This window comes from Phyllobates terribilis, unplaced genomic scaffold, assembly GCF_046119375.1.
Source record: "Phyllobates terribilis strain yellow unplaced genomic scaffold, ASM4611937v1 Scaffold_1__5_contigs__length_1240528914, whole genome shotgun sequence".
Taxonomy (NCBI): Eukaryota; Metazoa; Chordata; class Amphibia; order Anura; family Dendrobatidae; genus Phyllobates; species Phyllobates terribilis.
This window is the reverse complement of record NW_027362761.1, coordinates 741309319-741453497: the sequence shown is the minus strand read 5'-3', so window position 1 is coordinate 741453497 and position 144179 is coordinate 741309319.

The following is a 144179-nucleotide window of genomic DNA, read 5'->3' as shown; positions in this document are numbered from 1 at the left end:
CGTCTCCACTCCTCCTTTCCCTAGGCTTCCTCCCTCTCTTCCCTTCACGTTGCACTTAGTCTTTCCCTCACCTTGACAGACAGTGGTAGCAGAACTCTACTTTTCCGACGAAGAATCAGTCTTGTCTGAACCAGCGCCTACAGTGAATGTTGTCATCCATTCAATTTCTTCTATTGTACCCAACATTAAAAAGAAAACAAGGACTCTCATTGCTTCCTTTTTATCAAGGTTCAAGTTGATTCTCAATGGATTTTCACATGTGCCATGGTTGATACAGGAGCAAATGGAAATTTTATGGACATCTCTTTTGCAAAGGAAAATGGGGTAAAAATTCAAATCAGACTTTCATCTATTATCATGGAAACTGTTGACGGATCTCCACTAAATTTGGGACCATTGAATCAAGAGACTAAACCCCTAAAGATTATTATGGAACCTAATCACCATGGGGTCTTATCCTTCTTACTAATCTCATCTCCACATTTTCCAATAATCGTGGGATTGCCATGACTACAGACTCAAAATCCCACAATCAATTGGGAAACCAAAGAAGTGTCTTTTCCATCTACTGTTCATTCCCCGCAGGCTTCATCAAATGAAGAAGTTGTAGAGGATCCTGAACAATCTTCTAAATTACCATCTATATATAAGGAATTTGATGATGTATGTGACAAGAAAAATGCAGACAAACTTCCTCCTCATCGGCCATATAATTGTACAATTCATCTACGCCTGGAGCAGTGATACCCTTTGAAAGCATTTACCCCCTGGCCAAGCAGGAATTAAAAACACTCAAGGAATACATTGATGAAAATTTTGCTAAAGGGTTTATTCATCCATCTTCATCACCAGCAGGTGAACCTATATTTTTGTTAAAAAGAAGGATGGCTCCTTGAGACCCTGCATTGATTACACAGAATTGAAAAAAAAATACTGTAAAGAATTGTTAACCTCTGCCTTTGATCCCTGAATTGCCGGACAGAGTTTGTCATGCAAAGTTATTCACAAAACTGGATCTTCGAGGGGCATACAATTTGGTTTGTGTTAGACCAGGTGATGAATGGAAAACGGCATTCAGATCACGTTATGGACACTATGAGTACTTAGTCATGTAATTTGGACTATGCAATGCTCCTGCAACATTTCAGCATTTTGTTAATGACATTTTCAGAAACTTGCTTGATCAATTTGTAGTCATTTATCTGGATGATATACTAATCTTTTCTAATTCTGCAGAAGTGATTCAGAATCATGTGAAAACTGTGCTAGAGCGTCTAAGAACCCACCATCTTTATGTTAAGCTGGAAAAATGTGAGTTCCATAAAACAGAGATCCAGTTCTTTGGCTATATAATCTCTGTTCAAGAATTGCAAATGGACTCAAGCTATCACTGAGTGGCTAATGCCAAAAAACGTGAAAGAAATCTAACGATTTGTGGGCTTTGACAATTTTTACAGACGTTTCATTAGAATTTTTCAGGTATAATTGCACTAATCACAAAGAAAGGCATATCGTTTCTTTGGTCTCCTCAAGCACAAGATGCTTTTTCCTGCCACAAGACAAAGTTCACCACTAGAGATGAGCGGTGTTCGACTAGAACTGTTCGCCAATCTCAAATTCGAGCTGTTTTGGGCGGTGTTCGAGTTGTTCGACGAACCCGAATGATTTGCAAAAAATTCGGCTGTTCGAGGTTATGTTCGATAACTGTTCGTGCACCAAAAGCGTGTCCTGCATGTCTGGCGCTATTTAGAGCACCAATCATGCAGGGATTGTCTGCCACTCACTGTAATGCCACAGCCATGGTGGTTGTGGCATTACAGTGATTGCCCAAATCGATGGGAACAGTGCCAACAGTGAAACATGAAAAGCCGGCAATTCAGCAGCGGCATACACCTGTACCCGACAATTTAGAACCGAAAGAATAGAGCTTCACACATAGATTAGATAGATATAAACATGTCAGCCACATATATACGAAGTACAGTGAAAGTGCTGCTTACTGTACTTGTCATTTAGCGTAAAGGATTTATCAAAAAAAATAATAGTGTTTTCATGCACCGTCTCTTTAAAAAAGCCGGCCGGCAATTCAGCAGCGGTACCCGACAATTTAGAATAGAAAGAATAGAGAATCACACATAGATTAGATAGATAGAAACATGTCAGTCACATATATATGAAGTACAGTGACAGTGCTGCTTACTGTACTTGTCATTTAGCGTAAAGGATTTATCAAAAAAAATAATAGTGTTTTCATGCACCGTCTCTTTAAAAAAGCCGGCCGGCAATTCAGCAGCGGTACCCGACAATTTATAACAGACAGAATAGAGCTTCACACATAGATTAGATAGATAGAAACATGTCAGTCACATATATATGAAGTACAGTGATAGTGTTGGTTACTGTACTTATCATTTAGTATTAAAATAAAGGATTTATTATTAAAAAAATTGGCGTGGGGTTCCCCTTAATTTTAGGCTCTAGCGGAGGTTAAGCAGACGGCTGGGGCAGATGTTTGAAGCCTGGGAAGGGGGTAATACCCACGGAGCTTCCCAGGCTACTAATATCAGCCCCCAGCTGAATACATAGCCTTTACTAGCTATTAAAATGGGGGACCCCCCAAAAAAAATGACGTGGGGTCCCCCCTAATTTAATAGCTAGCAAAGGCTAGGCAGACAGCTGGGGGCTGATATTAATAGCCCAGGAAGGGAGCCATGAATATTGGCCCCCTCCCAGGCTAGAAACACCAGCCGTCAGCCGCCCCAGAAATGGCGCATTCATAGGATGCGCCAATTCTGGCACTTAGCCTCGCTCTTCCACGCTGCCCTGGTGCGGTGGCAGGGGGTAATAGGGTTGGGGTTGATGTCAGCTTATAATGCCAGCTGACATCAAGCCCAGGTTAGTAATGGAGAGGCGTCTATAAGACACCCCCATTACTAACCCCATAGTCAAAGTTAAAAAAAACACAAACACCCAGAATAAAGTCCTTTAATTGAAATAAAGACACAATCCTTTATTGTTCTAAATTAAACCATACTTACCATCACGCCCATTCCAGCTGAAGCCAACGATCTCCTGCAATAAAAGAAAAATAATAAAGCAACCTCATCCTTACCTTTCCATGGTTCCCACGACAGCTTCAGCTCTGCTACATCGAGATGACAGGCTGGACCGCAGCAGAACGCTGCCATCCAGCCTCTCATCCCGCAGACACTGAGAAGCGCTGAGTGCAGGAGAATTCTCCCACGCTGTCAGTGACGTGCAGGAGGTGAGCTGAGTTCATTGGACATGAGCTCACCTTATGCACGTCACTGACAGCGTGGGAGAATTCTCCTGCACTCACCGCTTCAGCGTGAGAATTTTCCCACGCTGTCAGTGACGTGCATGAGGTGAGCCGAGTTCATTGGACATGAACTCGGCTCATCTGGATGTCGTCACAGAGAGACGCTGAGCAGCGCAAGCAAGCCTGCGCTTCTCAGTGTCTGCGGGATGAGAGGCTGGATGGCAGCGGCAGGTGTTTTCTATGTGTTTCTATGTGTTTTTGTTTGCCTGCCATTGGTTTTAACGGTGTTCGACGGTGTTCTAAGGTGTTCGACGAACAGTTCGACGAACAGTTCCTCGAACATCCCGGTGTTCGACGAACCGAACCGAACCCGAACACTACGGGGGTGGCTCAACACTATTCACCACAGCTGCTATACTGTTTCATCTCAATCCTGAACATGCCTTTATTGTAGAAGTGAATGCATCAGACGGTGTAATAGGGGCCATTCTATGACAAAGAACAGGAACAAAAGATTTGCTACATCCTTGTGCCTATATCTCCACAAGTTTGACCATGTCAGAGAAGAATTGTGATGTGGGGAACAAAGAGCTCTTAGCTATCATTGCTGCTTTCAAGGACTGGAGACATCATATAGAAGGAGCAGTGCACAAATTGTTGTTCTAACTGACCATTGTAACCTTGAATTCATCAGGTCTGCCAAATGTTTGTCCCCCTGCCAAGCTCGATGGGGTCTCTTTCTTAACTGATTCAACTTTGCTATCGCTTACAGACCTGGCTCCCGTAATGGTAAGGCTGATGCTTTATCTAGGATCTTCTCCAAAGATCCTTCTACAGCAGCACCACCAACAACTATTCTGCCTGAGTCCAACTTCCTGGGGGTGATCCATAACAAAGATTTGCTAGAAGATAAAGGGAAAGCATCCGAGACAGACCCAATTCTTCTGCATCCACCAGATGATATATCTCTTACCTTTCAAAATAAAGTATGGACTCATAATCATTGCATCTATGTTCCAGAAACTGTGAGACTTAAAGTATTAAAACTAATCCATGACTCCAAGTTAGTAGGACCCAAAGGAATTAAAAAAACGCAAGAATTTAGGTCTCGTTTCGTTTGGTGGCCCACTTGCCAAAAAGATATTAAACAATATGTATCTTTCTGTAGTACCTGTGCCATATATAAAATTCCCCACACATCACCAATGGGATTATTGCAGCCTCTGAAAATCCCATCTTGTCCTTGGGGCTCTATATCTATGGACTTTATTGTGGAACTACCAGTTTCAAAGGGAAAGAGTTCAATCCTAGTAGTGATGGACCGACTCACCAAAGCAGCACGTTGTCCCCTGCACTGGTTTACCTTCTGCTAAAGAGTCTGCTGATCTTGTAATTTAAAATGTGTTTCATCTTCATGAGGTTCCAGATGAAGTCATCTCTGATTGTGGAACACAATTTGGAGCATCGGCGTCTCTGCCTCCTGCCAGGCAGAGACGCCGTCCCTCTCTCCTCCTCTCTCCCCGCGCTCCCCGCTCTCCTTCTCTTCCTGCTGTCGGCGCGCACAGTCCCCAGGGCACTGTGCTTAGGGCGCGCGCGCTCCCCCCCTCTTAAAGGGGCCGTGCGCGCCGTCCTAAGGAGTCCCCGGCCAATAGCTGAGGGTCCTCCCATATATAGGGCACCTCCTCCAAAATGGAGGTGCCTGAGCAAAGATGTTGCACAGTGTTACTTATCTCTGCTTCAACCCTCAGGTTCCGCAGCTAGCCTGACTCCTCGTCCTGTCTGCCAGCCTGTTATCTGCCCGTTACCTGCCGAGTCTGCCAGCCCGCTCACCTGAAGCGCTCGCCTGTTACCTGCCTGTTACCTGCCGTGTCTGTCAGCCCGCTCACCTAGGAGAGCTCACCTGTTACCTGCCTGTTACCTGCCTTGTCTGTCAGTCCGCTCACCTGGGAGCACCCGCCTGTTACCTGCCGTGTCCGTCAGCCCACTCACCTGGGAGCACCCACCTGTTACCTGCCGTGTCTGTCAGCCTGCTCACCTGGGAGCGCTCACCTGTAACCTTCCTGTTAAGTGCCTTGTCGGTCAGCCCGCTCACCTGGGAGCACCCGCCTGTTACCTGCCGTGTCTGTCAGCCCGCTCACCTGGGAGCACTAGCCTGTTACCTGCCTGTTACCTTCCGTGTCTGTCAGCCCGCTCACCTGGGAGTGCTCGCCTGTTACCAGCCTGTTACCAGACCGTCCATCTAGAGACTTCTGCCTGTCACTTGCCGTGACCACCTGACAGCCTACCCGTCCATCCTCCAGGACCACTCGTCAGCCTGCCTGCTGTGTCATCTGCTATGCAGGTCAGTCCCAGCCATCTGACCCGTGGGAGTCACCTGCTATCTTACAAGGTCGTCCCCAGAGCAGCACCTGGTCCCTCTGCTCGGTCCCTCCCTGGTCACGGAGTCGTCAGCCGCCATACGACCAGGGTCGGTCCGGGTTGATACTTAGTCACACCCCTCTGGGTCCCTCCTTGCACCACAGCACAGAGGTTCCACCACCCGGACCCGTAACAGTTTTCTCGGGCCATGGAACCCGGTGGCACCCAAGCTCCCTCGCTCTCTGACCTATTCCAGGAGGTTTCCCGTCAGAGATCCCAACAGGAAACCATCCTAAACTACCTGCGGAGTGTCAACTCCTGCCTGGACACACTGAATGTTCCACCTACGTCTGCCGCGACTCGTATGACTCCTGCTCCAGCAGCGCCGCTGCCCACCAGTGCCAATGCATCCAGCCCCGGCCCCCGGCTTTCTGCACCTCCTCGTTTCGGAGGCGACCCCGCGCTAGCTCGGGGTTTCATAAATCAGTGCACCTTGCACTTTGAACTTTTGGCACACCAGTTTTCCTCCGATCGTGCCAAGGTGGCCTTCATCATGTCCCACTTCTCTGGAGAAGCCCTGGCATGGCTGAATCCCCTGTGGGAGAGAGGGGATCCCCTGGTGTCCGATCTGCCGTCTTTCCTCATTGCTTTACGGAAAGTCTTCGAAGAACCTGGACGAAAAACCTCTTCAGCCTCCTCTCTGCTTCGTATCCGCCAAGGGAGTCTCACCGTGGGCCAATATGCCATACGGTTCCGTACCCTCGCTTCTGAGCTCGCCTGGGACAACGAGGCCCTGGTGTCCATCTTCTGGGAGGGCCTTTCTGGTCGGATTAAGGACGAGTTAGCTGAACGGGACATTCCTACCACCCTGGATGACCTGGTGTCGCTAGCTACCCGGATTGATATCCGTTTCCTTGAGCATGCTAAAGAGACTACCCGGGAGCGAAGATTTCCTCGTCTGGCTCCTACCTTCCAGAGATCTGTCTCTCAATCAGCCACTTCCCGGGCACGCTCACCCGAACCTATGCAGGTCGACCAGACTAAGATGGTCGAATCTCGCCAAGAGTCTCGCCGTACCGAGGGGAGCTGTTTCTACTGTGGCAGTAAGGAGCACTTCATCCGTTCCTGCCCGGTGAGGCCGGGAAACGCCAATGTCTAGGACCGCTCAGAGAGGTCATCCTAGGCAAAAGTAAATCCTCTCCTTCCCTGACTTTGTCTGTCTCTATCTCCTGGGGAGAGAACCGCTATTTTGAACTTGCACACCTAGATTCCGGAGCTGCTGGGAACCTCATTTCCCAGTCCCTGGTAGAGAGATATCACATCCCCACCAAACCTCTGGCTGAACCATTGGCTGTCGCCGCCGTGGATGGAGGACATCTTCCGGTATCCATCCTGCTCGTCACTGAGCCTATAACCCTGCAGGTGGGAATGCTGCACTCTGAGAAGATCTCCTTCCATGTGCTGTCCGGACTCTCTCACTCCCTATTGCTGGGTCTACCCTGGCTGCAGAGACATGAACCCATGCTGAATTGGCAATCCGGCGAGGTTCTCCGTTGGGGTCAGGAGTGCCATGGGACCTGGTTCCTGTCCGCCCGGTTCGCCCTCCACTCACCCCGGCTAATCTCCCCGGTTTACCGGCACCTTACTGGTCCTATGCAGATGTCTTCGATAAAAAGGAAGCAGAGACACTGCCACCTCATAGGCCATATGATTGCCCGATCGACCTGGTACCCGGAGCCACTCCGCCCCGTGAGCGTATTTACCCGTTGCCATCGGCCGAAACCCGGGCCATGTCGGAGTACATCGAGGAGAATCTGGCTAGGGGATTCATCCGGAAATCTACCTCCCCGGCCGGAGCCGGATTCTTCTTTGGCAAAAAGAAGGATGGCTTGCTACGTCCCTGTATAGACTATAGAGGACTCAATCAGATCACGGTCAAAAATAAATACCCCCTGCCGCTCATCTCCGAGTTGTTTGACCGCCTTAAGGGTGCTAGGATCTTTTCCAAGCTGGATCTATGTGTGGGCGTATAACCTGGTCCGGATCCGTCAAGGAGACGAGTGGAAGACGGCATTCAATACCCCGGGACGGTCACTACGAATACCGTGTGATGCCCTTCGGCCTCTGCAATGCTTCCGCCGTCTTCCAAGAATTGGTCAACGACATCTTCCGTGATCTTCTTTACTCCTGCGTGGTGGTGTACCTGGACAATATCTTGGTCTTCTCTCCGGGTCTTCCCACACACCGGAGGGATGTTCGTCAGGTTCTGCTTAGGCTCAGGCAGAATCACCTCTATGCAAAATACGAGAAGTGCCTCTTCGAGCAGACCTCTCTTCCATTCCTGGGCTATGTTATCTCCCAGACAGGCTTGCGAATGGATCCCGAGAAACTCTCTGCTGTCCTAAAGTGGCCCCGTCCGGAGGGGTTGAAGGCGATTCAGCGATTCCTGGGCTTCGCCAATTACTATCGTCTCTTCATCCCGCACTTCTCTTCCTGGACAGCTCCCATATCTGCGCTCACCCGTAAGGGAGCAAATCACAAGGCATGGTCGCCCGAAGCTGAGGAGGCCTTTCTTTCCTTAAAGCAAGCCTTCTCCTCTGCCCCAGTACTGCACCGTCCGGACTGCAACAGACAATTCTACCTGGAGGTTGATCAGGGGTGGATTAAGAGTAGCAAGGCGCGGGCCCCCCCCTACACCTGATTTATCACGTGACATGTCACATGATCCCCTGTGATAGATCATGTGATAGTTCACGGGAAATTAATTTGGCACAATATTAATTGTGCTGCCCCATCTGAGAGCAGCACAATATAGGGGCAGATACCCTGATTCCAGCGATGTGTCACTTTTTCAGCTGCTTGTTGTCATTTTGAGAAAATCACCGTTTTATCTGCTGCAGATCTAGCAGCTCTCTGAATGCTGCGCTCTGTATAGCCCCGCCCACACCACTGATTGGCAGCTTTCTGCCCATGCTCAGTGTACACAGAAATCTACTGATCAGTGATGGGGGTGGGGTCCTACAGAACTTACTAGTCAATTACCTTCTGACAAATCAATGATTTTATCAAAACAACACTAAGCAGCCCAGTAAGTGACATATTACTGGAATCAGTGCCTCTAACCCTACATTATGCTGCTCTCAGATTAGGTGGTAAAAACCTGATGACAGATTTCCTTTAAAGGAGCTGTAAAGACAAAAAAAGTTTGTATTAAAAAAAATACAAGCCATTTGTGAAATTAACTTTGTTTCATTGTTAATTCACATTAGACTGTATCTTCAACACTTTTGTCAGCAGGTCTTATTACAGACTCTGAATAGGGCAGCTCTCTCCCTCTCCCTCAGCAGAAAGTCACAGCATGGTTAAAAAACGGGATCTTTTATGATTTTTTCATAATAAATAAAAAAGGACATGCAAGTCCTCCAAACTATTTTTCGTTTCTCTATAGGGGAGGTCCTAAATCTTTCTTGTTCTTTAGTTGATCACATGTCAAAAAGGCAAAGCATTTACTATGAACTCGCTTAAAAAATATACACTTGGAGAGTAATATCATCATCTGCATGTAAATATTCCTTGACTCTAAGGGTTCACTCACACTGTCGTATAACACGGCCGATGCTATGTGATGCTTTATCGGATAGGACTCGGCCCTATGTTATACGATGGGACAGTGCAGATCTGCGATTATTGGCATGAGAAAATAATCTCATTTGATATTCGGACCATGAGCACCCATACAAGTCTACGGGTGCACGTAAAACACTGGACTGCACTCGGATGTCATCCAAGTGCAGTCCGATGAACACTCACAGAGACTATGGAGAAGATGGAGGAATTAAGTTCTCCATCTTCTCCATATCTGTGCTGTGAGAGAATCGGATCACACTCAGTTGAAGCTCAGACAGAGTTTGAGCCGAGTGTCATTAGCATAATTGGCCCTATTCTCTTGCATGAGAGAATATATGGCTTAGTGAGTGGACCCTAAAACTGAATAGTAGTGACGGACAGGCACCTCAAAAGCGGGATCCATGTAGCTCTCAGATGTCATGTAGGTAGGGCTTCATTCCATGGGGTAGGGCTTAATTTCAAGGTATATAAAAAAAATGGACTTCAAATAAAAATTAAATGAACACAAAAAGCACTAATTGAATTATCTTTTTCGTATTTATGTTTGCAGCCCCTTTAAAAACCCTTTGAGGACCAAGGCACATATATGTCCCATAGTTTTAAACTGGAAAAAAATTTGATTGAATAAAATTTAAGGTGCTCCAAGGTTTAAGTAGGTCATAAATTCATATGAATACTTGCTCATACAATTGCACATGCCAAAAGATGAAGAAGAACAGAATCAAAAATATGACATTAAGTGGAGCACTTACAGGTATTCAAGGTGAAAGAGACCAGCAAAGGCATCGTCTCGAATGACAGTAAATGAGTTAGAATTCAGCAAGCTGAAAATGAAGACAGCAGGTTAGAAGCGAACCAGACTTTATGGTGCTCAGAATTAGTCAAGCAGAATTTATTGACTGCTGTTGCAAAGCACTGAGACTCCCGCAGTGTATAGATGGCGCCGTGCGGCCTCCCGCTGTGTATAGATGGCGCCGTGCGGCCTCCTGCTGTGTATAGATGGCGCCGTGCGGCCTCCCGCTGTGTATAGATGGCACCGTATAGATGGCTACGTGCGGCCTCCTGCTGAGTATACGTGTATAGATGGCTACGTGCGGCCTCCTTCTGAGTATAGATGCCGCACGGCGCTCCCCCCAGAGACAGCAGGAGGCCGCACAGTGCCATCTATACTCAGCGGGAGACCGCATGTAGCCATCTATACACAGCAGGAGGCCACACGGCGACATCTATACTCAGCGGGGGGCTGCACGTAGCCATCTATACACAGCGGGGGGCGCACGTAGCCATCTATACACAGCGGGGGGCCGCACGGCGCCGTCTATACACAGCGGGGGGCCGCACGTAGCCATCTATACACAGCGGGGGGCCGCACGTAGCCATCTATACACAGCGGGAGGCCGCACGGCGCCCCCCCAGAGACATCAGGAGGCCGCACGGCGCCAACTGTACTCAGCAGGAGGCCGCATGCAGTTATACACACACACAAATATATACAGACACGCATAAACACATTTGAAACACAAAAATACATACAGACAGACATCACACAATGACATCTGCCCACACACACACACACACAAACAGACAGACATCACACACACACACACACCTGCCCACACACACATCTGTGTGTGTGTATGTATAGTGTGTGTGTGTGTGTGTGTATAATGTGTGTGTATGTATAGTGTGTGTGTATGTATAGTGTGTGTGTGTGTATAGTGTGTGTGTATGTACAGTACAGACCAAAAGTTTGGACACACCTTCTCATTTAAAGATTTTTCTGTATTTTCATGACTTTGAAAATTGTACATTCTCACTTAAGGCATCAAAACTATGAATTAACACATGTGGAATTATATACTTAACAAAAAAGTGTGAAACAACTGAAAATATGTCTTATATTCTAGGTTCTTCAAAGTAGCCACCTTTTGCTTTGATGACTGCTTTGCACACTCTTGGCATTCTCTTGATGAGCTTCAAGAGGTAGTCACCGGAAATGGTCTTCCAACAATTTTGAAGGAGTTCCCAGAGATGCTTAGCACTTGTTGACCCTTTTGCCTTCACTCTGCGGTCCAGCTCACCCCAAACCATCTCGATTGGGTTCAGGTCTGGTGACTGTGGAGGCCCGGTCATCTGGCGTAGCACCCCATCACTCTCCCTCTTGGTCAAATAGCCCTTACACAGCCTGGAGGTATGTTTGGAGTCATTGTGCTGTTGAAAAATAAATGATGGTCCAACTAAACGCAAACCGGATGGAATAGCATGCTGCTGCAAGATGCTGTGGTAGCCATGCTGGTTCAGTATGCCTTCAAGTTTGAATAAATCCCCAACAGTGTCACCAGCAAAGCACCCCCACACCATCACACCTCCTCCTCCATGCTTCACGGTGGGAACCAGGCATGTAGAGCCCATCCGTTCACCTTTTCTGCGTCACACAAAGACACGGTGGTTGGAACCAAAGATCTCAAATTTGGACTCATCAGACCAAAGCACAGATTTCCACTGGTCTAATGTCCATTCCTTGTGTTCTTTAGCCCAAACAAGTCTCTTCTGCTTGTTGCCTGTCCTTAGCAGTGGTTTCCTAGCAGCTATTTTACCATGAAGGCCTGCTGCACAAAGTCTCCTCTTAACAGTTGTTGTAGAGATGTGTCTGCTGCTAGAACTCTGTGTGGCATTGACCTGGTCTCTAATCTGAGCTGCTGTTAACCTGCGATTTCTGAGGCTGGTGACTCGGATAAACTTATCCTCTGAAGCAGAGGTGAATCTTGGTCTTCCTTTCCTGGGGCGGTCCTCATGTGAGCCAGTTTCTTTGTAGCGCTTGATGGTTTTTGCAACTGCACTTGGGGACACTTTCAAAGTTTGCCCAATTTTTCGCACTGACTGACCTTCATTTCTTAACCCCTTAAGCCCCGCGGGTGGTTTGCACGTTAATGACCGGGCCAATTTTTACAATTCTGACCACTGTCACTTTATGAGGTAATTACTCTGGAACGCTTCAATGGATCCCCCTGATTCTGAGAACTGTTTTTTCGTGACATATTGTACTTCATGATTGTGGAAAAATTTCTTCGATATCACTTGCGTTTATTTGTGAAAAAAACGGAAATTTGGCGAAAATTTTGAAAATTTTGCAATTTTCAAAATTTGAATTTTTAAGCCCTGAAATCAGAGCGATATGTCACACAAAAGAGTTAATAAATAACATTTCACACATGTCTACTTTACATCAGCACAATTTTGGAACCAAAATTTTTTTTTGTTAGGGAGCTATGAGGGTTAAAAGTTGACCAGCGATTTCTCATTTTTCCAACAAAATTTACAAAACCATTTTTTTAGGGACCACATCACATTTGAAGTCACTTTGAGAGGTCTTTATGACAGAAAATACCCAAAAGTGACACCATTCTAAAAACTGCACCTCTCAAGGTGCTCAAAACCACATTCAAGAACTTTATTAACCCTTCAGGTGCTTCATAGGAATTTTTTGAATGTGGAAGAAAAAAATGAACATTTAACTTTTTTCACAAAAATGTTACTTTAGACCCAATTTTTTTTATTTTCACAGGGGTAACAAGAAAAAATGGGCCACAAAATTTGTTGTGCAATTTCCCCTGGGCACGCAGATACCCAATATTTGGGGAAAAAACACTGTTTGGGCGCACTGTAGGGCTCGGAAGGGAAGGAACGCCATTTGACTTTTTGATTGTAAAATTTGCTTGAATAATTAGCGGACACCATGTTGCGTTTAGAGAGCCCCTGTGTGCCAAAACATTGGAGCTCCCCCACAAGTGACCCCATTTTGGAAACTAGACCCCCCAAGGCACCTATCTAGATGCATAGTGAGCAGTTGCAACCCCCAGGTGCTTCACAAATTGATTCGTAAAAATGAAAAAGTGAAAAAAAAAACACTTTTTCATTGTTACGAATCAATTTGTGAAGCACCTGGGGGTTCCAACTGCTCACTATGCATCTAGATAGGTGCCTTGGGGGGTTTAGTTTCCAAAATGGGGTCACTTGTGGGGGAGCTCCAATGTTTGGGCACACAGGGACTCTCTAAATGCAACATGGTATCCGCTAACAAATTGAATGGAAAATCGGCTCAAATTGTTAGCGGACACCACATTGCGTTTGGAGAGCCCCTCTGTGCCCAAACTTTGGAGCTCCCCCACAAGTGACCCCATTTTGGAAACTAGACCCCCCAAGGCACCTTTCTAGATGCATAGTGAGCACTTGGAACCCCCAGGTGCTTCACAAATTGATTCGTAATAATGAAAAAGTGAAAAAAAAAAACACTTTTTCATTTTTACGAATCAATTTGTGAAGTACCTAGGGGTTCCAAGTGCTCACTATGCATCTAGATAGGTGCCTTGGGGGGTCTAGTTTCCAAAATGTGGTCACTTGTGGGGGAGCTCCAATGTTTGGGCACACAGGGACTCTCTAAATGCAACATGGTATCAGCTAACAAATTGAATGGAAAATCGGCTCAAATTGTTAGCGGACACCACATTGCGTTTGGAGAGCCCCTCTGTGCCCAAACTTTGGAGCTCCCCCACAAGTGACCCCATTTTGGAAACTAGACCCCCCAAGGCACCTTTCTAGATGCATAGTGAGCACTTGGAACCCCCAGGTGCTTCACAAATTGATTCGTAATAATGAAAAAGTGAAAAAAAAAACACTTTTTCATTTTTATGAATCAATTTGTGAAGCACCTGGGGTTCCAAGTGCTCACTATTCATCTAGATAGGTGCCTTGGGGGGTCTAGTTTCCAAAATGGGGTCACTTGTGGGGGAGCTCCAATGTTTGGGCACACAGGGACTCTCCAAATGCAACATGATATCCGCTAACAATTTGAGCCGACAATTTGTTAGCGGATATCATGTTGCATTTGGAGAGTCCCTGTGTGCCCAAACATTGGAGCTTCCCCACAAGTGACCCCATTTTGGAAACTAGACCCCCCAAGGCACCTATCTAGATTCATAGTGAGCACTTGGAACCCCAGGTGCTTCACAAATTGATTCATAAAAATGAAAAAGTGTTTTTTTTTTCACTTTTTCATTATTACGAATCAATTTGTGAAGCACCTGGGGGTTCCACGTGCTCACTATGCATCTAGAAAGGTGCCTTGGGGGGTCTAGTTTCCAAAATGGGGTCACTTGTGGGGGAGCTCCAAAGTTTGGGCACAGAGGGGCTCTCCAAACGCAATGTGGTGTCCGCTAACAATTTGAGCCGATTTTCCATTCAATTTGTTAGCGGATACCATGTTGCATTTAGAGAGTCCCTGCGTGCCCAAACATTGGAGCTCCCCCACAAGTGACCCCATTTTGGAAACTAGACCCCCCAAGGCACCTATCTAGATTCATAGTGAGCACTTGGAACCCCAGGTGCTTCACAAATTGATTCATAAAAATGAAAAAGTGTTTTTTTTTTCACTTTTTAATTTTTACGAATCAATTTGTGAAGCACCTGGGGATTCCAAGTGCTCACTATGCATCTAGATAGGTGCCTTGGGGGGTCTAGTTTCCAAAATGGGGTCACTTGTGGGGGAGCTCCAATGTTTGGGCACACAGGGGCTCTCCAAACGCAACATGGCGTCCGCTAACAATTTGAGCCGATTTTCCATTCAATTTGTTAGCGGACACCATGTCGCGTTTGGAGAGCCCGTGATGTGCCTAAACAGTGGAGCTCCCCCACAAGTGTCCCCATTTTGGAAACTATACCCCTCAAGGATTTTATTAAGGTGTATAGTGAACATTTTGAACCCAGAGGTACGGCACAGAATTTGTTTACATTAGGTCATCATATTGAATAAGTTGTCATTATTCTTGAGCGCAAGTGCTCGCTACTTGAGTTTGCATCGGGTACTCAGGTATGCACCATGTACAGCGTGTGCTCGAGTGACATGCTCGAGTCCCTGCTCCGCATGTTTCACGGTTATTAGACACCCAAAAAAAAACATGCGGGGATCGCTCGTGCATGGCAGGCAATCCCCGTAAAGTTTTTTGGCCGCGAAGCATATGGGGCAGAGACTCGAGCATGTCACTCAAATACCCACGATACTCAATGCATACCAGAGCACCCGATGCAAACTCAAGTAGCGAGCACTTGCTCTCAACACTAGTCGCCATATCGTCATCTTTTTTTCTTACTTTTGAAAAAAATCCCAACCCCAGCCCTAGCCCTAGCACAACCCTAGCCCTAGCACAACCCTAGCCCTAGCACAACCCTAGCCCTAGCACAACCCTAGCCCCAGCACAACCCTAGCCCCAGCACAACCCTAGCCCCAGCACAACCCTAGCCCCAGCACAACCCTAGCCCCAAACCCAGCCCTAACCCTAGCCCAATCCTAACCCAAGAGTTTATTTTTGACGCCGTTCCTTGTGCGGTATAAGTGATTAGACGACTTTATTCTTCGGGTTGGTGTGATTACAGCAATGCCAAAATCATATGGGGTTTTTATGACTGACAGCTGTCACACACTAAAAGACGCATTTTTTGTAAAATCTAGTTTTTGCATCGCCATATTTTGAGAGCTATAATTTTTCCAGATTTTGGCAGACAGTCATGTGACGGCTCGTTTTTTGCGGGATGACTTGACGTTGTTATTGGTGCCATTTTCAGGCACGTGACATTTTTTGATCGCTTTCTATTCCGATTTTTGGGAGGCAGAATAAACAAAAACCAACAATTCAGGAATTGTTTTTTTTTTTTTTTTTTATTCTGTTCCGCGTGTGGTAAAATTGATAAGGCAGCTTTATTCTTCGGGTCAGTATGTTTACAGCGGTACCACATTTGTATCATTTTTCTACGTTTTGGCGCTTATACACAATAAAAGCTATTTTATAGAAAAAAATATTTTTTAGTATCGCTTTATTCTGAGAGCTATAACTTTTTTATTTTTCGGCTGATGGAGCTGTATGGCAGCTTGTTTTTTGTGGGACGAGATGACGTTTTCAGCGGTATCATTTTTATTTATATGCGTCTTTTTGATCGCGTGTTATTCCACTTTTTGTTTGGCGGTATGGTGATAAAGCATTGTTTTTTGCTTCGTTTTTTTTTTTTTTTTTTTTACCGTGTTCACTGAAGGGGTTAACTAGTGGGACAGTTTTATAGGTCAGGTTGTTCCGGACGCGGCGATACCAAATATGTGTACTTTTATTGTTTTTTTTTTTATTTTTTTTTATAATAATATTTATTGATGGGTACATTATATTTTTATTTTTGGTGTTTTATTTTTTTTATTTTTTTATAATATTTTTGCACATTTTTTTTTTTTTTCCACTTTCACACAGTTTATACACTTTATTACTTTGTCCCACTCTGGGACATTCACTTTTTTTTTTCTGATCGCCTGCATGGCACAGGAATGGAGCACCATCCCTATGCCATGAAGGCTGTCAGAAGTGCACAGCGTGAAGATTGCTTGGAGATGCACTGCGCATGTCCAAGCAATCTTCCTGCTCTCTGGTGACCCGGATGTTGTCATGACGACATCGGGTCGTCATGGCAACACCCGGGAAGCCTTTGCAGACTGCGCTGGAAGCCGGAAGAGGAGGTGAGTATCGCCGATCACCTCCCCTTGCCCCCGCAATGCCGCGATCGACTTCGATCGCAGCATCGCGGGGGTTAATGTGCTGGGAGCGGTGCAGGACCGCTCCCTGCACATAGTACCAGGTGTCAGCTGTGACAATCAGCTGACACCCGGCGGCGATCGCGCCCGCACAGCCTGTGTGCGCGCGCGATCGCGATGACGTACTAATACGGGTCTGGCTCTTAAGTCCCAGGGCACAGACGCATATTAGTACGTCAGATGTTATTAAGGGGTTAAAGTAATGATGGCCACTTGTTTTTCTTTACTTAGCTGCTTTTTTCTTGCCATAATACAAATTCTAACAGTCTATTCAGTAGGACTATCAGCTGTGTATCCACCTGACTTCTGCACAACACAACTGATGGTCCCAACCCCATTTATAAGGCAAGAAATCCCACTTATTAAACCTGACAGGGCACACCTGTGAAGTGAAAACCATTTCCGGTGACTACCTTTTGAAGCTCATCAAGAGAATGCCAAGAGTGTGCAAAGCAGTCATCAAAGCAAAAGGTGGCTACTTTGAAGAACCTAGAATATAAGACATATTTTCAGTTGTTTCACACTTTTTTGTTAAGTATATAATTCCACATGTGTTAATTCATAGTTTTGATGCCTTCAGTGTGAATGTACAATTTTCAAAGTCATGAAAATACAGAAAAATCTTTAAATGAGAAGGTGTGTCCAAACTTTTGCTCTATACTGTATATGTATAGTGTGTGTATGTATAGTGTGTATAATGTGTGTGTATGTATAGTGTGTGTGTGTGTGTATAATTTGTGTGTGTGTATTTTTTTTTTTAAGTTAAAAACAAGTAAAATGCATGTGGCATCAATATCAAGACTCCAGATATAAGGGCCTATTCACACTGAATTTTGCAATGCATTCATCTCCTCTTTCCAGGCTTCTATCTAAATCCCTGAAAAATGTCATTCAGATGGGCCTTGACATAGCCATTGATTTGAACAAAGGCAAACCAAGGCTAAAGTCTGAATCTTTAGGCTCCATTTGCTCTGCTTTCAGATGTCTCATTTCAGACAGCACAATCCTGAATTTCAGGGATTCAGTTGTAAGCCTTGTGTAAAGACCTGAATGCAGCGCTGAATGTAGTGTGAATAGGTCCTTACATCCTACACCACCTCAGGGGATTGTTGTTATGGAGTATTGCCCCTGGGTGGCCGCAGTTATGACCACCACCAGGGCTCGCGGTCACCCACCCTAGCTTTGGTATTCTGGGGAGCTGGTATAATGAATATCTGAGAAGAGCTCTAGAGAAGCAAGAACATTGGACAACCAAGAGGTGGTGGCCTCAAGTCAGGTGTAGTGTTCAACAGGGCAAGACTTTCTAACCTGCCCACACACACACGCACACACACACACACACCTGCCCACACACACACGCACACACACCTGCCCACACACACACACACACACATATACACACACACCTGCCCACACACACACACACACCTGCCCACACACACACACACCTGCCTGCCCACACACACACACAAACCTGCCCGCCCACACACCTGCCCACACACACACACACCTGCCCACACACACACCTCCCCACACACATATACACACACACACACACACCTGCCCACACACATATACACACACACACACCTGCCCACACACATATACACACACACACCTGCCCAAAAACACACACACACACCTGCCCACACACATATACACACACACACACCTGCCCACAGACACACACATATACACACACACACACACCTGCCCACACAGACACCTGCCCACAAACACACACACACCTGCCCACACACACACCTGCCCACACACACACACACACACACATACTCACCATCCCCCGGCTCCATTCCTCCTGCCTGCTCTGTCTCTTCTTCGTTGCAGCAGTGCAGGCCGGGGCGCACTGCGTGACGTCACAGCTAGGAGACACAGCCGTGCACAGGGCCGTGACTCCTAGCAGTGACGCGGCCGGGCCAGCACAGGGAAGTTAACTGCTGCAGTGCTGGCCTGGCCGATGAAGAAGTAGCGGCGGCCGCTGCTGGGGGAGCGGTCCGGGCCCCCCCCCTCCCGCCACTTCTACCGCTATGTGCCACGGCGGCCCGCAGATATAATGAGGGCAATCCGGCATTAGACACCCCGCCTGGAGCCGCGGGCCCCCTGCCGGCTCGAGGCCCCGGGCGGTCGCCCGGATTGCCCTCATTATAATCCGCCTATGAGGTTGATGCTTCCTCCTCCGGAGCCGGAGCGGTGCTCACTCAAAAATCTTCATCCGGGAGAATGGCAACCTGCGGTTTCTTCTCCAAACTCTTCTACTCGTCGGAGCGCAACTACTCCATTGGAGATCGAGAACTGTTAGCCGTTAAATTGGCGCTGGAGGAGTGGCGCTATCTGCTTGAAGGGGCTCTATACCCAGTGATCATCTATAAGGATCACAAAAATCTGGCATATCTCCAAAATGCCCAAAGACTCAATCCGCGTCAAGCCGGGTGGTCTTTGTTCTTCGCCCGCTTCGACTTCGTCCTACATTTCCGCCCAGCGGACAAGAATGTCAAAGCCGACGCCTTGTCCCGATCCTTCCTGTCCTCCGATCAAGAGGAGGAGCCTATGCACATCATCGACCCCTCCAAAGTGATGCATGTGGCCCCCTTGGATCTTGCTCGTCTTCCGCCTGGTAAGACGTTTGTAGCAGTACCAGATCGTGAGAAGGTTCTTCACTGGGGTCATTCATCTAAACTAGCCAGCCATGCTGGCCAAAAGAAGACCTTCCTGCTCATTACCCGGCATTACTGGTGGCCTACCCTGCGCAAGGATGTGGTAGACTTCGTCTCGGCCTGTTCATCCTGTGCCTGCAACAAGGTTCCTAGACATCTTCCAGCCGGTCGCCTCCTGCCTCTTCCTGTACCTGCTGCCCTGTGGCAGCACATTGCCTTGGACTTTATTACTGATCTCCCAGCTTCTGCCGGTTGTACAGTCATCTGGGTGGTCGCCGACCGCTTCTCTAAAATGGCCCACTTCATCCCTCTGCCTGGTCTCCCGTCTGCATCTCAGTTGGCCAAGGATTTCTTCCATCATTTCTTCCGTCTCCATGGTCTACCTCTCCACATTGTGTCGGATCGAGGGGTTCAGTTCACGTCACGTTTCTGGAGAGCTACCTGTAAGCTACTGGATGTCACCCTGGATTTCTCCTCCGCCTACCATCCACAGTCCAATGGCCAAGTGGAGCAAATCAACCAAATCCTTACCAGCTACCTCCGGCACTTTTTAACGCTCACCATACCGACTGGGTGGAGCTCCTACCTTGGGCCGAGTTCTCCTACAACAATCATGAGAGCGAATCCACTTCGAAATCCCCGTTCTTCGTGGTCTACGGTCAACTTCCTCGGATTCCGTTTCGCATCTCCACCTCGGTGGACAACCATGCCGCGGAGGCTCTTGTCAGCGAATTCTCCACCATTTGGGAGAATACCAGGTCCGCACTTCTTCAGTCATCCGAGCGGATGAAGAAACATGCTGACAAGAGACGTCTGGAGCCGCCTCAATTCTGCCCGGTAGATAAAGTCTGGCTCTCTTCCAAACATGTCCGACTCAAAATACCCTCCTATAAGTTGGGCCCTCGGTTCATCGGTCCATTCAAAATTCTCAAACAGATCAATGCAGTGGCCTACAAATTAAAACTCCTGGCTACCTTACGGATTCCCAACTCCTTCCATGTATCACTCCTCAAACCAGTTGTGTTTAACTCTTTTTCCCACAATCCAGGTACTGCACAACACAACTGATGGTCCCAACCCCATTTATAAGGCAAGAAATCCCACTTATTAAACCTGACAGGGCACACCTGTGAAGTGAAAACCATTTCCGGTGACTACCTTTTGAAGCTCATCAAGAGAATGCCAAGAGTGTGCAAAGCAGTCATCAAAGCAAAAGGTGGCTACTTTGAAGAACCTAGAATATAAGACATATTTTCAGTTGTTTCACACTTTTTTGTTAAGTATATAATTCCACATGTGTTAATTCATAGTTTTGATGCCTTCAGTGTGAATGTACAATTTTCAAAGTCATGAAAATACAGAAAAATCTTTAAATGAGAAGGTGTGTCCAAACTTTTGCTCTACACTGTATATGTATAGTGTGTGTATGTATAGTGTGTATAATGTGTGTGTATGTATAGTGTGTGTGTGTGTGTATAATTTGTGTGTGTGTATTTTTTTTTTAAGTTAAAAACAAGTAAAATGCATGTGGCATCAATATCAAGACTCCAGATATAAGGGCCTATTCACACTGAATTTTGCAATGCATTCATCTCCTCTTTCCAGGCTTCTATCTAAATCCCTGAAAAATGTCATTCAGATGGGCCTTGACATAGCCATTGATTTGAACAAAGGCAAACCAAGGCTAAAGTCTGAATCTTTAGGCTCCATTTGCTCTGCTTTCAGATGTCTCATTTCAGACAGCACAATCCTGAATTTCAGGGATTCAGTTGTAAGCCTTGTGTAAAGACCTGAATGCAGCGCTGAATGTAGTGTGAATAGGTCCTTACATCCTACACCACCTCAGGGGATTGTTGTTATGGAGTATTGCCCCTGGGTGGCCGCAGTTATGACCACCACCAGGGCTCGCGGTCACCCACCCTAGCTTTGGTATTCTGGGGAGCTGGTATAATGAATATCTGAGAAGAGCTCTAGAGAAGCAAGAACATTGGACAACCAAGAGGTGGTGGCCTCAAGTCAGGTGTAGTGTTCAACAGGGCAAGACTTTCTAACCTGCCCACACACACACGCACACACACACACACACACCTGCCCACTAATGTTGAGCCACCCCCGTAGTGTTTGAGTTCGGTTCGGTTCGTCGAACACCCGTGTGTTCGCCGAACTGTTCGTCGAACTGTTCGTCGAACACCTTCGAACACCGTTAAAACCAATGGCAGGCAAACAAAAACACATAGAAACACATAGAAAACACCTTCAAAGGTGTCCAAAAGCTGACAAACTGCTCAGAAGACACAACTAACACATGGAAAAGTGACAAGTACATATAGTCATGCGAAAAGAAAAGAGGTGGAGGAGTAAAAGGAGGGGGAGACACAGATATAGGCATGTCATGCCCTTCTAAAATCCAAAAAGTGAGAAGCCGAGACGGCCAGTCCGCTCCTGCCCGTGCCACCTCCGTGTCGCCGGGTTTGTGCCAGAGCCGCGGTGAACCCTGACGGCCAGCCCCCCTCTCCCAATACTGGTGCCTGTCCGCTGGTGGGTCGAGAGAGCCCCCCTGTGGTGGAGGCAGCTCTAAGCTTTTTAATTTAAATTGTCCCTCTAATTTGAATGAATACACTTTAAATCCATTTACAAGGATCTATTGGAGGGCAAGTCTCATGCCAGCAGCCGCGTAATTCCAGCTCCAGTAGCGTCCACTAAAGCTGCTGCAGTTAAAAAGCTTTTATAAGGATCGAGCTCGGCTGTCCACCGCAAGGCATCCTAGTGCCAGTCCCAGCCCCTATGCCTTGGGGTGCCTCCTGATGCTCTTCACTAAGTATCCCGTGGTCCCGAAGCATTTCCTTTGAAAAAATTAAGTGTCCAAACTACAGGTGGTGTAGCTTGCTTAACAGCCGGGATAATCCGCTGACTAGCAGACACTGCTACTAGGCACAAAGTATTTCCTGGGCTAGATGCAGTTAAAAATTTGTAAGTAGATACTCTCGTTGGATGCTGAGAAAGCATTCCATAGAGTCTCCTGGCACGCCATATATGATTCTCTTAAAAAGCTTGGGGTAGGGGTCTAGGGGACCCTTTTATAGCCAAAATCACGGCCCTGTATCACAATACGTCACCTAGGCTGAAGATAAATGGAACTGTAGCACCGAGGGCTCGGTTGCTAAAGACGTATTGCACCTCACCCAGAGGTGTGATATCTCACTCTCAGATAAGGATGGAGTGTGGATCAGGACCCGACACCTGCATGCATTACACCACATTGCCGTGGGGCAGGGCGACCAATATGCCCCTGAGATGGGCACGACAGTCCCTGTCCCTGGCTGGAGTGGGGGGAGGGAACACTGAGGAAGGGGAACCCTGCAGTGCAGGAGCAGGGAGGAAGCAGTTCCTGGGTGCATTGAGAAGGGAGTATAAAAGGTGGGCACCATCTTAGTTCAGTGCAGAGAAGTCTGAGCAGAAGTGGCAGGGAGCAGGGGCTCTGCATGAGCTCTGCTCCGGAGGCGGGCCTAGTAACAGAGGCCCAGGCCTGCAAGAGGGAGAAGGAAGGAAGAGGAGCGGAGAAGGCTCCAGGAACGAGGAATGAAGGGATCCAAGGGGTGCGGACGGGCGAGTCGCCACCGCACGCCCGAATCCACCTGCGTGGAGGGGTCAGGCCAAAGGGGGAGACCGGTCCCCGAACTAGTGGAGGCAGGAAACGACCCTCAGCTAGAAACCGGAGGCTCTGACATTTTATGTGGCGCAGCCCCTTGCTCCACCCGCTAGGAAGGCACCACATAGGGTCAGGGAAACTGGCGCCAAGTTTACCAAGAGGAGGCCCGAGGCAGCCGGACAGAAGTGTTGGTAAGAAAGGCCAGACAAAGGACACACAAAGGGGGTCCTGTGAAGCGCTCCAAAGTTATCTGGGAGTTGTCTGAGCCCCTCACCTGGTGAGCACAGTACGACGTGGGCAGCCGTTACCTGCAGACGTGGTCTGGATAATAAGAACTGTGAGTAAAGGCCCTGAACTGCATCACTGACTCCGTGTCGTTACTGCTGCTGCCCTGCACCATCACCCCCATCCTCCGCATACACTGCTCTGAGGCTATACTCCTCCCGTGGGGAGTTATGCTACGCTCTGCTGCACCCACAACACCAGCCTTAGCGGTCTGCCCTGTAGCGGCGGTTCACTCTGACCGCAATCCACGGGTGGCGTAGTCGGACATTTAAACATCAAAACCACATAAATAGTTCCGCCACTGGTTTGACCGCCCTGAGCCACGGAACCGGATCGCCGCCACGAAGACTACAACCACCAGCATCCACCAAAAAGGGTCCGGCTCCGGGTGTCCCAAGGCCCAGGGGGTGCGTCAGAACATTTTCATCACCTTTCACAATCACCAATGGGACAAGGCAGGGATGTCCTCTGTCCCCTCTCTTATACATCCTAGTGACGGAGCACCTGCTCTCATCAATTCGCCATAACCCCAATATTAGGTGGATTGAGGTGGGAGGCACCGAGTACAAGTGCTCTCTATTTGCTGATGATGTCCTAGTATATATCACTCAATCACATATATCCATCCCTGCTGTTATGGCTGAAATAGATCACTTTGTTACATGGTAAAATTTTAAAATCAATGCAGCGAAGTCTGAGGCCCTCGATGTCTCCCTCCCTAAATCCATATAGGATTCCATCCAGTCCAACTTTCCCTTTGCCTGGCCCTCACAGGGTATCAAATACTTAGGAATTCCTATTCATAGAGACCTCTCCCATCTATGTTATCTTAATTTTGGGCCCTTTATTGAACAGTTCCATACAGACCACGGTTGGCAAGTTAGAACTGTAAGATTCACTACGTGAACCACTGGTGTTTTGTGGAAAAGCACATGTACACCGCGTTCCAAATTATTATGCAAAAAGTGTTTAGGAGTGATAAGGGAAGAATTTGTTTGTTTGTCAGTTAAACTCATTGATGGTGATGTGTGTCAGGGCTCTTTATATCACTGTAAGCAATTGCAGACACCTGTGCTAATTAGTTTGGCAGGTGTGTCCAATGAAAGGCAAGACTACTTAAGAAGGCTCTCTCACATTATTAGGCAGCCTACATTTTCTGCCAAAATGGGAAAGAAAAAGGATGTGTCGGCTGCTGAGAAGCAACAAATTGTGGAGTGTTTAGGTCAAGGCATGACTACAATCAACATTGTGCGATGATCAGGATGAAGTGTCTTGGCAATCAAGAAGTATGTAGCTGATTCACAGTACACACGTGTGCGTGCTGATAAGGGCAAATTGAGGACTCTTTCCTACAGGCAATTACGTCAGGTTGAAACAGCAGCGGCAAAAAAGCCTTGTCATAGCAGCAGACAAGTTTTTGAAGCTGCTTGTGCCTCCAACGTCCCCCGAACAACAAGATGCAGGGTCCTTCAGAGGTTTGCAGCTGTGCATACGCCATCCTGTCGACCTCCTCTATCCACTTCACACAAGCAGAAACGGCTCCAGTGGGCCAAACATTACATGAAGACTGATTTCAAAACTGTTTTGTTCACGGATGAGTGCCGTGCAGCGCTCGATGGTCCAGATGAATGGAGTGGAGGATGGCTGGTTGATGGACACCCCACGCAAACACGGCTACAGCGCCAACAAGGAGGAGGTGGAGTAATGTTTTGGGCTGGAATCATGGGGAGAGAGATTGTCGGCCCCTTTAGGATCCCTGAAGGCGCTAAAGATGAACTCCATAATGTATGTGGATTTTCTCAAACAGCACTTCCTGCCATGGTTCAAGAAGAAGAACCGTGTATTTCACAGCAAGATCATTTTTCTGCATGATAATGCACCATCTCATGCTGCACATAAAACATCTGCATCTCTGGCTGATATGGGCATAAAAGGGGACAAACTTATGGTGTGACCCCCATGCTCCCCTGACCTCTACCCCATTCAGAACCTTTGGAGCATCATTAAAAGGAGTGTCTATGATGGCGGGAGGCAGTTCACATCTAAGCAACAGCTCTGGGAGGGTATTCTGTCCTCATGCAAAACAATTGAAGCAGAAACCATCCAAAACCTGACAAATTCAATGGACGAGAGAGTTCAGAAGCTCCTTTCGAACAAGGGGTCCTATGTGAAAATGTAACATCACCTAGAATAAAGTTTTGAGTTGAAAACTGTTTGATTTCAGTTTCTAACAACCTGCTAATGCTTATAATTTCAAAAATGACCATTTTTTTGGTCTTTATTAAAATGAAAAGGTTGATCGAAAAGTTTGGGGGATCTAAGAGTGTGGCAACCCAGTAGTCATGATTACTTCGAATTCTGACAATATGAGGGTCATGCTGCAGGTAGTGCAGCAAGAAGGCACTTATGTGTCTTGCGCATCTCGGAGCCCCAAAATTATTTTCCGGGCTAGATGCAGCTAAAAATTATGTTTAATTTTAAATCTGGTGAAGCTTATTATAGATGGCCTAATAGGATCAGTGCTGCACACTGCTACAAAGCCCAAATTATTTTCCAGTCAAGATACAGATAAACATGATTAGTAATTTGAAAGCTTAAAACGGTTGGTAGGGTGATTTTAACCAATCATCAAGCTTTTACTCTCCCCAGGATGACACAGGGGTAGAAAAGTCGTTTCGGATCCATGATTTGTTCATCTTTATGAACGTGAGTCTGTCTACATTATCAGTGGAGAGCCGCGTGCGCTTATCTGTCAGCACACCACCAGCAGCGCTGAACACACGTTCAGACAGAACGCTGGCTGCGGGGCATGACAAGATCTCCAAGGCGTAAGTGGCTAGCTCCGGCCATTTATCCAGATTGGAAGCCCAAAAAGAGCAAGGGTCCAGTGACACAGTCGTGGCTTCAATGTTTACTTGGAGATACTCCTGTACCATCGTCTCTAGGCGTTGACTATGTGTCAGACTTCTTGTCTCCTGTGGCCTTGCAAAGGATGGGCTAAAAAAGTGGTGAAATGATTCCGCAAAATTGATGTTACCAGCAGATACTGTGGTTCTGTTACGGTTTGAGTGCTGAACACTTGACGGTCCCACGGTTGGCAAGTTGGAACTGTGAGATTCACTACGTGCACCACTGGTATTTTGTGGAAAAGCACATGTAAGATTCTGCAACAGTCTCTGCTGATACTCCTGCATGCGTGCATCCCTTTCTATGGCAGGAATAATTTCTGCAAATTTACTTTTGTACCGGGGATCTAACAGTGTGGCAACCCAGTAGTCAGGATTATTTCTAATTCTCACAATTCGAGGGTCATGTTGCAGGTAGTGCAGCAAGAAGGCACTCATGTGTGTTGCGCATCCAGGAGCACCAAGTCCCTGTTGTGTTGGTGGCGAGGTAGCAATCATGCTTCCTTCCTCTGTCCTCTCCCCCCAACCTCGCACAACAGAAATGTGATCAAGGTCTCCCTCATCTGATGAGTCTTCCATCAGTTCGTCCTCCACTTCTTCCTGGGCTCCTGCACCTTCCTCACTAGTTTGGCTGCTACCATGCGCCCTGGTAAAATCATCTCCCCCACCCTCACATGCCTGCCGCCTTGGTGCTGCCGACCGTCTGGACCTTGCAGATGTTAGCCCTTCCGCATACAACTCCTCCTCCTCTACTTCCTCCACCTCCTCTTGTGCCACCACCTGACTCCGAATTCTGTTTAACATGTGCTCCAGCATGTAAATCACCGGAATAGTCATGCTGATAATGGCATCGTCAGCACTAAACATCTTCGTCGCCATTTCAAAACTGTGCAGAAGGGTGCATAGGTCCCTGATCTGAGACCACTCCTCCAGCGTGATTTACCCCACCTCTGAATCTCGTTGGCCCAGGCTATACGTCAGAACGTATTGCACCAGGGCTTGTCGGTGCTGCCACAGTCGCTGCAACATGTGCAGAGTTGAATTCCACCGGGTAGGCACATCGCATTTTAGCCGGTGAAGTGGCAGGCCCAACGACTTCTGTAGAGATGTAAGTCGCTGAGCTGCGGGATGCGAACGGCGGAAGTGAGCACACAGCGACCGTGCCCTCTGCAGAAGGCCATCTAGTCTGGGATAGTGGGCTAAAAATTGCTGGACAACCAGGTTCAACACGTGAGCCATACAAGGCACGTGTGTGACATTGCCCCGGCGAAGGGCCGCACCCAGGTTTGCAACATTGTCGCACACGGCCTTCCCTGGTTTCAGGTCCAGTGGAGACAACCATTCATGAAATTGGTTCTCCAGAGCTGACCACAACTCCTCAGCTGTGTGACTCACATTTCCCAGACATTTCAATGTAAAAACCGCCTGATGACGTTGAGCCCTACTGCCAGCATAGTAAGGAGGTGTGCAGGATCCCTTCTGCGCAGTTAGAAAGCTTGTGGCATGACCAGACAGCCTTTGGGTGCAGGTGGAAGACCGAGAGGAGGTTGAGGAGGCAGAAGCAGTGGAGGAAAAATGACATAAAGAGGATTGACGCACAACTCGTGGGGACGGCAAGACTTGGACAGCAGCCCCTTGTCCTGCTGTCACCATAGTTACCCAGTGCCCAGTCAGCGACATGTAACGCCCCTGTCCATGCCTACTCGTCCAAGTGTCTGTGGTGAAATGCACCCTGTCACACACAGAGTTTCTCAAAGAAGCGGTGATGTTGTGTGCGACATGCTGGTGGAGCGCAGGCACACCTTTCTTTGAGAAGTAGTGCCGACTGGGCATCTGGTACTGGGGCACTGCGACGGACATAAGGTCTCGAAAATCCTCTGTGTCCACCAGGCGGAAAGGCAGCATTTCTGTAGCCAAGAGCTTGCAGATGGTGAAATTCAACCTCTTAGCTTTCTCATGGCTAGGAGGAAATGGTCTTTTACTTGTCCACATCTGAGGGACCGAGGGCTGGCTATTGTGCTTAGACGGGGTTGATAAGGTTGTCCCCGGCAAACTGCCGGTCTGTGAGGAAGATGCAGGCGGACATGTTAGGTTGCCTTGATCCAAAGGTGGTGCTATCGATGTCGGACAGCGCTCAAGACCAGCTGGTGTTACCACCTCCAAAGAAAATGATGACCTGCCAATCACGCTGGCTGTTGCGGGTAAAGAGGTGGCAGGTCTGCGCCCCAAAACAGGTGTGACTGCTGTCCCCCCAGTCACAGAGGATGAAGAGGCCGCGGATGCACAAGATATGGCAGACGGTGGTTGGCCCGGCCGGCTAGACCGCATTGTAGCACACTGAGCTTCCCACTGCAACTTATGCTTCATGTCCATGTGCCGGTTCATGCATGAAGTACTCAAACTATGTATTTTTTGGCCTCTACTTAGCTTTTGCTGACAAATGTTACAGATAACACGAGTTGGGTCATCTTTATCGATCTGAAAAAATGCCCAGGCTATGCAAGGCTTAGCACCCATGCGACCTGAAGAGCCACCACGACTTGTGGTGAGAGGCAGAGTTGTGTTTGAGGATGCAGTTGTTGACGTGCTTCCAGTACTACGTCTCTGTCCAGGAAGGCGCAACCTGACCTCGTCGTCACTAGCATCTTCCTCCACCTCCTCTGCTGACCTCATCTCTTGGCTGACTGTGGGTTGACAGTAAGTGGGATCTCCGACCTCATCATCATCACCCTGTGCGTTATCACACCCGTCGTCCTCAGAGCCAACCTGTTCCTGCCCTGACAAAAAACTAAAGTTGTCGCTCCAATCAGGTATTTGAGTCTTATCATCGTCTTCCTCATTGTCTCCACCAACAGGAGTTACAGTTTGGGAATGAGGGTCTACATTATGGTCAGAACCTTCTGCGTCTGGTCCTGGATCCGACTCATAAAGATTCTGGGCATCAGTGCAGATCATTTCCTCGTCTGGATTCACAGAAGCGCTGGAGTCGACCTCTGATTCCCAGGCTATAGTATGAGTAAACAGCTCTGCAGACTCAACCATCTGTTCTACCTCATACTCAGACGGGCAGCTGGAGATTTGGGAGCTGTGAGGAAGCAAGTGCGATTTGGGTGACACCTTTGAGGACTGGAGTATTTGTGATGTTGAAGTTGATGTGGAGGAGAGCCCACTTAAAGGAGCACTTGATATCCGTTGAAGCACCTGCTGTTTTTGTGCCTCATCTGGAATTTGTAGCGATTGGCGTGGCCGTAAGAAAGGGATCTTATCACATTGTCCGCTAAAAGAAGTAGACATTTTAGTTTGGCTGGAAGATGGTCTTTCTTCTGCACCTACCCCACGGACACAACCTTTTTTCCCCTTCCCAACACGCCTATTCCCCTTTCCACCAGCAGCAGGCCTTTTTCCACTCATTTTGGTGGTTAACTAATTCACAACTCTGGAGTTGTTTGCACAAAAAAACAATGGATGGTAACCGAGCAGAGCTGAGTGGCCAAACTGTGGTATTAGGCCAAAACTATTGGCTGGGTTAGATGCAGAAAAAAATTATTTTTAATTTGCAACCTGATGGAGGTCAGTATAGATGGACTAATAGACCAAGTCCCACACACCGCTAGAAGCCCAAATATTTTTTCAGAGCTAGATGCAGAAAAAAATTATTTTTAATTTGCAACCTGATGGAGGTCAGTATAGATGGACTAATAGACCAAGTCCCACACACCGCTAGAAGCCCAAATATTTTTTCAGAGCTAGATGCAGAAAAAAATTATATTCAATTTGCAACCTGCTGGAGGTCAGTATAGAAGGACTAATAGAACAAGTCCCACACACTGCTAGAAGCCCAAATATTTTTTCAGAGCTAAATGAAGAAAAAAATTATTTTTAATTTGCAACCTGATGGGGGTCAGTATAGATGGACTAATAGACCAAGTCCCACACACTGCTAGAAGCCCAAATATTTTTTCAGAGCTAGATGCAGAAAAAAATTATTTTTAATTTGCAACCTGATGGAGGTCAGTATAGATGGACTAATAGACCAAGTCCCACACACTGCTAGAAGCCCAAATATTTTTTCAGAGCTAGATGCAGAAAAAAATTATTTTTAATTTGCAACCTGATGGAGGTCAGTATAGATGGACTAATAGACCAAGTCCCACACACCGCTAGAAGCCCAAATATTTTTTCAGAGCTAGATGCAGAAAAAAATTATTTTTAATTTGCAACCTGATGGAGGTCAGTATAGATGGACTAATAGACCAAGTCCCACACACCGCTAGAAGCCCAAATATTTTTTCAGAGCTAGATGCAGAAAAAAATTATATTCAATTTGCAACCTGCTGGAGGTCAGTATAGAAGGACTAATAGAACAAGTCCCACACACTGCTAGAAGCCCAAATATTTTTTCAGAGCTAGATGCAGAAAAAAATTATTTTTAATTTGCAACCTGATGGAGGTCAGTATAGATGGACTAATAGACCAAGTCCCACACACCGCTAGAAGCCCAAATATTTTTTCAGAGCTAGATGCAGAAAAAAATTATTTTTAATTTGCAACCTGATGGAGGTCAGTATAGATGGACTAATAGACCAAGTCCCACACACCGCTAGAAGCCCAAATATTTTTTCAGAGCTAGATGCAGAAAAAAATTATATTCAATTTGCAACCTGCTGGAGGTCAGTATAGAAGGACTAATAGAACAAGTCCCACACACTGCTAGAAGCCCAAATATTTTTTCAGAGCTAAATGAAGAAAAAAATTATTTTTAATTTGCAACCTGATGGGGGTCAGTATAGATGGACTAATAGACCAAGTCCCACACACTGCTAGAAGCCCAAATATTTTTTCAGAGCTAGATGCAGAAAAAAATTATTTTTAATTTGCAACCTGATGGAGGTCAGTATAGATGGACTAATAGACCAAGTCCCACACACTGCTAGAAGCCCAAATATTTTTTCAGAGCTAGATGCAGAAAAAAATTATTTTTAATTTGCAACCTGATGGAGGTCAGTATAGATGGACTAATAGACCAAGTCCCACACACCGCTAGAAGCCCAAATATTTTTTCAGAGCTAGATGCAGAAAAAAATTATATTCAATTTGCAACCTGCTGGACGTCAGTATAGAAGGACTAATAGAACAAGTCCCACACACTGCTAGAAGCCCAAATATTTTTTCAGAGCTAAATGAAGAAAAAAATTATTTTTAATTTGCAACCTGATGGAGGTCAGTATAGATGGACTAATAGACCAAGTCCCACACACTGCTAGAAGCCCAAATATTTTTTCAGAGCTAGATGCAGAAAAAAATTATATTCAGTTTGCAACCTGATGGAGGTCAGTATAGATGGACTAATAGAATGATGCTATGCCCAAAAGATTTTACTTCACTAGGTGCAGTAAAAAAATTGGTATTCTATACACAGGTGGTATATCTTGCAACACAGATAGGCTACTCCACTGACTAACACACTCTGCAATAGGCCAAAAAGGATTAGCTTTGCTAGATTCAGCCAAATGCTGTGAAAAAAACTTGCACAGCACTGGCACAGACCTGCCTGGCAAAAACTGATAGGAACTGATGTAACCTAGTCCTGAAAAGGACTCCAATTACAATTAGTCTTTACTCCCACAATCTATCTATTTAAGAGCACAGACCTGCCTGATAAAAGTCGTAGGAAATGCTGTAACCTAGTCCTTAAAAGGACTGCAATCACAACTATTCCCTACTCCCAAGCTATCTGTATATTTGTGCGAAAATTGGCTTGAAATTAACAAGGTATAGCGCACACAGCAACAGCGGTGCCGTCTAACACGCAGCTGCAGCAGTGAGAAAATGGTGGCGACGGGGAAAATGGCTTGGTCTTATAGGGCAAGGACATGTGACATACACTGCCAATCACACATGCCCTTGCTTGTGTGAAAAAAAGCACTTCGCTCCGTGTGTGCGCTGCTGATAGGCTGACAGATTGCACCTCCCCACTGCAAATGCGGGAAAGAGAAAAAAAAATGGAGATCTTCATTGTTCCTGCAGAGATCCATCCCCTGCCCCTCCCCCCGCCCCGCTGTACACTCAAACTGCGTATTAACATTAATTTTCATCATTACTGAGAAAAAATCCAGTTATGATTTTGGTGCACGAACAGTTATCGAACATAACCTCGAACAGCCGAATTTTTCTCAAATTGTTCGTGTTCGCCGACCGGCTCGAACACCGCCCAAAACAGCTCGAATTTGAGATTGGCGAACAGTTCGAGTAGAACAACGCTCATCTCTACTGCCCACACACACACGCACACACACCTGCCCACACACACACACACACACATATACACACACACCTGCCCACACACACACACACACCTGCCCACACACACACACACCTGCCTGCCCACACACACACACACACCTGCCCACACACACACACACCTGCCCACACACATATACACACACACACCTGCCCACACACATATACACACACACACACACTCCTGTCCACACACATATACACACACACACACCTGCCCACACACATATACACACACACACACACCTGCCCAAAAAAACACACACACACCTGCCCACACACATATACACACACACACACACACACCTGCCCACAGACACACACATATACACACACACACCTGCCCACACAGACACCTGTCCACAAACACACACACACCTGCCCACACACACACCTGCCCACACACACACACACACACACACACTCACCATCCCCCGGCTCCATTCCTCCTGCCTGCTCTGTCTCTTCTTCGTTGCAGCAGTGCAGGCCGGGGCGCACTGCGTGACGTCACAGCTAGGAGACACAGCCGTGCACAGGGCCGTGACTCCTAGCAGTGACGCGGCCAGGCCAGCACAGGGAAGTTAACTGCTGCAGTGCTGGCCTGGCCGATGAAGAAGTAGCGGCGGCCGCTGCTGGGGGAGCGGTCCGGGCCCCCCCCCTCCCGCCACTTCTACCGCTATGTGCCACGGCGGCCCGCAGATATAATGAGGGCAATCCGGCATTAGACACCCCGCCTGGAGCCGCGGGCCCCCTGCCGGCTCGAGGCCCCGGGCGGTCGCCCGGATTGCCCTCATTATAATCCGCCTATGAGGTTGATGCTTCCTCCTCCGGAGCCGGAGCGGTGCTCACTCAAAAGTCTTCATCCGGGAGAATGGCAACCTGCGGTTTCTTCTCCAAACTCTTCTCCTCGTCGGAGCGCAACTACTCCATTGTAGATCGAGAACTGTTAGCCGTTAAATTGGCGCTGGAGGAGTGGCGCTATCTGCTTGAAGGGGCTCTATACCCAGTGATCATCTATACGGATCACAAAAATCTGGCATATCTCCAAAATGCCCAAAGACTCAATCCGCGTCAAGCCGGGTGGTCTTTGTTCTTCGCCCGCTTCGACTTCGTCCTACATTTCCGCCCAGCGGACAAGAATGTCAAAGCCGACACCTTGTCCCGATCCTTCCTGTCCTCCGATCAAGAGGAGGAGCCTATGCACATCATCGACCCCTCCAAAGTGATGCATGTGGCCCCCTTGGATCTTGCTCGTCTTCCGCCTGGTAAGACGTTTGTAGCAGTACCAGATCGTGAGAAGGTTCTTCACTGGGGTCATTCATCTAAACTAGCCAGCCATGCTGGCCAAAAGAAGACCTTCCTGCTCATTACCCGGCATTACTGGTGGCCTACCCTGCGCAAGGATGTGGTAGACTTCGTCTCGGCCTGTTCATCCTGTGCCTGCAACAAGGTTCCTAGACATCTTCCAGCCGGTCGCCTCCTGCCTCTTCCTGTACCTGCTGCCCTGTGGCAGCACATTGCCTTGGACTTTATTACTGATCTCCCAGCTTCTGCCGGTTGTACAGTCATCTGGGTGGTCGCCGACCGCTTCTCTAAAATGGCCCACTTCATCCCTCTGCCTGGTCTCCCGTCTGCATCTCAGTTGGCCAAGGATTTCTTCCATCATATCTTCCGTCTCCATGGTCTACCTCTCCACATTGTGTCGGATCGAGGGGTTCAGTTCACGTCACGTTTCTGGAGAGCTACCTGTAAGCTACTGGATGTCACCCTGGATTTCTCCTCCGCCTACCATCCACAGTCCAATGGCCAAGTGGAGCAAATCAACCAAATCCTTACCAGCTACCTCCGGCACTTTTTAACGCTCACCATACCGACTGGGTGGAGCTCCTACCTTGGGCCGAGTTCTCCTACAACAATCATGAGAGCGAATCCACTTCGAAATCCCCGTTCTTCGTGGTCTACGGTCAACTTCCTCGGATTCCGTTTCGCATCTCCACCTCGGTGGACAACCATGCCGCGGAGGCTCTTGTCAGCGAATTCTCCACCATTTGGGAGAATACCAGGTCCGCACTTCTTCAGTCATCCGAGCGGATGAAGAAACATGCTGACAAGAGACGTCTGGAGCCGCCTCAATTCTGCCCGGTAGATAAAGTCTGGCTCTCTTCCAAACATGTCCGACTCAAAATACCCTCCTATAAGTTGGGCCCTCGGTTCATCGGTCCATTCGAAATTCTCAAACAGATCAATTCAATGGCCTACAAGTTAAAACTCCTGGCTACCTTACGGATTCCCAACTCCTTCCATGTATCACTCCTCAAACCAGTTGTGTTTAACTCTTTTTCCCACAATCCAGGTACTCCTCCTGCTCTGGTTTCCGCTGAGGATATTTTTGAGGTAGAGAACATTCTGGCCACTAAGAGGGTAAGAGGAAAGACTCTTTTTCTTGTGGATTGGAAGGGGTTTGGCCCAGAGGAGAGAACCTGGGAACCAAGGGAGAACATTCATGCCCCGCTTCTCCTTGAAAAATTCCTTTCTGGCCTAAAAGAGAGGGGGCGTAAAGGGGGGGGGTACTGTAGCATCGGCGTCTCTGCCTCCTGCCAGGCAGAGACACCGTCCATCTCACCTCCTCTCTCCCCGCGCTCCCCACTCTCCTTCTCTTCCTGCTGTTGGCGCGCGCAGTCCCCAGGGCACTGTGCTTAGGGCGCGCGCGCTCCCCCCCCTCTTAAAGGGGCCGCGCGCGCCATCCTAAGGAGTCCCCGGCCAATAGCCGAGGGTCCTCCCATATATAGGGCACCTCCTCCAAAATGGAGGTGCCCGAGCAAAGTTGTTGCACAGTGTTACTTATCTCTGCTTCAGTCCTCAGGTTCCGCTGCTAGCCTGACTCCTCGTCCTGTCTGCCAGCCTGTTATCTGTCAGTTACCTGCCGAGTCTGCCAGCCCGCTCACCTGGAGTGCTCGCCTGTTACCTGCCTGTTACCTGCCGTGTCTGTCAGCCCGCTCACCTGGGAGCGCTCACCTGTTACCTGCCTGTTACCTGTCTTGTCTGTCAGTCCGCTCACCTGGGAGCACCTGCCTGTTACCTACCGTGTCTGTCAGCCCGCTCACCTGGGAGCACCCGCCTGTTATCTGCCGTGTCTGTCAGCCTGCTCACCTGGGAGCGCTCACCTGTTACCTGCCTATTACCTGCCTTGTCGGTCAGCCCGCTCACCTGGGAGCACCCGCCTGTTACCTGCCGTGTCTGTCAGCCCGCTCACCTGGGAGCACTCGCCTGTTACCTGCCTGTTACCTTCCATGTCTGTCAGCCCACTCACCTGGGAGCGCTCGCCTGTTACCAGCCTGTTATCAGACCGTCCATCTAGGGACTTCTGCCTGTCACTTGCCGTGACCACCTGACAGCCTACCCGGAGGCTCCCGCCTGTCACCTGCCGTGTCTACCCGTCCATCCTCCAGGACCACTCGTCAGCCTGCCTGCTGTGTCATCTGCTATACCGGTCAGTCCCAGCCATCTGACCCGTGGGAGTCACCTGCTCTCTTACAAGGTCGTCCCCAGAGTACCACCTGGTCCCTCTGCTCGGTCCCTCCCTGGTCACGGAGTCGTTAGCCGCCGTACGACCAGGGTCAGTCCGGGTTGATACTTAGTCACGCCCCTCTGGGTCCCTCCTTGCACCACAGCACAGAGGTTCCACCACCCGGACCCGTAACACAATTTACATCAAGATTCTGGAAGAATTTTTGTGCAGCATTGGACATTGATGTCAGCTTATCTACTTCATTCCTTCGCTAATCTAATGGTCAGACTGAATGCACAAACTAAACCTTACAGCAATATCTCAGATGCTACATTTGTTATCTCCAGGATGACTGGGTTGATTTGCTTCATGTGGCAGAATTTTCATATAACAATTCTCAAAATGCTTCGACCAAACACCATTCTTCGCAGATTGTGGATACCATCGAAGTATCCTTCCTAATGTTCCAAGAGAAACACGTATCCCAGCTGTCACCGACAGAATACAATCCCTGCAACAGAATCTGGAAATACTAAAGTACACTTTAAGAATTGCCCAGGAGAAATATAAGCAACAGAATCTGGAAATACTAAAGTACACTTTAAGAATTGCCCAGGAGAAATATAAGGAAGCAGCAGATAAATCTCACAGACCTTCTCCAAGGTTCCAAGTGGGTGATGAAGTATGGCTTTCCACCAAGAATTTGAAAGTCTATATACCCTCACCAAAACTGAGTAAAAAACGTATTGGTCCTTTTAACATAATTGGACAGTAGCTTTTCATCTTCAACTCCCAAGAACAATGAAAATACATCCAGTGTTCCATGTCTCCTTACTAAACCATTTGTTCCAATTCCTTTTCCAGGGCGTCGTCTACCTCCTCCTTATCCAATTGAAGTGGATGTGCAAGAACATTCCATAGTTGAAAAAGTCCTGAAATCCAGAATATTCAGAAACAAGTTGCAGTACTTAATAAAGTGGCAAGGGTACAGCCCTGAAGATAACTCCTGGGAACCTGTAGAAAATATCAATGCTCCTCAACTGCTTAAAGAGTTTCACCAAAAATACCCACATAAACCAAGCCAAGCATCATCTGGAGGTCGCTGTTGAAAGGGGGAGTGATGTCAGAATTCTTCTTGTCCTTCTAAAGTTTGACCACTATTGGCTGCTATTGTTCACCTTAATAATTGTGCTGCAATTCCACTCCTTACCACTGGAGGCTGATGTTGTGCTCCGCAATTGCTCTTTATTAATATGTCAGATTCTGAACCTGCGGAATTCATCTTGTTTCCTGTTTGGGCCTACTTAAAGCCACATGGATCTCTCACTCATTGCTTGAGTATTGTGTCTAGCTGTTAGCCTAGTTTCAGTCTCCAGCTCCTGAACATTCTTACCCTGACTGTTCTCATTCATCTACGGCTTGTTTCCTGCAACTACTTTGCTTTATCCAAGAACTTCTACTACCGCTTGCTGTTCCTACTTGTGCTCCCTCAGCCACTGGTTTCCAGAAGTACAACACCAGTATCGTAACAATTTGTGGAGTAACGAACACCGCAGTCATAAATTTGACGATGTTGCTAAATTTTAGCGCAGTCTCGTGTTACACCAAAATGTAGCAATTTTTCCAAGCTCGTTGCGCCCAAATTCTGGGGTAAAAGCTTTGATGATTAGGGCCCAAAATGTTTTAAATAATGATTGTATATATTAACCCCTTGACCCCTTAGCCTGTTTTCCTCCTTCCTGACCAAGTCAAATTTTACAATTCTGACCAGTGTCACTTTATGTGGTAATAACTCTGGAACGCTTCAACGTGATTTTGAGACTGTTTTTTTGAGACACATTATACTTCATGTTAAGATAAATTTAAGCTGGTATTTTTTGTGTTTATTTGTGAAAATATCTGAATTTTGGTGAAAAGTTTGGAAATTTCAAACTTTTCATTTTTATGCCCTTAAGATAGTTATATCACACAAAATAGTTAATAAATAACATTTACCATATGTCTACTTCCCATCTACATGTTTGAAACATATTTTTTTTGTTAGGAAGTTAGAAGAGTTCAATGTTTATCAGTAATTTCTAATTTTTCCAACAAAATTTACAAAAACAATTTTTTTAGTGACAATATCCCATTTAAAATGACTCTGAGGGGCCTATGTGACAGAAAGTGCCCAAAATAGACACCATTTTAAAAACTACACCCCTCAAAGTGCTCAAAACCACAGTCAAGAAGATTATTAACCCTTCATGTGCTTCACAGGAATTAAAGCCTGCATATGGCGATATGCCATATGTGGTGGAAGATTACTGTTTGGGGGCACAGCAGGGCTCGGAAGGGAAGGAGCATTTGACTTTTGAAAAAATCGACTGGAATCGATAGCAGATGCCATGTCGCATTTACAGAGCCCTGATGAGCCTAAACAGGGGAACCCCCCCCCCACAAGTGACCCCATTTTGGAAACTACACCCATCAAGGAACTTATCTAGAGGTGTAATGAGCACCTTGAACGCACAGGTACATCACAGAATTTTATAATGTTGAGCTGTGAAAATGAAAAGCATTTTTCCCACAAAATGTTGTTTTTGCCCAAATTTTTCATTTTCACAAGCGTAACATGTGAAAAGGAATCATACAATATGTTGTGCAATTTTTCTTGAGTACACCGATACCCCATATGTGGGTGAAAGTTACTGTTTGAGTGCATGGCAGGGCTCAAAAATGAAGAAGCTCCATTTGAATTTTGTAGTGCAAAATTGGCTTAAATAGATAGTGGACCCTATGTTGCATTTGCAGAGCCCTGATGTTCCTAAACAGTGGAAAGCCCCCAACAAGTGACCCCATTTGGAAACTACACCCATCAAGGAACTTATCTGAAGGTGTGATGAGCACCTTAAACCCACAGATGCTTCACAGAATTTTATAACGTTGAGCTGTGAAAATGAAAAAAAAACATTTCTGCCGCAAAAATGTTTGATTTTGCCTAAATTTTTTTATTTTCACAAAAGTAAGAGGAGTAAGAGGAGAAAATGGACCACACAATTTGTTGTGCAATTACTCCTCAGTACACCGATACCCCATGTGTGGTGGAAAACAACTGTTTGGGCACACGGCAGGGCTCGGAAGGAAAGGAGCACCAACTGAATACTGGAGAGCAATTTTGGCTGGAATTGATTGCTGATGCCATGTCACATTTGAAGAACAGAAACCCCCAGAAGTGACCCAGTTTTGGAAACTACTCCTCTCGAGGAATTCATCTAGGGGTGTAAAGAGCATCTTTAATCTTCAGACAATTCACAGAATTGTATAACATTAGGCTGAGTGAGTGGAAAATGACCATTTCTTTTCCACTAAAATGTTGCTTTGGCCCCAAGTTTTTACTTTCAAAAGGGATAGGAGGAGAAAATAAAAGATACAATTTGTTACACAATTTCTCCTGAGTACGCCAATACCCTATACGTGGTCAAAAACTATTTTTTGAGGCACAGTGCAGAGCTCAGAAGGGAAAGAGTGCCATATTGGAGTTCAGATTTTGCTGGAATGGTTTGATGGTGCCATGTCACATTGGCAGAGCCCCTGAGGTGCCAGAACAGCAGAACACCCCATAAGTGACCCCATTTTACAAACTATTACCCCCAATGCAGTGAGCATGTTGACACCACATGTGCCTCACAGATTTTTACTCCATTGGGCGGTGAAGAAAGAATAATTACATTTTGTTGTTTTAGCTCCAAGTTTTTAATTTTTATAAGGGCTGGTAGGAAAAAATGGACCTCACAGTTTGTTGTCCAATTTCTCCTGAGTGTGCCAATGCCCTTCTTGTAATCGGTAAATACTTTTCAGCCTCAGTGGAAAGCTCAGAATGGAAGGAGCGCTATTGTGAGAGCAAGCTTTATTTAATTATATTGACTCTATTTTGGTTATTCTACATGCTTTTCCTTGCTTTCCAAAATGGAGTCTGTGTATGTTTTGAGATAAGGCGTCTCAGGAATTTGTCTTAGAGATTTAGAGATACCATAGGAAAGTGAAAATAAAGAAGTAGAGCTACACCTAAGACCCTTAAGGCAACTAAGACCCTTAAGGTGGGTATAGACAGGATTACCTTTAGCCAATTAGACGTATATATGCTAACGCCAGCACATATGTAGATGTAAGTTGAGCCAATTATATTGCTACAATGTATGTCCAGTGAAAACCTATATAAACGTTGACCGATGATGTAATAAAGAGAGTTCTGCTCTGATACTAAGACAACTAGGGACAGCTGCAACAAAAGGAAAGAAGCTTTATTCTTACACTACCTGAATTTGTCCCTCTGTCTTGGCCACGGTGTGTTTTGGGTGTGTCGCAGGTCATTCGATCTGTTCATAGTAAGTGCGTCCATTCTTGTTAAACAAAGAATTCTGAGGAGACTTTGTGTACTGTGTTGAATTCTTGCGTTGTATGTTGTGTGGGAAGTGTGGAATTGACATTTTACTGGTCATTTGTACGTGGAGTTGGATTGTAACGATTAGTTGATTGTACCTGATGGAGCCGATGTTGGTGATTGCCGGCAGCAGCCTTTTGTAGTGCTAAGGAAATCCATATGGTTCAGACCCCTCGACGTAGGGGACGATGGTTTTCATCTGATTATATATAAGTCAGGCATAGAGAGACAGAAAAAGTGACCATAGCAGAAGGTAAGAGCCCTTGCTTGTTTACCTCTCTAATTCATTTTTCCAGATGTAAAAGACAGAAGATGGGTAATTTGTCCACTAAGCGACAGACTGAGCAAGGTAGAGCTGCAGTCGAAGTGTTGAAGGAGAAAGAAGGAAAGAAATTTGTGTAGAAAATGCGTAGGTTTTGTTCAACACCTGGTTGTCTACAGGGTGGCAGGTTTAATGAAGATTTCTGGAAAAGTGTATTGAATGTATTGAAAGATAAGAGAGGATGTTTAACCCTCCGTCAGGGGCAATATGTTTCATAACGAGTTTAGGGGCATTGCGCCTGTCAGGCACAGGCTAGAAAATTGGCTATATTTTCCTTTTTTAAAAATTTCAATGCTCTACAAGTGATCAGTTACCTTAATAGGAATGTAATAAATGAGAATACACATAATCAGGTGGAAAAAAAAATGTTTACTAACCAGAAAAGTAATATGTTTCAAAGTGCACACATTTTGCTACTTGCAAAAAAAATCCCGACAGTTTTCTTCAAAAACTATTAGTAAACCTAAAATTCAGATAAGCAAAATAAATTATAAGTTTGCTGAAATAGTACTGTACTCAAAATCAGTCACTATCAGATGTTAGCGGTTCACCTGTAAAAGTACACTTGCAGAGCAATGAGTATGATTTGCGGATCATTTCTGCATGAGACAGGCAAATAGCATTTTTGCAAATTTTACATGCATAATTTGAGAGTCTCCTGAGTCCTGTTTCTACAGTATAGGTGTTGCATCTCTGTCTTTTGGGTGGTGGGGGAGCTGGTGATTCTTCGCGTTCATGTTCTGTGCGAAATTTTCTCAGCCGCATTTGCATGCTAGAGGGTATTCCAATTGTTTTCACACTTCTTCTGCGAAGCTCTACAATGACCAGTTCATGAGCCAATGTTTTTAGATAGTCTTCTACGCTGTGATCCCAGCTGGTTTCCTATGTAAATAACTTGAGAATTTATTCCCGCCACATTTAGCATAGTGAAAAAATTACCATTGGCCAGCGCCAGACATTTCTGCACACGCTGAAAGTAGCACACATCTGATCTGCAGTGTCTACACCACCCTTGGTTTCGTTGTAAAACGTTATCATTTCCGGCTTATTTTGTGCTTCAGACCGAGGATCGATCGCATCATCATCATGAAGCGAGGATACAAGAATAACATTTTTGTTCTTGTGTGGGACATAGGACACTAAAACGTTGCCTTCACTAAATCCAAACATACTGTGGTATTGTTCTCTCCCTTTCACATTGATAAACTGTGGCGGCAATTGTGTTTTATTTTTTCGCACAGTACCCACATATGATACTTTTTTTTATCTCAAAAAATCAATCAAACCCACATCAGTAAACCAGTTATCTGCAGTTATATTTCTCCCCGAACCATACAAAGGCTCAGCCATTCGCTTTACCACCTCACTCTGTGTGTTGCTTACACAATATGGACCTGCTGGCTGTTTCCCCGCATAAACTTCGATATTGTAGGTATAAGTAATCCTGGAGTCAGCAAGGGAAAAAATTTTTAGCCCATATTTGTTTGGTTTAGATGGGATATATTGCCGAAAGCCACATCTACCACGAAATCCCGGGAGCATTTCATCAATAGTGACATTTTGACCTAGACAATAGCTTTTTTGACAGGTTTGCACAAATTTTTCAAATATCTCACGAATCGCAGCAAGCCGGTCATATTTTTTTCGCTCAGTTCTGGTACTTCTGTCGTCAAAACGAAGACACCGCATTTTAATTTTGAATCTCTTTCTATTCATTACCAAGGAAAATTTCTCAATGCCATCCCCTTCTCTACCCCAGAGCTCCTCCAAACTCTGTCGGTTTGCCCTATAGGCGCCTGCAAGATATAGCAAACCAATAAACGCCCTCAGTTCAATTACATCAATAGGGTTGACATCTCGCTTTCTAATGAAACTGTCCCTTATGGTGTCCATGTACTGATTTGTATATGTCACAATTGTGACCAGATTGTCATCAGTGAATAAACAGTTCCAGCATTCCATTTCATTTTTAGCATTCCTTGCAGTTCCTATGACACCAGGAAGGTGGCTCAAAATGTTATGCGAGCGTGTGCGAGAACGTTTAGGGGGTGGCTTTTTTATCCATTTTGTTGTTTTATCTTTGCCCAAATAATATGTTTCTATGTCTTGAGCATCCTCCTCGCTCTCTCCATCTTGATCTGTATCAGACACATCTGGACATTCTTCCACATCATCTTCTGAATCAGTGTCACTTTCTTCCCCTAAATCTTCTAGCTGTAAGGGGTCTGTCTCATCATCATCATCAAGCAGTATATTTTGCACTTGCTCAACATGAAGGGCATTTGACAAGTCAAATATTCTCCTCGCCATTTCAGAAGAAAAGCTGAAGCAAGAGAGAGAATATGTGTTAGGGTGCAATGTGCCTGAGAAGCACACTCTTATTTCTAACAAAACCTTCTATGACAAATCCACAAATTTAGCACTAGCTATTCATAAAACAAGCTAAAAAAACAATTGGGATGAATAAAAACAGCAAATACTAACCGTCAAAGGTGTGACGCATTCAGGGGCAATGAGCCTGAGAAGCCAAAACACTGATATCTGATCTCCTGAAGCTCTGCAGCACAAGAGGCTTCTCAGGCTTCACACAGCCTTTAAAGTTAGGAAGGTACTGGGAGGAGGGTGTTTCCCAGACAAACAGGGCAATAATGGGGGTAGTAGTGGCAACCCGGTCCGTGGCTCAGGGTGGTCAGACCAAACGTTGTGGCAGTCTATTTGTAGGGTTTTAAATGTCCGACTACGCCACCCGTGGATTGCGGTCAGGGTTAACCGCCGCTGCAGTGCAGACCGCTGGGGCAGATGTAGGTGTGCAGCACTAAGTAGTATAACTCCCCACGGGAGGAGTGTGGCCCCAGGGCAGTATATAGATGGATGATGGAGGGGATGATTCCGAACCACAATAGCCAGGAGACGGAGGCCTCTTAAACAGTTCAGGGTATTTATTAGAACAGGTGAGACGAGCCAAAAACAGTCCCGGCTAGGAGGGGGCCTGGATGTCTGAGAAAAAGTGGGAAGCTGGCCCTGGTCGGGGTGAGGGTGAAGGCCTACCGTATTCTCTGCGCTCTTTCTGGCTATCTCCCTCCTGGTGGTGTAACAGCCCACGTTCCTGAGCTCGGCGTGTCTTCTCGCCCGTATGGCTTGCAACTTGGGTTCCTTTCTATTCTTGGCCTGGTGCAGTTTTGCTTGTCCCTTCTGCTGTGGCGGAACCTCCGGGCTTCTTAGGCCAAGGGACATACAATCCCCTGCGGACTGGTTATTTGCTGTAGGACTTGGAACCCTAACAGCCTCGGACACCAAAGTCCGGTAGTTCAGTTTCTCTCTCAGCCAGGACAGGCTCCCCTCGCCTTCCGTCCCTGGCTCGTGGCTCCTCTACTGCCACTCATCCTCCTCAGCCTCAGCTGAACTGGCTCTCCCTTCTCTGGGACACCTCTCACTCCAGAGACAGGTCATCCAGAACTCTCTAACCCTGCCCCCAGTTCCAGCTTTTATAGGGGCAGCCTGCTCCCTCTACTGGCCTGGGACAGGAGGTGCTGCATGCTAATGGTCCCTGACCAGAGAACCTCCCCCTTGCTCTCAGACACAGCTTTATTATACATTTGTGGCATCCAGGCCAGGGTGACACATATGTAGGAATCAGAATCCAGATTTTGTGGAGTTGTGTTGTGTATGTGGTGCCCCTGGTTGGCACATAGAAAATTATAAACCTCCTACTCATAAGACAGGATTGTACCCTATGTTATTGCTCCACAGTCCATTTGCATGCTATAAGCTCCCAGAGCCTGGTCAAGCCAGTATAGTCTCCCTGGCCAGTACCCCAAGTGCCATGCCAAATGCCATGCCCCCACAAGTCTCGGCCATGCCCCCAATGAACATCATGCCTGCACTGGATGGGACCAATGCCCCTTCAGGCCCTGACCTGCCTTCCAGCTCTTCCCCTCACATAACCCAAATTAATGCAGCAGTTATACATCAGTCTTTTGCTGCCTTCCAAGGCTCACTAGGACAATTACTCAGTCAAGGTGGGCAGCTCACCTCAACCCCTGCCGCTCGCCCGCAGCGCTCATCCAGATTGCTATCAACAGACCTCACATGTCAGTCTAGGGGACCCTTTAGTATAGAACCCCAGAAGGGTGTGTGGTGTCTCTGGAATCATAGTAAAATGCTTGCTATGATGAGTAGAATGTCAGACCATGAAATATTTCCCATGCCATTTGTTAGAGAGGTAGAGAAAATTAGAAAGGCCTTCTCCTATTGTTGTCAGGATTTAGAGGACCTGGTGTCATCACTGGCAGGTTATACTTTTTACCCCCCTTGTGGCGGGGCAATCGGGGCCCCACCCGCAGATGATACTTCACTAGATTCAAGGAAGCAGTATGTGAGAAAACTCACCCAGTGGGGGCAGGCCAGGTTAGCCTCCCAGGCAGCCACCCTTCATGATATCCAACAGGATAACTGGCAAATTCGGAGGGCACCACCCAATAAATGGGATCTACATGCAGCATGCCTTAAACAAACTCTGCATACACCAAGGAAAAAAGAAGGTATGCAACTGAGCAGTGATCACCTGAAAAAATAGCTCAAATAGTATATAGAGAAGTACAAAAATACACCAATTTATTTTTATATATATAGACACATATACAAAGTCGTGAACATACCAAAAACATTAAAACACAAGTAAAAAATCTAGTGGAGAGTCCACTGATTATACATCCATCTACTTTAGAAACCTTTCAACATGATCATGAGAATAAAGAAGAATCCAAATCCATATACCCACACAGGCTAATATTACAGAATGTCTTTGGTGCCCAATATTGCACAAAACTAGTGATGAGCGAGCACTAAAATGCTCTGGTACTCGTTGCTCGGATCGAGCAAATTGGAATACTCGGGTGCTCGACCCGAGCAACGAGCCCAATGTAAGTCTATGGGAAACTCGAGCATTTTTCAGGTGGCTCCCCCCGGCGGTCTGCAGAGGTCCTAAAAATTGTCCAAATCGATGGGAACAGTGCTCAAATGACATGGGGACAGCATGGGGAAGACCCCTGGAAGCATTTCTGACTCCCAGGTCACTGCTGTCAACAACGTTGTCAGAGGTATTACGCCACTTTTACGGACTCACAATAAAACATACAAAAAGGAAACCAAAATGGATTTTCCTGGGAAATATGTTAAGGAACATCCTTTACATGACATGTACAATGTACACTACCGTTCAAAAGTTTGGGGTCATTTAGAAACGTTATTATTTTTGAAAGAAAAGCACATTTTTTTAAATGAAGCTAACATTAAATGAATCAGAAATACACTCTATACATTGTTAATGTGGTAAATGACTATTCTAGCTGCAAACGTCTTGTTTTATTGCAATATCTACATAGGTGTATAGAGGCCCATTTCCAACAACCACCACTCCAGTGTTTTAATGGTACATTGTGTTTGCTAACTGTGTAAGAAGGCTAATGGATGTTTAGAAAACCCTAGAAAACCCTTGAACAAGTATGTTAGCACAGCTGAAAACGGTTTGGCTGATTTGAGAAGCTATAAAATTGACCTCCCTTTGAGCTAGTTGAGAATCTGGAGCATTACATTTGTTTATTCTCTGAAACTCTCAAAATGGCCAGAAAAAGAGAACTTTCATGTGATACTCGACAGTCTATTCTTGTTCTTAGAAATGAAGGCTTATTCCACGCGAGAAATTGCCAAGAAACGGAAGATTTCCTACAACAGTGTGTACTACTCCCTTCAGAGGAGAGCACAAACAGGCTTTAATCAGAGTAGAAAGAGAAGTGGTAGGCCCCTCTGCACAACTGTGCAACAAGACAAGTACATTAGAGTCTCTAGTTTGAGAAATCGACGCCACACAGCTCCTCAACTGGCAGCTTCATTAAATAGTACACGCAAAACGCCAGTGTCAATGTCTACAGTGAAGAGGTGACTCCGGGAAGCTGGCCATCAGGGCAAAGTGGCAAAGAAAAAGCCATATCTGAGACTGGCTAATTAAAGGAAAAGATTAATATGGGCAAAAGAACACAGACGAATCAAAGTTTGAGGTATTTGGATCACACAGAAGAACATTTGTGAGATGCAGAACAGCTGAAAAGATGCTGGAAGAGTGCCTGATGCCATCTGTCAAGCATGGTGGAGGTAATGTGATGCTTTGGGGTTACTTTGGTGCTGGTAAAGTGGTAGATTTGTACAAGGTAAACGGGATTTTGAATAAGAAAGGCTATTACTCCATTTTGCAACGCCATGCCATACCCTGCGGACAGCGCTTGATTGGAGCCAATTTCATCCTACAACAGGACAATGTCCCAAAGGACATCTTCATATTATGCATGAACTATTTAGGGAAGAAGCAGGCAGTTGGTATTCTATCTGTATTGGAGTGGCCAGCGCAGTCACCAGATCTCAACCCCATTGAGCTGTTGTGGGAGCATCTTGACCGTATGGTACGCAAAATGTGCCCATCAAGCCAATCAAGCTTGTGGGAGGGGCTTCAGGAAGCATGGGTGAAATTTCTCAAGATTACCTCAGCAAATTAACAGCTAGAATGCCAAAGGTCTGCAATGCTGTAATTGCTGCAAAGGGAGCATTCTTTGACGAAAGCAAAGTTTCTTTCAAATAAAAATCATTATTTCTAACCTTGTTAATGTCTGAACTATATTTTCTATTCATTTTGCAACTCATTTGATCAATAAAAGTATGAGTTTTCATGGAAAACACAAAATTGTCCTGGTGACCCCAAACTTTTGAACGGTAGTGTATATAAAGCAAAATAAATAACCAAAAACAAAAATACTCCTCCACACCTTGGGCTATGTTCACACATAGCGTTTTTGATGCGTCTTTACACTTTTGCATTGCTTTGAACAAAGACAAATGCATTCACTGGGAAATAGAACAATATTGGAATCTGAGAGTCCTCAGTGGTTGATACCTTTTAATGGCTAACTGAAAAGATGGTAAACATAGCAAGCTTTCGAGACAGCACAGGTCTCTTCTTCAGGCTAATAATGACACCAAATCTGAAAACACATACATATATACATAGGCAAAAATAAATAAATAAATAAATAAATCAGTTCTATGTGCTGTTGTAAATACGACAGGTGACGTAAAGCAGAGTCAGGCTAGGGAGGGGGAGAGGAGCTGGGAAAGTGAAAGCAAGATTCTAAGATAGGCGGAACAAATTGTATTATTGGTATATGGTTAGTAACCTGTGGAGATCTGAAAATACTTAAGTGAGTTGTGGAAAGCGATAAATCAAAGCAAGAGAGTTCACATACATGTCAAAAGTTCGTTGTCCTCAAAATGGAGTCTCTTAGAGATGTGATATCACCAGTTGTCCTTTAAATTTATATAAAAACATATGAATATATGATATCCCCAAATGCCCATTTATTTTGTATAAAAGCTCATGAATCCATGTGATACATTTAATCCTGTTTTGAATGTGTCAAAGGTTGTTATCAGTTTGTATTCCCAAATTCTTCTCTCTCTCCGAGATTTGAAGTTGCTTTTTAAGATGAGCAGATTCATATCTGTTAAACTGTGGTCAGGGCTGGAAAAGTGCTTTTCTACAGGTAGGTGCATATGCTTTTCTTTTATTGTGTGGCGATGAGAATTCATTCTTGTTCTGAATTTCTGCCCAGTCTCCCCAATGTACATGCCACCTGTAGGACATCTGGTACATATAATTAAATACACCACATTGCTTGTGATGCAACTGAAGTTACCTGGGATCTTGTAGTCCTGATCTGTCCCAGGAATCTTTATCTTGTCCGTTGTCATTATAGATGGACAGGTTTTGCACCTGTTCTGGTTGCAGGGAAAGGTTCCTGTAACTGCTGGAGAGGACAGGGCGCTTCTGACAATGATGCTTTTTAGATTCGGAGGTTGTCTAAAACACAAAAACCTTCCTATATCTACAGGAGACCGGCACAGCAATGGAAAGCAAAATGGCACCACAATATGCAAATCTTTTCATGGCCAAGCTTGAAGGTGACTTTTTATCCTCTTGTCCTATCAGACCTCAGGCCTACTACCGCTATATTGATGACATTTTAATTATCTGGACGGAGTCTGAGCAGCAGCTGAAGACGTTCCATGAACAATTTAATCAGTTTCATCCCACCATCAACTTAACACTCAACTACTCACGCACTGAAATCAGCTTTCTGGATACCATCATCAAGCTACGGAACAATGACATAGAGACATCTCTGTACCGGAAACCAATTGACCGTCCAACATACCTCCGATGGGAAAGTTTCCATCCAAAGCACATAAAAAACTCTATTGTGTATAGCCAGGCTATCAGACACAATCGGATATGTTCCAACCCTACAGATAGAGACAATCACCTTGAGGACCTCAGAAAGACTTTTTTGAACCAGGGCTACCATCCAAGAGCAATTGAGAACCAGATTACAAGAGCCACCAGAATATCAAGGAATCATCTCCTACTCTACAAAACTAGAGAAGACAACAACCGGGTTCCTCTCGTAGTCACCTACAACCCTAGTCTGGAGGTGCTAAGAGGAGCTGCACGGAAACTGCAATCACTCCTACAAAAAGATGCCCGACTAAAATCAATATTTCCGGATCGCCCACTCTTGTGTTTTAGACAACCTCCGAATCTAAAAAGCATCATTGTCAGAAGCGCCCTGTCCTCTCCAGCAGTTACAGGAACCTTTCCCTGCAACCAGAACAGGTGCAAAACCTGTCCATCTATAATGACAACGGACAAGATAAAGATTCCTGGGACAGATCAGGACTACAAGATCCCAGGTAACTTCAGTTGCATCACAAGCAATGTGGTGTATTTAATTATATGTACCAGATGTCCTACAGGTGGCATGTACATAGGGGAGACTGGGCAGAAATTCAGAACAAGAATGAATTCTCATCGCCACACAATAAAAGAAAAGCATATGCACCTACCTGTAGCAAAGCACTTTTCCAGCCCTGACTACAGTTTAACAGATATAAATCTGCTCATTTTAAAAAGCAACTTCAAATCTCAGAGAGAGAGAGAAGAATTTGGGAATACAAACTGATAACAACCTTTGACACATTCAAAACAGGATTAAATGTATCACATGGATTCATGAGCTTTTATACAAAATAAATGGGCATTTGGGGATATCATATATTCATGTGTTGTTATATAAATTTAAAGGACAACTGGTGATATCACATCTCCAAGAGACTCCATTTTGAGGACAACGAACTTTTGACATGTATGTGAACTCTCTTGCTTTGATTTATCGCTTTCCACAACTCACTTAAGTATTTTCAGATCTCCACAGGTTACTAACCATATACCTATAATACAATTTGTTCTGCCTATCTTAGAATCTTGCTTTCACTTTCCCAGCTCCTCTCCCCCTCCCTAGCCTGACTCTGCTTTACGTCACCTGTCGTATTTACGACAGCACATAGCACTGATTTTTTTTTTTTTTCTTCTTTTTTTGCCTATGTATATATGTATGTGTTTTCAGATTTGGTGTCTTTATCAGCCTGAAGAAGAGACCTGAGCTGTCTCGAAAGCTTGCTATGTTTACCATCTTTTCATTTAGCCATTAAAAGGTATCAACCACTGAGGACTCTCAGATTCCAATATTGTTCTATCTACTGGCTAACACGGTATAAATATTCTTTACCTTTCACTGGGAAATGTCATTTTAACATTTTACAACCTTATCTGGCCATGCGGTGTGTGACACATCATCAGACACATGCATACAGTGCTTAAAAGACATGGGAACAGCATGAGGAAGACCTCTGGAAGCATTTCTGACTCCCAGGTCACTGCCTAAAAGTGTGCCCATCATAAGTGATCCTTGGCGCATGTGAAGATGCCTCCCGCCATGCACCTGTCGTTGCAGACTTGCAACAATCACCGTCCACGTCATTGTCCCAGTGCAGCGTTCAGTTGTCCCTACCCCATTCCTTGGAATGCAAGCGCAAGTATGCAGGCAGCCAGCCACAGGATTCAATACTATACTGCCAAATTTTTGACAGCTGCTTGCACTTGAAATGTGGCCTTTTAGGCTCGTGGAGGTGGAAGCTTTTCATAACCTCATGCCGGCAGTGGCCGGGAGTCCATACTCGGTCCCCAGCCGCCACTGTTTCTCCCGGTGTCGCCTCCACCTTCCACAAGCACAGGTCCCACAACATTACCCGTGCCCTCCTCAGTGCACTTACTGGGAAGGACCGCCTAACCACAAACACGTGGACAGGTGAATGTGGCCAGGGACGGTACGGAGCCAGTCTACAACTTTTTTTGCTGAGAGTTGTATTTAGCTCGGTGAAAGGACTGGCATAGAGGGAAACCGTATGTACCCTGGGTGTCATTTCTCCCAGGAAGTCCTCTAATGCAGCTTGTTGCAGAAGCAATGGCAGCCCATCCAACATCAACTCGCACTTGTCGGTGGTGCTTTGACACACACACATCTTTCGTTGCACATTTAATTTCATGAATACAGAGTTGGACAATGGCCTGATCTGCAATGCGGTTTAAGGAATAACATGCATTAGCATGTCCGATCCACATTAAAAAAAAGCAGCTATAGAGTGTCCGGGAACCTTCCCCCACGCTTTTCTTAGCCAGGGCTGCCTCTCGGCAGGGTTGGACGGGCCCACCAGAGAACCGGAGACGCCTCCGGCGGGCCCTGGCTTCTCCTTCAGGAGAGTTTATAGTGCTGAGGAGAGGCCATGATGATGATAGAGGCCACCATCTGCTTAGTTTTCTGTTACTGGGAATGCAAGTGCAAGTATGCAGCCAGCCACCCACCCACAGGCCCCAACACTAAACTGCCAGATTTCTGGGCAGCTGCTTGCACTTGAAATATGGCCTTTTAAGCTTGTGGAAGCGGAAGCTTTTCACAACCTCATGCCAGCGGCGGCCGGGTGTCCATACTTGGTCCCCAGCCGCCACTATTTCTCCTGGTATCGTCTCCGCCTTCCACAAGCACGGGTCCCACAACATTACCCGTGCCCTCCCCAGTGCACTCACTGGGAAGGACCACTTAGCCACAAACACGTGGACAGGTGAATGTGGCCAGGGACGGTACGGAGCCAGCCACAACTTTTTTTGCTGAGAGTTGTATTTAGCTCGTTGAAAGGACTGGCATAGAGGGAAACCGTATGTACCCTGGGTGTCGTTTCCCCCAGGAAGTCATCTAATACAGCTTGTTGCAGAAGCAATGGCAGCCCGTCCAACATCAACTCGCACTTGTCGGTGGTGCTTTGACGCACACACATCTTTGTTGGACAATGGCTTGATCTGCAATGCGGTTTAATAAATAACATGCATTAGCATGTCCGATCCACATTAAAAAAGCAGCCATAGAGTGTCCGAGAACCTTCCGCCACGCTTCCGACACACAGAGCAGGGCCACAGTAACAAGTACGACATGTTCCCATTAGAAAGGAGAGAGTCTGCTATACAGTTATAGGGCATGCAGTGAGTCCAACGGCTGACCAATTTTAGGAAAAAGCCCCACTAAGAATTTAAAGACACACAGAGCAGGGCCACAGTAACGACAAATTCCCAATAGAAAGGAGAGAGTCTCCCACAGAGTTTGCCTATGCAGTGAATGCAACAGCTGCCAAAAATTTGAAGGCACTTTAATTCCCCTTGGAAGAGACGTGGAGGAGGGCCTCATAAAAAAATGTTCCCATTAGAAAGGAGCGGGCCTCCTATACTTGTAATGCCCATGCACTAAGTGTATGGACTGACAAACATTTATTCCTGGGGGGTATACATGAACATACTGTATAAAAAAAATTTTTTACGGGCATAAACACCCTTTAAAAAAATTATGTGGGTGTTGGATCACGGACCACGGTCACCCTGGTGATATGGTGGTGGAGGATGAGGAGAAGGAGGAGGACAAGAGCAAATAGACAAAATCAGGAAGTGTATCCCCATGTGTGGGTGTGAAAAGGTGCATGGGAATACACCTCCCAAGAAAAGACACTGAATTTGAGTTTATATTACGCTGCTAGTGTGACACCCCAGGGGTCTGGTTGTCACAGTGATAGAGATATTACGTCTGAGAGCAGGTGGGAGGTCCTTTGGTCAGGGATCCTGTGCATGCCACACCTCCTGCCCAGCCTTGGGAGGGGAAGAACTTCCCCTGTATAAACCCGGGGCTGAGGCAGGGTTAGTGAGTCCAGGAAGAGTAGAGACAAGAGCAGCATAGGAAGCAGCAGAGTCACAAGGAGTCAGGGGCTGGCAGCTAAAGAGCTCGCCCTGACTAAGAAGATTCTTTACCGGACCCGGAGTCCGAGGCTGTGGGGACTAACTTCTACCCAGCAGCAGAATCCGTCAGGCAGGGGATTTCAGGTCCCCTGGCCCAGAAGCCCGAAGGCCCGGTCACACGCGTGGGACCAGCACCGCCATCGTGGAGCGGAAGCCATTAGAAGGCCCCGAGTCACCGGCCATACGGGTGAGCACCACACGGTACACTCAGGGACGTGGGCTACTTACATCAGCTTCTAGCAAGGTAGCCAGAAGAGTACAGTCAGCTTGGGAGGCCTACAACTACGCCTGGCCAGGGGAGATCCCATCTGCTCAAGGACTGACCAGGCCCCGTTCGCTAGCAAGTACTCCGGGAGGGTCTATCGTTGTTACCAGTAAAGACCCTGAACGCTACCATACCGTCTCTGAGTGGTTCCTGCTACCCCCATCATCCACGTCGGCTGCCCTGAGGCCATACCCCTCCCGTTGGGGGTTATACTATCACGCTGCACCATCCTTCCACCGGCCTCAGCGGTCTGCCCTGCAGCAGCAGCCCCCTGGCTGCATTCAACGGGTGGCGTAGTCATCAACCATTTTCTACCGCTAACAGACTGCCGTCCAGTTTGACTCCCTGGGCACGGACCGGGTCACCGCCACGAGACTACAACCCTAAACAGATCCGGCTCCGGGTAAGCTCCCGCGTGCGCAACGCAGCGCGACACAGGCCCAGGGGCGCGTCAACTTTGGCGTAGTCGGCAGGATCACGTGCCCGCAACCACCGGGTACTGCGTGCCTGAAAAGCAAAGACTGTTCAAACTTACCAGTGGTGAAGATTCCCGCCATCGGTGAAGATTCCCGCCATCCGGCGCCATCTTCAGCCTTCTTCCCGCCATCGGTGAAGTTTCCCGCCATCCGGCGCCATCTTCAGCCTTCTTCCCGCCATCCGTGGAGTTTTCCCGCCATTGGACGCCATCTTGAGGACGCCGCGCGGGAAGAAGAGGGGCGTGGACTCCGAAAGCGCGCGAGAACTGAAGCCCCGCCTCACGTCCGGACGTTGCGTAAGGTCCTGGAAGGAGCCCAGCAGACGCCGACGTCACAGGAGCGCGACGGAAGGTCCTCAACCCTGACGATCCACTGCGGAGCCGCGGCCTACGGAAGAGGATCATCGCAAGGTAGGCCACGGTCCACTAGGGGGGAGGAAGATGTCGGATACGGAGGAGAGCTTCACTGCCTCAACCCCCGCCAGCGCTACCGCTGCTGCAGTTATGCCCTTCACCATGCCCTATATCCCGGGAGCAGCTTGGCTACCCCAGTACTCAGGGGAGTCACATACCCTGCATGACTTTAGAGAAAAGCTGGATAGCCTCTTCCAGGTGTACCCCCTCACAGAAGAGCAAAAAGTGAGCATCCTGGTGGCCCAACTAACCGGGGCAGCCAAAAGGGAAGTAAAATCCTGGCCACCTGGGAGGAAGACTGTCGCAGGGATACTAACCCGGCTGAAGGACACCTTTGATACCCGCACCTCAGCCGAGATTAAGCTTAGATTCTACGGGTGCAAGCAGCGAGCGCATGAGAGTATAAGGGACTATGCACTAAACCTACAAGAGGCCCTGAGGGCCATAAAGCAGACCGACCCTAATGGAGTGGGAAACGAGGACAGGCTGTTGACCGAACAATTTATAGAGGGTTTATATTGCAATGCCCACCGCACCCAGTTGCGGGCAATGGCCTTACAGGACCCTCATCTAGAATTTGCACAGTTCAAGGACAGAGCCATCCGGGTGCTCCGAGAACCGGCACCAGGTGGCGTTGTGACCCACAGACGCCCCACTACCACTTACTACCAGGAGGCGGCGCCCTTGTCAGCAGGGCCTGTGGGAGCTGATGCGCAGGCTTTGGACAATGACCCGGCTCCAGACCTACACCATCAGGTCCAAGAGCTAGCTAAAAGCGTTGCTGCGCTAACCCGAACTGTGCAGTCTTTACAGGTTTCCACTCCAGGGAAGATCCAGCTGGCATCCGGACCGGAGGACATCCCGTGGCGTCGACCAAGGAGGACCCCACCGGCCAGAGGAAGACCCAGTGACCGATACAGCGAGGACGGACGACCCATCTGCCGCCGCTGCAATCAACCCGGACATATGGAAAGGTACTGTTCTTTAAACGGGCACAACCTGGGGTAGAGGGCCAACCCCCAGGAAAAAGATCACCAGGCCCATCGAACTGGCGCGACAGATATGTGGGAGGACGTCCAGTCTTGCCTGTGGTACTGGATGGCATTCCCATGAGTGCCCTACTGGACACCGGGTCACAGGTCACCACCATCCCGTACGTGCTCTTCAAGCAGTACTGGAATGACTCGGATATTACCCGCTACCCTGACGACGACTTGAGTATCATCGCCAGCAATGGTCAGCCCGTGCCACAGATCGGATTTAAAGAGGTGACCATCAAAATTGGTAGAGTCGAACTGGCCGCACAGGGACTGATCATTGTAGATATTGACAAACATGAGAGTCACCCAAAAATAACTCTAGGAACTAATGTAATTGAAAATTGTCTTGCAGAGGTGATTTTCCTTTTACAGCAGGTTGCCAAGAATGCCAGCTCCGGCGAGCAGCGGGTGCTCCAGAAAGAGATCCGGGCACTGATGCAACGGCAACAAGTGGAACTCTCCGGCGGTGAGATTGGTAGCGTAAGAATGTGTGACCCTTTTCCTATTGCCATGCCCCCAAAAAGTGAAATGATGATTTGGTGCCGGGCAGCTATTGGTCTGAGAGGTAGAGATTACCAGGCAATGGTAGAACCAGTTTACTCAGACAGTAGGCCCACCATTTTGACAGCACGGGGGGTGGTCAATGTATGCCATGGGAGGGTGCCCGTTCGCATAATAAATATCGGGGAGAGGGAAGTGTACCTGCCCCGGTATGCCACGCTAGCCAAATTATATACCACTAATCAAAATTCTATACAATCTGTGGAACCCTTGCCTCCATCTCACCCGGAGGAAGGTAACGGCTCTAAGAAAGACATGGAGGACTGGTGTCAGCAACTACATCTGGGTACTGACTCCACTCCCTCACACCAGAAACAAGGAGTCTATCGGGTGGTTCAAGAGTATGAGAGAGTGTTTAGTAAACACCCGTTAGACTTCGGGCGAGTCAAGGGGGTAGAACACCGCATCCCCACGGGAGATCATCCTCCCATAAAAGAGAGGTATCGACCCGTACCCCCTGCACATTACCAACACGCCAAGGGGATGCTTAGAGACATGAAGGAGGCTGGGGTAATCCGGGATAGCTGTAGCCCCTGGGCAGCCCCACTAGTTTTAGTCAAAAAGAAAGACAACACCATGAGGATGTGTGTAGATTACCGGAAAATCAACCGTATCACACACAAGGATGCGTACCCCTTACCAAGGATAGAGGAGTCATTGGCTGCTTTAAGATCTGCTAACTTCTTCTCTACCTTGGATCTCACTAGCGGGTACTGGCAGGTTCCTGTAGCAGAGGCGGACCGGGAGAAGACCGCATTCACCACCCCGATGGGACTTAGCGAGTTCACCTGCATGCCGTTCGGACTCTGCAACGCCCCAGGAACCTTCCAACGATTAATGGAGTGCTGTCTGGGCCACAGAAACTTCGAGACGGTCCTGTTGTACCTGGACGATGTCATCGTATACTCCAAAACTTATGAGGACCACCTGAAACACCTGGCGGAGGTGTTCGAAGCTCTGGCGAGTTACGGCCTAAAGGTGAAACCCTCCAAGTGTCACCTCCTGAAACCAAAGGTGCAATACCTGGGACACGTGGTGAGCGCTGACGGAGTGGCTCCCGACCCCGATAAGATCACCGCAATTAAGGGATGGCCAAGCCCCTCCAGCGTAAAAGAAGTGCGGCAGTTCCTAGGGTTGGTAGGCTACTACCGAAGGTTTATTCCCGGTTTCACCAAAAAGGCAGCACCTATGCAGGACCTCCTGATAGGCCAGTCCCGGAAGGCCAAGAACCAGAAGCCGCCCTTCAAATGGGAAAAGCTAGAAGAAGAGTCCTTCCGCCAGCTGAAGATGGCCCTCACGGGGGATGAAATCTTGGCGTACCCGGACTATAGCCAGCCCTTCATCCTCTACACCGACGCCAGTAACATCGGGCTAGGAGCCGTACTGTCCCAGATTCAGCAGGGGAGAGAACGAGTAATCTCCTATGCCAGCCGAAAACTGCGACCCACCGAAAGGAACCCCGAAAATTACAGCTCATTTAAGCTAGAGTTCCTGGCCGTGGTATGGGCAGTCACCGAGCGCTTTAGGCATTACCTCGCTTCTTCCCGGTTCACCGTATACACGGATAACAACCCGCTGACACACCTGGACACGGCAAGACTCGGTGCCCTGGAGCAGAGGTGGATGGCCCGTCTGTCCAACTACGAGTTCACAATTAAATACCGGGCAGGGCGCTCCAATACCAACGCGGACGCCCTGTCCAGGATGCCCAACCTGCCGGACGGAGGAGAAGATCCGGAGGGACTGGAAGAAGTTGAACTCCCTGCGTTCCACCGTCATGGGACTATCCAGTATTCCCACCGGGTAAGGAGTAAGCAGGCTGCTACGTTGAACCCCTTACCTCACTACAACTGGGCGGAAACGCAAGACAGCGACCCTGCCGTCCGACTGGTGAAGGAGATGCTGACTCGCCCGGAGGCTAGCCTGGAATCAGACGCTCCAGAGGAAGCCAAACAACTATGGGCAGAGAAGAGTCGACTGTTCCTTTACAAGGGGAAGTTGTGCCGCAGAATGGTTAACTCCAGGACGCATGAACTACTCTGGCAAGTAGTGGTGCCACGAAGAGACGCAGCCATGGTGATGGAGGCATACCACGACGGAGCTGGACACTTCGGGTGGAAAAAGCTGGAGTTCCTGCTGCGCGAGCGGTTCCACTGGGTAGGCATGAGGGGAACCATCGAGAAGTGGTGCAGAGACTGTGGCCCGTGCAATCTGAGAAGGAAGGACCGGGCCAGCCAGAAGACTCCCCTGCAGTCCATCGTCACCCGGCAACCGTTGGAACTGGTAGCCTTGGATCATGTAAAACTGACCCCCAGCAGAAGTGGCTACGTCTACGCGTTAACCATCGTGGATCATTACTCCCGGTTTCTGGTTGTCGTCCCCGTCAAGGACTTAACGGCTCGAACAGCAGCTAGAGCCTTCCAGCAGCACTTTTGCCGTCCACACGGGTACCCGGACCAAGTGCTGACGGACCAGGGACCTGCCTTTGAAGCGGAGGTCTTCCAGGAATTCTGCAATCTGTATGGCTGCCGGAAGATAAGGACGACACCCTACCATCCGCAAACTAATGGACTTTGTGAGAAAATGAACCAGGTGGTAATTGATCTTCTAAAAACGTTGCCCCTGGAAGAACGCAGTCTGTGGCCTGAGAAGTTGCCCGATCTGGTGGACCTATACAACCACATCCCGGTAGGTTCCACCAACTGTACCCCGGCTTACCTAATGAGGGCAAGACCTGGTAAGTTACCTGTTGACCTGGAAATGGGAGTCCTGACGCCCGAGGACACTTCACCAGAAACAGACTGGGACACAGAGAGGCAGCAGCAGTACCGGAAAGTACAGGAGAGCGTGGAGCGAAGTCTCTGTCAGGCTAGGGAAAGACAAGAGAAGACTTACAACCAGTATGCTCCCGCTGTTCCCCTGGTACCCGGAGAGCAGGTCTTGAAGAGGAAGAGACGGCTCCACAAGTTGGACGACCAGTGGGAGAAGGACCCGTACACCGTACTGCCCTCAAGCCACGAGAACCCGAAGGTCTGTACCATCAGTAAAGACGGAGGGGAAACCACAGCCATTGTATCCCGGGACCACCTGAAGAAGTGCCCCGAACAACTGAGGAACCCTGAGGAGGAACAGGAAGACCATCGACCCGTGGAAGAAAGGGAAGATATGGTTAGTACCGTGCTCGGGGACTTCCCTCGGTCTTGGACTCAAGTCAATGGTGCAGTTGTGGTACCCGTACTCACCTTCCTCCAACCATCATCCCAAGAACCTACGGAGCAACGGGTAGAGCTGGAAGAGCAGCCGGTCCAGGAGGCAGAAGACTCCACCCAAGCGGAACAGGAGAATCCACCCTCTGCTTATAGTGAGCCTGCCGTACCCCTAGTGAGACAAAGAGCCGGTAGACAGCTGCCCAGTTTACCCTTGACAGCTCCTACACCCTGTAGTTCAGGGCCAGACAGTCAGCTCCGTAGGTCCACTAGGGCCACTAGAGGCCAGTTACCCGCACGTTGGAGGATCTAAATGTTTAAGTTGTTTTACAATGTTTACCTGTTTATTGTTGCTTGTGTGTAATTTTGTGTTTCTAGTTGTTTTTAGGAGTCTTCGGTGGATTTACCGGGAATCCTTTGTATATAGTTGGAGCGTAACCCAGGATGGACTAGAGACTGTTAAGGACTCGGGGTAGGACAGACCCCTACCTGGTTACGTCTCCCTGTGTTGGTGAAATGGACACCTTTGCTTTTCTTCAAAGACTGCACCCGGTTGCGGACATCCGTGACCATCTTATTGTGTTTCCTTATTGTATTTTATTGTTCTTTGATATACCTTGTTATATTTTTCTAAAAAGTGTTTAGTCCCGGAGTACTAAATTTCACTAGGGGGGAGTGTGACACCCCAGGGGTCTGGTTGTCACAGTGATAGAGATATTACGTCTGAGAGCAGGTGGGAGGTCCTTTGGTCAGGGATCCTGTGCATGCCACACCTCCTGCCCAGCCTTGGGAGGGGAAGAACTTCCCCTGTATAAACCCGGGGCTGAGGCAGGGTTAGTGAGTCCAGGAAGAGTAGAGACAAGAGCAGCATAGGAAGCAGCAGAGTCACAAGGAGTCAGGGGCTGGCAGCTAAAGAGCTCGCCCTGACTAAGAAGATTCTTTACCGGACCCGGAGTCCGAGGCTGTGGGGACTAACTTCTACCCAGCAGCAGAATCCGTCAGGCAGGGGATTTCAGGTCCCCTGGCCCAGAAGCCCGAAGGCCCGGTCACACGCGTGGGACCAGCACCGCCATCGTGGAGCGGAAGCCATTAGAAGGCCCCGAGTCACCGGCCATACGGGTGAGCACCACACGGTACACTCAGGGACGTGGGCTACTTACATCAGCTTCTAGCAAGGTAGCCAGAAGAGTACAGTCAGCTTGGGAGGCCTACAACTACGCCTGGCCAGGGGAGATCCCATCTGCTCAAGGACTGACCAGGCCCCGTTCGCTAGCAAGTACTCCGGGAGGGTCTATCGTTGTTACCAGTAAAGACCCTGAACGCTACCATACCGTCTCTGAGTGGTTCCTGCTACCCCCATCATCCACGTCGGCTGCCCTGAGGCCATACCCCTCCCGTTGGGGGTTATACTATCACGCTGCACCATCCTTCCACCGGCCTCAGCGGTCTGCCCTGCAGCAGCAGCCCCCTGGCTGCATTCAACGGGTGGCGTAGTCATCAACCATTTTCTACCGCTAACAGACTGCCGTCCAGTTTGACTCCCTGGGCACGGACCGGGTCACCGCCACGAGACTACAACCCTAAACAGATCCGGCTCCGGGTAAGCTCCCGCGTGCGCAACGCAGCGCGACACAGGCCCAGGGGCGCGTCACTATCATTCGGTGGTGTTGAGAAGTCTGGCCCAATCCAGGCCTTGTTCATTTTTATAAGAATCAGCCTGTCAGCATTTTCAGTTGACTGGGGGATGCGCTTATCAGTTATAATTCCACCAGCGGCACTAAAAACCTTCTCTGATAAAACGCTGGCGGCAGGGCAGGCCAGGACCTCCAAGGCATAGAGAGCCAGTTCATTCCACATATCTAGCTTGGATAACCAATAATTATAAGGCACAGCGGAATCACGGAGGACGTTGGTACGGTCGGCAAGGTACTTCCTCAACATCTTCCCAAACTTTGCACTCCTTGTGAGAGTACCCCGCGCCTCAAGGCTTGTGCGATTGGAGGGTCTGAGAAAACTCTCCCAGAACTTTGACAGTGTTCCCCTACCTCTGCTGGATTGAAGTTGTGTCTCTCTCGTCTGTACTCCTTGGTTGTCCAACGAAGTGTGCCCTCTGTCGCCAGCGTTTTCAGAAGGGAATTCTTTTAATAGTTCCGCAACAAGGGCCTTGTGGTACAGCCCCATTTTTGTAGACCTGTCTGCCTCAGGAGTAAGAGATATAAAGTTCTCCTTTAGCGTGGATCTAGAAGTGTCACCAACCAGTAATGACACCCAAAATTTTGAGAACGCGAGGGTCATGGGAAAGGCAGCGTAACATAAACTCAGCCATGCGTGCCAAACTACCAACAGGCAAGACTTCCGTGTCCTCACCAAGAGGACTGACCATGCTCTCCTCCTCCTCCTCTCTGTCCTCTGGCCATCCACACTGAACAGACGGTATGACAGCTGTGCAGGTAGTACCGTCTATAGTGCATGAAACTAGCTCCTGTCCTTCCTCCTCCTCCTCCTCTTCCTCATTGTCACCCAATCCACGTGGGGATGAGATGAGGCTTGGATGTGTGTAATCACCCTGTATAGTTCCTTGCTCCATCTCATCGTGCTCCGCCTGCAATGTATCCTCTTTGATTGTGAGCAGAGAGTGTTTCAGAAGTCAGAGAAGCGGGATGGTGACGCTAATTATGGCGACATCGCCGCTCACCATCTTGGTGGAGTCCTCAAAGTTTTGTAGGATGGTACATATGTCTTGTAACATCCCTGGTGGCGTGCTTGCATAGTGCACCACCTCCCACTATGCAAGACCGCAATCTTACCTGTCAGTCCAGCCTGTAAATCTTGCTCCAGTTCATGCTGTGTGCATGCCTCTTGACTGACTGCTTAGGTCGGCGGCCCGGTTACTTCCTGATTCTTATAGCTGCTGTGGGAGCACCCCTAATGCGTCTCCAGCCTATTGCTGTGAGTCACTGAATATTTAAACCCCCTCCACCCAGTAGGAGGTACCTGAGCAACACTAACATTCAGTGTGCTCCTTGACTCTGAAGTTGCCAGGTCCAGTTCTGCTTCTTGTCCGTTTCCGCCATCTCTGGGGGCTGTATACCCAGGCTCGTTCTTGTATCTCTTTGCAGTAGCAGTTCCTGTCTGAACTGTATCCTAGCCTGTTACATGTTTGCCTCTATGTCCGTACCTTCCCTTTTGCTGCAGTGTCTGAACCTGCACCTAACTCCAACTTGTTGTCTCTGTACTTCTGTTTGTGAGTTTTGTGTCCACTCGATACTTCATAGGAAGTACCTTGTGTGTATCTGGTTCTGCTTGTCCCTTTTCCCTTCCTCTGTATCTTCCTGTATTTTCCAGTCTGTTCCATGTGAACAGAGCCCTGTCCTCTCTGCCTTGTCCACCGCACCTGCGGTTTCGCTCCGCTCTGTCTTGCCCACCGCTCCGGCGGTTTCTCTCTGCTCTGACTTGCCCACCGCTCCGGCAGCTTCCCTCTGCTCTGCCTTACCCACCGCTCCGACGGCTTCCCTCTGCTCTGACTTACCCACCGCTCCGGCGGCTTCCCTCTGCTCTGCCTTACCCACCGCTCCGGCGGCTTCTCCCTGCTATGACTTACCCACCGCTCCGGCGGCTTCTCTCTGCTCTGACTTGCCCACCACACCAGCGGTTTCTCTCTGCTCTGACTGACCCACCGCTCTGGCGGCTTCTCTCTGCTCTGCCTTGCCCACCGCTCCGGCGGCTTCTCTCTGCTCTGCCTTGCCCACCGCTCCGGCGGTTCCGCTCTGCTCTGCCTTGTCCACCGCTCCGGCGGTTCTGCTCAGCTCTGCCTTGCCCACTGCACCTGCGGTTTTCGCTCCGCTCTGCTTGCTCACTGCACCAGCAGTTCCTCTATGCTCTGCCTTGTCCTCCGCTCCGGCAGCATCACTTTACTCTGCTTGTCTACCGCATCTGCGGCTCTGTACCTGTCTCCCAGTCTGTACTGGACCCTATCCAGCCTGCGCTCCAACCTGCTAGTACCTCCCGGTCTGCACTCCAGCCGTGGTTGCCAGTATCTCCGTGTCTGCACTCCAGCCGTGCTTGCCAGTGCCCACCTGTCTGCATACCAGCCGTGCTTGCCAGTGCCCACCTGTCTGCATACCAGCCATGCTTGCCAGTGCCCACCTGTCTGCATACCAGCCGTACTTGCCAGTACCCACCTGTCTGCATACCAGCCGTACTTGCCAATACCCACCTGCCTGTATGCCAGTCTAACCTGCCTGTTCCTGCATTCCCCAGTGTGGGTCAACAACTGTGACCGGGGTCTGACCTGGAGTCGCATCTGGTCCCTCTGCTCGGTTCCTCCTTGGTCCACGGAGTCGACTAAGCCGCCGTGCGACCTTGGTCGGATCGGGTTGATACTTAGTTACGCCCCTCCAGGCACTCTTCGGTTCATGGTACAGTGGGATCACTAATCACGCTCACTCCAGTCAGTCCGGGCGTGAGCGTAACATGTCTGACATCCATGTCCACTCCTGAGGTCTTATGTGTGGAGTCTGAACTGAATACCGACGGCCTTGTTGATGCTGGTACTCAACAACTGCCCTCTTCTGCTCACAAATCCTTCCAAACATCTGCAGTGTAGAGTTCCAATGATTGGGGACATCACACACCAGTCTGTGAGCCGAAAGCTGCAAATGCTGCTGAAACAATGCAAGGGCGGGGAAGCTGTAGCTGACTTTCTAAAATGAGCACACATGCGGAGTACTTTAACAATCAGATCCGGCAGCTCTGTGTAGGATTTGAGAAACCACTGAACCACAAGGTTAAGCACATGGGCCAGGCATGGTACGCGTGTGAGCTCGCCTCAGAGCCGCTACCAAATTCCGGCCATTGTCACACACGACCATGCCTGGCTGTAGGCTCAGCGGTGTGAGCCACAGATCTGCCTGCTCTTTCAGAGCTGTCCACAACTCTTCAGCATTGTGCGGTTTTTCACCTAAGCATATTAGCTTCAGCACAACCTGTTGCCGCTTGGCCGAGGCAGTGCTGCAGTGCTTCCAGCTTGTGACTGATGTGGTCATTTTGGAGATGGAGGCTGAAGAGGAGGAGGAGGCTGAGGAGGATGAGGTGCAGGAGCTGTAGACCGTGGGGGCAACCTTGATTGACCTAGGGCCCGCAATCCTTGGGGTCAGGAGGATGTGTTCTGTCCCAAGGTCCGACTGGGTCACGGCTTCCACTATGTTAACCCAGTGTGCCGTCAGCGAGATGTACCGTCCCTGCCCACAAGCACTTGTCCACATGTCCTTGGTTAGGTGGATTTTCCCGGTAACTGCGTTGTTGAGGGCACGGCTAATGTTTTGGGACACGTGTTTGTGTAATGCGGGGACGGCACACCGGGAGAACGGGAGAAATAGTGGCGGCAGGGGACTGAGTACCGAGGGACGGCCGCCGCCATCAGATTTCGGAATGTTTCCGTCTCCATAAACCTGAAAGGCAACATTTCGAGCGCAAGCAGTCGTGAAATATGAGAATTTAGTAGTGTGGCCTATGGGGCGTTGGCTGCATATTTGCGCTTGCGTTCCAAGGACAATTGAATGCTGTGATGGGACAAGGACATGGACGTGCTTCCTGATGCTGCTACCTGAGAGTGTGCAATGACAGGTGCAGGGCAGGAGGCATATTCACATGCACAATGGACAGGGGATTGGCTTGCATGCACAACAGCGGAAGAAGCAATGGTGCCACCCGCAGACACTGTTCCTGGACAAAGTCGGGTGCTTTGCTGCCATGTGCCTGATCATGCTGGTGGTGGTCAGGCTGGTCGTTTTGCCACCCCTGCTTATGCTGGCCTGGCAGGTGGTGCAAATGGCCTTTTTGGGGTTATCGGCAAAGTCTTTTAAAAACAACGAGACTCGGGAAGACCTAACAGTTGTACTGGCAACTTCCTTCGTGTTGGTGTTACGGGGAATAGTTGCCTGCCTTTTGTCTGCGACCACCACACTGCTTCTTCCTGCCTGTTGGGGTGCTCTGCCTCCCTCCCCCTGTGGGCTGCTGTCCTCGCTCTGCATGTCTTCCTGCCAGGTTGGGTCAGTTACTATATCATCCACTTCCGCACCCTGGTCCTCCTCCTGACTTTCTGGCAATTGTGTCTCATCATCGTCCACCTCTTGTGACACTTTCCCACCGTCGCCTTCGTGTGACCGTGGCTGCTCAAATATTTGGGCATCTCCTCTTGCCCCGCTTCAAGTGGACAGGGCGAGAGGCCAGAATCTATAAATGGAAAAGTGAACAGCTCTTCAGAGTGTCCAAGTGTGGGATCAGTTGTCTCTGGGTACTCAGCATGGTGGGAGGAAGGAGGATCAGGGTGAGGAATATACGGTCCTGACTCACGCTACTGAGACTTGACCATTTGGAAGACAGGGTGTTGATGGTGGTGGCTAAGTGACTGGAAGCATTATCCGCTATCCAACCAACAACCTTTTGACACTGCTCTGGGTTCAATAGTGGTGTGCTGCGGTCCCCTAGAAATTGGGACAGGAAGGTCAGGCGAGTAGATGTGGGTGTTTGTTGTGGCACAATTTCAGCTTGCTCACGGCCTTGTACTCGGCATGCACCATTACCATCACGTCCAGTTCCCCGTCCCTTGCCACGTGCCTTGCCCATTTTAAATGGAGGACAGTATCTTCCACGCTCACTACAAATGACTGAGTTTGGAGCGAACTTATATGTGATCCGTGTGATGGAGAAAACAGAGTTTTAAATACCTGGCCTGTAGGTAAGTAGTTTGAACAGAAAACTGCTGTGAATTGCTTCACTGACACACTGAAACAAATTTTTAATGGAGGCCAGAAATGGCAGTATTTTCTGACAACAAGTATGTGATCCGTGTGACGGAGAAAACAGAGTTTTAAATACCTGGCCTGTAGGTAAGTAGTTTGAACAGCAAACTGCTGTGAATTGCTTCACTGACACACTAAAGGAAATTTTTAATGGAGGCCAGAAATGGCAGTATTTCCTGACAATGTATATGTGATCCGTGTGGTGAAGAAAACAGAGTTTTAAATACCTGGCCTGTAGGTAAGTAGTTTGAACAGCAAACTGCTGTGAATTGCTTCACTGATACACTGAAAGAAATTTTTAATGGAGGCCAGAAATGGCAGTATTTTCTGACAACGTATATGTGATCCGTGTGACGGAGAAAACAGAGTTTTAAATACCTGGCCTGTAGGTAAGTAGTTTGAACAGCAAACTGCTGTGAATTGCTTCACTGACACACTAAAGGAAATTTTTAATGGAGGCCAGAAATGGCAGTATTTTCTGACGTATATGGGATCCGTTTGATGGAGAAAACAGAGTTTTAAATACCTGGCCTGTAGGTAAGTAGTTTGAACAACAAACTGCTGTGATTTGCTTCACTGACACATTGAAAGAAATTTTTAATGGAGGCCAGAAATGGCAGTATTTTCTGACAACGTATATGTGATCCGTGTGACAGAGAAAGCAGAGTTTTAAATACCTGGCCTGTAGATAAGTAGTTTGAACAGCAAACTGCTGTGAATTTCTTCACTGACACACTAAAGGAAATTTTTAATGGTGGCCAGAAATGGCAGTATTTTCTGACAACGTATATGTGATCCGTGTGGCAGAGAATACCGAGCTTTAAATACCTGGCCTGTAGGTAAGTAGTTTGAACAGCAAACTGCTGTGAATTTCTTCACTGACACACTAAAGGAAATTTTTAAAGGAGGCCAGAAATGGCAGTATTTTCTGACAACGTATATGTGATCCGTGTGAAAGAGAAAACAGAGTTTTAAATACCTGGCCTGTAGGTAAGTAGTTTGAACAGCAAACTGCTGTGAATTTCTTCACTTACACACTAAAGGAAATTTTTAATGGAGGCCAGAAATGGCAGTATTTTCTGACAACGTATATATGATCCGTTTGACGGAGAAAACACAGTTTTAAATAGCTGGATTTCTAGCGCTGTAATATGGAAAGGATCTGGCTGTATTCTGCAGTGCCAACAAGCAAATGACACAGAAAAACGGTGTTCTCTGGATCGCTTTTTAAGCAAAGAATGAGGATTAAGATCCAAAGAAAAGTATTCCTGAAACCTGGGCCTTTGTTTAGAAATATCTAACAGCAGCTGAAGGCAGAATTGGAATGGAGCCTCTTGTGCTATATGCACTGGAGTCTGCTATATACCCTGCCTGCCTGCCTATATACACTGCCTGCCTGATATCTCTGCAGATGGATTAGTTAGTCCTCAAAAGGACTGTTTGTTAAGATGGACATGTGTAATGTAGAGTTTTTCTCCCTGCACTACCTAATACACAAGCAAATCTCTCCCTGACGCAGCATCACCTCTCCCTACACAAGCAAATGGCGCAGAAAAACGGTGTTCTCTGGATTGCTTTTTAAGCAAATAATGAGGATTAAGATCCAAAGAAAAGTATTCCTGGCCCCTGAGACCTGGGCCTTTGTATACAAATATCTAACAGCAGCAGAAGTCAGAATTGGAATGGAGCCTCTTGTGCTATATGCACTGCAGTCTGCTATATACACTGCCTGCTGTTACGCTCGCGCCCGGACTGACTGGCGTGAGCGTGATTAGTGATCCCACTGTACCATGAACCAAGGAGTGCCTGGAGGGGCGTAACTAAGTATCAACCTGATCCGACCAAGGTCACCCTACGGCTTAGTCGACTCCGTGGACCAAGGAGGAACCGAGCAGAGGAACCAGGTGCGACTCCAGGTCAGACCCCGGTCACAGTTGTTGAACCACACTGGAGAATGCAGGAACAGGCAGGTTAGACTGGCATAAAGGCAGGTGGGTATTGGCAAGTACGACTGGTACGCAGACAGGTGGGTACTGCAAGTATGGCTGGTATGCAGACAGGTGGGCACTGGCAAGCATGGCTGGTATGCAGACAGGGAGATACTGGCAAGCACGGCTGGAGTGCAGACAGGGAGGTACTAGCAGGTTGGAGTGCAGGCTGGATAGGGTCCAGTACAGACTGGGAGACAGGTACAGAGCCGCAGATGTGGTAGACAAGCAGAGTAAAGCGAAACCGCCGGAGCAGAGGACAAAGTAGAGCAGAGAGGAACTGTTGGTGCAGTGAGCAAGCAGAGCGGAGCGAAAACCGCAGGTGCGGTGGGCAAGGCAGAGCAGAGCGGAACCGCTGGAGTGGTGGACAAGGCAGAGCAGAGAGAAACCGCAGGTGCGGTGGACAAGGCACAGCAGAGCGGAACTGCCGGAGCAGTGGGCAAGGCAGAGCAGAGAGAAGCCGCCGGAGCGGTGGGCAAGACAGAGCAGAGAGAAACTGCTGGTGCAGTGAGCAAGGCACAGCAGAGAGAAGCCACCGGAGCGGTGCGCAAGTCAGAGCAGAGGGAAGCCACCGGATCGGTGGGTAAGGCAGAGCAGAGGGAAGCCACCGGAGCAGTGGGCAAGTCAGAGCAGAGAGAAACCACCGGAGCGGTGGGCAAAACAGAGCGGAGCGAAACCACAGGTGCGGTGGACAAGGCAGAGAGTACAGGGCTCTGTTCACATGGAACAGACTGGAAAATACAGGAAGATGGCTAGAACACAGGAGGAAGATACGGATGAAGGGAAAAGGGACAAGCCCAACCAGATACACACAAGGTACTTCCCATGAAGTAGCGAGTGGACACAAAACTCACAAACAGAAGTACAGAGACAATGAGTTGGAATTAGTTGCAGGCTCAGATACTGCAGGAAAAGGGAAGGTATGGACATAGAGACAAACAGGTAACAGGTTAGGATACAGTTCAGACAGGAACTGCTACTGCAATGAGATACAAGAACGAGCCTGGGTATACAGCCCCCAGAGTGGCGGAAACAGACTAGAAGTAACAGGCAACAGGCCTGGGTATACAGCCCCCAGAGTGGCGGAAACAGACTAGAAGTCAGAGATAACAGGTCTGGGTATGCAGCCCCCAGAGTGGCGGAAACATACTAGAAACAGGACAGGACCTGGCAATTCAGTAGCAAAGACTCACTGAGTGAAGGTGTTGCTCAGGCACCTTCTTCTGGGTGGAGGGGGTTTAAATATCCAGTGACTGACAGCAATAGGCTGGAGACGCATTAGGGGTGCCCACAGCAGCTATAAGAATCAGGAAGTAACCAGGCCGCCGCCCTAAGCATTCAGTCAAGAGACATGCACACAGCATGAACTGGAGCAAGGTTTGTAGCCTGGACTGACAGGTAAGATTGCGGTCTTGCATAGTGGGAGGTGGTGCACTATGCAAGCACGCCGCCAGGGATGTTACACCTGCCTATACACCCTGCCTGCCTGATATCTCTGCAGATGGATTAGTCCTCAGAAGGACTGTTTGTTAAGATGGATATGTGTAATATACGTTTTTTATCCCTACACTACCTAATACACAAGCAAATCTCTCCCTGACGCAGCAGCACCTCTTCCTACACTGTCTTATTCCGGAGTGACTGTGACGAGCATGGCGGCACCAGGTCTGATATAGACCTGATGACTCTGTGCAGCCAGCCAATCACTGTAATGCCCACAACCAACATGGCTACGGCATTAGAGTGCATGGCAGGTAATCCCTGCATGTTCATTGGCTCTCTAAAGAGCGCCAAACATGCAGGGAGGGGACGCGAGTTCCCGCCCGAGCAACCCGGAAATTCTCGGCGAGCGCCGAGCAGTAGCGAGCATGCTCGCTCATCACTACACAAAACCCAAAATATTTTATAAGGGCAGACATTCTTATTTGGATTCTTATTTATTCTCATGATCATGTTGAAAGGTTTCTAAAGTAGAAGGCAAGATTCAAGAAAGGACCTGGCAACTCACATTTGCATAGAACACACTGTAAGAAAGTGTTGCTCAGGCACCTACCACTGGGTGGAGGTGGTTTAAGTATCCAGTGACTCCCAGCAATAGGCTGGGGACGCATTAGGACTGCACACACTGTAACTTTAAGAATCAGGAAGTTCCAGCGCCGCCGCCCTAAGCCAGCAGACAAGAGACATGCACACAGCAAGTAGAGGAGCATAGTGCGCAGCCTGGACTGGTAAGTAAGTTGGCGGTCTTGCATGGTGGGAGATGGTAAGCCCTGCCAGCACACCGCCAGGGATGTTACACCTATCTAGTGTGAACACTTTCCTAGGCTAAAGCCTGAATTTATGGGTAGGAAGGATCCTGCTGCAATTAAAATAGCCAAAAACTCTGGTTTGCTGGGAACCTATCTAGTAGGTAACCCAGACCATGAGCAATTTGTGAATGGATGGCGGTATGGCGTGAATGGCCGGTTCTAAAATGGATATGCTGTTTCCCTCCATGAAACCATAAAAGCAGAACCGCTGCCCCCATACATATCCTCCCAGAAAGCTAAACTCTGTGCCCTAGAAGAAGCCTGCAGACATGCTAAAGACCAAACTGCCACCATTTATACAGACAGCCACTATGCTTTTGGCATAGTTCACAAGTATGAACCTATATGGAGAGCTCAATCTTAGAGCTCTCCATATAGATCCATCTTATCTCAAGAATTATAAATCTGCCCAACACCTGATGGAGGCCCTACTGTTACCCAAGAAAGTTGCAATATTAAGTCAAAGGTCATGCAAAGGATGACTCAGCTAAACCACAGATAAAGGCCAACACCTGGCCGACCAGGCTGCAAAATCTGCAGCTTACCAAACAAGAGACAACCCTGCCGGGGTGACAGCTGCACAGATGGCCTCTGCCGCCGACCCACCTGTGACCTGCGATCTTCTCCAGAAGCTACAGCAACAGGCTGGTGTTGAATAATTCGCCAGATGGCAAGAGAAGGGAGCTGTGCGGTGACCAGAAGGACTGTGGCACATGGGGGACAAAGTTTGCCTTCCATAGGTTCTGTATCCCATCATGGCTCAAGCCACCCACGGCAATATCCACCAATTGAAGACTATCATTACAGACCTTGGCCACTGCCATAGGTATGCTCCTGGGTTCAGTGTCTCTGCAGTCGAACATGTTCAAACCTGTCTGATCTGTGCGCTCTACAAAGTGGGACGCAGCACCAAGATCCCTATGAGACCCACACCGAGGCCTCTGAACCTGTTCCAGCATCTTCAGATAGACTAAATTCAACTTCCCAAGCTGCAAACATATGAGTGTGGACTTGTGTGGGTTGACCTCTTCTCAGGATGGCCAGAAGCATACTCCGTGTGTAAAGTCACTGCCAAGGCTACAGCGAAGAAACTAATCTCAGAAGTCGTCTGCAGACACGGGTTTCCTGAGACCATAGATAGTAACAGAGGCACCCATTTTACTGGAGAAGTAATGCAGGAAATAATGTCCGCCTTGGGAGTGGAACAGGCCTTTCATACTATTCACAAAGTAGTGGTAGAGTAGAGAGACTGAATCGGACCCTAAAACTGAAAACCAAAAGGTCATGGCTTGCCCCTTGCACTCTTCTCAATCAGGTATATTCCCAACAAACAGACAGGCCTCAGCCCATATGAAGTGTTGTTTTTGTAAGCCCCTAAGCTAGGGTTATTTTTTCCACAGCAGCTCCAGATGCAACATGATAGGCTGTCTCCTTATGTTATTTCACTCACAAAATGCTTGTCTGACATACTCTCGAGTTTACTCTTCTCTGTCAGATCCTAATTCTGTGGAAGGGAGCCACCGACTGCAGCCTGGAGACTGGGTGATGGTCAAAAGACACTTGAGCCCTTGAGCCTCGATTTGATGGGCCCTTCCAAGTTCTCCTGACAACTGAGATGGCCGTAAAGCTCAAGAGAAAACTCAACTGGATCCATGCCTACACTGCAAGAAGGCAACTGAGACCTCACAGCCTAATGCTTTCAAAGATTCATTCGTAATTAGAGATGAGCGGTGTTCGACTCGAACTGTTCGCCAATCTCAAATTCGAGCTGTTTTGGGCGGTGTTCGAGCCGTTCGGCGAACACGAACGATTTGAAAAAAATTCGGCTGTTCAAGGTTATGTTCGATAACTGTTCGTGCACCAAAATCATAACTGGATTTTTTCTCAGTAATGCTGAAAATTAATGTTAATACGCAGTTTGAGTGTACAGCGGGGAGGGGGGAGGGGCAGGGGATGGATCTCTGCAGGAATAGTGAAGATCTCCATTTTTTTTTCTCTTTCACGCATTTACAGTGGGGAGGTGCAGTCTGTCAGCCTATCAGCAGCGCACACACGGAGCGAACTGCTTTTTTTCACACAAGCAAGGGCATGTGTCATTGGCAGTGTATGTCACATGTTCTTGCCCTATAAGACCCAGCCATTTTCCCCGTCGCCACAATTTTCTCACTGCTGCAGCTGCGTGTTAGACGGCACCGCTATTGCTGTGTGCGCTATACTTTGTTCATTTCAAGCCAATTTTCGCACAAATCTACAGATAGCTTGGGAGTAGGGAAGAGTTGTGATTGCAGTCCTTTTAAGGACTAGGTTACATCATTTCCTACGACTTTTATCAGGCAGGTCTGTGCTCTTAAATAGATAGGTTGTGGGAGTAAAGACTAATTGTAATTGCAGTCCTTTTCAGGGCTGGGTTACATCAGTTCCTATCACTTTTATCAGGCAGGTCTGTGCTCTTAAATAGATTGGTTGGGAGTAAAGACTAATTGTAATTGCAGTCCTTTTCAGGGCTAGGTTACATCAGTTCCTATCACTTTTTGCCAGGCAGGTCTGTGCCAGTGCTGTGCAAGTTTTTTTCACAGCATTTGGCTAAATCTAGCAAAGCAAATCCTTTTTGGCCTATTGCAGAGTGTGTTAGTCAGTGGAGTAGCCTATCTGTGTTGCAAGCTACATCACCTGTGTATAGAATACAATTTTTTTACTGCACCTAGTGAAGTAAAACCTTTTGGGCATAGCATCATTCTATTAGTCCATCTATACTAACCTCCACCAGGTTGCAAATTCAATATAATATTTTTCTGCATCTAGCTCTGAAAAAATATTTAGGCTTCTAGCAGTGTGTGGGACTTGTTCTATTAGTCCATCTATACTGACCTCCATCAGGTTGCAAATTCAATATGATTTTTTTCTGCATCTAGCTCTGAAAAAATATTTCAGCTTCTAGCAGTGTGTGGGACTTGTTCTATTAGTCCATCTATACTGACCTCCATCAGATTGCAAATTCAATATAATTTTTTTCTGCATCTAGCTCTGAAAAAATATTTCAGCTTCTAGCAGTGTGTGGGACTTTTTCTATTAGTCCATCTATACTGACCTCCATCAGGTTGAAAATTCAATATAATTTTTATCTGCATCTAGCTCTGAAAAAATATTTCAGCTTGTAGCAGTGTGTGGGACTTGTTCTATTAGTCCATCTATACTGACCTCCATCAGGTTGCAAATTCAATATAATTTTTATCTGCATCTAACCCAGCCAATACTTTTGGCCTAATACCACAGTTTGGCCACTCAGCTCTGCTCGGTTCCCATCCATTGTTTTTTTTGTGCAAACAACTCCAGAGTTGTGAATTAGTTAACCACCAAAATGAGTGGAAAAAGGCCTGCTGCTGGTGGAAAGGGGAATAGGTGTGTTGGGAAGGGGAAAAAAGGTTGTGTCCGTGGGGTAGGTGTTAAAGCAACAGTAACATCTGCAGAAGAAAGACCATCTTCCAGCCAAACTAAAATGTCTACTTCTTTTAGCGGACAATGTGATAAGATCCCTTTCTTACGGCCACGCCAATTGCTACAAATTCCAGATGAGGCACAAAAACAGCAGGTTCTTCAAGGGATATCAAGTGCTCCTTTAAGTGGGCTCTCCTCCACCTCAACTTCAACATCACAAATACTCCAGTCCTCAGAGGTGTCACCCCAATCGCACTTGCTTCCTCACAGCTCCCAAGTCTCCAGCTGCCCGTCTGAGTATGGGGTAGAACAGATGGTTGAGTCTGCAGAGCTGTTTACTCATACTATAGCCTGGGAATTAGAGGTCGGCTCCAGAGATTCTGTGAATCCAGACGAGGAAATGATCTGCACTGATGCCCAGAATCTTTATGAGTCGGATCCAGGACCAGACGCAGAAGGTTCTGACCATAATGTAGACCCTCGTTCCCAACTGTAACTCCTGTTGGTGGAGACAATGAGGAAGACAATGATGAGACTCAAATACCTGATTGGAGCGACAACTTTAGTTTTTTGTCAGGGCAGGAACAGGTTGGCTCTGAGGACGACCGGTGTGATAACACACAGGGTGATGATGATGAGGTTGGAGATCCCACTTACTGTCCACCCATAGTCAGCCAAGAGATGAGGTCAGCAGAGGAGGTGGAGGAGGATGCTAGTGACGACGAGGTCAGGTTGTGCCTTCCTGGACAGAGACGTAGTACTGGAAGCACATCAACAACTGCATCCTCAAACACAACTCTGCCTCTGACCACAAGTCGTGGTGGCTCTTCAGGTCGCATGGGTGCTAAGCCTTGCATAGCCTGGGCATTTTTTCAGATCGATAAAGATGACCCAACTCGTGTTATCTGTAACATTTGTTAGCAAAAGCTAAGTAGAGGCCAAAAAATACATAGTTTGAGTACTTCATGCATGAACCGGCACATGGACATGAAGCATAAGTTGAAGTGGGAAGCTCACTGTGCTACAATGCGGCCTAGCCGGCCGGGCCAACCACCGTCTGCCACATCTTGTGCATGCGCGGCCTCCTCATCCTTGGACGAGCAGGCATGGACAGGGGCGTTACATGTCGCTGACTGGGCACTGGGTAACTATGGTGACAGCAGGACAAGGGGCTGCTGTCCAAGTCTTGCCGTCCCCACGAGTTGTGCGTCAATCCTCTTTATCTCAAAGTTCCTCCACTGCTTCTGCCTCCTCAACCTCCTCTCGGTCCTCCACCTGCACCCAAAGCCTGTCTGGTCATGCCACAAGCTTTCTAACTGCACAGAAGGGATCCTGCACACCTCCTTACTATGCTGGCAGCAGGGCTCAACGTCATCAGGCAGTTTTTACTTTGAAATGCCTGGGAAATGTGAGTCACACAGCTGAGGAGTTGTGGTCAGCTCTGGAGAACCAGTTTTCATGAATGGTTGTCTCCACTGGACCTGAAAACAGGGAAGGCAGTGTGCGACAATGCTGCAAACCTGGGTGCGGCCCTGCGCCGGGGCAATGTCACACACGTGCCTTGTATGGCTCACGTGTTGAACCTGGTTGTTCAGCAATTTTTAGCCCACTATCCCAGACTAGATGGCCTTCTGCAGAGGGCACGGTCGCTGTGTGCTCACTTCCGCCGTTCGCATCCCACAGCTCAGCGACTTACATCTCTACAGAAGTCGTTGGGCCTGCCACTTCACCGGCTAAAATGCGATGTGCCTACCCGGTGGAATTCAACTCTGCACATGTTGCAGCGACTGTGGCAGCACCAACAAGCCCTGGTGCAATACGTTCTGACGTATAGCCTGGGCCAACGAGATCCAGAGGTGGGGCAAATCACGCTGAAGGAGTGGTCTCAGATCAGGGACCTATGCACCCTTCTGCACAGTTTTGAAATGGCGACGAAGATGTTTAGTGCTGACGATGCCATTAACAGCATGACTATTCCGGTGATTTACATGCTGGAGCACATGTTAAACAGAATTCGGAGTCAGGTGGTGGCACAAGAGGAGGTGGAGGAAGTAGAGGAGGAGGAGTTGTATGCAGAAGGGCTAACATCTGCAAGGTCCAGACGGTCGGCAGCACCAAGGCGGCAGGCATGTGAGGGTGGGGGAGATGGTTTTACCAGGGCGCATGGTAGCAGCCAAACTAGTGAGGAAGGTGCAGGAGCCCAGGAAGAAGTGGAGGACGAACTGATGGAAGACTCATCAGATGAGGGAGACCTTGATCACATTTCTGTTGTGCGAACTTGGGGGAAGAGGACAGAGGAAGGAAGCATGATTGTTACCTCGCCACCAACACAACAGGGACTTGGTGCTCCTGGATGCGCAAGACACATGAGTGCCGTCTTGCTGCACTACCTGTAACATGAACCTCGAATTGTGAGAATTAGAAATATTCCTGACTACTGGGTTGCCACACTGTTAGATCCCCGGTGCAAAAGTAAATTTGCAGAAATTTTTCCTGCCATAGAAAGGGATGCACGCATGCAGGAGTATCAGCAGAGACTGTTGCAGAATCTTACATGTGCTTTTCCACAAAACACCTGTGGTGCACGTAGTGAATCTCACAGTTCCAACTTGCCAACCGTGGGACCGTCGAGTGTTCAGCCCTCAAACCGTAACAGAAACACAGTATCTGCTGGTAACATCAATTTTGCGGAATCCTTTAACCACTTTTTTAGCCCATCCTTTGCAAGGCCACAGGAGACAAGAAGTCTGACACATAGTCAACGCATAAAGATGAACAAATCATGGATCTGAAACGACTTTTCTACCCCTGTGTCATCCTGGGGAGAGTAAAAGCTTGGTGATTTGTTAAAATCACCTCACCAACCATTTTAAGCTTTAAAATTACTAATCATGTTTATCTGTATCTTGGCTGGAAAATAATTTGGGCTTTGTAGCAGTGTGCAGTACTGATTTTATTAGGCCATCTTTACTAAACTCCACCAGATTTAAAATTACTAATCATGTTTATCTGTATCTTGGCTGGAAAATAATTTGGGCTTTGTAGCAGTGTACAGTACTGATTCTATTAGGCCATCTATACTAAGCTGTTGTGGGTGCAGCAGAGCGTAGCATAACTCCCCACGGGAGGAGTATAGCCTCAGGGCAGTGTATGCGGAGGATGGGGGTGATGGTGCAGGGCAGCAGCAGTAATGACACGGAGTCAGTGATGCAGTCCAGGGCCTTTACTCACAGTTCTTATTATCCAGACCACTTCTGCAGGTAACGGCTGCCCACGTCGTACTGTGCTCACCAGGTGAGGGGCTCAGACAACTCCCAGATAACTTTGGAGCGCTTCACAGGACCCCCTTTGTGTGTCCTTTGTCTGGCCTTTCTTACCAACGCTTCTGTCCGGCTGCCTCGGGCCTCCTCTTGGTAAACTTGGCGCCAGTTTCCCTGACCCTATGTGGTGCCTTCCTAGCGGGTGTAGCGAGGGGCTGCGCCACATAAAATGTCACAGCCTCCGGTTTCTAGCTGAGGGTCGTTTCTCGCCTCCACTAGTATCGGGGACCGGTCTCCCCCTTTGGCCTGACCCCTCCACGCAGGTGGATTCGGGCGTGCGGTGGCGACTCGCCCGTGCACACCCCTGGGATCCCTTCGTTCCTCGTTCCTGGAGCCTTCTCCGCTCCTCTTCCTTCCTTCTCCCTCTTCCAGGCCTGGGCCTCTGTTACTAGGCCCGCCTCCGGAGCAGAGCTCATGCAGAGCCCCTGCTCCCTGTCACTTCTGCTCAGACTTCTCTGCACTGAACTAAGATGGTGCCCACCTTTTATACTCCCTTCTCAATGCACCCAGGAACTGCGTCCTCCCTGCTCCTGCACTCCAGGGTTCCCCTTCCATGGTGTTCCCTCCCCCCACTCCAGCCAGGGACAGGGACTGTCGTGCCCATCTCAGGGGCATATTGGTCGCCCTGCCCCACGGCAATGTGGTGTAATGCATGCAGGTGTCGGGGTCCTGATCCACACTCCATCCTTACCTGAGAGTGAGATATCACACCTCTGGGTGAGGTGCAATACCTCTGTAGCAACCGAGCCCTCGGGGTGCTACAGTTCCATTTATCTTCAGCCTAGGTGACGTATTGCGATACAGGGCCGTGATTTTGGCTATAAAAGGGTCCCCTAGACCCCTACTTCAAGCTCTTTAAGAGAATAATATATGGCATGCCAGGAGACTCTATGGAATGCTTTCTCAGTATCCAACGAGAGTATCTAATTACAAATTTTTAACTGCATCTAGCCCAGGAAATACTTTGTGCCTAGTAGCAGTGTCTGCTAGTCAGCGGATTATCCCAGCTGTTAAGCAAGCTGCACCACTTGTAGTTTGGACACTTCATTTTTTCAAAGGAAATGCTTCGGGACCCCGGGATACTCAGTGAAGAGCATCAGGAGGCACCCCAAGGCATAGGGGCTGGGACTGGCGGTAGGACGCCTTGCGGTGGACCGCCGAGCTCGATCCTTATAAAAGCTTTTTAACTGCAGCAGCTTTAGTGGACGCTACTGGAGCTGGAATTACGCGGCTGCTGGCATGAGACTTGCCCTCCAATAGATCCTTGTAAAAGGATTTAAAGTGTATTCATTCAAATTAGAGAGACAATTTAAAGTAAAAAGCTTAGAGCTGCCTCCACCACAGGGGGGTTCGCTCGACCCACCAGCGGACAGGCACCAGTATTGGGAGAGGGGGGCTGGCCGTCAGGGTCCACCGCAGCTCTGGCACAAACCCGGCGACACGGAGGTCGCACGGGTAGGAACGGGCTGGCCGTGTCGGCTTCGCACTTTTTCGGTTTTAGAAGGGCATGACATGCCTATATCTGTGTCTCCCCCTCCTTTTACTCCTCCACCTCTTTTCTTTTCTCATGACTATATGTACTTGTCACTTTTCCATGTGTTAGTTGTGTCTTCTGAGCAGTTTGTCAGCTTTTGGACACCTTTGAAGGTGTTTTCTATGTGTTTCTATGTGTTTTTGTTTGCCTGCCATTGGTTTTAACGGTGTTCGAAGGTGTTCCACGAACAGTTCGGCAAACATACGGGTGTTCGACGAACCGAACCGAACTCGAACACTACGGGGGTAGCTCAACACTACTCCTAATGCCCCTAACCTATGAAGATAAAGTATCTGAGGAAACCGGATACTCTGAGACCAATTATTGGTTATAATGGGTAAAATACTCTGCACTCACCATTAACAAGAGTGATTGTTTAGTCTGTGCCCTAGCTAGACCACATGGTGCCCTTCTCTATAAGCAACCAGACAAACCCCAATGCTTTCTCCTGCCTAATTCAGCTATTTTCTGCTACAGAAGGAGAAAATACTTCCGAGTGTAATCTGTTGCGGTAGCTGTGTCCCCCCATAAACCATAAACATGAAAATGCCAATGGAATTAGCCCCTATCCCAGGAATTACATGTGTTTCCAGAATTTAACGGGTACCATTAACCTAAATCATTTTAGGTTCCTCATACTGCAGTCCCACCACCACCACTGACTTGGTTAGAGGCCATGCCCTCCTGAATCAGACAGTAGCTAGGGCTGACTTGTGGTGGATGTGTGGAAATGATGACTTTTATCCAGTACTGCCAGTGGGATGGAAGGGTACATGTTCTATTGTTAAATTCCTGATACCATTCCAGATTGTGACTCCAAATACAGACAAGCTCCATGAATATGCAACGGAAAACCAGAGACACAAGCGTGACACCATAATTTTTAGTTCTTTCAACCCTCACGTGTACATTGACGCTATTGGGTTCCCAAGAGGAGTACTGGACTAATTCAAAGACAGAGATCAAGCAGCAGCAGGATTTGAATCGCTATTCCCCATTGTTACAGCGAATAAACATGTGGACTGGATAAATTATATCTTCTATAATCAACAGAGATTTGTTAATTTTTATTAGGGATGCATTCCGGGGGATAGCTGAACAGTTGGGTGCCACCTCAACCATGATCTTTCAGAATAGACTTGCCCTTGACATGATCCTGTCAGAGAGGGGAGGGGTCTGTAAGATCGTTGGGGTATCGTGCTGTAAGTTTATTCCCAAAAACACTGCTCTGGATGGTAGCATAAGTAAATCCCTGAGAGGAATTGATGCCCTGTCCAACGAATTAGCTGACAACTCAGGTAATGATAACCCCTCAGTAAGTGGTTAGAAAACATGTTTGGTAAATGGGGATCCCTTTTTAGTAACATAACGTGTACTTTGGTGATAGTTCTGGTGGCCATTGCGGTACAGTACTTAGTTGCTGCCACGTACCCTGTGTTCGGGGCATTGTTTCAAAATCTATAGACAAGGCCACAGAGACAAGACCTGTTGATGGACTGCACCCTGTGATAGTGAAGGATGGGGAGTACTATGACCAACTGTTGGATGATAACTATGATCAGCATATAAATGTGGCACCAGTGTGTGTGTGTGTGTCCATCCGATGATGTAACAGGCAGACTGATTCAGAGAATCTGGTGAAGAGGTGTAGGAAGGCTGGTTTCTTCTACTAGGGGAGGAGAATGTATGTGGGGAAGTCTGTAGGTGTGTACTTTGGCTGGAATATCCGCTCACTGCCACAAGAGAAGGGAATTGTGAGAGCAGGAATATATTTATCTATTTTGACTCGATTTTGGTTATTCTACATGCATTTTCTTGCCTTCCAAAATGGAGTTTGTGTATGTATTTTGAGATGAGTCTCAGGAATTTCTTTGTCTTAGAGACTTAGAGATAACATTGGAAAGTGAAAGTAAAGAAGTGGAGCAGTATTAGCAACTATATTGCTACAATGTTTGCCCATTGAAAACCTATATAAACACTGACCGATGATGAAATAAAGAGAGTTCTGTTCTGATACTAAGTGTGTCAGCATGGTTCTCTCTCCTGTACGTATTTGGAACTAACAATTTAATTTGGAACAGGCACAAAGTCTCAGAACGTCCCAAATTATGGGGCAATGACAAACATTATAGTGGAGATTTTGCTGTTATGGTTTGCGGGTGCCATAATCCTTTGGAAGAGGCCAGAACAGCAGAACCCCCCATAAGTGAACCCATTTTACAAACTACACCTCTCAATGAATTTATCTAAAGGGGCATTGATCATATTGACATCACGGGTGTGTCACAGAACTTTATACCATTAGGCAGTGAAGAAAAAATCATTACATTTTTACCACAAAAATGTTGTATTTAGCTCCAAATTTTACATTTTCACACTGGGAAATGGGTAAAAATTGCACCAAAATTTGTGACCTAATTTCTTCTGAATGTGGCAATACCCCATATGTGGCTGTACAGTACTGTTTAGCCACACGGCAAGACTCGGGAGGGAAGGAGAGCTATATGACTCATGGAGAATAAATTATTGTAGAATAGTTTGCGGACTCCATATACAGAGCACCTAAGTGCCAGAAGAGCTAAATCCCCTCTCAAGTGACCCCATTTTGAAAATTACACCCCTCTGGGAATTTATCTACAGGTATAGTTATGAATTTGACTCCATGGGTGTTTTCCAGAAATAAGCACCAGTGGATGTTGCAGAGTAAAAATTTCAAATTTTCCAGTGTAGTGCCCAATGCATTGTAGTGCCCATACATTATGCCCAGCTTGTGCTTCTGGAGACATGTATCTGTAAATTAAGCGGGCTCTCGCTACAGAAATGTCAAACATGTGAACACTAAATGTGGTTTAGGCACACTGTGAGGCTTAGTAAGGAGAGGGGCATTTGAATTTGGGAGCGCAGAAATCGCTGGATTTCTTTTGGGAGATGAGGAGCCACAGTGGTCTTCCAGAGCCTTTGTACTACGAGTAATGTGGAGGACCCCTTTATTTCCATTAACTGATGATGGACCTGAGTGGGGACATGCGTTTTTTGTGGATTGAGTTGAAGCTTTAGTTTGGGAAAATTTTACATAAACATTTTGGATCACATTTATCCTGCGCTGTACGATAAGCACTTAACATCAGGGTTTCCATCTAAATCTCCGAATGACATGGTTCAGATGAAACCCCCAACAGGTCCATTCACTATAATGAGGCAGCAGATTTACTATTGACTTCATCTGGCCTCTGGTCAGCAGTGTCCTTCTTTTCAGAAGTGCAAAAAACTGTGGCCAATCGTGCTTTTATGCATTCTTAAGAAGACGGACACTGCTGGATCATAAACCAGACAGAGTCCACAGTGCCTCCATCTGCCTAATTATAGGGAATGTTCCGTCGGGGGTTTCGTCTGAATCACGTATTTCAGAGATTTACATGGAAACCCCGGTGTAAGTGTTCAGCATAGAGCGCAGGATAAATTTGCGCCGAGCCTTACTGCGATCTTTGAGAGACAGAATGAACAAGTCAATAGCAGGTGAAGAATTGGTTTTATTATTTTTTTACGCCTTTCCTCATGCGGTATGAGTGATTAGACGGCTTTATTCTTCAGGTTGGTGTGATTACAGCGATACCAGATTTATATTGGTTTTTATGTTTGGCTGCTATCACACACTAAAAGACCCTTTTTTTTGCAAAATAAAGTTTTTGTATTGTCACATTTTGAGAGCTACTTTTCTATATTTCTGCCGACAGAGTGATGTGAAGACTTGTATTTTGGTGGACGAGTAGACGTTTTTATTGGGCACATAACATTTTTTGATCACTCTCTATTCCATTCTATTCCAATTTTTAGGAAGCCAAATGAACAAAAACCTGCAATTCAGGAATTGTTTTTTTTTATGCCGTTCGCCATATGGTAAACATGATAAGGCAGTTTTATTCTTCGGGTCAAAACGATTACAGCGATACCACATTTATATAATTTATTTTATCTTTTGCAGCTTTTACACAATAAAAATAATTTTATGCAAAAAAGACTTGTTTTTGCATCAGTATATTCTGAGAGCTATAACACCTTTATTTATCTGCTGATGGAGCTGTATGGTAGCTTGTTTTTCGCTGACCAAGATGACGTTTTCAGCAATACCCTTTTTATTTACATTTGTCTTTTTGATTGTGTTTTATTCCACTTTTTTTGGGCGGTATGATAAAAAAGCAGTTTTGTTCCCACGGTTTTTATTAAATTTTTTACAGAATTCACTGAAGGGGTTAAATAGTGTGACAGTTCTATAGGTTGGGTCGTTCCGGAACGCGGCAATACCACATATATCTTTTTGGTAGGTTTTTTTTAGGTTCAATATATTTTTATTAACATATATAACATTACAATTAATACTACATTTCAACAAAGTCTTAACATGAATATAGGGCTGGGAATGTTCCTGTGCCTGATGCAGATTCAAAATAGTGATAGATTTATACAGTTACATTTTAACTAGTGTTGAGCGAGCACTAAAATGCTCTGGTGCTCGAAGCTCGGGCCGAGCTCGCCGTGATACTCGGGTGCTCGACCCGAGCAATGAGCCCAATGTTAGTCTATGGGAGACCCGAGCATTTTTGCGGCGGCACGCCCGGCAGTCTTTTAAAAGCCTAACAAGTGCCCAAAACGATAGTGACAGTGCTCAAATGACATGGGGACAGCATGGGGATCGCCCCAGGAAGCATTTCTGACCCCCAGGTCACTGCTGTCAACAACGTGGTAAGAGGTATTAAACCACTTTTAAGGGCTCACAATAAAACGTTCAAAATCGAAACTGAAACTGCTTTCCTGTGAAATATGTTAAGGAAGTTCCTTTCCAGGGTAAAGACTTGTGTATAAGGTAAAATAAATAAATCCCCAAAAAAATACTCCTCCACCTTGGGCTATGTTCACAAGCAGCATTTTTTATGTGTTTTGCACTTTTGTATTGCTTTCAACCGTGACAAATGCATTCACCGGGAAATGTCATTTTAACATTTTACAACCTTATCTGGCCATGTACTGTGTGACACATGCATACAGTGCTGAAAAGACATGGGAACAGCATGGGGAAGACCCCTGGAAGCATCTCTGACACCCAGGTCACTGCCTAAAAGTGTGCCCATCAGAAGTCATCCTTGCCGCATCAGAAGATGCAGACTTGCAACTATCCCCGTGCAAGTCCTTGTCCCAGGGCAGTGTTCAATTGTACCTCCCCCATTCCTTGCAATGCAAGTGCAAATATGCAGGAAACCACCCACCCACTCACCCGCAGGCTGCAATACTATACTGCTAGCTTGCACTTGAAATGGGGCCCATAAACGGTCCCCAGCAGCCCCTATTTCTCCTGTCACCTTCCCACACACTTTTGTTAGCCTGGCCTGCTTTAGGGCAGCATTGGACGAGCCCACTAGAGAACTAAACTCCTCCGGTGGGCCCCGGCTTCTCCATCAGGGGAGTTGAGAGTGCCAAGGTGAGGAGCATGATGATGATGATAGAAGTTAGCATCTGCTTTGTTTTCTTGTAATGCAAGTGTAAGTGTGCAGCCTGCCACCCACCCACCCCCAGGCTGCAATACCATACTGCTAGCTTGCACTTGAAATGGGGCCTTTTAGTTTGGAGGAGGCCGAAGCTGGCCACTACCTCATGGGTGCTTCGGCAGCGAGGTATCCATACTCAGTCCCCAGCCACCCCTATTTGTCCAGGTGTGCCTTATACATAAGATTAAGCGTGCATACCAAAACATTACCTGTGCCCTCCCCAGTGCATTTAGGGAGAAGGACCGCCTATTCCACTGTAGTGTGTACATGCCAAACCCCTGTTCATGGTACATGCGAAGATGCGTCCCACCCTGCAGCTGTCGTTGCAGACTTGCAACAATCCCCGTCCAAGTCCTTGTCCCAGGGCAGTGTTCATTTGTACCTCTCCCATTCCTTGAAATGCAAGCACAAGTATGCAGCCTGCCACCCACCCACCCCCAGGCTGCAATACCATACTGCTTGCCTGCACTTGAAATTGAGCCTTTTAGGCATGTGGAGGCGGAATCTGGCCACAACGTCATGGCTGCATTGGCGGCCTGGTATCCATACTCAGTCCCCAGCCGCCCGGCGGCCGGGTGTCCACACTCGGTCACCAGCCGCCCCGCGGCCGGGTGTCCACACACGGTCTCCAGCCGCCTGGGGGCAGCTGGGTGTCCATAAACGGTCCCCAGCCGCCCCTATTTCTCCAGTCAACTTCCCCCCACACACTTTTATTAGCCCGGCCTGCTTTAGGGCAGCATTGGACGAGCCCACCAGAGAACCAGACTCCTCCGGTGGGCCCTGGCTTCTCCATCAGGGGAGTTGAGAGTGCCAAGGTGAGGAGCATGATGATGATGATAGAAGTTAGCATCTGCTTTGTTTTCTTGGAATGCAAGCGCATGTATGTAGTAGCGGCTAGGCCTGAGGTGGTCAGTGCTCTGGCACATTTCCTACCTCCTCCGAGGATTGCTGGATGTTTTCCTGCTACTATCTCAGTTCTATGACTCCCGTTAAAACAAAGCTTCAGGTGATAAATGATGGATGAGGTGGTGGCAAAGGAGAAAGAGCAGGAGGAACAGGGACCATTCACATCAATATCAGGCCAGTCAACCACATATGTCTTCTGGATATGTTTCTGTAACAAAAGGAGCTGTTCGGCTACACAGTTATAGGGCATACAGTGAGTGCAATGCCTACCAAAAATTTCGAGGCACTCCAATGCCCCTTGGAAATGACATGGAGGTCGAATGGCCTTAACTAAACCGTTTTTTCCATTAATAGCAACTGGGTCTCCTGTACGCTGTTGGCCTAAGCAGTGATGGAAGGCTTTCCAAAAATTATGAGGAACTGCAATGCCCCTTGAAACAGACGTGGATTATAGCGTACTAAAAACCTTCTACCCATTATTGGGGAGTGGGTCTCCCTTAGTTTTCGCCTTTGCATTGAAAAGCAAAAGCTGACTAATATTAGGAGGAAATGCAATGCCCTTTGGAAGAGTCGTGGAGGTTAGAGGTAATTAAAAACAACATTTCAATGCCCCTTGGAAGAGCTGTGGAGTTCAGAGTGGCTTAAGAAGACGCTTTTAATGCCCCTTTGAAGAGATGTGGAGGCCACAGTAGCTTAACAAGATGGTTTTGATGCTGCTCGGAAAAGTGGTGGAGGTCGCAGTAGCTTAACAAGACGGTTTTAATGCCCCTTACAAGAGCCATACAGTACAGCATCTTAAAAACATTATTTCCATTATTGTGGAGTGGGTCTCCCATAGTCTTTGCTTATGCCTTCCAAGCAAAAGCTGCCAAAAATTAGGAGGAACTTGCAATGCCCCTTACAAGAGCCATGCAGTACAGCATATTACAAACATTATTCCCATTATTGGGGAGTGGGTCTCCCATAGTCTTTGCTTAAGCCTTCCAAGCAAAAGCTGCCAAAAATTAGGAGGAAATGCAATGCCCGTTCGAAGAGTCGTGGAGGTTAGAGTTAATTAAAAACAACATTTCAATGCCCCTTGGAAGAGCTGTGGAGTTCAGAGTGGTTTAACAAGACAGTTTTAATGCCCCTTGGAAAAGTGGTGGAGGTCACAGTAGCTTAATAAGACGGTTTTAATGCCCCTCGGAAAAGTGGTGGAGGTCGCAGTAGCTTAACAAGATGCTTTTAATGCCCCTCAGAAGAGACATGGAGGTCCCAGTAGCTTAACAAGACAGTTTTAATGCCCCTTGGAAAAGTGGTGGAGGTCACAGTAGCTTAACAAGACGGTTTTAATGCCACTCGGAAGAGACGTGGAGGTCCCAGTAGCTTAACAAGACGGTTTTAATGCCACTTGGAAAAGTGGTGGAGGTCACAGTAGCTTAAAAAGACGGTTTGAATGCCCCTTGGAAGAGACGTGGAGGTCCCAGTAGCTTAACAAGACAGTTTTAATGCCCCTTGCAAAAATGGTGGAGGTCACAGTAGAGTAACAAGACGGTTTGAATGCCCCTTGGAAGAGACGTGGAGGTCCCAGTAGCTTAACAAGACGGTTTTAATGCCCCTCAAAAGAGACGTGGAGGTCACAGTAGCTTAACAAAACGGTTTTAATGCCCCTCGGAAAAGTGGTGGAGGTCGCAGTAGCTTAACAAGACGCTTTTAATGCCCCTCAGAAGAGACGTTGAGGTCCGAGTAGATTAACAAGATGGTTTTAATGCCCCTTGGAAAAGTGGTGGAGGTCACAGTAGCTTAACAAGACAGTTTTAATGCCCCTTGGAAAAGTGGTGGAGGTCGCAGTAGCTAAACAAGACGGTTTGAATGCCCCTTGGAAGAGACGTGGGGGTCGCAGTAGCTTAACAAGACACTTTTAATGACCCTCAGAAGAGACTTGGAGGTCCCAGTATCTTAGCAAGACAGTTTTAATGCCCCTCAGAAAAGTGGTGGAGGTCGCAGTAGCTTAACAAGACGCTTTTAATGCCCCTCAGAAGAGACGTGGAGGTCCCAGTAGCTTAACAAGACGGTTTTAATGCCCCTTGGAAAAGTGGTGGAGGTCGCAGTAGCTTAACAAGATGGTTTGAATGCCCCTTTGAAGAGACGCGGAGGTTGCAATAGCTTAGCAAGACGCTTTTAATGCCCCTCAGAAGAGACATGGAGGTCCTAGTAGCTTGACAAGACGGTTTTAATGCCCCTTGGAAAAGTGGTGGAGGTCGCAGTAGCTTATCAAGACGGTTTGAATGCCCCTTGGAAGAGACGTGGAGGTCCCAGTAGCTTAACAAGATGGTTTTAATGCCCCTCGAAAGAGACGTGGAGGTCACAGTAGCTTAACAAGACGGTTTTAATGCCCCTCGATAAAGTGGTGGAGGTCGCAGTAGCTTAACAAGATGCTTTTAATGCCCCTCAGAAGAGACGTCGAGGTCCCAGTAGCTTAAAAAGATGGTTTTAATGCCCCTTACAAGAGCCATACAGTACAGCATCTTAAAAATATTATTCCCAGTATTGGGGAGTTGGTCTCCCACAGTCTATGCTTATGCCTTCCAAGCAAATGCTGACAAAAATAAGGACGGAGGAACTTTCAATAATGGCAACATGGATCACGGTCACCCTGGTGGTATAGTGGTGGTGGAGGCTGAGGATAAGGAGAAAAACAGCTGAAATGAGTAAGCGTATACCCATGTGTGGGTGTGAAGCGGTGCATGTGAATACACCTCCCAAAATAACACAGTGGATTTGACTTTATGTCATTTGGTGGTGACGAGAAGTCTGGCCCAATCCAGCCCTTGTTCATTTTGATAAGGGTCAGCTTGTCAGCATTGTCAGTTGACAGGCGAGTGCGCTTATCAGTTATAATTCCCCCAGCGGCACTAAAAACCCACTCCGATAACACACTACCGGCAGGGCAGGCCAGGACCACCAAGGTGTAAAAAGCGAGTTCATTCCAAGTGTCCAGCTTGGATACCCAATAATTATAAGGCACAGAGGAATCACGGAGGACGCTGGTACAGTCGGCAAGGTACTCCCTCACCATCTTTTGAAACTTTCCACTCCTTGTGAGAGTACCCCGCACCTCAGGGTCTGTCCGAAGGGAGGGTCTGAGAAAACTGTCCCAGAAGGTTGACAGTGTTCCCCTGCCTCTGCTGGATTGGAGTTGCATCTCTCTCGCATGTACGCCTTGGTTGGGCAACGAAGTGTGACCTCTGCCGCTAGCGTGTTCAGATGGGAATTTTTTTAACAGTTCTGCAGCAAAGGTCTTCTAATACTGCCCCATTTTTTTAGACCTCTCCACCTCAGGAATAAGAGAGTGAAAGTTCTCCTTGTAGCGGGGGTCAAAAAGTGTCACCAACCAGTAATGACAGTCACCCAACATTTTGACAACGCGAGGGTCATGGTTAAGGCAGCGTAACATAAAGTCAGCCATGCGTGACAGACTTCCGTGTCCTCACCAAGATGACGACTGACCATGCTCTCCTCCTCCTCCTCACCCTGTCCTCAGGCCACCCAAGCTGAACCGACAGTATGACAGTTGTACAGGTACTACCGTCTACAGCGCATGATACAAGCTCCTGTTCTTCCTCCTCCTCCTCCTCCTCCTCTCCCTCATTGTTCCCGAATGCACGTTGGGATGAGATGAGGCTGGGCTGTGTGTAATCGACCGCTATGGCTTCTTGATCCATCTCATCATACTCTGGCTGCAATGCCTCCTCTTTAATTCTCTGCAGAGAGCGTTGCAAAAGACAGACAAGTGGAATGCTAACGCTAATGATGGCGTCATCGCCACTCACCATCTTGGTGGACTCCTCAAAGTTTGTATAGATGGTACATATGTCAGACATCCAGGTCCACTCCTGAGGTCTTATGTGTGGAGTCTGTTCCTGAATATCGACGGCCTTGTTGCAGCTGGTACTCCACAACTGCTCTCTTCTGCTCACAAATCCTTTGCAACATGTGGAGGGTAGAGTTCCAACGTGTGGGGACATCACACACCAGTCGGTGTGACGGAAGCTGCAAACGCTGCTGCAACACAGCAAGGGCGGCGAAAGCTGTAGCCGACTTGCAAAAATGAGCTGACAGGCGGCGTACTTTGACGAGCAGATCTGGCAACTCGGGCTACCATTTAAGAAACCACTGAACCACGAGGTTAAGCACATGAGCCAGGCATGGTACGTGTGTGATCTCGCCTCAGAGCCGCCACCAGGTTACGGCCATTGTCACACACGACCATGCCTGGATGTAGGTTCAGCGGTCTCAGCCATAGATCTGCCTGCTCTTTCACAGCTGTCCACAACTCACAAGCAGTGTGAGGTTTCTCACCTAAGCTTATGAGTTTCAGCACAGCCTGTTGCCGCTTGGTGGAGGCAGTACTGCAGTGCTTCCAGCTTGTAACTGATGTGGTGATATCTGAGATGGAGGCTGAACATGAGGAGGAGGAGAAGGATGATGCGCAGGAGCTGTACACTGTGGGGGCAACTTTGAATGACATAGTGCCCGCAATCCTCGTTGTGGGGAGGATGTGTTCTGTCCCAAGGTCCGACTGGGTCCCCGCTTCCACTATGTTTACCCAGTGTGCCGTCAGGGAGATGTACCGTCCCTGGCCACAAGCACTTGTCCACGTGTCCGTTGTCAGGTGGACTCTCCCAGTAACTGCATTGTTGAGGGCATGGCAGATGTTTTGGGACACATCCTTGTGTAGTGCGGGGATGGCACACCGGGCAAAATAGTGTTGGCTGGGGACGGAGTACCGAGGGACGGCCACCGCCATAAGGTTGCGGAAGGATTCCGTCTCCACCAGCCTAAAAGGCAGCATTTCCAACGCGAGCAGTCGTGAAATGTGCGAATTTAGGACTGTGGCCTGTGGGGCGTTAGCTGCGAATTTCCACTTTCGTTCAAAGGTCTGGGATATGGAAAATTGAACGCTGCGGTGGGACGTGGACGTGGACGTTGATGCTGTTTCTTGAGAAACTGCCATAACAAGTGAAGACTGAGAGGAGGTGGCATCTTTGCATGCAGTATGGACAGGGGATTGCATTGCACACACAACAGGGGGTTCTATTGCACGCACAAAAGCGGAAGAAGCTGTGGTGACACCCTCTGACACTGGTCGTGGACCCTGGGGTTCACCCCACAAAGTCGGGTGCTTTGCTGCCATGTGCCTGATCATGCTGGTGGTGGTCAGGCTGGTAGTTTTGTCACCCCTGCTGATGCTGGCATGCAGGTGGTACAAATGGCCTTTTAGGGGTTATCAGCAGAGTCTTTAAAAAAATTCCAGACTCTGGAAGACCTACAGGTTGTACTGGCAATGTCCCTCGTGTTGGTGTTACAGGGAACTGTTGCCTGCCTTCTGTGTGCGGCCACCACACTGCTTCTTCCTGCCTGTTGGGGTACTCTGCCTCCCTCAACCTGTGTGCTGCTGGCCTCGCTCTGCATGTCCTCCTGCCACGTTGGGTCAGTTACTAGATCATCCACCACCTCCTCCTCTTCCACTTGTGCACCATGATCCTCCTCCTCACTTCCTGGCAATTGTGTCTCGTCATCGTCCACCTCTTGTGACAAATTGCCAGCGTTGACTTCCTGTAGCCGTGGCTGTTCAAATATTTGGGCATCGCTACATGGGATCTCCTCTTCCACCACTTCAAGCGGAGCATGCAAGGGGCACAAATCTGGAAATGGACCAGTGAACAGCTCTTCAGAGTGTCCAAGTGTGGGATCAGTTGCTGTCTGACGACACTCGGCATGGTGGGAGGAAGGAGCATCAGGGTGAGGAGGAGTATGCGGTCGAGACTCACGGCTACTGAGAGTTGACCATGTGGAAGACAGACCGGAGGTGGTGGTGCCCAGGTAACTGGAAGTATTATCTGTTATCTAATTAATAACCTGTTCACACTGATCAGTTCGCAATACTGGTGTTGTTCTGTGCTTCCCTAGTAATTCGGTCAAGACGTGGGAGCGAGAAGATGTGGCTGTTGGTTGTGGCACATTTTCACCTTGGCCACGGCCCCGTCCTCCGCACGAACCATCACCAGAACGTACAGTTCCACGTCCCTTGCCACGCGCCTTGCCCATTGTAAAGGAAGTAAAATAGCTTACACTCGCACTATCAATGGAAAAAGGGTAATAAAAAGTAGATTAGAACCGTGGAAGAGGAAAACCACAGTTCTATTTCTCTGGCCTACACCAGACTCTTTTAAACTATCTGAACAATCAGGGAGATACTATTACTGTTTTTCTTTACGGCAAAAAATGGCAAAAGCAGGACAATACAGAGATTTGACCCGTTGAACTGCAAAACCACACTTCTATTTCTCAGGCCTACACCAGACTATTTTCAACAGATATATTTGAGTCTGAACAATCATGAGACACTGTTACTGTTTTTCTTTACGGCAAAAAATGGCAAAAGCAGGATAATACAGAGATTTGACCCATGTAACTGCAAAACCACACTTCTATTTCTTAGAACCGTGGAACAGCAAAACCACAGTTATAATTTACTGGTGTATTCCAGACTTTTTTAAATATATATATTTGCGGCTGAACAGTGAGCGACACACTCAAACTGTTTTTTTTTACATACAAATGGCCCAAAAGTGGATAATACAGAGGTTTGAACCGTGGAACTGCAAAACCACACTTCTGTTTCTCTGGCCTACACCAGACTATTTTCAACAGATATATTTTTGTCTGAAAAATCAGGGAGACACTATTAGTTTTTTTTTTACGGCAAAAAATGCCAAAAGCAGGATAATAGAGATTTTTTACCGTGGAACAGCAAAACCACAGTTATAATTTACTGGTGTATACCAGACTTTTTTAAATATATATATTTGCGACTGAACAGTGAGCGACACACTCAAACTGCTTTTTTTAGATACAAATGGCCCAAAAGTAGATAATACAGAGGTTTGAACCATGGAACTGCAAAACCACACTTCTGTTTCTCTGGCCTACACCAGACTATTTTCAACAGATATATTTGTGTCTGAAAAATCAGGGAGACATTATTAGTTTTTTTTTTATGGCAAAAAATGCCAAAAGAAGGATAATAGAGATTTTTTACCGTGGAACAGCAAAACCACAGTTATAATTTACTGGTGTATACCAGACTTGTTTAAATATATATATTTGCGTCTGAACAGTGAGCGACACACTCAAGCTGTTTTTTACATACAAATGGCCCAAAAGTGGATAATACAGAGGTTTGAACCGTGGAACTACAAAACCACACTTCTGTTTCTCTAGCGTACAACAGACTATTTTCAACAGATATATTTGTGTCTGAGAAATCAGAGACACACTATTTTTTTTTTGGGGGGGGGACACCAAAAGGTTAATAAGACGGGTATTTGTACAGTGTGAAGGAGGGGAAAAAAAGAGCATTTAGATGAAAAAAAAAGGATTTTTCCTGGCCCCCGAGACCTGGAGCTGAGTCCAGCAATTTCAGCAACAGGAGCACACAGGACTGTAATGCAGCGTTTGCTGGTATAACCACTGCGTCTCCTATACAGCCTGCCTGCCTGCCTGATATCTGGGATGGATATTAGTACTGAGAAGGACTGTTTGTTTGATCTGGCAGCCTTTACAGACCCTACACTAACTATTTCGCAGTACAGTTATATGAAAAAGTTTGGACACCCCTATTAATCTTAAGCTTAATGTTTTATAAAAATTGGTGTTTTTGCAACAGCTATTTCAGTTTGATATATGTAATAACTGTTGGACACAGTAATGTTTCTGCCTTGAAATGAGGTTTATTGTACTAACAGAAAATGTGCAATCTGCATTCAAACAAAATTTGACAGGTGCATAAGTATGGGCACCTCACCAGAAAAGTGACATTAATATTTAGTAGATCCTCCTTTTGCAAAAATAACAGCCTCTAGTCGCTTCCTGTAGCTTTTAATGAGGTACTGGATCCTGGATGAAGGTATTTTTGACCATCCCTCTTTACAAAACAATTCCAGTTCAGTTAAGTTTGATGGTCGCCGTGCATGGACAGCCCTCTTCAAATGATCCCGCAGATGTTCAATGATATTCAGGTCTGGGGACTGGGATGGCCTTTCCAGAACATTGTAATTGTTCCTCTGCATGAATGCCTGAGTAGATTTGGAGCGGTGTTTTGGATCATTGTCTTGCTGAAAGATCCATCCCCTGCGTAACTTCAACTTTATCACTGATTCTTGAACATTATAACATTATTGTCAAGAATCTGCTGATACTGAGTGGAATCCATGCGTCCCTCAACTTTAACAAGATTCCCGGTGCCGGCATTGGCCACACAGCCCCAAAGCATGATGGAACCTCCACCAAATTTTACTGTGGGTAGCAAGTGTTTTTCTTGGAATGCTGTGTTTTTTTGCCACCATGCATAACGCCTTTTTGTATGACCAAACAACTCAATCTTAGTTTCATCAGTCCACAGGACCTTCTTCCAAAAAGAAATTGGCTTCTCCAAATGTGCTTTTGCATACCTCAGCCGACTCTGTTTGTGGCATGCTTGCAGAAACGGCTTCTTTCGCATCACTCTCCCATACAGCTTCTCCTTGTGCAAAGTGCGTTGTATAGTTGACCGATGCACAGTGACACCATCTGCAGCAAGTTGATGCTGCAGCTCTCTGGAGGTGGTCTGAGGATTGTCCTTGACTGATCTCACCATTCTTCTTCTCTGCCTTTCTGATGTTTTTCTTGGCCTGCCACTTCTGCCCTTAACAATAACTGTCCCTGTGTGTTAGGAGGGCGGTTGCAGACAACTTTATTAAAATGGAACGCAGCCGACCCCGGAGTCCGCGATGCAGCCTGGAGGGCTGCTGCCGAACACTTCCGGGTGGAATGTAAAGTAACCAACTTAAATGTTAAACCCCTCCGTGTTTCTGCACACAGGAACAGGTATAGCGGTTCGCTCTATCTCCGTTAACAGCACGGGAGAAGAGTGACCGGGATAGCACCTACTTAACTAAAGAACCACTCCAAGTTAATGCACACGGAGCGTGTTTCAGCGGTACACACAATCTCCAAGAACCGCAGGGAGACGTGCGACCGGAGGGAAAGCAGTAGCCCTGTCTTCGATACAGGCGCTACGCTGTAGGGATTGGCGCTAAGATGCGTGTGTGACTACGCGACGGGTACACGTGCCTCCAGCCGGCGTGCCACCGGACTGAAGGGTACTACTCCACGTAGCTGACAGGCGATAGCCGTGGACAGGGTGTCTGCAGACTGCTCGAGGTGTTAGGCGACCTCTTTGCTGAGCCAGGCTGCAAGACGGAGCTACCTGCCTAAACGAATCTAAGCCTGCCTGAGTGACCTGTGCTAATCAGCCGAGCTAACTCTGGCATCGGCAGGTCACGGAGAGAGCAGCTAGAGAGAACGTGGAATACACTCGTCCACACAACGGCAACACTTGCAAAATGATCTGAGCGCGTCGCCATGTTTGTGGGCGGGCTTTTTAAAGACTAAGCCCTGCCCACCGACGCGCCATTGGTGACGTTACCCGTGGACCAATCCGGCGGTGCCAGGTCACCGGGTCAGGTGAGTACCAATCCACCAATCATGATCCGCCAGGTCACGGACATGCTCAGTGCGGCAAATCCTGGACTTAGTTTCCACAAGCCCTGTCTCCCTCTGCAACCCAGGCTTAACATTGCTAGGCATAACTACCCGGGAGATAAACAGTGCTCGCAGACAAGCTAGGCGTTGGGGCTGACAGTGATGCTGACAGCATCAGCCCTGGCTGGACTGAAATGAGAGACCACAGAAGATCCTGGACCCATTTCAAATCCAGCACCAGACCGACACCTAATACTGTGTTCTTCCATTTCCTTACTATGTTCCTCACAGTGGAAACTGACAGGTTAAATCTCTGAGACAGCTTTTTGTATCCTTCCCCTGAACAACTATGTTGAATAATCTTTGTTTTCAGATCATTTGACAGTTGTTTTAAGGAGCCCATGATGCCACTCTTCAGAGGAGATTCAAACAGGAGAACAACTTGCAAGTGGCCACTTTAAGTAGCTTTTCTCATGATTGCATATACCTGGCTATGAAGTTCAAAGCTCAATGAGGTTACAAAACCAAAAAAATTGCTTTAGTAAGTCAGTAAAAAGTAGGTAGGAGTATTTAAAACAAGAAAATGATAAGGGTGCCCATACTTATGCACCTGTCAAATTTTGTTTGAATGCAGATTGCACATTTTCTGTTAGTACAATAAACCTCATTTCAAGGCAGAAACATTACTGTGTCCAACAGTTATTACATATATCAAACTGAAATAGCTGTTGCAAAAACACCAATTTTTAAAAAACATTAAGCTTAAGATTAATAGGGGTGCCCAAACTTTTTCATATAACTGTATATACTGTATCTCTCCCTAAATCAGCAGCGCTGTCCCTACACTGTCTGATCCCAGCCGTCTTTGTCCAAGATGGCGGCGCCCGGTTTTAAATACTCGAGGTGACGCTGTGCGGCCAGCCAATCAATGTAATGCCCACAACCAACATGGCTGCGGCATTACAGTGACTGGCTGGCAATCCCTGCATGTTCATTGGCTCTGTAAAGAGCGCCAAACATGCAGGGCAGAGACCCGAGCTCCCGCCCGAGTAACCCGGAAATGCTCGGTGCTCGCCGAACATCCCGAGTAGCGTGATGCTCGGGCGAGTACCGAGCATTGTCGAGCATGTTCGCTCAGCACTAATTTTAACCTATTATTATGATATATCTGTCAATGACCTTGTTTATCCAACACAAGCGTAATAAGGAGAAAGAAAAGAAAAAGGAGAAAGGAAGAAAAGAAGGGGAAGAGAAGGGAAAAGCGGTTAAGATGTCACTGATTTTCACATTTTAATAGTCTGTACAAGCCTTTATAATGAAACTATTGAATAAAACACCTTGTATCAACCACATCTGAAGGTTGTTAGATTCTTTGAAATGAATCCAAGGGTACCATATAACAAACCACACTGAATCCGACCTGTTATCAAAAGCCCTGAGCTCCTCCACTCGCTGGAGCGCATTCATTGCCTCCACCCAGTCTATTCTAATTGGTGAGAGAGAAGATCTCCACAGCAATGGTATATTTTGTCGAGCAGCCAGTACAAAATATGGCAAAAGGTCCTTCTTATTTTTAGAAATAGACCCCGGGAACATAGATAACAGAGCTATCTCAGGATCTGGCATAATCCGGGAATTGTGTAGGCGATTGTAGAGGAAGAATATGTCACTCCAGAGTGGTTTGATTCCCTGACAGCTCCACCAGATATGTAACATTGACCCAGGAGCACAGGAACACCTCCAACACCTCGGGATAAATTCTATGTAATTTAGCAGGAGTTCTGTACCACCGGGCCAAGATCTTAGTTGCTGTAATCTACAAGACACAGTTAGTTTATGGGTGAGTATGAAGGATGTTGTCCATCTTTCAATTGGAATGACACATCCCAGCTCCCTATGTCTCCCGACACTACTATATTATATATCAGAGAAATGGCATGGGTTGGTGCTTCTCCCGTGAAACATAATTAATTGTTCGAAGAAAGTAAGAAAATGAGGCAGCTCAGACCCAGGACTCAGGGATCTAATATAGCTATGAAGTTGAAAATATTGCAACAAGTGTCCAGGTGCCCGCCTCCAATCTCCTAATCTGGCCTCTGGGGTTTTCATTTAATCTCTAATGCATGATATGGTCCCCTGCGGTGAGGAAAGCATCCCCTGAGTGAGATCCTGCAAGGAGACATGGAACTGGGGATTATCTGCCAAGGGGGTAAGTGGTATCGGTATATTTGCCATACGAAGGTGCGTGGTAAACTCCCTCCAAGCACTAGCTATTTTGAGCAGCATGGGGACATATTAATCTTCCCTAAATTAACATTTAGAGGTAACCAAAAGATCCCTTGAGAGAGTGTTGCAGAGAACTCATGTTCTATTTCTACCTATAGCTTAGATTTTCTATTAAGAAATAAATCTAGTATGCAGTTTCCAATGGTTGCTGCATGTTAGGCCTTCAGAATAGGTAGTCCTGTGCCCCCAGCTTCCTTGGGTCTAGTTCATTGTGTATAACTCGGGTGAGATCTTCCATTGTGCCATACAAAATTTCTCATCATTTTACATAATTTAGCGAAGAAGAGCTCATCAATGGTCCAGGGAATGGTCTGAAAGAAGTATAATATTTAGGGCAGAATATCCATTTTGAGAACATTAATTTTCCCATTCCGGGAGAGTCAGAGATTATTCCAAGACTTCAGGTCTTTTTCTATAGATTATCTGAGCGAGGGGTAACGCAGATCAAATATTTACTGTTGGTCAGATGGGATGTGGATTCCTATGTATTTAATGTATTGTTTGCCCCAACTAGAAATGAGTGAACATTTCAATGTTCGGTTTGGAAATGTTCGCTGAATATTTAGATATTCGCCAAATTTATTCGTCGAATGTTCATCAAACATTTCCAAACACCATAGGATTCAATGGGGGGACAAACAAAAGAAGCATATACAACACCTTCAAACGGGTCCAAAAGCTGCCAAAACACATCAAATTAAGGGTAGACACCAGGGAAGTGCCATCAATTGAGTTCAAGTACTATAATTATTATTACTATTACAGCAACATTTATTCCGTGGCGCGTTACATGTGAAAAGGGCTCATCGACTGGTACAAGAGGAGAGAGGACCCTGCCCGCGAGGGCATGCAAACAATGTACAATGGATGGGTGAGGGTAGAGTAGGTCAGGGTACAGCTAGTCATGCTGCGGTATGCTGGAGCGAGGGTTACCGCAGATTGTACGCTTGTCACAAGAAGTGGGTCTTCAGCTTCCCTTTCAAGGTTTCCACGGTAGGCGACAGTCTGATGTGTTGGGGTACAGCGTTACACAGTAGGTGAGATGCACTGGACAAACCTTGTATGCCATTGTGACCAGAAGAGATAAGAGGGAAGCAGAGAAGGATATCTTGGAAGGTAGCATGCAGGTAACTAGTACAGGGTGACTAGGTCACACATGTATGGAGGAAACAGGTTTTCGATGGCTTGGTACGCCAAAGTTAGACTTTTCAACTGAAGTCTCTGGGCAACAGGGAGCCAGCTCAGGGATTGACAGAGGGGAGAAGCCTGAGAATAGCGTGGTGACAGGTGGATTAATCAGCCAGCACTGTTTAGGATAGATTGGAAGGGTGCGAAAGTGGAAGAAAGGAGGCCACAGAGCAGGAGCTTGTAGTAGTCGAAGCGGGAGATGATGAGGGCGTGCACTGGTGTTTTTCTAGATTCATGGTTGAGGAATTTGATCAGATCAGAGTCAAGCTTGCGGTACCGCGGAGAGTGGGCAGCCATTCACTTTGATGGATAGATCAGTTGGGGGGGGGGGTGAATGAGATGGTGGAAAGATGATGCTGTTCTATCCATGTTAATTTTTACAAATCTGGCAGAGAAGAAAGATGAAATACACACATTGCGGGATTCTGGTTAGTAAGGAGGTGATATAAGGTCCAGAGAGGGAGATCTGTGTGTCATCAGCATAGAAGTGATACTAATAGCCGTGAGACTAAGAACTGTCCCAGGCCGAAGATGTAGATGGAGAAGAGCCTGGGTCCTAGAACTGAACCTTGGGGGACACCGACACATAGGGGGTGAGATGAGGAGGTGGCATGTGAGTGGAAGACACTGAATGTCCTGTCGGTTAGGCATGAAGAGATCCAAGACAGAGTCTTGATGCTGAGAGATTAGAGTCTGTAGTAAGAGGGTATGATCTACAATACTGTGTCGAAGGCAGATGACAGGTCTAGGAGGAGGAGGACAGAGCAGTCTTGCTTGGATTTGGCAGTTAGTAGGTCATTGGTGACTTTAGTTAGGGCAGTTTCAGTGGAATGGTTAGGTTGGAAGCCAGATTGTAAGCGGTCAAAGAGGGAACAGGAGGAGAGGTGGGAGGACAGTTCAAAATAGACGTGTTGATCCAGTAGTTTGGAGGCATAGGGGAGAAGTGAGATGGGGCGAGAGCTAAACATAGGATGGATCAAGGAAGGGCTTTTGGAGGATGGGTGTGATCGAGGTAGGTTTGAATCATGAAGGGAAGATGCCAGTTGTTAGTGACAGGCTGAAGAGGAGGCTTGAGATGAAAACTGTGGTATGGTTTGGAATGAGGTGGGATGGTATTGGGTCAAGTTCACAGGTGGTGAGTAGTGATCAACGAACGTGCTCTCCACTGCTTGGTACTCGCCCGAGCATCACTGTGCTCGACGAGCTCGGCGCTCGGCGAGTATTTCCAGGTTGCTCGGGCGGGAACTCTGGTCCCCTCCCTGCATGTTTGGCGCTCTTTAGAGAGCCAATGAACATGCAGGGATTGCCTGCCATGCACTATAATGCCATAGCCATGTTGGTTGTGGCATTACAGTGATTGGCTGGCCGCACAGCATCATCAGGTGTATATAAGACCGGGCGCTGTCATTCTCGTCACAGTCTACTCCGAAACGAAGCAGAGTAGGGAGAGCTGCTGCTGCATCAGGGAGAGCTTTGAATCTTCATAGTTAGTATATGTATTCCACAACATACAGTATATACACTGCTCAAAAAAATAGAGGGAACACTCAAATAACACATCCTAGATCTGAATGAATGAAATATTCTCATTGAATACTTTGTTCGGTACAAAGTTGAATGTGCTGACAACAAAATCACACAAAAATCATCAATGGAAATCAAATTTATTAACCAATGGAGGTCTGGATTTGGAGTCACCCCCAAAATTAAAGTTGAAACGCACACTATATGCTGATCCAACTTTAATGTAATGTCCTTAAGACAAGTCAAAATGAGGCTCAGTATTGTGTGTGGCCTCCACGTGCCTGTATGACCTCCCTACAATGCCTGGGCACGCTCCTGATGAGGTTGCGGATGGTCTCCTGTGGGATCTCCTCCCAGACTTGGACTAAAGCATCCGCCAACTCCTGGACAGTCTGTGGTGCAACGTGACGTTGGTGGATGGAGTGAGACATGATGTCCCAGATGTGCTCAATCGGATTCAGGTCTGGGGAACTGGCGGGCCAGTGCATAGCTTCAATGCCTTCATCTTGCAGCAACTGCTGACACACTCCAGCCACATGAGGTCTGGCATTGTCCTGCATTAGGAGGAACCCAGGGCCAACCGCACCAGCATATGGTCTCACAAGGGGTCTGAGGATCTCATCTCGGTACCTATGGCAGTCAGGCTACTTCTGGCGTACACATGGAGGGCTGTGTGGCCCTCCAAAGAAATGGCACCCCACACCATTACTGAGCCACTGCCAAACCGGTCATGCTGATGTTGCAAAGCAGTCATCAAAGCAAAAGGTGGCTACTTTGAAGAACCTAGAATATAAGACATATTTTCAGTTGTTTCACACTTTTTTGTTAAGTATATAATTCCACATGTGTTAATTCATAGTTTTGATGCCTTCACTGTGAATGTACAATTTTCATAGTCATGAAAATACAGAAAAATCTTTAAATGAGAAGGTGTGTCCAAACTTTTGGTCTGTACTGTATATATACATATATATATCCACCTGGTGATAGCAGGAATTAGGCAGGCAGTGTATGTGGCAGACTGTAGTGCATATAGTGCAAGAGGGTCCATTGAACGTTCCTGCTGCTGCTGTTCTTACAGATATTTGTAGATATAGCCCCAGATATCAGGGGCCAGAGAAATTTTTTTTTTGATCTTAAACCTTGTTATTTGCTTAAAAAGCAATCCAGAGTACACAATTTTTCTGCTCCATTTGCTTGTTCTCACTGTAGAATAAAGCCAGATCTGTTCCATATTTCAGAGATAAAAATGCAGAAATTTAAACTGAACATGGAAAATATTGGCCTCTTTTTCCATTCTTGAACAAACAACGGCCGACATCATTATATAATTAGCCAGGAAGGTCGGTAAATAATCAACAGCTACCAGCCAAACACAACAATTGCCTACTCAATAAGATATAGAAAAAAGGAGGAGATATGAGTGTCATGGCATAAAAATTAAATTTTTATTAGTGGATAATCTTAAAATACATAATTTAATAGATCTAATAAATACAATGCATACAACTGACATGGTGTACAGTATGATCAAAGCATCATGACACCGTGAGATGCAAAGAGAAGAGCCCAATGTTGTATTCAAGGAAAAAATTGAAAAAGTGAGATGATAGTAAAGGGAGTATGTAATCACATAATTTGTGTCATCATAGACAAATGACATTCAGAGTTCGTATGGAAACAAAAAGTGTCAAATACAATACTGCGCGCCCTCGTATGCCAACCTCTTCCTGAGAGCGTGGGAAAGAGACATTTTTGGTGACGAAGGCGTGCGTGTCATGGCTGAGATATATTGATGATGTTTTATTTTTTTAGCAGGGCACGGTGGTGGAGCTTGATGAATTCATGGGGCAGCTCAATTCTAATTCTCGGGGTATCAAACTTACCTATATATGTCACCCCACATGCATGGACTTTCTGGACGTCACTTTGGAGGTGGACCCCAATTCCTTCCTTCAGACTGACATCTTCAGAAAGCCCACTGCGACAAATTCCCTTTTGCATGCCGCCTCTGCCCACAATTCCTCGACAATTAAGGCCATCCTGGTCAGACAGTTCCTTAGGATGAGGCGTATCTGCTCTACTGATTCCATCTTTGAAAAACAGGCCGCAGATCTGGCTGACAGATTTAAACAATGGGGCTATAGCAAAAGGAGCATCGGCCGTGGCTATGGAAGAGCACGACGCACCCCTCGAAGCCATCTTCTGTACCCCACTCCCCGGCTTGTTCAACAAACAGCACAACCGATCCGCTATATCTCCACTTACAACCATGAGTGGGGATCCATGCGGCGAATACTATCCCGGCACTGGGATATTCTCAGTGCGGAGCCTTCCTTGTGGGACCATGTGGGGACCTATCCTTTGATGACAGCCCGAAGGGCGAATAATCTGGGAGATCTACTAGTCTCCAGCCATTATACTCCTCCCTCTGTTAACCCATTTGGATCCCACGGGCCCACAGTTGGGTCCTTCCCCAGTGGTCATTGTATGGCCTGCGCCAATGTCATACGCTGCTTTTCATTCACCTCATCTGACGGCTCCCGTAGTTTCAAAATCTCTAAATTTATCTCTTGTAGTACAACTCACGTGGTATATTATGCCACGTGTGGTTGCCAACTAATCTATGTTGGACTTATTTCAAGGGAACTACGAGTCAGAGTGAGGGAGCATGAGCGGGACATTGGCGCAGCCAAAAAGGCGGTTGACCCCAGGGAACTTAAAACTGTACCCCAATACTTTTTGGATGTCCACAATTGTGACCCCAAAACATTGAAAGTGTGGGGTATTGATGTAGTGAACCTTGGTTCCCGAGGGGGCAACGCCAAACAACTTCTAGCCCAAAAAGAGACTAGATGGATTTCCACTTTGGATACCTTGGCCCTGCGTGGCCTAAATGAGAATTTGGTATTCTCATCCTTCCTATGATTTGGGGTTTTGTTTCTTCTCTTTTGCATGCTCTCCTCCCAATCCCATTTATAGTCTTTTTTGACTCAATTGCCGTTGGCATTTATTTTTATGCTTTTAACTTACAACTCATTATTTTATTTCTCTTCTTTCAAGCTTGTACCCAAATGGATGTCTTCATATATCTTTCATCCTAACTGTTACTATCTACTTTTCCAGTGGATATGGAGAAAGTCCCCCACTAATGCTTTGGAAACCCACGGAGCAGAAATTAGTCTACCTTGACAACTGCAAGAATACATCTATGTTTGGCATATGGTTACGATACCATTTTACTACCATTTAAGAATCTTAGGAATGGTATTTTTTTCTGGGGCTTTGATTGTAATATTGCTTGACATGGGTACATTTCGTAATTTGTGCATTCTCTAAGCTCACTGTCAAAATCCCCCCCCCTTTTTTTGAATTATGTCTGCATACACTTCATCTTACCAATAATATGTATTTTGAAATAATGATGACAAGAGGTATAGAGATATGTGTTCTTTTTCTTTTCTTTTTTTTTTTATTGACGTTTTGTAAAATAGTAACGGTTGAATACATATAATGCCATTTGATAAACAGTTTGACAGGATACAGTTAGGTCCATATATATTTGGACAGAGACAACATTTTTCTAATTTTGGTTCTAGAAATTACCACAATGAATTTTAAACAAAACAATTCAGATGCAGTTGAAGTTCAGACTTTCAGCTTTCATTTGAGGGTATCCACATTAAAATTGGATGAAGGGTTTAGGAGTTTCAGCTCCTTAACATGTGCCACCCTGTTTTTAAAGGGACAAAAAGTAATTGGACAGATTAAATAATTGTAAATAAAATGTTCATTTCTAGTACTTGGTTGAAAACCCTTTGTTGGCAATGACTGCCTGAAGTCTTGAACTCATGGACATCACCAGACGCTGTGATTCCTCCTTTTTGATGCTCTGCCCGGCCTTCACTGCGGTGGTTTTCAGTTGCTGTTTGTTTGTGGGCCTTTCTGTCTGAAGTTTAGTCTTTAACAAGTGAAATGCATGCTCAATTGGGTTGAGATCAGGTGACTGACTTGGCCATTCAAGAATATTCCACTTATTTGCTTTAAAAAACTCCTGGGTTGCTTTGGCTTTATGTTTTGGGTCATTGTCCATCTGTAGTATGAAATGACGACCAATCAGTTTGGCTGCATTTGGCTGGATCTGAGCACACAGTATGGCTCTGAATACATCAGAATTCACTCGGCTGCTTCTGTCCTGTGTCACATCATCAATAAACACTAGTGACCCAGTGCCAAAAAAAGATTTTGCTTTTCTTTGTTTGACTTGAGCCATCATAAACCTAGTCGGTCTGTCACCTTGGGCGTAATATTTATATTTAGAGTATAAATAGTTTTTAGCGGATTGTAAATTTAAGAAATTGCATAGTTTGGTTCTGAGTTCGCTTAGTTGAGTATATTGGGAGAGAAGCAGGGTCTGTTTATGTTGTTTTTCAATCCGTTGAATTTTGTTGAGTAATTCTTGTTGTTCTTTCTCTCTCATTTTATTTTGTAAGCAGAAAGTGAGATGAATGCTCCTCTAATAAAGGACTTGGGGGCTTTCCATACCATTTGGAGGGAAACTTCTCCATTGTCATTTATTTGAAAGAATTCTGTTAATTTTTGCATTATTTCTTTACAATTATCTGTATCTTTTAAGATGTATTCATTTAGTTTCCAACCAAATTCTTTCTTTGGCAAGTGGGGGATAGAGAGATGAACTTCGATTGGAGAATGGTCCGAGAATATATGGGAACCTATTTCTGGGTTAGAGAATTGGTTTACATATTGTGTTTGTACCAGAATGTAATCAGTCCTTTGGTATGAGTTGTGGGGGGCTGAGGAATGGGTAAAATCCTTAATTGTGGGGTTAGCGAGTCTCCATAGATCAACTACACTGTGTTCCAAATTATTATGCAAATAATATTTTCTCAGATTTTCCCAAATTACCTATATGAATTGCAGTCATTGTAATTTTCCAGTCAAATAACTATTTGAGTACAATTGAAAGGTTTTCGTACAAACTGCCTATGATAACAGTATATTTAAAAAAAAAACTCAAACTGCACTCAAAATGCATGTTCCAAATTATTATGCACAGCAGAGTTTTCAACCTTTTCATTTTAATAAAGAACAAAAAAATGGTCATTTTTGAAATTATAAGCATTAGCAGGTTATTACAAACTGAAATCAAACAGTTTTCAACTCAAAACTTTATTCTAGGTGATGTTACATTTGCACATAGGGCCCCTTGTTCGAAAGGAGCTTCTGAACTCTCTCGTCCATTGAATTTGTCAGGTTTTGGATGGTTCCTGCTTTAATTATTTTGCATGAGGACAGAATACCCTCCCAGAGCTGTTGCTTAGATGTGAACTGCCTCCCGCCATCATAGACACTCCTTTTGATGATGCTCCAGAGGTTCTCAATGGGGTTGAGGTCAGGGGAGCATGGGTGCCACACCATAAGTTTGTCCCCTTTTATGCCCATAGCAGCCAGAGATGCAGATGTGTTATGTGCAGCATGAGACGGGGCATTATCATGCATGAAATGATCTCGATGGTCCAGATGGATGGAGTGGAGGATGGCTGGTTGATAGACACCCCATGCAAACACGGCTACGGCGCTAACAAGGAGGGGGTGGAGTAATGTTTTGGGCTGGAATCATGGGGAGAGAGATTGTCGGCCCTTTTAGGATCCCTGAAGGGGTAAAGATGAACTCCATAATGTATGTTGAGTTTCTCAAACAGCACTTCCTTCCATGGTTCAAGAAGAAAAACCGTGTATTCCGCAGCAAGATCATTTTCATGCATGATAATGCCCCATCTCATGCTGCACATAACACATCTGCATCTCTGGCTGCTATGGGCATAAAAGGGGACAAACTTATGGTGTGGCACCCATGCTCCCCTGACCTCAACCCCATTGAGAACCTCTGGAGCATCATCAAAAGAAGTGTCTATGATGGCGGGAGGCAGTTCACATCTAAGCAACAGCTCTGGGAGGGTATTCTGTCCTCATGCAAAACAATTGAAGCAGAAACCATCCAAAACCTGACAAATTAAATGGACGAGAGAGTTCAGAAGCTCCTTTCGAACAAGGGGTCCTATATGCAAATGTAACATCACCTAGAATAAAGTTTTGAGTTGAAAACTGTTTGATTTCAGTTTGTAATAACCTGCTAATGCTTATAATTTCAAAAATGACCATTTTTTTGTTCTTTATTAAAATGAAAAGGTTGAAAACTCTGCTGTGCATAATAATTTGGAACATGCATTTTGAGTGCAGTTTGAGTTTTTTATTTTTTTTTAAATATACTGCTATCATAGGCAGTTTGTACAAAAACCTTTCAATTGTACTCAAATAGTTATTTGACTGGAAAATTACAATGACTGCAATTCATATAGGTAATTTGGGAAAATCTGAGAAAATATTATTTGCATAATAATTTGGAACACAGTGTAGATTCATATTATGAAGCTTGTGTCTAAGTTTGGTTAGCACTTTTCTGAGAGAAAGCTGATTTTCCTGGGGAGGTATCAATATTAGGTTGTAAGTGTTCTTTTTCTAATCATTTTACCTGTTATTGCGCTCTTCCACTTATGAGATTCTCTTGTGGTGCTCTGCTCTCCTGCGCACGCACCCTGATGTCTCTCTTTCAATCTGCGCGCCTCCGGAGGCTGTGTCTATTGACGCGCCGACGGTGTGACGGCCGGGACGTGACAGATGGGGGGCGGGACTCATGGCTCAAGCGCCGTCCCACATCGGAAGCCAGTCAAGGGTACTTCCTGTATATACGGTCACATGATCGATACATGTGACTAATGGGGGCATATTTAGGCAGGTCCTTTGGGCACTTTCGGCAGCGCCCATTGAAAAAGCCACATTCTTGACAGGCAAAATGCGCGTTGAGGCATGCTGTCACCTCCGCACACCCCCCTGCGACACTTTGCGTTTGCTTTGGAGCCTTTGTGACTTGGTGAGCTTAAGGGAAAAAAACATATGTATTTTGTATTTGACACTTCTTGTTTCCATGCGAACTTTGAATGTCATTTGTCTATGATGACACAAATTATGTGATTACTTACTCCCTTTACGATCATCTCACTTTTTCAATTTTTTCCTTGAATACAACATTGGGCTCCCTTTGCATCTCACGGTGTCATGATGCTTTGATCATACTGTACACCATGTCAGTTGTATGCATTGTATTTATTGGATCTATTAAATTATGTATATTAAGATTATCCACTCATAAAAATTGAATTTTTATGCCATGATCCTTTTCCATTATTTGCAGTGTGTCGGTCAAGCTATTAACACTAGGTGTCTATGAAGGATAGTATTCGCAAATTACAAGCCTGCTATTTAAAATCGTGGTTCTCTGTCAGACATAACACCTATAAGAGTATAAGAGTGTTCCAAAATCAGACATTTCTTTCATTTTCATTCCATTGCAGTGTGTCGGTAAAGCTATTCACTAGGTGTCTGTGAAGGATAGTATTAGCAAATTACAGGCCTACAATTTAAAACCGTGGTTCTCTGTCAGACATAACATGTTATGATCTGCAACATGAACTAAGGAAAGATAGGGGAAGGCTGTCCCTACAGTAAGACTAAGCTGAATCCCTGCGATGTAGCAGGCTGCCTGTTCCTAGCAAACAGACCCGCCTTAGTCCTCGGCTAGTCTGAACGAAGACCTATAGCATAAAGGGAGGGGTGCCTAAAAGAACTAAGGACTGGGACAAAAAAATGGGACACCTCCTAAGCAGAGAAGTAGTTGCAGAACACAAAAAGACAAACTGACAAAAGGTACTAGAGGTCCCAGAAGGACCAAGCGAACTGACAGAGAAAGGCACAGAAGCACCTGGCTAGAGAAACAGGCAAACACTGAAGTCCAGCACAGCCAAAAGGGTGGAGCTGGAATATAAAGGCAGATGGTCACGTGACCGCAAAACACAAGATGGAAAAAACAAACAGGAGGGTTCTAACATAACACCTATACGAGTGTTCCAAAATCTGATATTTCTTCCATTTTCATTCCGTTGCAGTGTTTCATTTGAGCTATTCACACTAGGTGTCTATGAATGATAATATTAGCAAATTACTGGCCTGCTATTTAAAACTGTGGTTCTCTGTCAGACGTATCACATATAACTGCGTTCCAAAATCAGTAATTTCTCGTAAATGTGGAAAATATTGTCCTCCATTAAAAATGGGCAAGGTGCGTGGCAAGGGACGGGGAAGTGGACGTGATGGTGATGGTGCATGCAGAGGCCGAGGACGTGGCTGTGGACAAGCTGAAATTGTGCCACAATAAACACCCACATCTTGTCGCTCGACCTTCCTATCCCAATTAATAGGGGACTGCAGAACACCACTATTGAACACAGAGCAATGTCAAAAAGTTATTGGTTGGATAGCAAATAATGCTTCCAGTCACATAGCCACAACTACCACCATCCTGTCTTCCACATGGTAAAGTCTCAGTAGCTGTGAGTCTGGACCGCCTATTCCTCACCCTGATCCTCCTTTCTCCCACCATGCCGAGTACCCAGAGACAACTGTTCCCACACTTGGACACTCAGAAAAGCTGTTCACTTTTCCATTTGTAGATTTGGGCCCCTCGCCTGGCCAGCTTAAAGCGAGTCAAGAAGAGGAGAATGCGTGTAGCAACGCCCAAATATTTGAGCAGCCACGGTCACACGAAGGTGACGGTGGGAAAGTGCAATTACCGTCGCATGAGGTGAATGATGATGATGATGAGACACAATAGCCAGAAAGTGAGGAGGAGGACCAGGGTGCGGAAGTGGAAGACGAGGTGGTGGATGATATAGTAGCTGACCCAACCTGGCAGAGAGACATACAGAGCGAGGACAGCAGCACGCAGGGGGAGGGAGGCATAGCACCACAACAGGAAGGAAGAAGCAGTGTAGTGGCCGCAGATACAAGGCAGGAAAGCATTCCTCGTAACGCCAACACAATGGAAGTTGCCAGTACAACTGTTAGGTCTTCCCTAGTCTGGTTATTTTTTTAAAGACTCTGCAGATAACCCCAAAAGGCCATTTGCACCACCTGCCAGGCCAGCATCAGCAGGGGTAGCAAAACTAGCAGCCTGACCACCACCAGCATGATTAGGCACATGGCAGCAAAGCACCCGATTAAGTGGGCCGAACCCCAGGGTCCAGCAACAGTGTCTGCAGGTGACACCACTGCTTCTTCCGCTGTTGTGCGTGCACGCACATCCCCTGTCCATGGCGCATGCCAAGATGCCGCCCACCCTGCGCCAGTCGCTGCACACTCTCAACTAGCACCATCAGCAAGCATGTCCATGTCCTTGTCGCAGCACAGCGTTCAGTTGTCCCTACCCCAGCTCTTGGAACGCAAGCGCAAATACCCAGCTAATGCCCCACAGGCCACACTACTAAATTCACACATTTTGCGAATGCTTGCACTTTTACTGTTGCCTTTAGGCTTGTGGAGATGGAAGCTTTCCACAACCTGATGATAACGGACGTCCCTCAGTACTCAGTCCCCAGCCACCACTATTTCTCCCAGTGTGCCGTCCCTGCATTACACGAGCACGTGTCCCACAAAAATAGATGTGCCCTCAACAACGCAGTTACTGGGAAAGTCGACCTAACCACGGACATGTGGACAAGCGCTTGTGGGCATGGACGTTACATCTCATTGAGGGCACACTGGGTTAGTATGGTGGAAGTCGGACCTTAGGACGGAACATATCCTCCCGACGCCGAGGATTGCGGGCCTTATGTCAATCAGGGTTGCCCCACATTCTACAACTCCTGCACCTCTTCCTCCTCCTCTTCAGCCTCCATCTCCGAAATGACCACATCAGTCACAAGCTGGAAGCACTGCAGCACTACCTCGGCCAAGCAGCAACAGGCTGCGCTGAAGCTAATATGCTTAGGTGACAAACCGACACCGCTGATCCTATAGCCAGGCATGGTCGTGTGTGACAATGGCCGGAACATGGTGGTGGCTCTGAGACGAGGCGAGCTCACACATGTACCATGCCTGGCCCATGTGCTTCACCTCGTGGTTCAGTGGTTTCTCAAAACCTACTCGGATCTGTCGGATCTGCTTGTCAAAGTATGCCGCCTGTGTGCCCATTTTAGAAAGTCAGCTACAGCTTCCACCGCCCTTTCCATACTTCAGCAACATTTGCAGCTTGCAGCTCACTGACTGATCTGCGATGACCAATGCATTGGAACTCTACAGTGCAGATGTTGTGAAGGATTTGTGAGCAGAAGAGGGCAGTTGTTGACTACAAGCATCAACAAGACCGTTAGTATTCAGGTCAGACTCCACACATAAAACCTCAGAAGTGGACATGGATGTCAGACATATGTACCATCCTCCAAAACTTTGAGGACTCCACCAAGATGGTAAGCGGCGATGATGCCATAATTAGCGTCACCATCCCGCTTCTCTGTCTTCTGAATCGCTCTCTACTCACAATTAAAGAGGATGCATTGCAGGCGGAGCACGATGAGATGGAGCTAGGAACCATACAGGGTGATTACACACAGCCAAGCCTCATCTCATCCCAATGTGGATTGGGTGACAATGAGGAAGAGGAGGAGGAGGAGGAAGAACAGGAGCTAATTTCCTGCTCTATAGACGGTACTACCTGCACAACTGTCTTATCGTCTGTTCAGCATGGATGGCCGGAGTACAGGGAGGAGGAGGAAGAGGAGGAGGGTGAGGAGGGAGCATGGTTAGTTGTCCTCTTGGTGAGGACATGGAAGTCTTGCCTCTTTGCAGTCTGGCACACATGGCTGAGTTTATGTTACGCTGCCTTTCCCGTGACCCTCGCGTTGTCCAAATTTTGGGTGACAGTCATTACTGGTTGGTGACAATTCTAGACCCACACTACAAGAAGAACTTTCTGTCTCTTATTCCCTTGCAGGACAGGCCTTATAAAATGGGGCAGTACGAGAAGGCCCTTGTTGCGAAATTATTTAAAAAATTCCCATCTCAAAAAGCTGGCGGTAGAGGTCACAGTTCGTTCGACAACCAAGGAGTACAGGCAAGAGAGACACAAATGCAATCCAGAAGAGGCAGGGGAACACTGTCAAAGTTCTAGGACAGTTTTCTCAGACCCTCCCATCCCACAAGCCCTGAGGCACGGGATATTCTCCCAAGGAAGGAAACATTTCGGAAGATGGTGAGGGAGTACCTTGCTGACCGTACCAACGTCCTCCATGATTCCTCTGAGCCTTATAATTAATGGGTATCCAAGCTGGACACATGGCATGAACTGGCTCTCTATGCCTTGGATGTCCTTGCCTGCCCTGCCGCTAGCATTTTGTCAGAGTGGGTTTTTAGTGCCGCGGGTGGAATTATAACCAATAGGCGCATCTGTCTGTCAACTGAAAATGCTGACAGGCTGACTCTTATAAAAATGAACAAGGGCTGGATTGTGCCAGATTTCTCAACACCACCGAATAATAGCAGCGTAACATAAACTCAAATCCAGTGTCTTTTTTTTGGGAGGTGTATTCACATGCACCTTTTCACACCCACACATGGGTGGGTCATCCTCATCATCCTCCGCATCCTCATCCTCCACCACCATATCACCACCATATGAACCATATCAACATATCTGCGTCTCTTGCAAGGGGCATTGGAGTTCCTCCAAATTTTTGGCAGCCGCTGCTTCACTGCATAGGCAAACAGTATGGGAGACACACTTCCTAATAATGGGAACATTGTTTTCAGGAGGCCCTCTGATCTCTACGTCGCTTGCAAGGGGCATTGGAGTGCCTCCAAATTTTTGGAAGCCGTTGCAGTCACTGCATAGGCAATAACAGTATAGGAGACCCACTCGTTAATAATGGGAACAACAAAGCATGGGATCAAACAATGACTGCTGACCTTTTAAGAATAGTAAGGGCCACCTGATGGCCCTATAAAAATAGTCTTTTGTGACTTTCAGAGTCCCTCCATCATAAATGAAACAGGATGTGTCTGATGTCACACACCACATGGCCAGATAAGGTTGTAAAATGATAAAATGACATTTCCCGGTGAATGCATTTGTCTTGGTTGAAAGTAACGCAAAAGTGCAAAAATGCATCAAAACTGCTATGTGTAAACATAGCCTAAGGTATGGAGGAGCTTTTTATTTTTGGTTATTTATTTTGCCGTATATACAAGTCATTACCCTGGAAAGGATGTTCGTTAACATATTTCCCAGGAAAATCCATTTTGGTTTTGTTTTTGTCCTTAAAATTGGCGTAATACCTCTGACAACGTTGTTGACAGCAGTTATCTGGGAGTCATAAATGCTTCCAGGGGCCTTCCTCACACTGTTCCCATGTCATTTGAGCACAGTTCCTGTTGATTTTGGCAATTTTAAGGCCCTCTGCAGACCGCCGGGGGGAGCCGCCGGAAAAATGCTCGAGTTTGCCATAGACTTACATTTGGCTCGGTACTCGGTCTGAGCATTCACGCATTCCAATTTGCTCGACTCGAACAACAAGTACCCGAGCATTTTAGTGCTCGCTCATCACTAGTGGTGAGATGTGATTTGGAGAGTAAAGATGATCTTCCGTGATGGTGGAGAAGCTGGTTTTGGGGCTGTTGGGATTTTAAGCAAAAGCTCTGCCCTATGTTGTCAATCTTCTGATTGAAGAATGAGGCTAAGTCTTCAGCTGAGATGAGAGGAGTGGAGAGGGAGGGGGAGCTAGTGGACAGAGAAGGGACTTGAAAGTACTGAATAGCTGTTTAGGGTTGTGAGAGACGTATGATATGAGAGATTAGAAGTAGGTTTGTTTTGCTGCAGTGAGCAATTGCGCAGCATTTTTAAAACTTCTGTTACTGGACTCCAGTCCTTTTCTTTGGCAGTCGCACAGCAGTACGCCTTGTAGATAAGGGGCAGGAAGAACATGTGCTCCAGTAGATGACAAGCGCTGCATCAAGTGGCCTCTGCTCCTCTTCCGCCACCTTAACATCACACACAGTACAGTCCTTAGAGGTGGCACCCCAATTACCCTTGTTTTCACCCATGTCACAACTCTCCAACCGGCCAACTGACTGTGCGAGACTGTGCTATTCTGGGGCATCAGAGGTCTGATCCAAAGCCTGACAGACTCAAGAGGGGGAAAGCATGTGTAGCAATGCCCAAAAATGTTTTCAGTTGATCCGGGCCCGGACGAAATAGCTTCCGAGAAGAATCCAAACCCTCGTCACCAGACCTTAACCACTGGGGGTGGGCATGGATGGGTTGGAGAAAGAAATAAATACACACCAGAACATGGAGAACTAATCTAATATACAACAGGGGTTGGAAAACTAGACTAATATACAACAGGGGTTGGAGAACTAAATTACTAAACAGATAAGTTTGGAGAATGAAACAAATACACACCAGAACATGGCGAATTAAACTAATAGAAAACAGGGGTTGGAGAACTAGACTAAAAAGACAGCAGGGGTTGGAAAGCTAAACCACTACACACCAGGGGATGGAGAACTAAACCACTAGTCACCAAGGTGTCACTAGACAGCAAGTTTTGGAATCCTCAAGGCTTGCGGGACAAACCTCTGTATCTAACACTTCCTCCGGTGCTTCAGCATCCTCCACCTCCTCTAGGGCCTCCACCTGCACCCTCAATCTCTGCCTTAATGAGACACACGTTCCAAAGGTGCAGAGAGAATCCCCCCCCACCTACGTACTGTGCAGCCAGCAATCAGGCAGTGTTGAAATTAATATGACTTGGAGATCGCAGTCATACTTCTGAAGAGTTGTGGACAGCTCTCCAGGTCGAGTTTGAGCAATGGTTTCTCCACTGAACCTGGAGCAAGGGAAGGCCGTGTGCAATAACGGTGCAAAACTGGTGGCAGCCCTACGCCGGGGCAACCTCAGACACGTTCCTTGCATGGCTCACATCCTCAACCTGATGGTACAGCAATTTATCCACCACTATCCCGGCCTAGATGCGCTGCTGCAGAAACCACGGTCTCTACGTGCTCACTTAAAACGATAAAAATTAGCAGGATCTTTAGTATAAAAGCCAGACTACTAGACAACGAGCAAACTCCTTGATGATGATAGAGGCCACCATCTCCTTAGCTTGCTGGTACTTTTTTTGTGGGAATGAGCTTGTCTCCAACCAGCCAAGAATATCCAGTGAATGGCACGCCACAGTTTGTTATTAGCAGCCAGTACCAGAAGCAAAGCCATCCACAATTTCCATACCTCAGTAATTTTATTTGGTAGACTGGCTGAGCAAACATTAGTTTCTCACAAAGGAGCTGAAGACACTGAGTGGCAGTAGGTGCAATTTTCCCCTGCATGGCCTGTTTGTTATTGTTAGATATCAGAGGGAGAACATAACTGGGCTTTGCTAAGGTGCCATATTGCATCTTAAGTCCTATAGACCCTGCACTTGCGGCCTTACATTCTACAGGAAAATGGGGAAGGAGACAGTAGGTTGTGGAGTTGCATTAGCTCCGGTGGTGTTGAGGTGGCAGCGAGGCAATGGCAGGTTGTAGGCTGTCTTGAAGAGATGGGTTTTCAGGTTGTGTCTGAAGGATCCGAATCTGGTGACTAATCGGATGTGTTGAGGAACAGAATTCCAGAGGATGGGGGATATTTGATAGAAGTATTGAAGGCGATTGGGTGAGGAACAAATAAGTGTGGTGAGAAGGAGGTCTTGGGAGGACAGGAGATTACATAAGGGAATACATCAGGAGATTAGTTCAGAGATGTATGGAAAAGAAAGGTTATGGATGGCTTTGTACCTCAGTGTTAGTAGTTTGAACTGGATACGCTGGGCAATTGAGAGCCAGTGAAGGGAACTTATAGACTGCAATCTTATGGATTGCTGGAGCCAGTCCACAGTAAAAAAAAGCAGCCACAGAGTGCCTGGGAACCTTCACATAGACTTTTCTTAGCTAGAGCTGCTTCTCGGCAGGGTTGGACGGGCCCAACAGAGAATCGGAGAATCCTCCGGTGGGCCCTGGCTTCTCCATCAGGAGAGATCATAGTGAAAACCTTGCAGGTTGTGATGATGATGAGGTCATCCATCTCTTTTTTCTGTTACTCTGTTTTCTGTTACTTAGAATGCAAGCGCAAGTATGCAGCCAGCCAGTCACCCACCCACAGGCCGCAATACTAAACTGCCACATTTCTCGACAGCTGCTTGCACTCAAAATGTTGCCTTTTAGGCTCATGGAGATGGAAGCTTTTCACAACTTCATGACGGCGGTGGCTGGGTCTCGGTATCCCATTCGCCACTATTTCTCCCTGTGTCGTCCCCGCCTTCCACAAGCACGGGTCCCAGAACATTACCTGTGCCCTCCCCAGTGCATTTAGTGGGAAGGACCGCCTAACCACAAACATGTGGACAAGTGAATGTGGCCAGGGACGGTACATCTCACTGGAGCCAGTCCACAGTAAAAAAGCAGCAATAAAGTGTCCGGGAACCTTCCCACAGACTTTTCTTAGCCAGGGCTGTTTCTCGCCAGGGTTGCACGGGCCCATTAGAGAACCGGAGACTCCTCTGGTGAACCCTGGCTTCTCCTTCAGGAGAGTTCTTAGTGCCGAGGTCGTGATGATGATAGAGGCCACCATCTCCTTAGCTTGCTGCTGGTACTTTTCTATGGGAATCAGCTTGGCTCCAACCAGCCTGGAATATTTCCAGTGAACTATGGCACGACGCCATGGTATTAGCAGTGCCCCCAGTACCAGTAGCGAAGCCATCCACAATTTCCTTCTGAGGAATTTTATTTGGTAGACTGGTTGGCTGCCCAAATACATTAGTTTCTCACAAAGGAGCTGAAGATACTGAGTGGCAGTAGGTGCAAGTTTCTCCAGCATGTTAGATATCAGAAGGAGGACAGAGAGGCAGCACAGTGGCTCAGTGATTAGCACTGAAACCTTGCAGCACTGACATCCTGGGTTCAAATACCACCAAGTATGTTCTCCCACAGTTTGTGTGGGTTTCCCCCTGAGTAAAAATGCAGCCATAGAGTGTCCGGGAACCTTCATCCAGACTTTTCTTAGCCAGGGCTGCTTCCCGGCAGGGTTGGACAGGCCCAACAGAGAACTGGAGAATCCTCCGGTGGACCCTGGCTTCTCCATCAGGAGAGTTCATAGTTCAAACCTTGCAGGTTGTAATGATGATGAGGCCATCCATCTCCTTAGTTTTCTGTTACTTGGAATGCAAGTGCAAGTATGCAGCAAAACAGGCCGCAATACTATACTGCCACATTTCTGGACAGCTGCTTGCACTTGAAATGTTGCCTTTTAGGCTCGTGGAGGTGGAAGCTTTTCACAACCTCATGGTGGCAGCCGGGTCTCCATACTCCAGCCAGGGCTGCTTCTCGGCAGCGCTAGACGGGCCCACCAGAGAACCTTGAGAATCCTCTGGTGGGCCCTGGCTTCTCCTTCAGGAGAGTTCATAGTGCAAACCTTGCAGATGCTATGGGGCTCTTAAGCGGGGGAGAAAGGTGGCCCCTCAGAATCAAATCCTCTGGTGGGCCCAATGTTCTTCAGTCTGACACTGCTTCTCGGTGAGAGTTGTATTTCACCATATTCTTTAGCTCGGTGAAAGGACTAGCATAGAGGGAAACAGTATCTACTCTGGCTGTCATTTCTCACAGGAAGTCCTCTAATGCAGCTTGCTGCATAAGCAATGGCAGACCGTCCAACATCAGCTCACACTTCTCTGTGGTGCTTAGTCACCGACAAAGATCTTTCCTTACTCCTTGAATTTAATCACTACAGAGTTGGACAATGGCCTGATCTGCAATGTGTTTTGAGAAATAACGTGCATAAGCAAAGTCACGGTTTAGGCCACTGAAGGTCATTAAGCGAAACTCATACAGCTTTCCCACAGTCTGAAAGAGGGGTATCAAGATTTCCAAGACAGCCAAGAGTTCGCTGTCCTCCCCAAGAGGACAACTGTCCATGTTCTCCTCCACAGGCATGTCCGCTTTTGTTACGCTTCTGTTCTCTCACTCAGCCTGACTGGATCAAGTATACAACCGTAGGTTCTGCGGTCAATGACCTGAGTGGCAATACTTGGCATGGTAACAGAGGAGGAGGTGGTTTATTGAAAATAAATTTTGAGTTTATCATGTTTGTGTACCCCTTTGTGGAGAACAATATCTGCACCAAATAATTAATTTCACTACAGTATAACTATAATAATGGATGGAGACTAAAACCTCTTCCACTACAGCCAACCCAGCAGATGGAGACCTAACCAGGAGTGTTCACATTTCCCTAAATTAGGGCCTAACACCAACAAAGGGGCTTCAATTTCACTAGAGTACAAGTAGTATAATGGGGACCGACACCGCTTCCTCTACAGCCAACCCAATAGATGGAGACCTAATCAGGATTCCCCACATTTCCAAAAATTAGTGGCGGACACCAGCAAAGTGGCATCAATTTCAGTACAGTAGAAACAGTGTAATTAGGACTGAAACCTCTTCCAGTACAGTCAACCCAGTAGATGGAGACTCGATCAGAAGTGTTTTCATTTCCCTAAATGAGGGCCTAACACCACCAAAGTGGCATCAATTTCACCAGAGTAGAAGTAGTTTAATGGAGACAGAAATCTCTTCCACTACAGCCAACCTAATAGATAGAGACCCAATCAGAAGTGTTCACATTTTAATAAATTAGGGCCTAAAATCACCAAAGTGACATCAAATTTCACTAGAGTTTAAGTAGTATAATGGGGACCCACACTGCTTCCACTACGGCCAACCCAATAGATGGAGACCCAATCAGGAGTGTTCACATTTTAGTAAATTAGGGCCTAAAACCACCAAAGTGTCATCAATTTCACTAGATTTTAACCCCTTCGCAACCCTGGGATTTTCCATTTTTGCATTTTCGTTTTTTGCTCCCCTTGTTCCCAGAGCCATAGCGTTGTTATTTTTTGGTCAATATGGCCGTGTGAGGGCTTATTTTTTGCGGGATGAGTTGTACTTTTGAACGACATTACTGGTTTTACCATATCATGTACGGGAAAACGGGAAAAAAATTCCAAGTACGGTGACATGCAAAAAAAGTGCAATACCACAGATGTTTTTTTTTTTATTTTTTTACCACGTTCACTGAATGCTAAAACTGACCTGCCATTATTATTCTCCAGGACATTATGAGTTCGTAGACACCAAACATGTATAGGTTCTTCTTTATTTAAGTGGTGAAAAAAAATTCTGTATTTTCATGACTATGAAAATTGTACATTCACACTGAAGGCATCAAAACTATGAATTAACACATGTGGAATTATATACTTAACAAAAAAGTGTGAAACAACTGAAAATATGTCTTATATTCTAGGTTCTTCAAACTAGCCACCTTTTGCTTTGATGACTGCTTTGCACACTCTTGGCATTCTCTTGATGAGCTTCAAGATGTAGTCACCGGAAATGGTCTTTCAACAATCTTGAAGGAGTTTCCAGAGATGCTTAGCACTTGTTGGCTGCGGTCCAGCTCACCCCAAACCATCTCAATTGGGTTCAGGTCTGGTGACTGTGGAGGCCAGGTCATCTGGCGTAGCACCCCATCACTCTCCTTCTTGGTCAAATAGCCCTTACATAGCCTGGAGGTGTGTTTGGGGTCATTGTCCTGTTGAAATATAGATGATGGTCCAACTAAACGCAAACCGGATGGAATAGCATGCCGCTGCAAGATGCTGTGGTAGCCATGCTGGTTCTGTATGCCTTCAATTTTGAATAAATCCCCAACAGTGTCACCAGCAAAGCACCCCCACACCATCACACCTCCTCCTCCATGCTTCACAGTGGGAACCAGGCATGTAGAGTCCATCCGTTCACCTTTTCTGCGTCGCACAAAGACACGGTGGTTGGAACCGAAGATCTCAAATTTGGACTCATCAGACCAAAGCACAGATTTCCACTGGTCTAATGTCCATTCCTTGTGTTCTTTAGCCTAAACAAGTCTCTTCTGCTTGTTGCCTGTCCTTAGCAGTGGTTTCCTAGCAGCTATTTTACCATGAAGGCCTGCTGCACAAAGTCTCCTCTTAACAGTTGTTGAAGAGATGAGTCTGCTGCTAGAACTCTGTGTGGCATTAACCTGGTCTCTAATCTGAGCTGCTGTTAACCTGCGATTTCTGAGGCTGGTGACTCGGATAAACTTATCCTGAGAAGCAGAGGTGACTCTTGGTCTTCCTTTCCTGGGGCGGTCTTCATGTGAGCCAGTTTCTTTGTAGCGCTTGATGGTTTTTGCAACTGCCCTTTGAGACACTTTCAAAGTTTGCCCAATTTTTCGGACTGACTGACCTTCATTTCTTAAAGTAATGATGGCCGCTCGTTTTTCATAGAATCATAGAATCATAGAATCATAGAATGGTAGAGTTGGAAGGGACCTCCTGGGTCATCTGGTCCAACCCCCTGCTCAAAGCAGGATTCACTAAATCATCTCAGACAGATGTCTGTCCAGCCTCTGTTTGAAGACGTCCAGTGAAGGAGAACTCACCACCTCTCGTGGCAGCCTGTTCCACTCATTAATCACCCTAACTGTCAAAAAGTTTTTTCTAATATCTAATCTGTGTCTCCTCTCCTTTTCTTTACTTAGCTGCTTTTTTCTTGCCATAATACAAATTCTAAGAGTCTATTCAGTAGGACTATCGACTGTGTATCCACCTGACTTCTGCACAGCACAACTGATGGTCCCAACCCCATTTATAAGGCAAGAAATCCCACTTATTAAACCTGACAGGGCACACCTGTGAAGTGAAAACCATTTCTGGTGACTACCTCTTGAAGCTCATCAAGAGAATACCAAGAGTGTGCAAAGCAGTCATCAAAGCAAAAGGTGGCTACTTTGAAGAACCTAGAATATAAGACATGTTTTCAGTTGTTTCACACTTTTTGGTTAAGTATATAATTCCACATGTGTTAATTCATAGTTTTGATGCCTTCATTGTGAATGTATAATTTTCATAGTCATGAAAATACAGAAAAATCTTTAAATGAGAAGGTGTGTCCAAACTTTTGGTCTGTACTGTATGTGTATGTGTTTTTTTTTTATTATTTTATTTTGAATGAAGCGAAAGGGGGGTGATTTAACCTTTTATATTTTTTTTATTTTTTTTAATATTTTTAAAAACATTTTTTTTCACTTTTTGCTTGCTTCTATAGTCTCCATAGGAGACTAGAAGCAACAACCGTCCGATCGCCTCTGCTACATAGAGGTGATGAGCAGATCACCTCTATGTAGCAGAAATGCTCCTGTGCTATGAGCGCCGACCACTAGGTGGTGCTCATAGTGATCAGCTCATGACAATAACTGGGGTCTGCTGCAGACCCAGGGTTGTCATGTCCATGCATCGGTGACCCGCGATCACGTGACGGGGTCACCGATGGGCCGGGTAAGTGACGCGCTTCCGGCGCGGCAATGTTAAATGCCGCTGTCAGAGATTGACAGTGGCATTTAACATGTTAACAGCCGCAGGTGGATCGCGATTCCACCCGCGGCTGTTGTGGGCACATGTTAGCTGTAATAATCAGCTGACATGTGCCCGGTTCAGTGTGGACTCAGCCCGCGCTGAACAGGGGGTGACAGCCTGGTGTGTACTAATACGCCAGAGGCTGTAAAGTGGTTAAGTAGTATAATGGGGACCAACACTGCTTCCACTACAGCCAACCCAATAGATGGAGACACATTTCCAAAAATTAGTGGCAGACATCAGCAAAGTGGCATCAATTTCAGTACAGTAGAAATTGTAGAATTAGGAGGAACAATACCTCTTTCCCTACAGCCAACCCAGTAGATGGAGACCCTCTCAGGATTCCCCACATTTCCAAAAATTAGTGGCAGACACCAGCAAAGTGGCATCAATTTCACTACAATAGAAATTGTACAATTAGGAACGAAAACCTCTTCCACTACAGTCAACCCAGCAGATGGAGACCCAATCAGGAGTGCACCATCGTCTCCAGTCGTTCACCACGTGTCAGATTTGTACTCTAATGTGCAGGTGCATGAGCTGGTCTAAAAAATGTGTAAAAGGACTCACAGAAATTGCTTCTGCCACTTACACTACTGCTGATAATATTTTGGCGTTGACAAGTTGACGTGCCGGAGGTTGGAAGTGCAGAGCTGCGATGAGCTCTGTGTGCCTCACTGCTGGCTTGGGGAAAACCTATCTGAAGGTTGTGTAAAAGCGTGTTTCGATAAACCAGCATTCGCGGGTCCCTTTCCAGGACGGGAAGCCTCTGGCAAAATCTACTCTTATAACGTGGATCTAACAGAGTGACAACCCAGTAGTCAGCACTATTTCGAATCATAACTATATGGGGATCATGTTGCAGATAGTTCAGCAAGAAAGCACTCATATGTTGGGCTCTTTCATGAGGTTCCCATGCTGTGTTGGTGGCTGGGTAATTCTGATGCTTGTTTCCTCCGTCACCTTCCGTCAAACATGAACAGAGAGGGAATGATTATCCTCTTCATGTTCTGACTGTTGCTCGCCCATCACCTCTTCCTCTTCCATTTGTTCCTCGCCTTCACTAACACCTTCACTATCAGTTTTTCTGGTATCTCCAACCCCCCTCGATCGCAGTGAACCACCTTCCCTTGGCACCCTGAGATGTCCCCTAATGTATGTCGTTAGTAACAGAAGAAAGTATTTTTTGACTGTGGATGAGGCCTGTATAACATACGGGATATTCTCCAAACTATTTCAAACTCATATCTAACCTTCTTTATCACGTTAGAAACAGTAAAAAATTATTTTTTTTACTCTGCATAAGCTCTGAATACAGCTGAATTTCACCTCTACTAAAAGGACTAGGTGACTTATAGCAGAGTCTAACACGCTTGCGACAGGAAAAAATATTTTTTGGACTCTGTCTAGCAACAGAAAAAATCTTTTTTTTTACTCTGAAAACAGCTGGAGTTCACCGCCACAAGCGTAGTAGCTCACGTATAGCAGAGTGTATGACGTTTGCCAAACAAAAAATCTTTGATGGACTCTGCCTAGCAAGACAAAAAATATTTTTTTTACTTTGAAAACAGTTGAAATTCACCGCCACTAAAATAGTAGCTGACGTATAGCAGAGTGTATGATGTTTGTCACACAAAAAAAACGCCAACAGAAAAAATATATTTGTTTTACTGTGCATACAGCTGAAGTTCACCCACCAAAAAAATGACAAACCGGGCTAACACAGCTTGCACTATCACATTAGCAAATGAAAAAAAAAAAGGTTTTTGTGCTCTGCACTCAGAAGCTCTGCACTGACAAGCTCTGCAGATAGCTGAATTTCAACCCCACAAAATCAAAAAGTGGCCTACAATGGCTTGCTTGCTTGCTTGCTTTATCACATTAGCAAGTGCAAAAATAGATAGATTGAAAGTATACTCCTGCATGGAGCACAATGCAACCAGTGCAGAACACTGTTCTATGGCATGGGCCCTGCTCTTTCTGTCAGAATCTCAGTAATTGCACAAGAAAAAAAAAAAGTGCTGCAAGGTCGATTGAACAGGTACACAGCACTTAGCTACACTATCTGACTTCCACACAAGCTCCCATTTATCCAGCTAATATCTCTCAGTGCACAGGCGCGCACTCACCAGTGTCTGTCACCGGCAGTAAAATGGATCTAATGGCGCTGAGGGAACATGGCCACTTTTTATATAGAGAGGACATGTTATTTCAGCATCCAATTGCAGAAGCCCTTGTGTCTGGACACAGTGAATGCTTCCTGCACTCTGATTGGCTTGCCGCGATTGGTTACCGCCTACAGAAAAAAAAAAAAGCGCGCGGCTGATCTGACCTGTTCTGAGCTATCTTCAGCCCCCCTACTCATCTACCATGGCCCCTCGCTCATCATACACAAGCACTATGCTAGCAAAACTGTTAAAAACGATGTAGTTGCCCCGCAATCACGTTCCAGCATTTATTCACCGAACGTTGCCGATTTTTCCAGAATTTAAGAAATTTTGCTTGCATTTCCGATCACGAATCCGAATGTGCCATATTCATGTCGAATTTAAGTTGTAAGTTCAGATTACGAACAAATTCGCTCATCACTTGCCCCAACAAAATGGGAAGGCGGATAAAGTGAGCTCATCTCACTTGCGGGTAGAGCAATGTTTAGTATCTCTGAAGACTCACTTTGAAGTTACTTAGTCTACGGAACCTGTCAAACTCTTTCAGCATAGAAGGGAGACTGATTTTGGGTGTGGTCACATACATTAAAAGGTCACCCGTAAACAAGGCAAGCTTATGTTCCATTTTACCTATTTGAATCCCCCAACCAACGTATTTTTCTGGAGAGCATTTGCCAGTGACTCCATCATTAGTTGCCTGGTCCCATTTCTTATATGGAAGGAAGCGGACAATTGCCCCTTTATCCCCACCCGTGCCGATGGATCATGATATAGAGCCATAATCCAGTTTCTCATCCACCATTTTAGGGGAATAGACTTTATTGTAGCTTCTAAAACTCCCTAAGGTACCCTGTTGAAGGCCTCTCAGACATAGGGATCGCCTGTCCAAAATTGATAGTGCTTGTTGTTGGAGAGATGAGATTTCGGTCATTAGATGTTGATTTATTAATGGCCTCCTTTGTACCTAATTGAAACAATATATCCTTCAACTGCTTAGAGCTCTCTCTCTCTTGTTTCTAGCTCCATGTGCAGTAAAGATTCCTCTTATTACGCACTTTAAAGCCTTCCATTTAATGGGATCAGGTTGTGGGATCGTTGGAGTGATCTGATATAAAGGCTAGGATCACTTTATTAACTTCTGATGAATATAGTTCATCCTTTAAAAGGTTGTCATTGAGCTTCCATGTGCATGCTCCTTGTTTTTTTTCCTGGATCCCCAGTTCTCCATACACGATGCATGATCCTGCCACAGAAATCCATCCATCGAGCAACCAGGGCTATTATCATGTAAGTCATGTGAAATAAATAAATTATCTAGTCTAGAATAGCTTTTATGTGCCACTGAGTGCTAACAATAATCGCTAACTCCTGGGTGGAGCACCCTTCACAAGTCCACCAACCTGAGCAAGTCCCCCTTCCTTTTGCATAGTGCAGGGAAAGAAACAGAGGACTTACCTAATGATGAGTCTATCTGAATGCCTAGAGTAAGATTAAAGTCACTTCCCAGGATGATGCCAGATCCATCTGCAAAGCTTGCCAATGTCTGTAGAGTTCCCGAACCAAAGTTCACCTGTCCCTGACTGGAGAAATACATGTTAACTATCGTATACACAGAGCCTAGAAGGGAAATTTTAAGAAAAATGTACTAACGACCCTCTGGGTCTATTTTAGTATCAACACTTTGTGTGGAAATGAACTATGGAAGGCAATGGAAACTCCACACACTTTACGTACAGGTAGGGTGAGGGCTGTGGTACCAGACTGGATAGTACTTGATCTTACAACTGTATTAGCAGCTTTGAAATGGGTTTCTTGGAGCATGACTATTTTTATATTTTCCTTATGAAAGCAGGATAGTATATGGCTTCTCTTTTCAGGCTTGTTAAGACCTCTCGCATTATATGTACAAAATGTAAAATGTGACATCTCAACTAGTGATGAGCGAACATGCTCGCCACTGCTCGGTACTCACCCGAGCATCACGGTGCTCGACAATCTCGGCACTCGGCGAGTATTTCCGGGTTGCTCGGGCGGGATCTCGGGTCCCCTCTCTGCATGTTTAGTGCTCTTTAGAGAGCCAATGAACATGCAGGGATTGCCTGCCATGCACTGTAATGTCATAGCCATGTTGGTTGCGGCATTACAGTGATTGGCTGGCTGCACAGCGTCATCAGGTCTATATCAGACCTGGCGCCGCTATGCTCATCACAGTCTACCCTGGAATCAGACCAGGGGCGGACATACCACCGGTTCAGCCGGTGCAGCTGCATCGGGGCCCGAAGGTGAAGAGGGGCCCTTGCAGGCAAGTGCGTACTGCCTATAGGGGCAGACAACGCAGCCATTCAGTCAAGGTTATGGGCGGGAGAGGGGCTCTATGTCAAGCAGCACTGGGACCCTCTCACTCCTGCCCGTAATCATTCTGACCCAGAGCCGGGGAGAGAGCGGAGCATACGGGGCAGAGTGCAGGGTTTCAAAAAGGGGGCAGGTCCTGCAGGGAGAGAGACGCGGGCCAATGAACGCTTTCCCCAGCAGACTGATGAGAGAGCTCACTGGCTGTTGTCTCTGTGTCCTCCTGCATGACGTGTCCCAATAGCAAGTACTCACCTGTAGTCAGGGGCCCAGGAGCACAGCACACTGGGGGCAATAGTGGAGGAAGAGCAAAAGTGACTGTGCCTCTTCTGCTCCCTCCGTTCCTTCCAGCAGCATCTCACACAGAGAAGATGTGGGGGAGGAGGGCTCACTGCACAGGGCCGCAGCAGGGGGCTGATATAAGTATACTGTGTCCCACCCTCCACAGTGGTTTCTGCAGCCCTCTACAGCTGATCTCTGAGCTATGTGGCAGAACTCCTACACAACCCATCTGAACACCTGATATCATAGATTAGTCTACGTATGTATATGTATATGTGTGTGTGTATATATCTGTGTATGTATATATGTGTGTCTATATAACTGTGTATGTATACATGTGTGTATATATCTGTGTATGTATACGTGTGTGTGTGTGTATATGTATATATATACAGCTCTGGCAAAAATTAAGAGACCACTGCACAGTTTTCTAAAAATCATCATCTCTACATGTCTGACAGCCATTGCATTCCAGTGTCAGTTGAATTCCACCCAAAGTCCACCTCATTCTACTTAATGTGCTTCTGATTAGGTGATCACCTGAACCAAATCTTATGTAACGAGGGAAAGTATAAAAAACACTGCTGTGGTCTTCACAATCCTCTTGCAATAGGACAAGCTGGATGGCAAAACAAGTGCTAGGAATAGCCCAAAAGTAATTTGAATGAAAAAAATAACTTTTAACCATGCCAAAGGAGTTGAAAAGAAAAGTCTTGAGTGAGGAAAAGAAGGGCTCAATTCTGGCTTTACTAGCAGAGGGATACAGTGAGCGTCATGTTGCTTCCATCCTTAAATTTTCGAAGACGGCACTCCATTACAACAAGATCAAGCAGCAGACATTGGAGACAACAAAGCTACAGAGCGGCAGAGGGCAAAAGCGACTCACCACTGACCGGGATGACCGTCATCTTAGTCGAATGTCACTCAGTAACAGTAGGATGACATCAAGTGACCTACAAAAGGAATGGCAGCTGGGGTGAAGTGCACGGCAAGAACAGTTCGTAACAGACTGCTAGAGGCATCAAGTCATGTAAAGCTAGAAAAAAGCCTTTCATCAATGAGAAGCAAAGGAGAGCCAGGCTGAAGTTTGCCAAAGACCATAAGGATTGGACCATAGATGACTGGAGTAAGGTAATCTTCTCTGATGAGTCTAATTTTCAGCTTTACCCAACACCTATTCATCTAATGGCTAGACGGAGACTTAGAGAGCAATACAAGCCACAGTGTCTTGCACCCAGGGCTGGCATCAGCACTCGGCGCACCCGGGCAAGTGCCGGGGTCCTGAGAAGGCGGGGAAGCCCACTCACCGTCGGGCACCCCGGCGCGCTATGGGACCCGTGAGCGGTGCAGTGCCGGTGCCGGTGTAAGCGCCCGCTTGCTCAGGGCCCCAGCACAATACTTACCTCTCCCCGTGCCTCCGCAGCAGCTCTGGTCTCTTCCGCGGCTGCCTCACTGTGACATCTCAGGTCAGAGGGCGCTGTGACGTCTTTATGTGGCACCCCAGGAGTCCGGTTGCCACAGTGGCATTGCCTCCCTCACAAGGGGTGATGCCATGCCTGGAAGCAAGGAGGGGTCCCCTAATCAGGTTTACTAGCATACAACACTTTACTGGCTCCAGACCAGCAAGGGGAGCTCCTCCCCTTAGCAACTGGAATCTGGAGGCGGGGTTAGAAAGAGTTAGTGAGAGGAGTTGAAGTCAGGATAGCGAAGAGGAAAGACCTGGGGAGGGGAGCTGCACTGCAGTTCACCCCAGAGGGAAGCGCAGAAGAACCCAACACTGGAGTCGGAGGTTGTGGGGCACTGAAGGCCCAGCAGCAGAAACCAGAGGGCAGAAGACTGCAGGTCTCTTGGCCCCATCATACGCCCGGAGGCTCAGCAGCACATAGGGCCCAGCACCGCCACGTGGGAGCGACACTGCAGGAGGGCCCAAGCTGCCTGCCATACGGGTGAGCACAAAGACGTTTTACTCAGGGACGAGGGCCACAGCACAGCTATAAGCAGCAGGGCCAAAGAGATTAGCGCAAAGGGAAGGCCTCCAACTTCACCTGGCGAGGTGGATTCCCAACTTGCTTCCAGGCCGCCTGGACCTCTACTACCAGCTAGTACCCGTGCCCCGGTCTGCCTAACCACCACAAGTAAAGATAAGAGGAAACCGCCATTAAGTTGTGGACTGATTATTAACTGCGCCATCCCCTGCACTACACTGCACAGCAACATCTATAAAATCACCACTTCCTGCCCTGGAGCTAAGCTCTGCCTGTGGAGAGCTGAACCAACTCTGCTGCATCATCATCAGCTCCAGAGGTTCTGCACCTTAGCGGCGGCATACCACAGGTGGAGTCACGAACATTATATAAAAACTATATTCCCTTTTCTTTATTCCCCTTTTATTGACCGCCCTGGGTCACGGACCGGGTTACCGCTACTGTGGCATCTCCCAGCATCGACCGGCCCGGCTACCGAGTACCTCATGGCCCAGGGGGCACGTCATTTACACCGCGCTCTCTCCTGAGCCGTCACAGGCAGCGCAGAGCGGGAAGACGCCGACGCGGGTGAGGGGTTCAGAGCAGCAGCAGCAGGTGAGAAGTGAGGTATTTGATTTTTTTTATATATGTATGGAGGCATGGGGCATTATATGGTGGGGGGGACAACATCCTGCATGGGGCATTATATGGGGGGAACAAGTGACATCCTGCATGGGGAATTATATGGGGGGGAGAGGAGACATCCTGCATGGGGCATTATATGGGGGGGTGACATCCTGAATAGGGCATTATATGGTGGAGAGGTGACATCCTGCATAGGGCATTATATTGGGGAAGAACTGACATCCTGCATAGGGCATTATATGGGGGGAGAGGTGACATCCTGCATGGGGCATTATATGGGGGGGAGAGATAACATCCTGCATGGAGCATTATATGAGGGGGAGAGGTGACATCCTTCATGGGGCATTATATGGGGGGGAAGTGACATCCTGCATGGGGCATTATATGGGAGGGGGGAAGTGACATCCTGCATGGGGCATTATATGAGGGGGAGAGGTGACATCCTGCATGGGGCATTATATGGGGGGAGAGGTGACATCCTGCATGGGGTATTATATGAATGGGAGAGGTGACATCCTGCATGGGGCATTATATGGGAGGGGGGAAGTGACATCCTGCATGGGGCATTATATGAGGGGGAGAGGTGACATCCTGCATGGGGCATTATATGGGGGGAGAGGTGACATCCTGCATGGGGTATTATATGAATGGGAGAGGTGACATCCTGCATGGGGCATTATAAGGGGGGGTGACATCCTGCATGGTGCATTATGTGGGGGCCAGTATTCTGTATGGAGCATTATAAGGGGGCCAGTATCCTCTATGGAGCGTTAAATGGGGGCCAGTATCCTGTATGGAGCATTATATGGGGACCAGTATCCTATATGGAGCATTATATGGGGACCAGTATCCTGTATGGAGCGTTATATGGGGACCAGTATCCTCTATGGAGCATTATATGGGGACCAGTATTCTGCATGGAGCAATATATAGGGCCCATAATACTGTATGGAGGACTATACTGTCTGGTCTGCACTGTGCATTGAGAGAATTCGGTGTTTTCTGAGCTATTGTAGAATTTACAATATATATCACTCATGTAATGTAAGAAGTGAAATCTTTGCATTGTACTACATATATATTTCTCTGCGGTATCTGTGCATCATGAATCGTGGTATGTGTTAAAGGGGCCCACTGAGACTCTTTCGCCCAGGGCCCACAAAAACCTGGAGCCGGCCCTGCTTGCACCCACTGTGAGATTTGGTGGAGGATCAGTGATGATCTGGGGAAGCTTCAGCAAGGCTGGAATTGAGCAGGTTAATCTTTGCGAAGGACGTATGAATCAAGCCGCATACAAGATTATCCTTGAAAAACACTTACTTACTTCTGCTCAGGCAATGTTCCCCAACTCTGAGGACTGTTTTTTCCAGCAGGACAATGCCCCATGCCACACAGTTAAGTCTATCAATGTGTAGATGAAGGAGCACCACATCAAGACCCTGACATGGCCAGCCCAATCTCCAGACCTGAACCCCATTGAAAACCTCTGGAATGTAATCAAGAGGAAGATGGATAGTCACAAGCCATCAAACAAAGAACTACTTACATTTTTGTGCCAGGAATGGCATAAGGTCACCCAAACGCAGTGCGAAAGACTGGTGAAAAGCATGCCAAGACGCATGAAAGCTGTGATTAAAAATCATGGTTATTCCACCAAATATTGAATTCTGAACTCTTCCTGAGTTAAAACATGAGTATTGTTGTTTCTAAATGAATAAGAACTTGTTTTATTTGCATTATTTGAGGTCTGAAAGCACTGTTTCCTTTTTATTATTTTGACGATTTCTCATTTGCTGCAAATAAATACAAAATTTTTAGCTTTGAATTTCGGAGACATGATGTCAGTAGTTTATACAATAAAGCAACAATGTACATTTTACTCTAAAATATACAGTACAGACCAAAAGTTTGGACACACCTTCTCATTTAAAGATTTTTCTGTATTTTCATGACTATGAAAATTGTACATTCATACTGAAGGCATCAACACTATGAATTAACACATGTGGAATTATATACTTAACAAAAAAGTGTGAAACAACTGAAAATATGTCTTATATTCTAGGTTCTTCAAAGTAGCCACCTTTTGCTTTGATGACTGCTTTGCACACTCTTGGCATTCTCTTGATGAGCTTCACGTGGTAGTCACCGGAAATGGTCTTCCAACAATCTTGAAGGAGTTCCCAGAGATGCTTAGCACTTGTTGGCCCTTTTGCCTTCACTCTGCGGTCCAGCTCACCCCAAACCATCTAGAGGTCTGGTGACTGTGGAGGCCAGGTCATCTGGCGTAGCACCCCATCACTCTCCTTCTTGGTCAAATAGCCCTTACAGAGCCTGGAGGTGTGTTTGGGGTCATTGTCCTGTTGAAAAATAAATGATGGTCCAACTAAACGCAAACCGGATGGAATAGCATGCCGCGGCAAGATACTGTGGTAGCCATGCTGGTTCAGTATGCCTTCAATTTTGAATAAATCCCCAACAGTGTCACCAGCAAAGCACCCCCACACCATCACACCTCCTCCTCCATGCTTCACGGTGGGAACCAGGCATGTAGAATCCATCCGTTCACCTTTTCTGCGTCGCACAAAGACACGGTGGTTGGAACCAAAGATCTCAAATTTGGACTCATCAGACCAAAACACAGATTTCCACTGGTCTAATGTCCATTCCTTGTGTTCTTTAGCCCAAACAAGTCTCTTCTGCTTGTTGCCTGTCCTTAGCAGTGGTTTCCTAGCAGCTATTTTACCATGAAGGCCTGCTGCACAAAGTCTCCTCTTAACAGTTGTTGAAGAGATGTGTCTGCTGCTAGAACTCTGTGTGGCATTGACCTGGTCTCTAATCTGAGCTGCTGTTAATCTGCGATTTCTGAGGCTGGTGACTCGGATAAACTTATCCTCAGAAGCAGAGGTGACTCTTGGTCTTCCTTTCCTGGGGCGGTCCTCATGTGAGCCAGTTTCTTTGTAGCGCTTGATGGTTTTTGCAACTGCACTTGGGGACACTTTCAAAGTTTTCCCAATTTTTCGGACTGACTGACCTTCATTTCTTAAAGTAATGATGGCCACTCGTTTTTCTTTACTTAGCTGCTTTTTTCTTGCCATAATACAAATTCTAAGAGTCTATTCAGTAGGATTATCAGCAGTGTATCCACCAGACTTCTGCACAACAAAACTGATGGTCCCAACCCCATTTATAAGGCAAGAAATCCCACTTATCAAACCTGACAGGGCACACCTGTGAAGTGAAAACCACTACCACTTGAAGCTCATCAAGAGAATGCCAAGAGTGTGCAAAGCAGTCATCAAAGCAAAAGGTGGCTACTTTAAAGAACCTAGAATATAAGACATATTTTCAGTTGTTTCACACTTTTTTGTTATATAATTCATAGTTTTGATGCCTTCAGTGTGAATGTACAATTTTCAAAGTCATGAAAATACAGAAAAATCTTTAAATGAGAAGGTGTGTACAAACTTTTGGTCTGTACTGTATATAAGGCAAAATAACCAAAAACAAAAATGCTCCTCCACACCTTGGGCTATGTTCACACTAAGCGTTTTTGATGCTTTTTTGCACTTTTGCATTGCTTTCAACTGTGACAAATGCATTCACCGGGAAATGTCATTTTAACATTTTACAATCTTATCTGGCCATGTGCTGTGTGACACATGCATACAGTGCTGAAAAGACATGGGAACAGCATGGGGAAGACCCCTGGAAGCATCTCTGACACCCAGGTCACTGCCTAAAAGTGTGCCCATCAGAAGTGATCCTTTCCGCATCAGAAGATGCAGATTTGCAACTATCCCCGTGCAAGTCCTTGTCCCAGGGCAGTGTTCAATTGTACCTCCCCCATTACTTGCAATGCAAGCACAAGTATGCAGCCTGCCACCCACCCATCCCCAGGCTGCAATACCATACTGCTAGCTTGCTTGCACTTGAAATGGGGCCTTTTAGTTTGGAGGAGGCCGAAGCTGGCCACTACCTCATGGCTGCTTCGGCAGCGAGGTATCCATACTCAGTCCCCAGCCGCCCGGCGGCCGGGTGTCCACGCTCGGTCCCCAGCCACCAGGGGGCGGCCAGGTTTCCATACTCAGTCCCCAGCCGCCCCCCCGGCCGGGTGTCCACACACGCTACCCAGCCGCCTGGGGGCGGCCGGGTGTCCATAAACGGTCCCCAGCCGCCCCCATTTCTCCTTGGAACATCCCCCACACACTTTTCTTAGCCCGGCCTGCTTTAGGGCAGCATTGGACGAGCCCACCAGAGAACCAGACTCCTCCGGTGGGCCCTGGCTTCTCCATCAGGGGAGTTGAGAGTGCCAAGATGAGGAGCATGATGATGATAGAAGTTAGCGTCTGCTTTGTTTTCTTGGAATGCAAGCGCATGTATGTAGTAGTGGCTAGGCCTGAGGTGGTCAGTGTTTTGGTGCATATCCTACCTCCTCCGAGGATTGCTGGATGTTTTCCTGCTACTATCCCAGTTCTATGACTCCCGTTAAAACAAAGCTTCAGGTGATGAATGATGAATGAGGTGGTGGCAAAGGAGAAAGAGCAGGAGGAACAGGGACCATTCACATCAATATCAGGCCAGTCAACCACACATGTCTAGTAGGATATGTTTCTGTACCAAAAGGAGCGGTTCGGCTACACAGTTAAAGGGCATGCAGTGAGTGCAATACCTACCAAAAATTTTGAGGCACTCCAATGCCCCTTGGAAGTGACATGGAGGTCAGACGGCCTTAACTAAACCGTTTTTCCATTTATAGCAACTGGGTCTCCTGTGCACTGTTGGCCTAAGCAGTGAATGGAAGGCTTTCCAAAAATTATGAGGAACTGCAATGCCCCTTGAAACAGACGTGGATTATACCTTCTACCCATTATTGGGGAGTGCGTCTCCCTTAGTGTTCGCCTATGCATTGAAAAGCAAAAGCTGAGTAAAACTAGGAGGAAATGCAATGCCCGTTGGAATAATGGTGGAGGTCGCAATGGAATAAAAAGACAATAACAATGCCCCTTGGAAAAGTGGTGGAGGTCACAGTAGCTTAACAAGATGGTTTTAATGCCCCTTGGAAAAGTGGTGGAGGTCGCAGTAGCTTAACAAGACGGTTTTAATGCCCCTTGGAAAAGTGGTGGAGGTCGCAGTAGCTTAACAAGATGGTTTTAATGCCCCTTGGAAGAGACGTGGAGGTTGCAGTACCTTAACAAGATGGTTTTAATGCCCCTTGGAGAAGTGGTGGAGGCCGCAGTAGCTTAACAAGACGGTTTTAATGCCCCTTGGAGAAGTGGTGGAGGTCGCAGTAGCTTAACAAGACGGTTTTAATGCCTCTTGGAGAAGAGGTGGAGGTCGCAGTAGCTTAACAAAACGGTTTTAATGCCCCCTGGAGAAGTGATGGAGGTCGCAGTAGCTTAACAAGATGGTTTTAATACCCCTTGGAAAAGTGGTGGAGGTCGCAGTAGCTTAAAAAGATGGTTAAAATGCCCCTTGGAAGAGACGTGGAGGTCGCAGTAGCTTAACAAGATGGTTTTAATGCCCATTGGAAAAGTGGAGGAGGTCACAGTAGCTTAACAAGATGGTTTTAATGCCCCTTGGAAAAGTGGTGGAGGTCGCAGTAGCTAAAAAAGACGGTTTAAATGCCCCTTGGAAGAGACGTGGAGGTTGCAGTAGCTTAACAAGACGGTTTTAATGCCCCTTGGAAAACTGGTGGAGGTCGCAGTAGCTTAACAAGACGGTTTTAATGCCCCTTGGAAAACTGGTGGAGTTCGCAGTAGCTTAACAAGACGGTTTTAATGCCCCTTGGAGACGTGGTGGAGGTCGCAGTAGCTTAACAAGACGGTTTTAATGCCCCCTGAAAAAGTGGTGGAGGTCGCAGTAGCTTAAAAAGATGGTTAAAATGCCCCTTGGAAGAGACGTGGAGGTCTCAGTAGCTTAACAAGACGGTTTTAATGCCCCTTGGAAAAGTGGTGGAGGTCGCAGTAGCTTAACAGGACGGTTTTAATGCCCCTTGGAGGAGTGGTGAAGGTCACAGTAGCTTAACAAGATGGTTTTAATGCCCCTTGGAAGAGACGTGGAGGTCGCAGTAGGTTAACTGTTAGAACTCTCCTGTTAGTTTTTTTCTATTTTGTGGTCACGTGACCTGCTGCCTATTTATTCCAGCTCCGCCCTTCTGGCTTTGCTGGACTTCAGTGTTATTTGACTCTCTATCTAGCCAGGTGCTTTTGTACCTATCTCTCTAGTTCGCTTGGTCCTTTGGACCTCTAAGTACTTTTTGTCTGTTTGTCTTTTTGCTCCGCTACAACATCTGGTAGGAGGTGTCCTATTTTGTCCCAGTCCTTAGTTCTTTTAGGGACCCCTCCCTTTATCCTATAGGTCTGCGTTCAGACTAGCTGAGGACGAAGGCGGGTCTGCTCACAAGGAACAGGTCGCCCGCTGCAATGTAGGGAATCAGCTTAGTCTTATTGTAGGGACAGATTCCCTTTCTTTCCTTAGTTCTTGTAGCAGATCATAACAGTAAGTCCAGCCAAAACTAAACTTGGAAAGAAATTCGGGGATCAGTATGGTGTCTGTTCAAGATTTGGCTCAACGCCTGCAGGGATTGTCTATAGAGGTGGCCGACCTCCAGCAACACGTGAGTAGCTGTCCTGGAGCGCATTTTGTGGAACCAAAGGTAGGACTGCCTGATATTTTTGATGGTAAACAAGATTTTTTTTCCTTTAAAAATGCTTGTTTATTATATTTTTGTTTGAGACCCAGGTCCTCTGGGAATGAATCACAGCGGATTGGCTTTATCATGTCACTTTTGCGCAAGGAACCACAGGGGTGGACCTTTTCTCTCCAACCTAATGATCTGTGTTTTAGATCAGTGGAGGATTTTTTTCTGCTATGGGGTTATTGTATGACGATCCTGATCGAGTCTCATCTGCTGAGACAGAACTGAGACGTTTGAAGCAGGGGTCAGGTGATGTTGAAAATTATTGTACACACTTCAGAAGGTGGTCTTCAGAAGTGAAATGGAATGATTCGGCGTTAAAATGTTTGTTTCTTGCCGGTCTAAGTGAACGGGTTAAAGATCTGCTAATTGCATTTCCTGCACCTGTGACATTGCAAGAGGCCATGCAATTAGCTATACGTGTGGACAGGAGACTGCGTGCCAGGGTTAATGATGAGAAAATTCCTGCAATGGCAGCTCCTATTCCTCAGAGTGTCTGCTCGGACGGCGGAGAACCAATGGAGGTTGAGGCGATGTCACTCCGCTCTCAGGAAAGAGACCGCAGGTTTTCCAAGGGATTGTGTTTTTACTGTGGTAAATCTGACCATTTAATTAAGAACTGTGAGCTTCGTTTAAGCAAAAAAAAAAAAAAGGTCAGTTACGCCCGTATTGCTTGTTTGAATTCTAAGGGAGTATTTCTTTCAGGGAGTACCTTATTGCAGGAAGATTTGATTGAATTTCAGGTATTTGTGGATTGTGGTTCAACACTTAATGTGATTGATAAGGGGTTTTTGGAAAAACTTAAATTGGAATCCAAACCTTTGTCATCACCGATTTCTGTGATTGCTATTGACAACACTCCTTTGAAATGTATTACTCACAAGGTTGCTGAATTTCCCCTCACTATCAATGGTATTCACCAGGAAAATTTGGATTTGGTGGTATTAAATAATTTTCCTTCTCCAGTAGTTTTAGGTTTGCCTTGGTTAAAACTGAACAATCCTTTACTGGACTGGTCTACTAATGAGATTTAGTCATGGAGTCCTAAGTGCTATGATAAGTGTTGTAATGGTCGCATTGCGGCTGTGGAAAAAGGGGAATTACCTGTACCTCTTCAGGATTTTTGGAAGTTTTTTTCAGAGGAGTCGCAAGTTTTACCTCCTCATAGGGACTATGATTGCACAATTGAGTTTGTTCCTGGAGCTACTCTTCCCAAGAGTCGCTTATTTAATCTGACTATCTCTGAGAGAAAGGCCTTGGAGGAATACATACAGACGAGCTTGGCTGCTGGTCACATTAGACCTTCTAAGTCACCTGTGGCTGTTGGATTTCTTTTTGTAAAAAAAAAGGACGTCGGTTTACGTCCATGTCTGGACTTTCGCGAAATTAATAAAATTACTGTACGCAATTCCTACCCATTGCCGTTAATTCCTGACTTGTTTAACCAGTTAATGGGGGCCAAGTGGTTCTCTAAAATTGATCTCCGGGGGCATACAATTTATTACGAATAAAGGAGGGTCAAAAAACAAAAAACTCAGGCTGCATAAGCCCAGTTCAAAGGAAGATTAAATAGACACATATAAAATCAATGCACTTTATTTCAATAATTTAAAATATTTTTTTTAAAAAAACAAAAACAGGTGCCTTCAAATGTTACAACAACCAAACCTCCATCTTAGTTATATTGGTACGTGAGAGCTGGCCCATCTATGGCAAATTTGAGATCATGAACTTGGTATTGCATTAACCCCACTATAAAGTGCTATAGCCGATTGATACGTAACTGAAAAAATACATAAAACCCCCTAAAAATAAGTAAAGTGCAAGTGCAAAAAAGGGTTTATGTTTAAATATATAGAAAATAGCATCAAAATAGCATCAAAAAGACATACATATATAAATTCTCATAGGAATAAAAGTTCAAATGTCGAGGTACATAGCCTCTACATATTATAAGTATGCCAGTAGTAAGTAGGGGATATGAGAGCACCAAACTAATGCATATTGTATGTACTAAATGGTAAGACTGTGCATGTGAAATAGCTGCATTAGGATGTGCTGTAAGGGAGCATATAAGCCAAAAGGGGGTACTCACATGTAGTAGTTCGAGGAGCAGTAAGCTAACCAGAGGAGGGATGGTAAAGTCAACCCCGACGACGCCGTTTCGCCTTAAGCTTCTTCAATGGGGGCACTAACGTGTATACACAGGGTACCGTTTTTATATCTGTTCTAACCAGCTGAGTGTGATTTAATTAAATTTAATTGCATGGGTCAGAGGGGTTACGGTGCATGCGTCAGCTACGTAGGTATCCCATCTGTGAATAAGAACTTCCGTAGTCCTGCGCGTGGCACGCATGCGATGGAACGCATAACGTGTCTATTGCGCAGGACCGGAAGTTCGATGGGTCCGTTCACGCGCATGCGCGCTCTCTGCTTTGGAATCCCCATATGGAGGTAGCGGTGTTTGAAAGAGGCGTGCCAATGATTAAGGGGAGTGCATCAACATAGAAGCGGAGATAAGTGGGGTGGATAAAGAAAAAGTGTCAAGGAGATGTCAATGAGTGTACTACAAACCTAGAATAAAAAAGGGAAAAATGGGGAATGAATATGAAAGTAAAGTGAAATAAATGTGTGCATATATAAGTGAGTGAATATGTGAAAGATTAAGAATGTATCATGCGAACACATGAATAAATTAAAATGTAGGGGTGTTAGCCAAGTGAAGAGTATATGAATATATGACAAAAGGGAAGGTAAAGTTAAAAAGTGCATGTGATATATGAGTGATAAGCAAAAGTGAATGATGAATAATGTTGTAATGGTATGTAAAAATAATGAATAAAAATGAAATAAATAAAAATGTGAAATGAAAGAGCGTGGACTTAATAAAAGTGTATGAATGTGTGAAAAAGGTGTAGTGAAAAAGTGCAAATAATGTATGTGTGCAAGCAAAAATAAGAAGGATAATGAATATAAATTTTTTTTTATAAATAATTAAATGTATAAATATGGACATAAAAGTATAATGAAAAAAATGAAGAATAATAATGACAAGATATGTAAATAAGTACATAGCACTGGAATAGGAAAAAGTAATAAAAAGATAAATACATATATAAATGTCCTTAAGACAATAAATGGTATAATAAAGTCCAAAGTTATAATTTTTCTTGTATCATTTTCCTCTTTTAGTGCCTCACAGGATCACTAGTTGACATGATCCAACTACCGCAGACATCACATCCTGGAATCACCACCCAGAAGCCGGACACTCCAGAGGACCACCTCAGACCCCATGGCACGTCACAAGCAGCAGCAGGTAAGAACTAAATAAAATAAAATAAAGTTAAAATCTGTAAAAAACGGATTAAAAAAGGGTACGACCCAGGATACAAGGGAAACAAAAGATCACATAACATATGTGACAATTATACTACAATGGAAAGAGGTGTGAAATCGATTAATGTTAGATGGATAGTAAATGTATCAATGAATATGAATATAGAGGTTATAAAAAGGCACCAAATCCAAATTGTTCATTCAACCCCTGAGGGGATAGTGTGCCAAGTCTGATTATCCACCTACTTTCAAGCTTGGCCAGGGCCAGACCCAAGTCTCCACCCCTGATGCCCATGTCAATTTGGTCAATACCTTTAATCTTAAGACCCTTAGGGTCACTATTATGGTAAAGCTTAAAATGCCTGGGAAGAGTGTGCAGACCAGCCACCTCATCAGTTAGGGCCGATTTCTCTATGTCCAAAACATGCTCTCGTGTTCTTACCTTCAATTCTCGAGTTGTAAGGCCAATATAAATTTTTTTACACGGGCATTGTGCGTAATAAATTACACCCTTGGAGTTGCAGGACAGAGTTTTCCTGATTTCAAATATCTTGGTGTTATTGTAATTACCAAAGTTTTTCCCATTGGTCATATTTTTACAAGCTTTACATCTGCCACATATGGAAAAAGCAAATCTGGTTTTATCAGTAAATCGTGAGCATGAACCTTTCTCATAGTGGCTGTGTACTAAGGAATCTTTCAAATTTCTAGACCTTTTTGCTACCATAAAAGGCCTCTTGGGGTAGGATTTTTTGTAATGTGGGATCCATTAGTAGTACCTTCCAATGTTTTTTAATGATTTCCGTAAGTTCAGACCACTGGACATTGTACTCGGTTATAAATATTATAGGGCCACAGCTATCCTCATTTCTCTTTATTACCGTAAAGCAATTGTTCCCTACTGGTGCATATCGCCCTCTTGTAGCCGGCCTTTATACTTCTATTGCTGTAGCCCCGGTCTCTAAAGCGTCTCGTCAGATCCTGGGACTGTTGTTGAAACGATTCCCTGGTGGTACAGATCCTTCTTAATCTCAGGAATTGCCCAGTAGGGATTCCTTTGATGGTAGAGGGGAGATGAGAGGAGGTACAATGCAGAAGTGAGTTTGTAGCAGTCATCTTTCTGTACACATCAGTCATGATGTAACCACTGGAAGTGGTAATGATTAGTGTTGAGCCACCCCCGTAGTGTTCGAGTTCGGTTCGGTTCGTCGAACACCCGTGTGTTCGCCGAACTGTTCGTCGAACTGTTCGTCGAACACCTTCGAACACCGTTAAAACCAATGGCAGGCAAACAAAAACACATAGAAACACATAGAAAACACCTTCAAAGGTGTCCAAAAGCTGACAAACTGCTCAGAAGACATAACTAACACATGGAAAAGTGACAAGTACATATAGTCATGCGAAAATAAAAGAGGTGGAGGAGTAAAAGGAGGGGGAGACACAGATATAGGCATGTCATGCCCTTCTAAAATCCAAAAAGTGAGAAGCCGACACGGCCAGTCCGCTCCTGCCCGTGCCACCTCCGTGTCGCCGGGTTTGTGCCAGAGCCGCGGTGAACCCTGACGGCCAGCCCCCCTCTCCCAATACTGGTGCCTGTCCGCTGGTGGGTCGAGCGAGCCCCCCTGTGGTGGAGGCAGCTCTAAGCTTTTTAATTTAAATTGTCTCTCTAATTTGAATGAATACACTTTAAATCCATTTACAAGGATCTATTGGAGGGCAAGTCTCATGCCAGCAGCCGCGGTAATTCCAGCTCCAGTAGCGTCCACTAAAGCTGCTGCAGTTAAAAAGCTTTTATAAGGATCGAGCTCGGCTGTCCACCGCAAGGCATCCTACTGCCAGTCCCAGCCCCTATCCCTTGGGGTGCCTCCTGATGCTCTTCACTAAGTATCCCATGGTCCCGAAGCATTTCCTTTGAAAAAATTAAGTGTCTAAACTACAGGTGGTGCAGCTTGCTTAACAGCCGGGATAATCCGCTCACTAGCAGACACTGCTACTAGGCACAAAGTATTTCCTGGGCTAGATGCAGTTAAAAATTTGTAATTAGATACTCTCGTTGGATGCTGAGAAAGCATTCCATAGAGTCTCCTGGCACGCCATATATGATTCTCTTAAAAAGCTTGGGGAAGGGGACTAGGGGACCCTTTTATAGCCAAAATCACCGCCCTGTATCGCAATACGTCACCTAGGCTGAAGATAAATGGAACTGTAGCACCCTGAGGGCTCGGTTGCTACAGACGTATTGCACCTCACCCAGAGGTGTGATATCTCACTCTCAGGTAAGGATGGAGTGTGGATCAGGACCCGACACCTGCATGCATTACACCACATTGCCGTGGGGCAGGGCGACCAATATGCCCCTGAGATGGGCACGACAGTCCCTGTCCCTGGCTGGAGTGGGGGGAGGGAACACTGAGGAAGGGGAACCCTGTAGTGCAGGAGCAGGGAGGAAGCAGTTCCTGGGTGCATTGAGAAGGGAGTATAAAAGGTGGGCACCATCTTAGTTCAGTGCAGAGAAGTCTGAGCAGAAGTGGCAGGGAGCAGGGGCTCTGCATGAGCTCTGCTCCGGAGGCGGGCCTAGTAACAGAGGCCCAGGCCTGGAAGAGGGAGAAGGAAGGAAGAGGAGCGGAGAAGGCTCCAGGAATGAGGAATGAAGGGATCCCAGGGGTGCGGACGGGCGAGTCGCCACCGCACGCCCGAATCCACCTGCGTGGAGGGGTCAGGCCAAAGGGGGAGACCGGTCCCCGAACTAGTGGAGGCAGGAAACGACCCTCAGCTAGAAACCGGAGGCTCTGACATTTTATGTGGCGCAGCCCCTCGCTACACCCGCTAGGAAGGCACCACATAGGGTCAGGGAAACTGGCGCCAAGTTTACCAAGAGGAGGCCCGAGGCAGCCGGACAGAAGTGTTGGTAAGAAAGGCCAGACAAAGGACACACAAAGGGGGTCCTGTGAAGTGCTCCAAAGTTATCTGGGAGTTGTCTGAGCCCCTCACCTGGTGAGCACAGTACGACGTGGGCAGCCGTTACCTGCAGACGTGGTCTGGATAATAAGAACTGTGAGTAAAGGCTCTGAACTGCATCACTGACTCCGTGTCGTTACTGCTGCTGCCCTGCACCATCACCCCCATCCTCCGCATACACTGCCCTGAGGCTATACTCCTCCCGTGGGGAGTTATGCTACGCTCTGCTGCACCCACAACACCAGCCTCAGTGGTCTGCCCTGTAGCGGCGGTTCACTCTGACCGCAATCCACGGGTGGCGTAGTCGGACATTTAAACATGAAAACCACATAAATAGTTCCGCCACTGGTTTGACCGCCCTGAGCCACGGAACTGGGTCGCCGCCACGAAGACTACAACCACCAGCATCCACCAAAAAGGGTCCGGCTCCGGGTGTCCCAAGGCCCAGGGGGTGCGTCAGAACATTTTCATCACCTTTCACAATCACCAATGGGACAAGGCAGTGATTTCCTCTGTCCCCTCTCTTATACATCCTAGTGACGGAGCACCTGCTCTCATCAATTCGCCATAACCCCAATATTAGGTGGATTGAGGTGGGAGGCACCGAGTACAAGTGCTCTCTATTTGCTGATGATGTCCTAGTATATATCACTCAATCACATATATCCATCCATGCTGTTATGGCTGAAATAGATCACTTTGTTACATGGTAAAATTTTAAAATCAATGCAGCGAAGTCTGAGGCCCTCGATGTCTCCCTCCCCAAATCCATATAGGATTCCATCCAGTCCAACTTTCCCTTTGCCTGGCCCTCACAGGGTATCAAATACTTAGGAATTCCTATTCATAGAGACCTCTCCCATCTATGTTATCTTAATTTTGGGCCCTTTATTGAACAACTCCATACAGACCACGGTTGGCAAGTTAGAACTGTAAGATTCACTACGTGAACCACTGGTGTTTTGTGGAAAAGCACATGTACACTGCGTTCCAAATTATTATACAAAAAGTGTTTAGGAGTGATAAGGGAAGAATTTGTTTGTTTGTCAGTTAAACTCATTGATGGTGATGTGTGTCAGGGCTCTTTATATCACTGTAAGCAATTGCAGACACCTGTGCTAATTAGTTTGGCAGGTGTGTCCAATGAAAGGCAAGACTACTTAAGAAGGCTCTCTCACATTATTAAGCAGCCTACATTTTCTGCCAAAATGGGAAAGAAAAAGGATGTGTCGGCTGCTGAGAAGCAACAAATTGTGGAGTGTTTAGGTCAAGGCATGACTACAATCAACATTGTGCGATGATCAGGATGAAGTGTCTTGGCAATCAAGAAGTATGTAGCTGATTCACAGTACACACGTGTGCGTGCTGATAAGGGCAAATTGAGGACTCTTTCCTACAGGCAATTACGTCAGGTTGAAAGAGCAGCGGCAAAAAAGCCTTGTCATAGCAGCAGACAAGTTTTTGAAGCTGCTTGTGCCTCCAACGTCCCCCGAACAACAAGATGCAGGGTCCTTCAGAGGTTTGCAGCTGTGCATGCGCCATCCTGTCGACCTCCTCTATCCACTTCACACAAGCAGAAACGGCTCCAGTGGGCCAAACATTACATGAAGACTGATTTCAAAACTGTTTTGTTCACGGATGATTGCCGTGCAGCGCTCGATGGTCCAGATGGATGGAGTGGAGGATGGCTGGTTGATGGACACCCCACACAAACACGGCTACAGCGCCAACAAGGAGGAGGTGGAGTAATGTTTTGGGCTGGAATCATGGGGAGAGAGATTGTCGGCCCCTTTAGGATCCCTGAAGGCGCTAAAGATGAACTCCATAATGTATGTGGATTTTCTCAAACAGCACTTCCTGCCATGGTTCAAGAAGAAGAACCGTGTATTTCACAGCAAGATCATTTTTCTGCATGATAATGCACCATCTCATGCTGCACATAAAACATCTGCATCTCTGGCTGATATGGGCATAAAAGGGGACAAACTTATGGTGTGACCCCCATGCTCCCCTGACCTCTACCCCATTCAGAACCTTTGGAGCATCATTAAAAGGAGTGTCTATGATGGCGGGAGGCAGTTCACATCTAAGCAACAGCTCTGGGAGGGTATTCTGTCCTCATGCAAAACAATTGAAGCAGAAACCATCCAAAACCTGACAAATTCAATGGACGAGAGAGTTCAGAAGCTCCTTTCGAACAAGGGGTCCTATGTGAAAATGTAACATCACCTAGAATAAAGTTTTGAGTTGAAAACTGTTTGATTTCAGTTTCTAACAACCTGCTAATGCTTATAATTTCAAAAATGACCATTTTTTTGGTCTTTATTAAAATGAAAAGGTTGATCGAAAAGTTTGGGGGATCTAAGAGTGTGGCAACCCAGTAGTCATGATTACTTCGAATTCTGACAATATGAGGATCATGCTGCAGGTAGTGCAGCAAGAAGGCACTTATGTGCCTTGCGCATCTCGGAGCCCCAAAATTATTTTCCGGGCTAGATGCAGCTAAAATTTGAAAGCTTAAAACGGTTGGTAGGGTGATTTTAACCAATCATCAAGCTTTTACTCTCCCCAGGATGACACAGGGGTAGAAAAGTCGTTTCGGATCCATGATTTGTTCATCTTTATGAACGTGAGTCTGTCTACATTATCAGTGGAGAGCCGCGTGCGCTTATCTGTCAGCACACCACCAGCAGCGCTGAACACACGTTCAGACAGAACGCTGGCTGCGGGGCATGACAAGATCTCCAAGGCGTAAGTGGCTAGCTCCGGCCATTTATCCAGATTGGAAGCCCAAAAAGAGCAAGGGTCCAGTGACACAGTCGTGGCTTCAATGTTTACTTGGAGATACTCCTGTACCATCGTCTCTAGGCGTTGACTATGTGTCAGACTTCTTGTCTCCTGTGGCCTTGCAAAGGATGGGCTAAAAAAGTGGTGAAATGATTCCGCAAAATTGATGTTACCAGCAGATACTGTGGTTCTGTTACGGTTTGAGTGCTGAACACTTGACGGTCCCACGGTTGGCAAGTTGGAACTGTGAGATTCACTACGTGCACCACTGGTATTTTGTGGAAAAGCACATGTAAGATTCTGCAACAGTCTCTGCTGATACTCCTGCATGCGTGCATCCCTTTCTATGGCAGGAATAATTTCTGCAAATTTACTTTTGTACCGGGGATCTAACAGTGTGGCAACCCAGTAGTCAGGATTATTTCTAATTCTCACAATTCGAGGGTCATGTTGCAGGTAGTGCAGCAAGAAGGCACTCATGTGTGTTGCGCATCCAGGAGCACCAAGTCCCTGTTGTGTTGGTGGCGAGGTAACAATCATGCTTCCTTCCTCTGTCCTCTCCCCCCAACCTCGCACAACAGAAATGTGATCAAGGTCTCCCTCATCTGATGAGTCTTCCATCAGTTCGTCCTCCACTTCTTCCTGGGCTCCTGCACCTTCCTCACTAGTTTGGCTGCTACCATGCGCCCTGGTAAAACCATCTCCCCCACCCTCACATGCCTGCCGCCTTGGTGCTGCCGACCGTCTGGACCTTGCAGATGTTAGCCCTTCCGCATACAACTCCTCCTCCTCTACTTCCTCCACCTCCTCTTGTGCCACCACCTGACTCCGAATTCTGTTTAACATGTGCTCCAGCATGTAAATCACCGGAATAGTCATGCTGATAATGGCATCGTCAGCACTAAACATCTTCGTCGCCATTTCAAAACTGTGCAGAAGGGTGCA